This window comes from Aulonocara sp. 'chitande type north' Nkhata Bay, linkage group LG12 (genome assembly GCF_057382095.1).
Source record: "Aulonocara sp. 'chitande type north' Nkhata Bay isolate Kocher_YH1m ecotype deep benthic linkage group LG12, A_spYH_male_GT1.1, whole genome shotgun sequence".
NCBI lineage: Eukaryota > Metazoa > Chordata > Actinopteri > Cichliformes > Cichlidae > Aulonocara > Aulonocara sp. 'chitande type north' Nkhata Bay.
The window spans coordinates 39,107,341-39,228,709 of NC_141355.1; the positions used below are offsets into that span (position 1 = coordinate 39,107,341).

The following is a 121,369-nucleotide window of genomic DNA, read 5'->3' on the forward strand; positions in this document are numbered from 1 at the left end:
ACGCTGCACCGGTCCGTCGTGGTGAAGAGGGAGCTGAGTGTAAAAGCGAAGCTCTCAATTTACCGGTCGATCTACGTCCCTACCCTCACCTATGGCCACGAGCTGTGGGTAGTGACCGAAAGAACGAGATCGCGGATACAAGCGGCAGAAATGAGCTTCCTCCGAAGGGTGGCTGGCCTCTCCCTTACAGATAGGGTGAGAAGTTCGGCCATCCGGGAGGGGCTCAGAGTAGAGCAGCTGCTGCTCCACATCGAAAGGAGCCAGCTGAGGTGGTTCGGGCATCTGACAAGGATGCCCCCTGGGCACCTCCTGGGTGAGGTGTTCCGGGCATGTCCCATCGGGAGGAGGCCCCGGGGCAGACCCAGGACACGCTGGAGAGATTATATCTGTCGGCTGGCCTGGGAACGCCTTGGTGTTCCCCCGGATAAGCTGGAGGAGGTGGCTGGGGAGAGGGAGGTCTGGGCCTCTTTGCTTAGGCTGCTGCCCCCGCGACCCGGCCTCGGATAAAGCGGATGAAGATGGATGGATGGAATCTGGAACCTGCATTTTATCTGCATTTTAATTTTTTCATTTCTAAATGTGGAAATTGTCGTGATGCACAAACAAAATTTATGACATTATCTTATTGTATTATTTTTGTATAATAAAAAAATGTATTATACAAATCTATAGAAATTCAAATGTATTATTTAAAAACACATGTTGCAATAAAAGATTACATTTGTAGATTCTGTGCTAACTTTTAACATTTTTGTTACCATTTCAGTGTCGGAGACGAGGGCTGTTCTGCTGGGGAGCAGCTGGTCTGAGTGGGAAACTTCTTACTGGGAGAGACAAATTTAACAGAGTGGACGAAAAGTGGACTCAAAGCAAAGAAACAGTTCTCATCAACACAGATCTGCTTCATTCCAGCATCTCTGAAGACAAACTAAAAGGGCTCTCATGTGTTCCTGCTGGTCATACAGCCTGAGGACTTGACACAGCAACACAAACTGAGGCTCTCTGTAATTCTGAACATCTTCAGTGATTATTCTTTTGACCATTCACTGGTCCTGACATCAACACCCAGAGCTGATGGAGAGACCTTTGCAGGTCTTGATCAGATTTCAGTCTCGGAGACAGAAATTCTTCAAGTTCAGGAGTTGCAGACAAAAATGGATCCAAGTGTAGAGCGTAATGATGGGAGGCATGTGATCTGTCATCCAAGCAGAGCTGGAGCTCCTGTTAACTTTGTGCTCTATGGTTACGTTTACAAGAATATCCACATTGGTTGCAAGTTTTTATTTTAATACATTTGTAGGAATTTCAAGCTGTTTTTCACGTTGTCATTATGGATCATTGTGCTGAATTTTGAGAAGAAAAATGATTTTAATAAATTGTGGAATAAAGCTGTAACATGACAAAATGTGGAAGAAGTGAAGTGCTGTTAAAACCTTCAGCATGCTGTGTAGTTAGTAAATAATATAAATGTTTCATTTGGAAATCGAGTCAGTGCCAATAACTACACCACCTTCACTGTGACACGCAGGTTTCTCACTGGAAATACAGCACACACAGAGCTGTTACATAAAAGACACTGTCCACAAAACGTGTCCAACACCAGCTTCATCTTTTCTGAACATAAGTCAGGATATTGTCTTTTTGAATTAATGGAACTAAAACAACATTTCACCGTTATATGTATACAGTTATAATTTACTGGAAATCACTAAGTAAACCTGGACAACCTGTCAAATAACAATCAAACCTCTTCTCAAACATAATCAGTGTGGAGAACATCTGCTCTCATCACTGGTTTTGTTTTTCCATCTCATAGATTAGAAAAGCTTCATGAAGCAGAGATTAATTTAATGCTGTAATAGAAAGACATGAAAACATACAAGAGAATAAAGGAAGCAATCATAGTAAAAGTAAGTAAATGTCATGAACCGAAGCAAAAGTTTATTTATATCGCACTCTTCACAGACAGACAGGTGAAGAAACATCGAGACGCTTGGGATAAAGAAAGAACGGCGATCTGGGAGCGAATGCATGAAGAGGATAAACTGAACCAGGAGGAGGTGAAAGCAAGTAACAGAAAGCTGCAGTAGGATGAAACACTGCATCTATTCATGGATTATTCTGCTGCTGTCATTGCTTTTATTTTTATGTAACACACTGATGCAAAGACCACAGAAAAAACACACGTGAAGTATTAAAACATGCATGTGTGTTTGCATAAAAAGGAAACAAGTGTGTATTTAATCAGAATCAGAATCAGAATACTTTATTGATCCCTGGGGGAAATTATTTTTTGTTACAGTGCTCCATTTTAAACCAACATTAAGACAAGACAGACAATACGCTAACTAAGAATAGTACAATATATACATATATATACATACATACATAAGTCACTTATAAATAAATATTTGGAAAAGAAATTTAGGAGGTGAAGAACAAAAATCTAAATCAAAAGCTGACGAGTCAGTAACAGCTTGGATGCAGGTGCATCACCAGGAAGGTGACCTACCCACTGAATGTAAGCTTTTAACTGTCCAAAGTTACTTTACTTACGTCTGTGCTTCAGTGGTGAAACGTCATCGTTTTATTGTTGTGATTTTCTTTTCTAATTTTAGACAAATGTCCTCCTGACATGTGTGCGTTCGTCTGAGGCCTTTTTAATTTCTCTCATCTGTGAGATTAGCTGAAACACAAACACTGAAACAATAAAGCTGCTGCTGATTCCTAAGCCTGTTCCCATGTCGGCAGATCGCAATATTGACATTATTTTGAAATGTACATGTTAATTTGTGTAAGTTACTCAGATGAGGTGGAAAGTTGAGCCTCGGGGAACAGATTTAAACTCTTTTAATGATGGAGCAAAAATAATTACCCTGAAAATCTGCTCAAATTAAAAACAGTCGTGCTTTTAAATGTGATGAGATTGTTTGAATGTTTCATACATCTTTTTACATTTTTAGTGTGATGGTTGATCCTTTGTTTGCTAGTGTTTTTTATTTCTTTATCTTTGTTGCAGTTTGAGTGTGTAGTTAATGTTGAAAACTAACTTCTGGCTTAGCTGCAGATGAAACGTCTACACAAAGCTGAAACATTTTGCAGCAACGTGTTCACTCTGTGTGAGAGACGATTTAAACCCGTGTTCACAATAAAACATCAACTGTGTCCATTGTGAGTTGGATGACTGAGAACCTTCACAGACATATTGTGAGTTATTCTGTAACCAGGAGACATACAAGGCATTATGTCATCGCCTTCAAAGGTGGTTCAGATGCTTTTACAGGATTTTTGCAATTATTATTATTTTTTTTTAACTTGTGCTGAAGCTCAGGAAACACAAAGAAATGCCATAAAAAAATACAGCTCACAGTACAGAGCAGTGTTCCTGTTGTGGAGCTACCGCAAGTTTGCAGAATGCAGCAGTCGTAGTTATGTATAACATGTTTAATGTCAGTTATACACTAAAATGTTTGTGCAAACAGAAGTCAACAGGTGTGTTAATATATTATTAATACAAGTAATAGTCACACCCAAGATTTGCTGCCCCCCTGCTGGCAAGACCTTTGTTGGTAATAATGTTAATCGACATGCGCATAAGAGGGGAAGTCACCCTACTGCCTCTCAAATATATTAAGTTCAAACATTAATATATTCATTCCTGCAGACACAATGTTTGTCGCTCTGTACGTTCCTCAAGATTTCCAATCACCTCTGCTCCGTTTGTATCCTACCACAATATTTTTAGTGGCTCTTATATAGCCACCACATATTGGCCCCTTTTATTTATTACACACACACACACACACACACACACACACACAAAAAAAAAGATAAAATGAAGGTCAGACAGGGAAAACAAGTGTCAGAATGAAGCTTATTTATATTCCTTTCCGGTACATTTGACTAAAGACAGTCATCAGGTAAAACTGCCAGCTCAGCCACAGCAGTGAGCTTCAGGTGTGCAGGTCAGTCCGGAGATGGCATTGTATCCTGGGTGAACGTCAGCTGAGCTGAGAGGACAGATCCTTCTGAAATTCTTAATGTTCAACAAATTCTGTATTCAGCAATTAAGCGGGTGATGGTGGGATGACCAACATTATGCACTCACTTGATCAGCAAATCCACAAAGTGGTGAAATGTAGTGAAACTGACAAACTGTAGCACAACACCTCAGTGTTTGCAGGTTTAACAAGACCAAATGTAAACTTACAGAAACTATTTTATAAATCAAATTTTCAAAACCATTTCCTGCATTTGCTCCAGAAATGTGCTTTTAGAGGGTTTGGGTGAGTTTAAGAATTGCAGGTACCAATACTTCAGATGATGGCAGCCACTAGTCATTGTTTAAAGTTAGCACAAAGCTAAACTGCATTTAGCGAGAACGGACCATCAACTTTGCTTTCTCTATGCTAATCAGCATAAAATGTGGGATTAGACCAGAGTTAAATGTTTGCATTCAACAAATGCAAACATTGGTGTGGGGGCTTATAGCAATAAACTCAAACCACTCAGTGATTAAGTAAATAAATGATATTTTATTGAAAGATTTACCTGAACAGTTTGTAGAGTTTCATGACAGGTTATTTGACCAGAGAGATGCAGTGGAACTTCTTGTCTAACAGTTTGCAACAGCTCAAACCAACTTTCCTCAAACTGGACTAGAATTGCTAAGTGTGTTTTAAATGTTGTTTAAGTGAAACTTGTACTGTAACACTAAAACCCGAGTCCTCATATTCACAGCATCTTCAGGCGTGTCCATGCGAGACAAACCCGACGCACATCTAGCTGGGACAGTGGAAGTACGGCGAATCCTGCAAGGGCGGAGGGGGAGGAGCATGGAAGCATTTTAGAAGCACTTGCGGTGAACAATGGCGGGGCCGGACTCATCGTACTCCTGCTTGCTGATCCACATCTGCTGGAAAGTGGAGAGAGAGGCCAGGATGGAGCCGCCGATCCAGACGGAGTACTTCCTCTCGGGGGGAGCGATAATCTGGAGACGAGAACAGATTAGACACGAGGCAGGTAAGTACCTGTAGGCCAGTCTAGAGATGCACAGCAGAAGGTAGTCAAGTTTGAGAAGGTGTACACTAGAGGGCAGCAAAACTAGCTTCAGATAGATTTTTATAGTGGTGCCAAACGCCAGAGGAGGAGGAGGGTGTAAGTGGCACCGTTAAAGTGCAACAAAGCCTGCCGTCATGCATGGGCAGAAGTTGATGACAGATTTAAAGTTTGCAGTTTTTAAAGTGCAACACTGCACAAGTTTACAGCTCAAGAGATCCAAGTAACAAACCTTAATTTTCATGGTGGGCGGGGCCAGGGCAGTGATCTCTTTCTGCATGCGGTCGGCGATGCCGGGGTACATGGTGGTGCCACCGGACAGCACAGTGTTGGCGTACAGGTCCTTACGGATGTCCACGTCACACTTCATGATGCTGTTGTAGGTCGTCTCGTGGATACCAGCCGACTCCATACCTGAATGAAGTTTTAGTGCAGAAGTGAGAGACCTGATGCACCAAGGCTTCAGCACCTTTCAGGAAAATTCAACAACAGGCGTCTCTGGAGGGTAACTGACGATTTACAAACCAAGGAACGAAGGCTGGAAGAGCGCCTCGGGACAGCGGAACCGCTCATTGCCGATGGTGATGACTTGTCCATCAGGAAGCTCGTAGCTCTTTTCCAGGGAGGAAGAGGAAGCTGCTGTCTGCATCTCCTGCTCAAAGTCCAGAGCCACGTAACAGAGCTTCTCCTTGATGTCACGCACGATTTCACGCTCGGCTGGAGGTCAGAGTTGACAGTTAAATGGACACTTAGACGGACGTGCGCATCATTGTTTGTAACTGCAGTAGCTGCAGATTATGGCTTTACATCAGCATGCTTGAAGGTAAAACTGCACACATACCAGTGGTGGTGAAGCTGTAGCCTCGCTCGGTCAGGATCTTCATCAGGTAGTCTGTCAGATCTCTGCCGGCCAGATCCAGACGGAGGATGGCGTGAGGCAGAGCGTAGCCCTCGTAGATGGGCACAGTGTGGCTGACACCGTCACCCGAGTCCATCACAATACCTGCAGGACAGAACACTCAGGTCACTCTGGAACCACTGAGCTTTGTGCTTCCTCTAATGGTCACTAGCTGCTGCTCTGAGCAGGGCCAGAGAATACTCAGAGCCTGCTGCTCTAACCCCCAACTGAAGAAACGAGCCCCAAGTTAAACAAGGAAGTTTATCTGAAGCAGAACTCTGCACAGCAAGATCCTGAAATGCTGGAGACCCACCTGTGGTACGACCAGAAGCATACAGCGACAGCACGGCCTGGATGGCCACGTACATGGCAGGAGTGTTGAAGGTCTCGAACATGATCTGCACCAGAGAAAGACTTTAATGTACAAGTGCTATAATTACACCATTAGCCTGGAAATTAACTTCTTTTTCTACAAGTGCAAAATGCATCCAAGCTAGAAAACCTTCACAGGATCAACAGGTTCAGTGTATCAGCTGCTTTAATCAGAGATGGTCCTTCACACACCTGCGTCATCTTCTCCCTGTTGGCTTTGGGGTTGAGAGGAGCCTCAGTCAGCAGCACTGGATGCTCCTCAGGAGCAACACGGAGCTCGTTGTAGAAGGTGTGATGCCAGATCTGCACGACAAAGGCAGCTCGCAAGTTAAGTACAAGTGCGATTAAATCAGAAGGTATTCAGTCTGAACTCTGATTCTCAGGTGATGAAATCAAAGTGGAAAATGGCATCTTTCAGCAGCAAGACAAGAGCAAACCAAACAAATAACCCCCCCCCCCAAAAATAAATAAATAAATAAAATAAAACCAGTTTAGCTTTTTGTGGTTTTCTGTTGAAACTGGTCAGATTTCATTCAGGGGTTTAAAGACAACCTGTAGTGAGAGATGTCAGCTTTGATAAAGTCCTTCACCTTCTCCATGTCGTCCCAGTTTGTGACGATGCCGTGCTCGATGGGGTACTTCAGGGTCAGGATGCCTCTCTTGCTCTGAGCCTCGTCTCCCACGTAGCTGTCCTTCTGTCCCATTCCCACCATCACACCCTGCAGACACAGTTACACGCGTCAGGCTTATGCGCAGGGTTGCAGTCGAATTCCTGAGAGTGATGTTCGTACCTGGTGCCTCGGGCGACCGACGATAGAGGGGAAGACAGCTCGGGGGGCGTCGTCTCCAGCGAAACCCGCTTTGCACATACCGGAGCCATTATCAACAACGAGGGCAGAGATTTCTTCATCCATGTCTGAAAGAACACAGTCATTCACATAATCAGAGGGTAAATCTCTTAAAGTAAATACTTTAATAATTCTGTTCTGCAGTGTTAGTGACTGGCTGCTCCCGAATGGGATCAGAACGATGCCACCTTATCCCACAGTCCAGCCAATGATGCGATTCACTCGTATATACGCAGCTAATCCACGTGGCTGACAGGCTATGACAGCGTCCTTATGTGCCGACACCGGTGTTTTAGCAAAGCGGCTGATGTGGAGTGAAGCCACGTTAATGACAACGTGTACAACCATTGGAGATGTGAGCAGGACAGACGGAACAACTGACGGACAAAGTGTGGACTTTATAGCAGCTTTTATAAAAGTTTGATAAAAATATCTGCAATGTTTGGTTTTCTTCCTGAATACTGTCGTCGTTTATATTTACTGCAGGAAGAAACTGTAAAAACAGCGTTTTATAAGGAAAACACTCTCCGCCTGTGAGCAAACCCCTGCCCCCAGCCTTATGGGGACCAATCAAAAAAATTATATGGGAACATGGCATTTATTGTTGTGGCACAAAATTTGTGTTGTATCAGATTTGATGCAGAACAGCTGATTGTTCTGTAAATAGTTTGAAATGTTTATTTAAAAAAAACAAAAACGAACAAAACAAAAAAGCAAAAAACAAAAACAAAACAAAAAAAACACTTTGTTGTCTGCAAAAAACTCAGTAATTTTTTTGAAGAACTAAATAATTAATTGCCCAACATTTGTCATTATTTACTATATTTCAGCCACAGGACTCTACTTATAATTATGACAATGAGTCATAATTATGAGTCAGAGCAAAAATAAATAAATAAATAAAAAAAGTTTTCAAAATTGGAGTTAGTTATTTTTCCTTCCAATAGTGTTAACATACTGCACAGGTCAGGAACAAGATTTTTTTAAAACTTTCATTGTAAGTGAGCTAAAGCAGTTAATTTAAAGTAGTCTAACATAAATGCTGTAATTTGATTATTTTAATAAACATGTAACTTGGATGGATTCGATGCCGGCGTGACCACAGTGCACACGTCTGCTGTCGCTCAGTGATCCAGGGGCGCTCAGGGAGTTTGTGCGTTCGCTCAGACACATGAAGCATTAGAGGGAACATTGATGGTGGGTGGGGCTTCTGGCTAAACTGAGTTGTTTTGTCACATTTTCCAGTCAAGAACATTTCAACAAGTTCAGACAGAACAAACTCTTCTGCTCTGCAAACCCAGATTCTCATCTGGCTCAGTCCATTAGGAACAAGGTCTGTAGTTTCTATGCACGTGTCCAGGTCACACATCTTTTTTTAAGTTGGCTGAACAGAAAACTACAGCAGGAGGTCTGATTATGTAAGAGTTAGAAACAGGAAGCACAGAGGAGCAGCCCTTCCCTCAGGTCATCACTCATTCACTGAAGATGGATTTTGACAGTTTTTAAACTTGAATAAATCTCACGCAGTCATGAACATTAAAGAAATCATCACATTTTTCACTTTACGTTTCAGAAGAAACATGACCTGCACATTTTACAAAACAGTGAAATGTTAGCCGACTTTGGCATTTTTTCTCTTTAACATCACTCAGTTTGTTGTATATTTTCCTCCAGTTTTACTTAAAGATCTCAGCATCAAGTCAGCTTTTATCGTGCAGCCTGGTTTAAACCAGCATCCTCCGGCCTCACAGAGGGTCTCCTCCGGCCTCACAGAGGCTTTCCTCCGGCCCCTGTGAGCTCAGTCAGATCAGAGTTAGCGGTTTGAGAACCGGTTTGTTCTTTAGCGCCTCTCTAATGAAACCGCAGCTCAGAGTAACATCGTGTTTCAGCTGCGACAGCTTTAACTTTAAATCTGAGCTCTTTAATTAAACCGAGCTTCAGCCTCATTGTTCCACTTTGACCTCCGAACTACATGAGAAACTGTACTCTGAGTGTTACCTGTGCAGGTGAGTCAGGCGCGTCTGTGGTGAAGTCTCGCGGATGCTTCTCTGGCCCAGCTGTGCGGTTACTGCAGCAACATTAGCGCGAGCGCACCGGCTTTATCCGCGCTCGCGGGACAGCTGGCGTTTCCCATAAAAGGTAACGTTCTGACAGCCGCGCTCTAATTGGTCCAGGTGACCAGGACCTCGCAGGTGCTCTCAGCTGGCGCGCTGATTGGCTGTAGGAGGCATCCGTCAAAGGGGAGGGGCCAGCACCAGAGACGGAATCCTGATTTCTCCTCCGCCACAAAAATCCTGCAAAGGTTTTAATCTAATATGGAGTCCGCCTGAGAACGAGGACGCTGATTGGCCAGGAGCACCGGAAGTACGCTCTGGATTAAATGTAGTTTATTCTCTGCGCTGATGAATATTAAAGAAAGCCCCAGTAAACCAAAAACAGCTGAGTATACATCACACAAATCACCCAGGAGGTCAAACAGGAGGAAATAATAATACAAAAAACTTTATTTATTTATTCAAGTTCAAATGTTTGGTCACATGATTGCAATCAGGAACCACTGACTTGGAAAACTGTGACTGGAGTGAAGCAAGAGCATGAGGGGTGAAAGCAAACATCCCTTCATCATTCTCCTCTCTGAGACAGAAACGTGAAAGGAAACGTTTTAGTAGTTGTAGCTGCTCATGAAACAAAACTCCAGGAAGCTCTCGAGGAACTCGGTGTGACTTTGTGGCTCTGCAGAGCTGCTATCAGCCTGATGATCCACAGGTCTGTGCAGGTACAGATAAACGCTCCACCTGAGGCAAGAATAAGCATTTGCGTCCTGTTCCTGCCTCTGTGAGCCGGACTGACACAGAGAGAAACAGGCTGAAACACTCAGGTCATGGTCTGAACGTAGTTTTCCTCTTCTAACACACAGAAGGTCTTTCCAAACTCAAGGTTAGTATTTTAACATTCATGGGGAAAAAAACATAGTTTCACAAGCCTGTGAGCTGAGTCAGATCACTGTGGGTGAGGAATTAATCTGACTCTAACGATCAGTGGCTGTTCTGGGATGTCGGCTGTGCAGCATCTGAGGTTTATAAGCTGTGAACAAATATTTAGTGACCTGAGCTTCATGAAATCACTGAGGTTCCCTCAGAGACAGAACACCTGCACAAACATCTGTAATCAGATATTTGAAATCTATATTGGATGATACAAATAAGCTGTTTCCAGCTCAGTGTTTTCTGCTGCACTCTGGACTCTATCAGATGACTCCAGGACATGCAGATTTTTATCACACAGCAGTTGGTGTCACTCCATGCTGGCTATGAATCCCTGCGGCGGCACGTTTCTGTAATCGTACTTCTCTGATGTTGTTTTGTGCGGGTAAAAGCCGTTCATGCTGAAAGTCCATCCTACCATGGAGCGACCGGCCCTGCAGACTACAAGAAAGCAAACATAACAGCAAATTAAAAACCACAACAATCTGTATTTCTTCTCATTTGTTATTGACTATGTAAAAAAAATATTACATATTCATAATGTAAATAAACTCCCGAGGGCGTCCTGCTCCTGCCTGACCCACCTCAGCGGCTCCTCCACCCTGTCTCTAAGGAAGAGACGGACACGGGACACAAGAAGCTCATTTCTGTTGTTTGTATCCATGATTCCACAGTGGCTCTGCAGCTCCGGACCTTCTCCACCTGAGACCACGGCCTCGATTAAGAGCAGCTGATTATTGGGGGTTTTCTGCCTTTGATGCATGTGCAAAGTCATCATGTGAGAGAGGATGAGTGGAGAGAGAATTTCATACGGATGCAGATTTCCAAAAGTTTCTGATCTGGTGTAAAAGAAAGTGAGTTTTGGTTTTGCGTTAGTTTCAGTCTGCAGCTCCGCTGAATGAGGCGGCTGTGAGTTTACAAGAACAAAGTCACGCTCGCTGTCATCGACGTCCTCTTCTGCTGCGCTTTCTTTCCCTTTGTAAATATAATGAAACAGTGCAGTGTGTTTTTTAAGTTATCACAGATTGAAAATGTTTGACTGAACATCAAAAATTTGTCAAGTTTGACAAATTTTGGTGGAAAAAAATCAAATCATAAGATCAACAAATGTATTTTGTGCACAGTTTAAGGAATAGTCGTCTAAGATATGTATATTTCCATTCGCACACTCTAACATTGTAAATGTGTTCAGCATATGAAACAAACAGAAACCTGCTGAAGCAGAAATGCTAAAAGCTGCAGTTCCTCTAACATCCACCAGGGGCTCCAGCACAGAGCCAGTCCCCGTAGGCTCCCGTGTTTAAACTTTACAGTAGAAATAAACATGTTTACATCCTGATACAAAAATGTTTTGGTCTCTGTACCTAATGTCCCCCATCATACATCATACATCTGTATGGGAGGTTTTTATTATTATTATTAACTCATTTGTTTAAATTACCTAGCTTAAAGTTGGGGGCGTGGCCTCTTTGACTGACAGGTAGGTCTGGACTTTGCTTCTTATGTTTGTGGCTTTTGGAGAATTTGAATCCAGTTTTATGACAAATGATACGATTTCTGTGCCGTTAGCTGCTGTTAACTGTTAAATGTGCCTCGAGGTGACTGTTGCTGTGATGTGCTGTCTAAATAAAACTGAACTGAAATGCTTTGCATTATAAAAAGTTGTTTAGTAAACAAAGTATTCACTGTTTCCTCTCTCAGCCACAGCATGACATTTTTACATGGAAAAGAAGCTGATTGGTTTCTGTTGTTACCAAATCTAAAGATTTATTTGCTCGATTTATGATCACAGAATTAATTATCATGCTGAGTCCTTTTCTGTTTGAATGTGTGCACATTCACAGACCATCACAGTGCAGTGAAGCCGTTTTAGAGCAGCTGAGTCAGATCACTGGTTCAAAAATCAAACAAACATGGATGTGCATCACACAGAGTCATACAGCTTTCAGATGAATTTGTCCTTATCTGCAGCTTCCAGTTTCACAGCAGCACAATGAGTCAAACTGTGAAGGTGGATCTGTGACTGATGCACAGCAGCAGAATCACACTGAGTCAAAGTCAGGCCTTATCTGTGTTCACAGCCTCACATGCTCTCATTTTGTAACTAGACAAACTTTCTTTGTTCTGATATGACACGCTGTCAGTTTCCTGGTACGGAGGTGAAACGTCTCTGCAGCTGCATCACAGACGCTGAACTGTCAGCTGTTGTTAGTTGGTTGTAAATTCAGATTTCAGATGATTTTTCACAGAAAGGTGAAGTTTTTGTGGTTTCAGTGTTGTCTTCATGCCTCTCAGACATGTTTTAATGTTCAGCCTTCATCCTCTTCCTCTCAGTCCTCTGAATCTGTGACATGTCCATTAGAACGACACACAGTGCTGCACCTGTGCTCTCGTGGTGCACACGGGTCAACATCGCCACTGAAGTCAGTTTATTTCTGTTTTTTTGCCTCTGTTATTTTTTTACATTTGATTTCAATCTTGATTTTCTGGTTTCCTCGTGTCGTACTCATTTTCACAGTTCAGTAAAACTGCTGTTGTGTTGTGTTCATCATTTATTGTCTTTCACAGTGTGAGGAAGCACCCGCCTGTGCTCGTATCCCCTTTTAATGCAGTCAAAACAAAGGATGAACCTTCCTGCTTCACAGTTGCTGCACATTTGTATGTTTTAGCTGCGCAGACGTGTTCCTGCTTCTGTGACGCGCCCTGAACCTGCACAGACCTGTTTGTGCGTTCAACCGCAAAATACAACAATTAAAAGGCTTCATGTATTTATTTATGTACGTGAGAAACTCTGAGACTCTTCTTGTTTTACATTTCAGGATGTGATTTACAGGATTCCTGGGTGATACCTGAGAGTCTGTCCTCCCCCCGACCCACCCCATCTGTCACTCAGTCTGTCCTTGTACGGACTTCACTACAGCTGCATCCTCCAGCTGACACACCTACTGCAGAGAGGAGGGAGGACGTTTAACAACATGTAGCGTTTCATACTTTCACAGATTTATCTGAACGCTGCAGAAACTTGAATTTTACACATGCAGGACTCACAGCAGAGATTCAGAACCTGGGATTCAAATAGTTAAATATTTAGAGATGGAAGCAGATTTCAAAGCTTTATTGATCATTGAACACAGTTGTACACATCTGTTAACTCTGCTGCTTCCTTATATGGACGTACCTGACAGCAGAGCAGCCCGACTCTGCTGTCAGGTACGTCACTGTGCAGCAACACGGGACAGAGTTTAAGTTTCACTGAGAAAATCAATGTGAAGCTGACAGCCTGTGAAGCTGAGAGATCATCTGTAGTGAAAATCAAAAATACCTGTTTTCGTTGTTTCACACACAAACTGCCCAGAAATATTCACACACATCATTCTGACTGTAGCTAGTTTGTAGAGTCAGTCACACTTAAATGAACACATCTTTTTATCACCGTGGATGTTACACCATAACCAGATCACCCAATCTCAAGAGACTGCACAAGATTTGGGGAGACCTAAAAGGAAGTGAACCACGTTGCATTAAAATAAGGGGAAACGTTGAGTTCTTCCTCCCTGTTACTGTTCGGATCGTGTCGCCTGGCTGCAGAGCACCGACCTGTCTGCAGGGAGGCGACGCACCGGTCTGCCTCGGCACGCTGATTTAGATCTCCGGTGTGTTTGTCGCCCTGCAGTCAGGCAGAGCCGACATTGTCCACATTCTCCGGCTGGTTCGGGCCTGTTCAGGGAGACGGAGGCGTGTCTGTGAAACCAGGCAGGCTCCTCCCTCTCAAACTGATTAACATGGAACCACACAGAGACCAAAAAAGGCCTGAAAGCTGCAGCAGAAACTTCCTGGACTGGTTGGAAAACGCAGTCATGCGTGTTCTTCATGAAGCCAAACTGCTTTTCATGAAACTCGGCATGCAGAGACTTGAAGATCGTTTCACACAGTGTCTGTGTGTCTGTCAGAGATGCAGCTCCGTCCTGTGCATCGAAGAATTAGCCGTCAGGAAACGAAGACTTGCTGACTGACACAGATTATTACTTCAGAGCTCTGATTGCAGTTAAGGCTTAAGTATTGACAAGAGTGCATCTAAAAACATTTTTATTCATTAAATGATTAATTAATATTTTTATGTCATGAGTGAATAACGGTGGGAGTTCTCTAAGTAGAACAGGTCATCAGCATCTCTTTTTGGTTTTCTCCTTAAAAGCCTTTATTTCTCTGTCATGTCTGATTTCTAAGTCCTTCTGCGTACGCAGCTTTTTCTCTTCTTTCATGAGGTTTCGTCTAACACTTTGTACTTTTTGCTGTTCCTTCAGAGCTTTGAGCTCCTCATCATTTTTTTCCATCAGTGTTTCCTATATTTTTCTTTAAATTCTTTAAATTCTTCAGTTTTCGTTTTCTGCCTTTTTAAACCAACTCTTCATATTTCTGTCTCATCACTTTCTTTTCTTCTTTTTCCTTCTGCTCTTCTCATTTGTCTCTTTCCTTCTGAGTTTTTCTTCATCTTCCTGTTGTCATTTGCAGTGTTGGGTAAGTTAGCTTAAATTAGCAACCTAGTTACATTACTAGGTACTTCTATCAAAAATAACTCAGTTACTTCAAGTTACTCGTTACTTTCAAAGTAACTAGTTACTAGGGAAAGTAACTTTGGTCTTACTCAGATTTCTCTTGTTAATGTGTTGCTTCCATAACTTTGCCAGTCTTCTAGCTTGCTTACTTGCCACAGTGTGGCACCTACCAATAGAAAGGAAAAAGTAATGTGCACATTTCCACGAGAGAAATCCCACGCCTGGACCGTCATTGACCGCCGTATGATTCTAGCCTACGTCACAGCGTCACGTGCACTTTTTACACCCAACACAAAAACTGCAGTCGTGGTGCTTTCGATTGTACTCAGAACTCGGAAATTCTGCCTTTTTAATAGAAAGATGTAGGCAACACCAGACTGCAGATGAGCTGCATACAGGGCTGGACTGGGACAAAAAATCGTCCCGGGCATTTTGACTAGAGACCGGCCCACCATTATAGGAAAAATCATAAAGTCTTTGAATGAAAACAAACACTGTTGTGACAGTGATGTGCACTGTTTTGATGGTATATATGCATCAATCTATCAATTGTTTGTTGTAAGATTCAGATAATTATTTATTAAAAGCGAGATATTTTAAATCAGAATAAGAAAGTATTTCTTTGTGCCCCCCTCTCCCTGTTAATGCCCTACATGGCCCCCTGGAAACACTTTGCTAGACCCGCCCCTGCACAGTTACCAGCTGTCAGCTACATAAAAAAGGATCCTGGTGTTATTTGTCTCTCAGAAACAGTTCATAACTTCCACTCATCCATGTCACCTAAAAGGTAAACCTGTTTCTCCATCACAGCTCTGATGATTCAGTAAGGACATCTCCTGGTTTCATCTTCATGTTTCCCTCTCACCACATATCCAACCGACATCATGACCAGCAGCTTTACAGCTGTGGCTCCAGCAAACATCAGCTGATACTAGAAATTAATATTAAATAAATTCTAACAACAGCTGATCAAGCTTAAACGTGCTGCTGTTGTTTAGCGCGATATCTGCTGGTTTCCTCTTTCTGGTGCAAAGTGGGCGATAAATAAACAAGAGAGAAAAGCCGATCAGCTGATCATTGATCAGTTTCATGATTGAAGTAGCAACAGGAGAGGGAGGGGATGAGAGGAGAAGAGGCAGCTGTGCAGCGTAAACACAGAATAACTCCAGCTTTGTGTCTTTTTCATTGTAGCTGAAGTTCGGGACAAACTGTGTTTCTTTTCACCTCAATAAGAAACGCGTAATAATTTCTCTGAATACCAGACGATTCAGTTTTTTACAGGACGGTTGGAAACTCTACTACTAACCTTATGAATAAAATAAAGTCCACTATCAGTAACATCATAGCACCACCCAGCTGTATAGAAACTCTATCATGCTAGCTAGTAGCAGTACGAGTTATTGTAACTGACTGTAAAAAGTCAGCACAACGAAAATAAACTCCACCTAAACTTGGTTTATATCTGACCCAGATAGACTGCAGCTCATAACTTCTTACCTGAAGTTCAGTTCACCGCCTCGGGTCTCTGCTCTTCCTGCCTCCCCTTCCCTCATCCACCTGCTGGCCTCCACCACTTGCTAATGTGCCCAGGGTTGCCGGTTTAAAGGAATCTTCTCCAAACAAACTCAGGATGAACTTCAGAGTTTTCCTGTTCCCCTCAGTGAAACCAGAAGGTCTCACTAACAGCAGCAGAAGATTTGGTCCAGGAGGACAGAGACTCACATAGCTCTTCATCTCCTCTCTCAGTGTCTCCATTGCGGTTTATTTCACACATCAAACATTTAGTAAACAGTTAAGCAAATACAAGTAATCTGCAGGTAGTAATAAAATAAACTACTAACTCTGTTACGCTGCGTCCGCACCTACACGGGTATTTTTGAAAACGCAGCTGTTTCGTCCACGTAAACGGCGTTTCGAATCACTGAAAACTGAGATTTTTTAAAACTTCTTTTTTGCGTTTACGTGTGGACGAGGAATAAAGAGTTTCTCACGCAACATCAAAGGTATGTGCCTTTTTTCACGTCACGCTGTGGCCATGTTATTGTTTACATGAGATGAATTGCAGAATGGCAGATAGAGACACAATACTGTTAATCTGACTGTCTGCAGGTTTTACATGCAGTTACTGTCCCTCCATTTACAAAGGCAGAGGCGTCACGGTGTCATTATTTTACTGTAGTTGTTTTTTCCTGTGTAATAATATTCAACATTGCTGTCAATACATTTTTCAAAAATGTAACACTGAATAAAATGTAAGTAAAAAAAGAATGCAATGATTGTATAACCCATATTTTATTCACGATAGAGCATAGAAAACATATCAGATGGTTAAAATTACACATTTTGCTGTTTTATAAAAAATATGAGCACATTTTGAATTTGATGGCAGCAATATGTCTCAAAAACAAAAGGATGGAGAAAGAAGTGATACTGAAAAAGGAAGAGCTACATTGAACACACTCATCATCTACAGAACATAATATCGTCAGAACTGACTGAACTGGCACATCTGGAAAAGCTCCATCAGTGCTGAAAGGTATCTACAGGTTTCTTTTTCAGGGAGGGCTTTCACATTCCTGCAGGAAGATGCTAAACCACATCTGCAGGTAGTCCACCAGCACAGCTAGAAGGGTCTAGGTGTTGAACTGGTCTGCCTGCAGTCCAGATCTTTCACCAGCTGGGAACATCTGGAGCATCATGTATTTAAAAGCACGTCAAAGAAGAGCCAGCAGTGCTGAGCAGCCAGAATCCTCTATCAGACAAGAATGGGAAAAAATTCCTCTCCCAAAGTCCAGCTGCTGCTCACATCAGGCCACAGACATTTAAAGACTGAAGTTAAAGAAGGGAGGAAAATGAGTTTGTTAATTATGAGGTAATTTTTCCTTTCGAGACTGTTGACATAAGAAGAGAAAATGCTCTCAATTATGGAGACAGTCAAATGGTTCATTTATGTTTGATGTGTGGTTTACATTTGTGTGGCTGTTAATAAAGTTAGTGCGCTCTAGGGGGCGTATGCGTTCATCAAAATGGCCGAAGGCTGATGTGTGTTTATTCCTCCCTAAATATCGTCGATGAAGTTTGCCATGCACGTCAGATTTTCCTGCGCATTTTCATACCTCTGCCAACAGGTTATGGGCCCAGGAAGCTAAGAAGTTTTCCGAAAGAGTCCATGTGGTTTTGCCACCGAGAGAAACGCCGCGACGTACTGTGCACTCGGTGAGGATTAGCATACCATGCTAGCGCCATGAGCCAACGAGCCGCTGAGTCAAATAGCCGTTGGGCTCGGCTAGTTTTTGATGGAGACGAAAAGAATTACGAACTATGGGAGACGAAATTTTTGGGCCACCTTCGTTTGCAAGGTTTAAGAGACATTATTTTGAAGCAGCCTACCGACGCGGAGGGAGAAGAAGACGGAGCAAAGAATGCAGAGGCCTACGCGGAGCTGATCCAGTTTCTGGATGACAAAAGTTTGTCTCTTGTTATGCGAGAAGCAGCGGATGATGGACGGAAGGCGCTGGGGATTCTAAGAAACTATTATGCAGGTAAAGGAAAGCCTCGTATAATTAGCCTGTATACAGAACTCACTTCGCTCCAAAAGTCCAGCAGTGAGAGTGTGACTGAGTATGTGATACGAGCAGAGACAATAATCACAGCCCTGAGGAATGCTGGTGAAACATTGAGTGATGGGCTATTGGTAGCAATGGTTTTGAAGGGACTGCCAGAATCGTTCAAACTGTTTGCTATTCATGTCACACAAAGTGAAGTTGAAGTGACTTTTGCTGAATTTAAAACTAAACTGCGAAGCTTTGAAGACACAGAGAAAATGCGCGCCGCAGCATCAGATGACAACATCATGAAAGCACGTGCACGACCGAGCGACAATCCCACGTTAGAAAAATCGAATGACCGTGGGGCCGGCAACGCAGACATAGTGTGTTTCAGATGCAGACTAAAAGGACACAAAGCCAGGACGTGTCAGCGCAAGCAGTGGTGTAGCGAGTGTAAAAGCACCACCCATCGAGACTCAACATGCAGACAGAAACGGCGGCAAGACAACGCACGGAAAGTTTCCGAGGAGTCGGGTAGCAAAGACTACGCATTCCGGGTAAGCAGCGAGGATGCAGCGTTCCAGTCAGAATGTGGCATCAACAAAAAGGGTCTGATGGTGGACACAGGGGCAACTTCGCATATTGTTACAGATATAACAAAGTTCAGGAGATTCGACGACAGTTTCCAGCCCAAGACACACTACGTAGAGTTGGCTGACGGCACAAAGTGCACTGGAGTTGCAGAGCAAAGAGGGGAGGCAGAGGTTTGCTTGATGGACAGCAGGGGGCAGTGCCACAAAACAACCTTGAAACAGGCACTGTACATCCCATCGTATCCACAAGACATCTTCTCTGTGAAAGCAGCTACCTCAAATGGAGCAACTATGATCTTCAAGCAAGGAAAAGACACCCTGCGACACAAAGACGGTACAAGGTTCCCAATATATGAGTACAACAGACTGTACTACCTACAAACAGTAAACACTGAAGGTAAAGACCAGTGTAAGGGTTGCTATGACATGCAAACATGGCATGAAATTCTTGGTCACTGTAATTATGATGACATTCAGAAATTACAGGGTGTTGTTGATGGTATGGCAATCAAAGGGAAAACAGATAAATCTGTCTTGCATTGTGAAGTGTGCACACAGGGAAAGTTTGTTCAAACTAGAAACAGGGACCCTGATGCACGAGCCAAAACCGCCTTAGAGCTGGTACACACAGACCTAGCTGGTCCAGTAGACCCAGAGTCCAGAGATGGATGTAGATTTGCACTATCATTCACTGATGACTATTCCAGTGCAGTGTTTGTGTATTTTCTGAAAAATAAGAGTGACACAGCAAAAGCAACACAGAAGTTTCTGGCTGATACAGCCCCGTATGGGCAAGTTAAATGTATCAGGTCTGACAATGGAACAGAGTTTATGGGAAATGAGTATCAGGCACTCCTTAGCGAAAATGGAATCAGGCATGAGACCTCAGCACCATACTCACCACACCAAAATGGTACTGCAGAACGCAATTGGCGTACTCTTTTTGATATGGCCAGGTGTATGTTAATAGAGAAACAGTTACCTAAAGAGTTGTGGACGTACGCAGTGCAAACAGCAGCTGTAGTGAGGAATAGATGTTTTAACAGACGCACAGAACAGACACCATATTTAATGCTGACAGGAAGAAGGCCAAACCTTTCCAGGATGCAGACATTTGGGTCAGTGTGTTATGCCTACAGGCAGAACAAGAGAAAACTAGACTCAAGGTGTGAGAAAGGAATTTTTGTTGGATATGACAAGAACAGTCCAGCTTATATGGTCTACTACCCAGACAGTGAGGAAGTACAGAAGCATAGACTGGTGAAGTTTGAGACTAAAACAAGAGTAGAGAGACAAACACAGACTGACAAGGTGCCAGATGATGAGGGTGACTTTGAGACACCAAACAGGTTTACCAAGACCAGAGAACAGACTGATGTGAGTACAGAACACACAGATACTCAGGAACAGATCCCAGTAAGCATGTCTGAGATGAGCAGCCAGTCACAGGAGAATGAACTCGACTGCAAGGCTGCAAGGTATCCTTCCAGAGTGAGAAAGAGGCCTGGGTATTTAAGTGAATATGTTACTGATAAGGAGGATTGTGATCAAGTACTTACAAACATGGATTATTGTAACAGAGCAATGTGTAACATTCCCCAAACATTCAAGGAAGCAATAACTTCATCTAACTCAGAGAAATGGGTCAGTGCAATGGATGAAGAGATGCAATCACTAAGTGAAAATGACACATTTACCTTAACCACTTTGCCTGAGGGTAAGAAGACAGTGGGGGGTAGATGGGTGTACGCAGTCAAAAACAATGTTGATGGATCTGAGAAGTACAAGGCACGTTATGTTGCTAAAGGATATAGTCAGAGGATAGGTGTGGATTATGAAGAAACATTTTCCCCTACTGCTAACCTGACTAGTATCAGAGTGTTGATGCAAAAGGCAGCACAAGAAAACATGCTTTTACATCAGATGGATGTTAAAGCTGCCTATCTTCACGCACCAATAGATTGTGAGGTATTCATGGAACAACCTGAGGGCTATGAGGTAAAGTCCGACACAAATGAAAAACTGGTGTGCAAGTTGAAAAAGTCGCTTTATGAGCTAAAACAATCAGGCCGAAATTGGAACAAGTTGTTGCATGAATATCTGAGTGAGAACAACTTTGTGCAAAACCCCGCTGACCATTGTGTTTACACAAAAATGACAGAAAACAAGAAGGTGATTCTGATAGTATGGGTGGATGACCTGATCATTGCTGCTAGTGATGAAAGTGAACTAACTGTTGTGAAGAAAATGCTTGCAGCAAAATTCAAAATGAAGGATTTGGGTAAACAGACATTTCATTGGTATAGATTTTGACCAGAGTGATAACTGTGTAAAAATGTCACAAAAACAATATGTGGAAAAAATACTTGAAAGATTCAACATGCAGGATTGTAAAGAAAGACAGACACCTTGTGAGCAAAAACTGAACTATGCTGATGATGCAGAAAAGATGAGTGATGTCAAAAGGTACAGAGAGGCAGTTGGTAGTCTGATCTATTTGGCTACATGCACAAGACCAGACTTGAGTTTTATAGTCAGTAAACTTTCACAGTACTTTACTGAGCCAACTGAAGACCAATGGACTACAGTAAAACATGTACTGAGGTATCTGAAAGGGACAACCGAGAAAGAACTGTGTTACAGGAAATGTGACAACAAAGAACTGAGGTTGTGGGCATACAGCGATGCTGATTGGGCAGCTGATGTAACAGACAGACGGAGTACAACCGGTTATTGCATAAGCTTGTCTGTAGATGGTCCTTTAATCTCATGGAAAACCAAAAGACAACCTACTGTTGCATTATCTACTGTGAAGCGGAGTACATGGCTTTAGCTGCAACCCTACAAGAAGTTTTGTACCTAATGCAACTGTTACAAGGTATTGATGGACAAAAATATGCACCGCCAAAAGTTCATGAAGATAATCAGGGTGCAGTTGTGTTGGCGAAGAATCCTGTGATGAGACAGAGATGTAAACATGTTGACATAAAGTACCACTTTGTGAGATCAACTGTGAGTGCAGGAAAAATAACTCTGGATTATTGTTCAACAGAAGAGATGGTTGCAGATGTAATGACAAAACCTGCAACAAAAGTTAAGTTGTTCAAGTTTGAGAAGTTTATGTTTGGACATTAACATGGTATACGGACATGTATACAGTACTGAGGAAGAAACCTTTTGTTTGTTGTTTGTTTGTTTTTTGTTTACTTAAGAGCATCATAATATGAGAGCAAGTGGGAGTGTTGACATAAGAAGAGAAAATGCTCTCAATTATGGAGACAGTCAAATGGTTCATTTATGTTTGATGTGTGGTTTACATTTGTGTGGCTGTTAATAAAGTTAGTGCGCTCTAGGGGGCGTATGCGTTCATCAAAATGGCCGAAGGCTGATGTGTGTTTATTCCTCCCTAAATATCGTCGGTGAAGTTTGCCATGCACGTCAGATTTTCCTGCGCATTTTCATACCTCTGCCAACAATTGTCATTAACAAATGTTAAATGTTATTATTGAGAGGCACAAGCAGGACTCCACACGCACACACATTAAAAAAAATAAAAACGCCTCAGCAAAAAGGCACTTGGTGCACCCATCAGGAAAGGGGCAGATGCTCATGGCGTGTTTAATATATAGGGCTTTGGAGTTGACGTCATGCCGCAGTGCATTGTGGGATCGCGGCGCCATGTCAGAAGGCCACAAATCAAAACAAACACACTGTGTTGAAAGCAGGACTGCCAGAACCATGCTTAAAATCAGCGCAAAAGACAAAGGGCTGTATCACGACCGATTGCTCCCAGACGCCAAGAGACGATACTTGGGAAAAAATAGCGTGCATCGGTAATGTGGACCCGTATGAAAAAAGGCAGTGGAGTGGAAACCCAGACAGCCTACCGCCGTTGTCCTATGCCGATATCTTCGCTTACCCTGTCTGTGGAGTCAGCGCATACACTGCGAATCATTTTCGGAATCATAAATTCCTGGAGGTGCACATCTGATTCACAAACGGTTGGGTACAAGATTTGGCCGTTTTTAAGCCTCCACGTTTGTGAGTACGTTGACCATATGGCCAAGATACAGCCAGGTTGCCAGCTGTGTGTTGCCATGTAAACAGTTTGCTTTTCATGTGTATGTACTTGCTAAGTACATGTGAACAGATCTTGAATAAAAAATAAATAAACATACTTTTCTTTCCTGTTTCATATTTCATATGCTGGTTTGCCTGCAATAATGCCAAATAATAAGCTACTCCGTCAACATGACGTGGTTCTGCAGCATCACACATTAGGATGTTTTATCTAATTATCTATGACCGCAGCGCATTCAAAACAAAACTAAAAGCCTATTAAGCGAGATATGAATTTATTTAGAACTCACCGGAAAGAAAATGCGCACAAACCAACAAAAAATTGGGGATGGCAGAGAACTCGATATCCGCTCATCTCACCCCTGCAATCCAAGCCTGACGTCTTCGTTTAGTAATATCGGATACATGAAATCCCTCACGTTGCCTCCAGGAGGGGAAACGATGAAAAGAGAGCCCATTTTCCAGCTTCTTGCCTTCCCTATCGTGTGATCTAACGTTGCAACCGACAACACAGCACGTACGAACCATAGCTGACGCTTCCGTGTGCTTTGTTTGGCCTACTGTCATGGCGGGAGGTGGCATCACGCTCCAAAGCCCTATAATTATAACTTCTTTCATTTAAATTCACAAAATGGCAAAACGTGACAAGCTAGTATAACAAGGAAAAGAACAAAGAACAGTTGCCAAAGAAATACCGCGAGGACATTCATCTCATAAGAAAAGAAACATCTACTAAACATTGCAAGCAAGCAGGAACCACAGGATGCCGGAAAGCTGCTTGGTCTCAGAGATGGAGAGATAAACACTCCTGTCTCATCTATTCCCTGCTTCTGTTTTCATGTTAGTGTGAAGTGTGGTTTTTTGTTTGTTTGTTTTTGTTTTTGTGGGGTTTGTGTGTGTATATGTCTGTATGTTTGTATTTAGGATATTTCTGTTTTGCTTAATTTTCTTTAGTATAACTTTGAATAAACCAAAGAACAGTGTCTTAAAATCAGTCAATTATCTTGATGAACAATTCTTATTCTCCATGTGATGAATTAATTCATTGAGTCATTTTTACATTTTCTGTGATTTTCTTACTTAGAAACTGCATTCTTCCATGTTTACTAAAAATCCTCCATATTAACCAAGGAATTTAAAAAAAAAGTTTTTTAATAAGATGCCACCTGTAAGAATTACTTAAAGAAATGACAGGATAAAAACATCATATAGAAAATTTTATAACAACTGATAAAAGTGAACATTAAAGAAAAAAAGATGTTTCCTTTAGAAAATAAAAATACAAGGTTAAACATGATCCTGAAAATAAGAATTTAAATCAAATATCTGCTGATTGTAAATTGCTTATGAATCAACCTTAAAATCAGTCAGACGAACCAAAGAGTCTGTTGTGCTCGTATGTAAAAATAATGTAGTACAGACTCTCCTTTAATGCACCAGCAGCTACATCTGCATTCTCGTACTCCAAACGTAGTATTTTGTGCTGAAATGTTACAAATTGTATTAAATGCACCGAAAATCATTTGTCCATGTAGCTGAAATATGACAATAATTTTAATCAGCTCATAAAACGCTGCAGGACGAGTCATTCAGAAGTTTTTCTATGAACTCTGTGATCTCCTCTTCATGAATTTTCTGCAGGTTTTATTTTTCATCCTCGATGTTTGCAATCTTCATTTGGTCCTTGTGTTTTGTCAGCAAATCTCTGATTTTTGTCAGATTTCCTCTCTTCTTAGACAGACATATTTAGTAATAAATAAATATAAGTATTTCTAATTACAGCAAGTATGCAAATATCTAATAAGCTTCTTCTATTGTTTAATACGCTGGTGCCTGCAATAATCTAAATAAAATATACCAAAAAATTAAACAGCGTTTCAAATATTTTCTAAAACCTTAAGTTACATGGCAGCAATTCATCTTACATACATCATTGACATCATTGACATCATATAAGGTACAAAATGAAACACAATCCTGAAAATATAAAAGCTAAATCAAGAATTCCATCTGTAATTGTAAAATGTTTACAAACTGACCATAAAATATCTCTCTTCATCTCAACATTTTATGACAGAAAATATTTTATCCAGCTGAGCTCTGTCACAAAAAGTAGAAAAAAAATCTCATAAAATGCTGCAGGAAGATGTTTCAACTTCATCCAGAAGTTTTTGTATTAGTTCACTTATTTCTGTTTCATGGATTTTCTGCAGGTTTTCTTTTTCTTCCTCATTTTTTTCATTCTTCATTTGATCCTCATGTTTTATCAGCAACTCTTTGATTTTTTTCACGTTCTCTTTCTTCTTGGAAAGACATTTGATCACATCTTTGATTTCTGCTTGATGTTTTTCTCTCTTTTGTTTTTCAGTGTGCTCAGCCAGAGCCTTTAACAGGTCATACTTCTCATCTTTGTCTTTAATCTTCTTCTCGTGCTCCTCCTTCTGAGCTGCAAACTCTTTGTTGTGTTTCTCTTTGAAATCATTGAACTCTTCAGCTTTCTTTCTGGCCTCATCTTCATACATCTTCTTCAGATTTTCCACATGTATTTTATAGTTTTCCTCCAGCTGATTTCGTTGTTTCTTCTCCTTTTCTCTCCTCTTTTTGTCTTCTTCTTTTCTTTTCTTTTCATGTTTTTCTTTTTCCTGTTGTATTTTTTCCTTCTCTTCTTTCAGTCGTTTTTCCTCCTCCTGTCGTCTCTGTTCATCTTCTTGTCTTCGTTTCTCCCACCATTCTCTTCGTTCTTTCTCCCAGGCTTCCTGTTTTCTCTTCATCTCGTCTCTGCTCTCTTCCAGCTTTTGATCCACACTTTTCTTTTCCTCTTTTTCTGACTGAATTTGTTTGTCCAATATTTCAAGCTGCATTTTAAAATCCTGCCTACGTTTTTCTTCTACCTCTTCCCGTTTCCTGTTCTCTTCTTCTCTCACTTCCTGTTCTTTCTTTCTCTCCTCACGCTCCTTCTTTATATTTTCCTCCATCTCCTTGAGTTTCTGGTCTCTTTCCTGCTGTATTTTTTCTTTTTCTTCTTCCAATCTTTTTTTGATGGCTTCCTTTTCTTCCTCATGTTTTCTTTCTAGCTCCTCTCTCTCTCTCTTCATCTCTTCTTCCTTCTCCTTCAGGATTCTCTTCATTTCCTTCTTTATCGTTGCTTCAGCTTCTTCCAGCATCTCATTGGTGAAGCAGTTTCCTCCACTTTCCTTCACCATGGTGTCAATCTTTGTTATCAGCTCACTGACTTGTTGGTGGTTTTGTGTCTCAGAGTTTTCAAACACATGGTATCTTCCTCCACAGTCAGCAATCAGCTTCTTAAAGGAATCATCACATTCCCTTTCAATATAATCTTTAATAGACATTTTTTTAAGCTTATCTCCTTCAGTAAAAAGAATGATGGTGAACTTTTCTGAATTCGGCCCAAAACCTTCCTTTATAAGTTTTAATGTCTCCTTCTCCTCTGGTGTGAGACGACCAATTTTTAACACCAGCAGGAAGACATGTGGTCCTGGAGCCAGAAGACTGACACATTTCACCATCTCCTCATGAACTTCTTTGTGTGACAGAGTTGTGTCAAACAGACCAGGAGTGTCGACCACAACAACAGGACGGCCGTCCACCTCACTCTGTTCTTTCTGACACTGTTTGGTGACTGATTTTTGACTTGCCATTTCTTTAAACACTTCCTTTCCTAGGATGGTGTTTCCTGATGAGCTCTTTCCACTGCCGGTCTTTCCTATCAGCACAATCCTGAGAGGCTCCGTGTTCTGCTTCTCTTCATCACCTGTAAACACATGATTTTCTTAAAATGTGAACAGTTTATAAAGTAGATGTTAGAATATAATGTAGAACATGATAAATGATTTAAAAAAACAACAACATTAAATTACTTACGAGTGACCATATTTTTAGTTATCAGATCAATCTGGGCTCGAGCAAATGTTACAGCTGTGTAGCAGCATGGTTTGTTTGTACATCTCATCTGCTCCACAGTGTCCAACAACGTGTGGATCTGCTCTTTATCCTTGATGTTAACAATAACAGGCCTTTGTCCATAACGTTGACAGACCTCCTGGATATTTGGGTCTTTGCTTACGAAGTTAAGAACAGGTGTAGCTGTGGGATCTGAGTCCACGGTGAACAGAATCATGGTGAAGTCATTGACTCGAGAGCTGAATGCATCCTGGATGGTCTCTAACTCTCCCTTGTCTTCATCAGTGAGGGGAGCCACAGGTAGGACCAGGATGAAGGCATGGACACCCTCAGGATCACAGAGGGAGATACACCTGAGTGATTCCTCCATCACTGCCTCCTGAGGTTTTCCATACAAGGCAGGCAGCTCCACCAGGGAAACCCAACGTCCACACACCTCTCCCTGATGTTTAACACACTCTGATGAGTTGGAGGCTGAATGAAGCTCAGTCTGACCTAAAATGGCCTTGGCTGCTGACGTCTTCCCTGCTCCTCTCCTCCCACACAGAACCAGGTTCAGAGGCGGTTTCATCTGTTCACACTCTGGTCTTGTGATGTCTTCAGTGAAGGTGAGGAACTTTTCTTTGTTCTCATGCACAATTTTGTCAATGCTTCCCATTAATTGTTTACGATCACTCTTAACCATGTCGTACGATTTACTTCCACAATCTTTCAGCAGCTGTTTCACAGCAGGACTTGCACATGTTTCCTTGTGTGTTATGACGATCATTGTGTGTCTAAAAACAGTTTGACCAAACAAGTTAAGGATAAAATTAAGTTTGTCTTTGTCATTTTCATTAAAGTCAGAAGGCTTCACCAGCAGCAGCAGAACATTTGGTCCAGGGAAGCACAGATCTGTGCACCCCTTCACCTGTCTTCTTACTGTCTGCTCAGTAAAACTGAAAAGGTTTGGTGTTTTTACCACTGTTAAAGACTTCCCGTTCCACTCTCCACAGGAGGCCACACAGTGGTTCAATGGTTTTTGTTTTTCTGAATTAAAACCTAGACCATCAATGATGAAGTTGCCAAGTTTATTCTTTTTTTCTTCACTTTTTCCTACCAGCACAATCCTGAGTATAGCAGCTGCAATACAAAGACAGAAAGGGAGACAGTTTATCAGAGTGAAGTGTCAGCAATAAAAAGCAAGTGACCTAAATTCAGCCACTCTTACACAGCAGGGCCTTAATCATGACATAAAATGTCTTAAAAACACTTGTAAAATGATAAATACTGACTGTCATTATTTAGTTTCTGGACACACTGATTAAAGTTTATATATGTATACACAAAGTAAGACATAACCTAAAGAAATTAAAAATGCATTTCTCAAGTACAGATTTTTCCCCCCTCAATTTGTCTTACACTTTCAGTGTGAACAGCCATTTGTAACATCTTGAAACATCCTGATCTGTTTACACGCTTGAGTATTTGACAGCATGTAGTGTGTAAAATACAGCTTGGGACAACCAGCCACCAGAAAAATTCTTTTTTTAAATTTTTAAAACCAATACTGTCATTTTTTCATTCATTAGTCAACTAATCTTGATTTCACATCTATCCTGTCTCCACTGACCATTGTCAGTATGTCAGCTGTCTGTACTCAGTCAGTTGCCAGACTGTTGGTTCCTTCTTATTCCTAGAGTTGACCTCTGATAACCTTTCAGATTTCCCTTGCTAATTGCCAGAATACTTACTATTATATATTTTTTTCTTTTAAATCTAAAAAACAAAAAACAAAAAAAAAAAACACACACACACAAAACCCTAAAAGATTCTTGCTGCGTGGTTTATGCACTCCTTTGTATTTTTCAGTATTCATCATATTTGATCTGATTTTATTTCATTTACTTACATTGTTTGGATGCACTTCCTGCTGGTGATTGCCTTAGTGGAATGATAGATGTGACCACTGTAAAAAACAAACAAACAAACAAACAAGCAAATCATAAATAAAAAAAATAAATCAACTTTATGTGGCTGCCTTAATGAGTGTGATGATTTTTCCGTTTACTCACAGTTTTTTGCTGCATTCCAGAAAGACTTGCCTCCTGTAAAATGCAAAATAAACTGTCAACTTCAATAACTGTTAATTATTTTCAAACTTAACCAATGAAAATATTCCTGAAACCTACCTGAAGCTCCAGCAGGATCCGGATTGACTGCTCCCCCCTGCCTGCTTAGTAACTCAGACGTTGTGTTCTTAAATGCATCACAGCTCATGTGATCTCCACCATTTGTCTTAACAATTTGGTCAAACAAACTTAACAACTTTGAAAGTTCAGTGTTCTTCTGCCACCATAAGTGGTGTTTACATTTTCTGATAATTTCGCCTAATGGTGGATGTTTGTCTGTAAGACCAGTATTCTCCTCTCTGGGTGCTGATATCAGTACCAGTGAATGGTGAAAGGACTGACCACTGAAGATTTCAAGGATCAACTGAAGCCTCAGTCTTTGCTCCTCAGTGAAGTCTTCAGGCTGTAGAACCAGCAGGAACACATGAGGTCCAGGATCAGAGAGACTCACAAAGTTTTCTACCAGCTCTGTCAGTTTTGGTTCAGAGACCCGGAGCAGGTCCGGAGTGTTGATGAGAGTTATTACTTTCTCCTTAATCGGTCTACTGTGTTTCAAGCATTTGTCTAACTCAGCCTCAGTGCAGAACACGGTCTCTCCCAGGATGAAGTTCCCCACGTCTCTCCTCAAAGACCAGCTGTTCCCCAGCAGAACAACCCTCAGCTCAGGCACTGAAAAGAAAAATTCTTTGTTATTTAAAATTACTGTCTGTTGTATATTGTATCATACCTGTTTCTTTATAAACTATATTTTCTACTGTCAAATAATAAATAATAAACCAATGCTATTTCAAACACACATGAGTCTCAAGTCACCCTGATTTCTTTGTATTTTGTGCCCAAGGATGTAGCATTGTGGGCGACTTCTTGCTATTTATTAAGATAAGATAAGATAAGATAAGCTTTATTAGTCCCACACGTGGGAAATTAGTTTTGTCACAGCAGAAAGTGGACAGTGCAAAAGTTATATAGCAAAAATTAGAATACAATACGAATAATATACTGTACACAACTGTACAGAATAGAATGAAATAAAATACTATATACAGTAGAATAAAATAGAATAAAATATACAATAGGATAAAAATAGAATACAAATGCGAGGACATGAGGAAATGAGAGGACATAATAAAAGCCTCTCATAATGTGTGTCTTCCCTCTGTTCTGGGAGAGAGAACAGAGGGAAGACACACAGCAAATAGCACAGTGCAGATATGAATCCTGGCCTCAGCCTTACAGAATGTGGGTCAGTCCCAGCGGCCTACACCAGAGCTCCAGGACAAGTCAGGCTTTCTTGTCATTTTTTTTTCTCCAGGCTTTCTGAAGCTCTTCTCAAAGTTCTTCTTCAGACATCGACTGCTTTTACATTAATTTCAGTTCAGTTTTCGTACCTGACTATTTTCAAAAGACAGGTTTTTTTTTTAATTATTATTTTGGTGTTTTGTTTTTAAAAACCTGAGTATGAACTTACATGAAATGACGCAAAATAAATAAATTTAAAAAAAAAAAAAAAATAATTATATATATATATATATATATATATATATATATATACCAAAAACAACAGTTTTATCGATTATAAAATACACTATATCGGATTCATATCGGTATCGGCAGATATCCAAATTTATGATATCAGGTATGGGTATCAGACATAAAAAAAGTGGTATCGTGCCATCTCTACACCATGCAATGACACATTTCAATAAACTGCTCAACAGGGATTGATAGATAGACTTACTTAAAGGTGACATGTATCCAGTACTGTTTCCTTGCATCTGCTCACTCCTGTTGACTGTAAGATTAAGAAACATTAAGTCTCTTTTTTCACATGTGCTCTCTAAATCAGACATTCCCTCATTTTGAATATGTCATATTTTCACAGAGTTGTGGGTTTTTGGTCTTTGATATTTTGTGTTTGCTTATAACCAGAAAGTGTAGGCATTGTCAGACGTTTACATCCACTCATCATGGGCATGGATTCCATGGTAATTTGAGTCTTTTAATGATTTCTTTGAACTGTTCTTTTTCCAGGGCAGAATGATTGTACAGCACACATTTTAAATAACTTTTAAAAACAAGAATTAGGTGCACAAATTAATTATTTTGAATTTGTTCTAATCCATACAGGCTCAAAAATACACATAGACCCCCAGTAATATTTAGTTAAACATCCCTTAGCAAGTTGGATCTCAACCAATACTTTTGGTAGTCATCAACAACAAAACCAAAGACACCAAGAGTACATGAAACAAATATAAACATTAAAAAACCAACACAGAATATTTGAATGAACACTAGAAAGTTCAAAATTACACAAACCATGGGTAAAAGGGCCCAGCACCATAACACTAAGAAAAGAATAATGGAAGCTTACTTACTTTAAAATACACAAGCACCAATGTTAGCAAGGCAGTTAAAAAAAGCTTCCAAATTTGTATTGCTTGTGTGGAGTAACAGCTTCTTAAGTATCTCATCCTCAGACTGACCACTCACCTTTCGGCTTTGCTCAGTTGTAGTTCCTCTAAAACTCACAATATCATTGCTGTTAATCTGAGCAAAGTTACTGTTTACATAGATACTGAAGAATCACGTCCTTCATGCTGAGTTTTTTCACAAATATATTTCAATATTTTAACTGATTTACTGACTCACAGTCAGGCCGCAGAATATCTGGGCTCCTCCTGCGCTGCTTAGGTTTTGCAACACCGTCCTCTGTAGAAAAAACAAACCTCAGAATGATATCTACACTTATAACTGAAGTCATCTTCTTTTTCAGGAAAAACTTCAAGTTAGTTTCAACACTGATGTTTCCAGGACAGATGTGCAGAAAACACAAGAAACAAGAAAAAGAAAAACATGATTTAAGGAGACTGCAGAGAAGCTGCAACAGCGCTGCTGAAAAGCACCAAGTTTAGGACAATGACAGATGTTTATGTAACTCTTCTTCAATATATCTGGATGTTACGACTGTTGTCGTAATTATTATATGTAAATTTGAGTGTGCAGGTGCTCCTCCGTGATTGGTGCATCCAGGGTGGATGGATCGCACCGATTGGCTAAGGACCGGGAGGCAGCGGATAAGAAGAAACCACCAGGACTGCCAGGTCATTCAACCTCGGCCCAACCCAACCGGCAGACCGTTCACTGTGTCACTATGTTGGTTAACGTAAGAGCATGTAGGGGTGGACCGCCTTTTTGTTTGATCAGTTTTCTCCTGTTTTGTTAGGCAGGGAGGAAAGTGATTGTCGTTTGAGTTAGTTCTTTTGAGTAGGTAAGTTGCATTTATTCCTGAGATAGGCTACCTTTTGTTTGTTGTTTTGGCCTTGGGTTCACCCTGAAGTTATGATATGCTCCCTTCCTTTGTTTAAATGCACTCATTGTAAATAAATCACTGTCACAAAGTATTAAGTGTGTGACGTGCTGCTTGGGGTTGGACGGGGATGGATCACCCTTTATGTTGTGGTCTGGCCGTGCCTAGACGGGCCATAACATAATTGGGGGCTCATTCCGTGTCTTTTCTCGCTTTTTGGTGAGTTGGGTTGGCGTGTCTTGTTCTGGTTGGCAGTTTTATTTTTTTTTGTGTGGGGGGTGTGTAAGAATGGATTTTTCACTTGAAGGTTTTGTGGAGGTGCCTTCATGGGAAAAATTGACAAATGTAAGAAAGCGGACCTGCTCATTGTGGCTAACTCTTATGATGTGGAAGTGTCTTACAGCAGCGGTCTCCAACCTTTTTTGCGCCCGACAATATTTTCACGGACCGGCCTTTAAGGTGTCGCAGATAAATACAACAAAATAAAACTAGTACCGGTACCGAAAAAAAGAAAATTTATTCATAACACACGTGAAAAGACCCAGGAAAACAGAGTAAACGATAAAAACGATAACAAAATAACGCTGAAAACTGATAAAAACCCTGAAAACTATACATTTCACACCTGAGCCTCAACTCTCGCGGCCCGGTACCAAACGGCTCACGGACCAGTACCAGTCCGAGGCCCGGGGGTTGGGGACCGCTGTCTTACAGTGCTCGCAAGGCAGAGTTGAAGGAAACACTGGCTGAAAAGCTAGTGGAGAAACGTGTGCTTCTACCACGGGGGGATGCTGAAAACAAGCCAATGAAAGGGGCAGATGGCACTGCATCTGAAGCGGATGCTAACGCAGCTGATGCGTCTGCTGCTGCCACGGAGGCTGATCGGATTTCTGAATCCAGTGAAGGTACGTCAACTGAGGATCTGCGCCTCACGCTCTGCATAAGAGTGGTGGAGACCCGCAACAAGGAGCTGGAAGTGCAAGCTATGCATCTCCATATCAGAGCTCTTGAGCTTGAAAAGGGCTCAGCTCAAGGGCGATTCTAGGATCAGAACTTTGAGGGTGCTGAGCACCCAGAGAGCTGCCCAGCCAGGCAAGATAAACCTGTCTCTATCAGTCCCTGTATCCTTAAATGTCTCCAGTTGTCCCGAGTTCTCTCTGACTGTCTCCTTGGTGCATTTAAACCTCTGTTCCTCCCTGTCCTCGTCGTCTGTTGTATTCATCTCCATTATCAGTCATCATAATTTTACCATCTCTGTGCAAGTCTGCAAATTTCTTTATTAAATCATAAGATTCTTAAATTCATCAAGTCTCTCTGTGCCTGGGTCCTCGTCACAAAACATGACATCACTGCTTTGTACATTTTAACACAATTTAATCCCCACATTTGTGAAAGAAAAGAAAAACATTTCTTTGAAAAGGCTGTAACAAAACCATCAAATCTGATCAAGGTTATGTAAATGCTGCAAATGAAGAATGGATTGGAATAAAAAAAATACATATCCTAACCTTAATTACTGGGGGAGAATAATGAATGATGCTCACAGTGAGTGAAAAGTAAACTGAGTGCATTTTTTGGACAGAGATTCACTTTTAATGGGTGTGTTTAATATAATACAGAAACAAAATACTCCCAAAACAGAATAAATTATTACTAATAAATTATTACAAAATATTAATAAAAACTATAAAAATGGAGGCAACTTTGCCTGTGGTAGAATGTATAGAATGCATGAAAAAATCTTTACTGCAGATACTAATTTTGTGTTGTAAGATTTATGACTTTCATGCTTTCATGGTGGTCCTTGGGAGAGCTTGACATTTTATCAGGTGGTCCACACTGTAAAAAGTGTGAGAAACACTGATAAGTGTCTGTGTGCTTTTGGAAAACATTTAAAGCTGCAGTACAGAATCTTTGAAACAAGCTTAAAGCATTTTTAGAATAGAAACAGAGCATCTGCTTCTCTTTACAGCTCCTCACTCCACCAGGGCTGTTTGGCTCTTTCTGATAGTGAGCAAATGTGATGCACGTACTGCAGCAGTCATACAGACAACTGGACGGTGCAAACGTTGGCCGACCTATTACTGGCTGAGGTTTTAGTAGAGTTGTGGCTGAACCACATAAAAATATATCATTAATTTTAATCTCCCCGATCAATGATAATGTTATGTTGGAATGTTGTTAAAGAGGGTCAAAATGTTTCAACCCAGTTTGTTTTGCAGATTCTGTACAGCAGCTTTAATATAGGGAGGACACAACTTCCAGATTGTGTGAGTAAAATCAGGTTTTTTCTCTTTGTCAGTTTAACAGTTTCTGCCTGTCACTGCTCCCTGTCTGTTTGCTTACCTGGTTCTTCCTCACCTTGTACTTTCTCCTCAAGTTCTCCTCTTTCCTCTCTCCCTCTTTGGACTGACAATTACACACAAATAGATTGTATTCAATTAGATGAACAATTACATTAATATGAAAAAAATTCTATTAAGATCACTAACAAAAAGTCCTCTCAGTCTACTTTCAACCAAAAGGCAAATAACCAAACCACAAGAACATCTAATAAAAGATATAAACATTGAAACACTGATCCAACATTATTCTTGATTGACGGATCATTTGATTTTACACTTTTACCTGAATGTGGCTCCTTTTTTTGAAAAAACTTCCTCATATCCGTTATGAACCTGGCTGTCTCTCTGTACGCACACACACACACACACACACACACACACACACACACACACACACACACACACACACACACACACAAAACAGGGGTTATAAGGTTAATGGGCATTCAGTCAGTCAGCTAGTTAGTATCCATTTCAAACAGGACAGTGGTAACAACAGTAGGCTACAGACAATTATAAGTTTTAGATTTTAAATAGTCTGCATACATTTCAATGGGAGCAACAGGACAGTCAAATATCGCTGATTTTACTACAGAGCAGGACGGATTGTAGGGCAGCAAACATTGTCAGAAAACACGTTTCCACCACCGCAGGTTACCTGGTGTAATGTTTTTCAGCTAAAAAGAAACATGGTCTGACTCCTACCAACTATATAAAGAGTAACTGAAGGTTAAATGCAGCTAATATGTCCTGTTTTAAGCCAGGCACTTACACCTCCGCTCCGCTGTGTCTCAGCCACCATCGCTCTGGCAGCAACGGTGCTAGAGAGCTGGAACAAACCATTTTGGGAGGGGGGGTTATTTATACTTTTGTTGTTAAAATGTTACGTCTCAAACAAGTACAGTACTGTATGCTTTTTATATTTTTAGTAGTGTGTCACACAAACAGCAAATATTGTCAAAAAAAAAAAGTAAGAAATCTTTGGGGGTGCTTTGATTCATTTCAGCACCCCCAAAAATGGGCTAAAATCGCCCCTGGCTCAGCTAATGGTTCCCCAACGTCATCAAGCACAAGTGTTTCTTCTTCTGCTAGTTTTGATATAAGTAAGCACATCAAATTGGTTCCCCCGTTTCGCAAGTCTGAGGTAGACTCCTATTTTAGTGCATTCGAGCGCATAGCTGCTGCTTTGAAGTGGCCGAAAGAGTTTTGGTCCCTCTTACTCCAATGTAAGCTTGTGGGAAAAGCCCAAGAAGTGTGTTCAAGCCTGTCTACACTGTAAAAAAAAAACAAAAACGTGCTGTTTTTACAGGAAAACCCTGGCAGCTGGGGTTACCAGGGACTTCCTGTAAAAACGCTTTACAGATGCAACTTGTAAATTGATTTACAGTGAATGAATCTCAGATTAAAACTGTTAAATCTACAGGAAAAAGAAGTTAATTTCACACATAGATGTGATATATAAATACACTATTTCCTGTATCTTTTACAAGTAATAAATGCTTTTTGTGGATCCATAAACTGCAAAATTAACAGGGAAATATCGTACAAAGAACTAATTTAAAATGGTAGAACTACGGTGAAACTGTGCATATTAAATGGAGCTGCTCTGTAAATTATACATAAAATCTATGCTGAATATTATATGTTTTAATGTAAAATTTTAACCATAACCCAGCAAATTTCTTACTGCTACGCCTACACCCAAACATGCAAAAATACACATGAGAAAACACAAGAGAGGAAAATATCACTTTTGGGAAATTTATTTTGCAGACACATTAGCAAAATGACAGCAAATGGATCCATTTTTCCAACTAACACAATATGCAAGGCACACAGCAACTACACAATTCAATCAAAATATAGGCTATAAAAGCTGTGGAACATTCCTGCAAAGCAAGAACCATGTTCATGAAACAAGCATTTGTTAGACCCTCCACCAGAAAAAGTTAAATAACCTGTTAAGACTTTAAAACAAAAAACACATATTGTGCCAAAAATAATCATAATCACCGTGCAACGCAACACACACCCTGCTGTCACCACAACCATGGCCCTGGTCAGAAAACATCAGCAAAACCACGTGGTGAAACAAACCTACACATGTGGTCTAGAAACACTGCAGTAGCAGCATGTTGTTTTTTTCTTTTCTTATGTAAATAAAGAACATTCCTACAAAGAAAGAACATCTTCATGAATTGGCTTCATGCATTCGACCAGTAAAAGGTTCCAGTACACATTGTGGAACAAAATTAACAAAGTAAAACTAACAGTCCACAGAGAGTCAAGATTTAGGCTTAGCGCCACTCGTGGTCGGCGAGATCCTGAATCAGGGTGAGGACTCGAGGGTTCACACTGAGACGACGCTTTGAGTTTTTGTTCTCTACTTTGGTTCCTTTTTCTGGGTTTATGGAGAAGAAACACCTGTAGAATAACAATCATATAAAAGTTTATTAAGCATTTTTATAATTGATCAGTTAAAATACACGTACCAAGTAAGTAAAAATTAAGAATATACATATATATACACAGTCATGGCCATGACCACGTTCAAGACAAAGTATAACCAAAATGCTGTGGGGAAGTGAACAATGCATGGTCAAAAGTATTGGCACCCTTCACGAGTGTCTTCTGCAGTGATATGTCACACTTTAGCATTGTTAGAATCCAAAGCAAAGGTTATAGGTAGTCAGACGTCAGTTGACGCTTGGTCTAGCCCTGAGTCTCGGCCAGGCTTGGACCCGGATTCAGACTGTTAATGTATTTAAAAAAACCAAACAAACAAAAAAAACAACAACAAAAAACAGAAAAAACAACTGAAACCGGCTCCAAAGCCGACCGAGACTCAGAGCCAGACCTGGACTCGAACCACATCAAAGCCAGACTCCAGATCCCAGAGCCTCAGTTATGAGAAATAACAAAGCCATATTTGTTCACCTCTGAAGAAACTCTAAAGTGGAAGCCAGCTCAGATGGATAATGGATGTTGAAATTGTAGTAGCTCCCGAACATGAGGCACAGTGCAGAAATGAAGGAGGATATGTTTGTGCTGACGAGGTTCCGATCAACACTCAGCATGTATCTTCTTGAGGAATAGCAGGACTGTCCTGTGAACAAATTATTTAACAGGTTATTTCAATAAACACGGCAGTCACATGACATTCTATAAAAAGTGCACTTAAAAAAAAAGAGAGAGAGAGAGCTATGAAACAGACTTACCACGCACGATAATAGTGGGTGTCAGAGGCACTTGCTCCAGTTGTACCTCATCTGCCAGACATGTATCTTCAACACAGAGAAGCATGGACTCCTCCTTCTCTTCAAAGTAGCTGAGCAGAAGCAGGACCATCTCTTTCACATCATCTGAGCAGCCACTCTGCGGTCCCCGCATCCTCTGAAGCCTTGCATAAGTCTGAAGGAACACCTTGCTTTTGCTGACAGCAACTGTGGTCAAGTAGTCCAGTAGCCTTTTCCCCTTCAAATCCAAATTACGTGTGAATGTCTCTTTGAGGTCAATCCCAGTAAGTTCCTTGAAGTGGACAGACATGCCAAGTTCATCAAACCAAAACGGCCACTCCTCCCTAAGGCATTTGATACTTTTCCCCTGATTGACAGGTTGACGTTGTGTGTAGTAAGTGGACTTCATTAGACTTTTTACCTCTTCTGGATTGGTGTCAGCTTGCTGGAACATCACCTTGAGTTTTTCCATCTTTTGCTGTTGGCTCTCTGGAGTTTCTTCAAGAGGCAGAAATTCTACATTCCATTTAATGCACCCGTATGTATCCTGCATGGCTGCTCTTTCTTCTAAAGGGATCTCGTCTGTGTGGTCTGAGTCAGTCTGATGTTTTCTTTTTCTTATTTTGGGTGTTGAAGTTCGCCTTACATTTTCAATTCTGTTCTGCAACTGTTTGACAAGTGAAAGGTAGCCTGCGCCAACAATCTCACCCTCTATTAAATCTTGCAGAGAATTGGGGTATTTTGCCACCATTTTTCTTGCAACGTCAATTGAATGTTTTCTACCTACATGTGGGCATTTTTCCATCATCTCAGTCACAACAATTCGGACCATTTGCCTCCTCAGTTTTGGGCGAGGCCTTTTCCCCCTCTCAAGAAAATGCATCACTTCTGCAGGAAGTTTACTCCATGGAATTTCAAAGTTGTCATCCCATTGTGTGTCACATCCTGGGCTGCTGGAGGAGGTCGACGATAGACTTTGGGGTGAAAGTGAGAGCAATGACAGCGACTGGGTTGATGAGGCTTCCACAGATGATAGCGAGCTGTTCTCTGGAGTTTGGTCTTTAAATTACAAAACAAATACAATTATGATTCACACTGTATGTCTGTTCATGACCATCTCTGCTTTTGAGTTTGAATAGTTGTTTGTTGTTTTTACTTACATTTCTGTTTCCAAGCAGAAAGAAGCTTTCTTGCTTGTACAGGTCTTAATGCTGTCATCAAATCTGCCTCCGTTACGAAGCATAGATCATCACTTGTCTCAACTCCAATGGACTGCAAGTGCTCCTCCAGGATGTTTTTGTTCACAGCTTGAAGTTCTCGTAGGACTTCCGTGATGGCGACATCTAGGAAGGTTCGCTCTGAGTCACTCATACTTGCACTGAAGAAGAAATGCCACATCCAAACAAAATAGAAAATCACATACAGTTCATACACTTGATGGAGCAGGGTATGGATCAGGTAACACTTATATTAATGTTAAACTATTTACAGTGAGAAGTGAGCTATTAGTTGGACATTATTTTGCCACAATACTATGCTTTAGTGGAATGACTCGGTATTCTTGAAGAATGTATGATACCAAAGGATAGAAATCAGGCAGGTCATTAATGTTGATACACTGTAACCCAAGACTGTCCTTTGTCACAGAATACAGATGGTATTCTGGGAGGAAGATGCCTTTGTGGATATCCATTAGAACATACACAGATGTGTCATTTTGAATCAAGATGAGTAGAAGTTCACCAAACTCCATACATTCGCCATTTCTGTACACAAGAAACTGTCCCTTTTTATATGCAGTGCCCTTGTACTGAATGTCTGTGGTAACTGTGGTATTGCTTTCTGAAAAAGCTAACTCCCTGACCGCATGCTGAATAGTGTCACTGTAGAGGTTGGGATAAAACGCACAGCTCTCCTTGACTTGCAGCAGTTCACGGCATTCTTGCCCTGCTAAAAGATAAGCCTGATACATCTGATGACGTGTTGACAAAGTTTGACAAATATTTTTGAAGCTTTTCAAGTGTCTGGCACATCTTTTGAAGTAACTGTGTTTACATTCAAACCTAAGCGTCCATAACCTCATCAATGGACCAAATTTCAACAACAGTGCTGAATAATGGCGCAAATAGTGGTGCTTGGGTTTTAGTTTAATTCCAGGAAACAACATCTCTCTCATCTCCAAATATTCTTGGATCAAAATGTCAGCGAATGCTATCTGGGACAAGGAAATGCTCTGAGCACAAATAAGATCCACAATGTCTTTCAACTGGAGAGCTAACTGCCATACTTCATCCTCATGGTTTTGTACTTTGTCACCAATCAAAACTGGCAGCAATCTCAAAAGGTTCCAGTTTTGAACGGCTTGCCCTGATAATTTGGATCCGTCAGGTTTGACAGTACATGGCTTTGTAAGTGCTTCGGATCCTTTATATTTAAAGTGTTTAATGCGTCTGTTTAAAAGGGAGTATGTGAACCATTTTTTATTTTTTATAATGTTCTTCAGGTACAGTGCTAGATCATATGACACAACTCCTTCAAAGAGGTCATGACCTAGACAAGGTGGGAGACCAGGCTGGGATACGTGAAAAGACTGAAGGGTATTGAAGATGGAGTTTACCTTTATTCCTCTGACGTCTTGGATAGTTTCAGACTGGAGATCAGCAACAGCCGCGTCATATGTCTCTGGAGTGCGTGGAGGACCACAGGCATTCGGATCAGCATAAAACTCACTTCGTGTTACTTCACAGTACCTGCAAAAATATTGAGAGCAGCTGAAGTTTTCTGTAAACCCTCCTATGCAATGAGAACCCAAGTTGTCCCCAGCAATACAGTAAAGACCCCCTTTTACTGTTTCTCCATCTACATCTATTCCATCTGTCTCCAAAGATTTCAGATCTGCCAACAACTCTGAGAAAACTTTGGCTATTCCAAAATGCTTGAAGTCATTCTCAACACACAACAAGACTAAAAACATGTTATCTGTATTTGAACGCAAATGAATGGGTAAATTTGCTAATGACAGATAGACTGCAAGAAGTTTGTGCGTCTTTTTAGCAGAACCCAGGGGATTCACTACCTCAAATGAATCTTGGTACAAAATCAGTTTGAGGCTTTCAGGGTTTTCATTAAAGAACTGGTGACATTTGAAAATTTTGCCATCATATAAATCCTTAAAAATTTCTACATCAGGACCCCCAAACTGTTGTGACTGTGTATTCCTCCATAACTGTGACTCTAAAAAGCTCTTCAGGGTTTCTCCAACTGGTATATAGTAAGCACATTTTTCTGTCATGTTTTCATCCATTTCCAATGGCACTTTCTTGGGTTCTGTGTATTTAAACATTTTTTTGAATGTTTGATTTCTGGTGTGTGTTGTTCCTAGTTGTCCCTGATGGCAAGCAGAGAACAAATCTGACTCTTTAATGCAGTCACAGATTTTAGTGACTGCTTCATCTGATAGGTTCATTTCATTTTTTAGTAAACAACTTACCTTATTAATTGTGTAGGCTTGACCCAATTCGTGCACATTCTGCATTTCCTCAGCAATACTCTGTATAGTAGAGGCAGGAATTAGCAGCTGTCCTTGCAGTTTAAGGTAAAAGAGACACATGTTTCTGAGATAAGAATGACAATCCTTCTCTGGCATATCACTGGCTGAACTAGCAGATGCCATGGTTTCATGTGTGTTTTCTGAATATTCTGTACTGTCATTTGGGGGCTGAGGACGAGATTCCTTGTACATGTCATCAATACCATCTGGGGAACAAGCTTTATGCTTCCTACACATGTGAGAAGTAAATGATGACTTTTTTGTAAACATATGCTTACAACCACTTACTGGACATGACACAGACCTGCCCTCTGCAATATGATCGTTTAAGTGAGACACTAGCTCTTTCACTGTTTGAAAATGGCGGGCACATAATGAAACCGCACATATTAAATCTGCAACAAGAGCTTTAGGAGTAGCTTGAAGTGCAGGTGCATTGTGCACACGATAAAAATGCCCCTTGAAAGCAGAGTACGTGGTGAATGTTTGGCTGCAATTGGCGCCAACACATTTAAAAATACAACAAGGCTCATTCTTATGCACTCTGCAATGTAGTACATAGCCTCTTAATGTGACCAATACCTTTTTACAAAAGACGCAGATGATCATTTTTAGTATTTCAAAAGTTTGCCTGTGCTTTTCAGCTGAACTAGCATGCTAGCGCTAGGTTATGAGCATTGGTCTGAATATCAACTGGTGCTTTTATCTCGAAAAAACATTGCGAGGATATTGAACTTACCGTGCAGACTTTCTGACGAACAAACACAGATCCTCAAGAAACACTTGAAATCGTATGTTTGTAATTTGTCCTAACAACGTAGTTGCTGAAAGTTCGACGTTTTCTTCTCCCGTCGTGAACTAGGCGCTCTTCTCCTCCCGCCCTCACGTCATTATCCAATCAGAGACGAGCTTCAGATGCACATTCAAAATTAGGCGCGCTCAGTGCAACGGTGAGTGGCCTGAAGTAGTTTACAGCTCTGTGGAGATGAGGCACCATAGAGATCCTATGGGAGGCACTATAAGTTTGTTTAGCCTGTAATAATGAGACATTGCTGACCTAACCCAAAAAGGTATTCTAGTCTAAGTATCACATTGCAATTAAAAGAAACATAAAGAATACAAGCATTATGACAGAAGCATTACTTAGTCGTTAAATAATTTCTTATTGGTTACCCTACAATAGGCTGCAAATAGCCCGAATGATTTAAGAAAAAAACATGATGTAAACAATTTTAATTGTATATTTTTATATAGCCTATAAATGGAGAGGCAACCTCTCAGGTTCACAGTGACATCTTCTGTGAAAACATTTTTATTAGTCCTATCCATGACTTTGCATCATTTCATGAATCATGTTAAAATTAGGCCCAGTACATCCATGCAGTTGTAAAGTGACTTATAGGTCATGTGTTTTTAAGAAAAACTGACTAAAACTGTGATTTTTACAGTATTTGCATGTCAAATTAACATGATTGTTTGGTTATGAGTATTACGGTGTTTCACTGTTTTTATTCACAGTATTTGTAGTTTTAACCAATAAATTTGATTATAATCACACATTCATGTTGTAAATATAACAGGAACATTCTGTTTAAAGGTTTACAATAATTCACTGTGATCGAAACAGGAAAGTTGTGTTTTGGGGTTTACTATACATTTCTGTAGGGGTTTTACATGGTTTTTATGTCAATTTCACTGCCCTTTTTTTACAGTGTATTGAGCAGAGTTTAGATTATGAAAGTCTTAAGAAAACTGTGTTGCAGGCATATGAACTTGTCCCTGAAGCATATCGGCAGAAATTTAGGAATCTTAATAAAACTGCTAACCAGACTTCTGTTGAGTTTGCGCGAGAAAAGAATGTGTTGTTTGAGAAATAATGTTTTTCATGTAAAGTTAAAACCGTGGAAGAGTTGAAAACTCTTATTTTGCTGGAGGAGTTTAAAAAGTGTTTGCCGGAATGCATCGTGACTTATTTAAACGAACAAAAGGTGTCGTCTCTCACTAACGCGGCTCTCCTGGCTGACGAGTTTGTTTTAACGCACAAAAGTGTGTTCTGTGCACAGAATTCGTTTCAGGAAAATTTCTCTGAACGAAAAAACTCACCAAAAGCAGTGCGTAAAAATGTCAGCGTTCATTGCTAAATCAAACGGTTGAGAATGTTTTTATTGTCACGACTCAGGACATTTGATTGCTGCGTATCAAGTATTAAAAAGAAAAGAAGCGAGGGGCACTGGGTTTGATTAAAACCGCTTGCTCGCCAAAGGTGCACGTGGAATCTGAACAAAACCCGAAAACTGACATTGATCCGCAGTTTCTACCATTTGTGTCACGCGGCTTTGTTTCGTTGACGGGTGAAGAAAATGATAAAGTGCCAGTCACGATTCTTAGATATACGGGTGCGTACCACTCGTTTTTACTAGAGTCTGTGCTGCCTTTGTCTGAAAAAACATCCTGTGGTTCCGACATACTAATGAGAGTCACCAAAGCCCCTCTGCATATGGTGCACCTGCACTCGCCGTTAGTGTCGGGCTACGTTAAAGTCGCCGTGCGCCAGCGATTACCAATCGAAGGAGTTTCCTTCATTCTTGCTAATGATCTAGCTGGTGGGCATGTTTTTCCCCCGCCAGAAGTTGTTGGTGTTCCTGCCCTTGCTGCTGATTCAGGCTCCCCTGCTTCAGAGAGGTTTGCTGCATGCGCAATTACTCGTGCGCAGGCTCGTAAAATGGGTGAGATTGTGGATTTGTCGGGGTCGTTTATGGCTACGCTTGATGAAGACGACTCTTTCGTGTCACCCATTGATTCTGTAAAAATCTCAACATGTGACGTTCCTGAAATGATTCCTGAGGACATTAATCAGAGCTTGAACGTGACCAGAGAAATGTTGATCAAAGCACAGCAGGGTGATCCATTCACTGGTGCCTTGTTTTTCCTCTGTTGTGGACAGAGAGGATCTAAAGCTCCAGTGAAATATTTCCTTGAGAACGGTGTGCTGTTGCAATCTTGGTCTCCTGACTCAACTGATTTACATAGGGTAAATCAGGTTCTGGTGCCAAAGGAATATAGACTCCAGATTCTCAGTCTCGCGCATGATGCCTGCTTAGCTGGACATCTTGGGGTCAAAAAGACGTATCACCGTGTACTACGTAACTTCTTTTGGCCTGGACTAAAATCGGATGTGGTGAAATATTGTCGCTCATGTCATACATGCCAGGTAGTGGGAAAGCCAAATAAACCAATTCAGCCAGCGCCTCTTCACCCAATTCCAGCGCCGGGTGAGCCGTTTGAGAGAGTTCTGTTGGACTATGTGGGCCCGTTGCCAAAACCAAAATCAGGCCACCGGTACATATTAATGGTAATGTGCGCTGCCACTCGTTTTCCAGAGGCAATTCCATTACGTACATTAAAGGCAAGGAACGTTGCGAAAGCCCTCACAAAATTCTTTTCAACTTTTGGGTTACCCAGAGTTGTTCAAACTGATCAGGGAACAAACTTTATGTCAAAGGTGTTTGCCAAGGTTTTGAAGGAGTTAAAAATTAAACATCAAACGTCCAGCCCTTATCACCCAGAGAGTCAGGGTGCACTGGAACGATTTCATCAAACCCTAAAAACCATGTTGCGCAAATACTGCCTTGAATCAGGTAAAGACTGGGATGAGGGACTTCCACTTTTGCTGTTAGAGAAACCACTCAGGAATCCCTTGGATTTAGTCCGGCTGACTTAGTTTTTGGACTCACTGTGAGCAGTCCCCTGCGACTGCTTAAAGAAAAGTGGTTATCTGAGTCGCATCAAGCCGAACATAATGTGTTAGATTATGTTTGCAGTTTTAGAGAGCGTCTTTTCCGTGCATGTCAGCTGGCCCATGAAAATTTGGAACAAACTCAAGGCAACATGAAAGCCCGGTATGACAAAAAGACGGCGGTCCGACACTTTGCTCCAGGTGGAAAAGTTCTGGTGTTGCTTCCTTTAGTTGGGTCTAGCCTCCATGCTCAGTTTTCCGGACCCTATGAGGTGGACAAAAAGATAAGTGACACTAGCTATGCAGTAAAAACTCCTGATGAAAGAGAAAACTGAGGGTTTGCCACGTTAACATGCTTAAACGATATGTTTCCAGAGAGGACACGGCAGCTGAAAAAGCCTCTCCCATAGCACCTGTCTCTGTGTGTTCGGCACCACCATTGTATGTTTTGCAAGATGATGACTTGATTGAGAAGAGCAGTTGTATGCCTGTGGCCCGTTTGCGAAACTCAGAAGTGTTAGAGAACTTAGAATCTTTTCTGTCTTTTCAGACCCCTTGGCGACTTTTTTTAGAAAAAAAGTCGCCAAAAAAAAGACGTGAAAGCGCGTATCTCTTTTGCTCTCAACAAGCAGCAGGTGCTGTAACGCAGTCAGTTCTTCTTTTACTCTTTTACTCTTATGCTGTTTTGTGGATCACAAGGTTTAAAACTACTTATAAACACACGCACAAAGTACCTCCACCAGAGCGCCTATTTCGGGTCACTTTTGCCAGTCCAAGCCCGGGTAAAGGAGCAGGGTTGGAATTGTGACATTAAAAAAAAACAATAATCGCTAAAAGAAATTTAATTTGTAGTTCTAAATAAACTCTAAATGCATTTAGGACGTTTTTTACTCACTTTATGTCTCTTCCACGATGTTATTTCTCTCTCCAACAACATAGGTTACAATTAGATTAGCATTACCAATTATGCAAATTAGGCGATGACGTCATTTAGCGACTTCTAGCGACTTTTAGGACAACCAATAGCGATTTTCCTTACTGAGGAGTTGGCAACACTGCCGGCCGCACATAGACGGCCCATAACACTGGATTTTTCTATTTCTACTGAAGACACTGACTTATTCAGAACAATAAAACATTACTGTACTCACCATGTGCCACATTCGCCATAATGAATTCTGCACAGACAGCATGCTAACACTGACCTAGCCAAGAATCCAGAGTAATGTTAAAGCTGAGTGAATGCCGACAACAGCCAAACAGGCAAAACCTGAATTTTCAACAGGTAACAATCTGATGAGCAGTCAGGCTGGAGCCTTTATTTCTACCTGTTCATGTTTCTACAGTAGAATCACCATGACAATCACTTTATAGTGTCTCTGCTGGTTTTTGTCTTTGCTTTGTGTTCATAACTAAATACTAAGACCACACGTGGCTCCTCATTAGGATAGGGATTTGTGTTAGTGTGTGGAACTGTAGCCCCAGTTTTATATTGTTAAATGGTAATAATGGGACGATGTGTTTCAGATCATTTTATGGAAAAACATGAAAATATTGTAAGGAGTAGTGTAGAGTTACTTTCTCCTGGGTGTAATTAAGTAAAGTACTGCATTATTTTAAAAAAAAAAGTTCTGTGTAACACATGATTTTTTTTTTATAGTTATGACTCCATCATCCCAACAAAAAAGGAAAATACCTCCAACATGCACAAACATTTGACCACACAGCATGTAATAAATTTGCAAAGTACTCTTGCTGCATAACTACAGTATGTTCAACATTCTAAACTCAGTTCTTACTGTCTGGTGGCAGGAATTCAAAGCTCGAACTGCACGTCAGCGGCTGCACATCTCTGCCTGAAAAAAAAATACAGACGCCATTTTAGTCACATTATCCTTTATTTTTCCAGCCTTATTGAGATTAACATGTCTTTTCAAGAGAGACCTGCAGACATGCAAGTGAACACAAACATCCAAATCATGTGCAATAACAGATGACTGCAAGAGTGACAGAGCAGTCACACAGACCAAAAGAGTTATTCTCTTGTTCCTTTAAAACACACATTTTCCTGTTATAACCAGTTCTGATAATTTCAGCTCCTTCTGCAGGTCTTTAGTACTCTTTGGGGGGCTAACAGCTGAGGTGTGACTGACTGATTGATCATACTTTATTCATCCCGAGGGAAATTGGGTTAAGGCTGCCAGCCGTGCCAGCGCCATCTGACCCTTCCGACCATACATACATTACACAAACATCACATGGGGAAGACAGATCAGAGAGGTATAACAATGTAAAATACACAACATGAGGAAAAAATAACTCCCCCCAGACTGAGCTCCAACAGGGAGATCAGTTTGAGAACAGAAAAAAAAACATGAATCATCACATCTCACAACACAGAAGACATGAGCATCGAAGGCGTTTGGGGGGGGGGGGGGGGGGGGTGAGTGTAGGCCTGTGTGAGTGTACATGCATATGTGTTTCGTGTCAACCGAGAGATAGTGTCCCGTCACCCGGTTAAGCAAAAGTCAACAATCTTCGATCAACACGGATGGCCTTGAAGGAGGAACAAAGAGTTCGACAACAATCCTGTTATCATGGAGAATGTTTGTTGTTCCAGTCAGCTTCGACCTTGGCAGCCTTCAGCTGGCGCCTTTGGGATAGCCGCATGATTGAAGATGGTGAATGTTTGCGTTTAGTGCGAACAACTGCATCCAATTTTTACAGTTTGTCTAATGTCTGTCACTGGTCGCCAATTCTCTCAATTCCCATTGTTCTTCCCTAATTCCATATTGCGTTCAAAACACAGTCTGAGTACTCACAGCCCTGCCCATGGTCTATCATGTCGGCCAGCCTTGTGGGATTTTGAACAGCTGTAGCTGCTTCTTGTACTTCAATAAGCCAGGACCGAGCCAACTCCAGTCAGCCAGAACTCTGTTATCGTGGTTCCGAATTGGTAGATGTCCTCCAATGTCCTCCATCGAAAGTGTCGCCAGACACACGACGCAACAGACCATCGAGTATCCGGCAGCAAATGTCTCCACAGGACAATCGGGCTCTCCCAAGCCCAGCAGGGTGTCAATTCTGTTACGGGACCAGTTGATCAATTCCATAATTCTTTAGGTTTCAGAGAAACTCTTTGAGGGTTAGAGATAAGCGAGACTATACAAAAGACATGAGAAGCCAAGCAGGAAAGATAAGGGAGAGGAAGAAAAGTGCGACCGCCTCCGTCTCCCAGGGGTGTTGTTGCAGCTTTTTAGTCTTTATCAAGTATGTTTCATGACACACATACGCACAGCAACAATCTATGTTTGTCTTTTCTCTTTTTGACTTTATTTTATTACAGATGCAACAGTTTAAGACCAATTGTGCTCATCCTGTATTTTAAATCACTTTTCCATCTCCTTTCTTATCTCTGCTGGTCAACTCTCACATTGCTACACAATGGGCTCAGGAGATTGGGAAGCTCATCGTTCCATCCCCCTGCTCTCTCTGTCCTGGTCGTTGTGTCCTTGGGCAAGACACTTTACCCTACCGTCTACTGGTGTTGGCCAGAAGGGCCGATGGCGCGATATGGCAGCCTGGCTTCTGTCAGTCTGCCCCAGGGCAGCTGTGGCTACAACTGTAGCTGCCTCCACCAGTGTGTGAATGTGAGAGTGACTGAATAGTGGCATTGTACAGCGCTTTGAGGGTCTAGAAAAGATCTATATAAATGCAATCCATTATTATTATTATTAATATATACTCAATGTGAAAAATAAAAAACAAAAAACCCAACATAAACAAATGTGTTTGACACAACAGGGAATGCAGATTACGATTCAGCTTCAAAAAGCTGAAATGAACAAAAAGAGAAATGACACTTTAAAAAATGATTTATGATTGCCTTTGTAGGCCAGTAAGTATTGCAAGTGTGATTTTATTTACACAATGAATGCAGTGCATTACATTGCAAAGGACTTTACAAGCAACGTGTCCTCTATGTATGCCTTCCTCCTGTAGTTTGTATATCATCTGTTATTTCCTCTTGCTGTCCTATTTAAAATTTTAATTCCATACACAGGTTGTGTGGAGCACAATTTGCAATTTGCAATGAAAGGCTATTCTAATCTATTCACCACCAGAATGAGCAAAAAAAAAAAAAAAAAAAAGATCTACATGATTACGGCCTCCTTTAACTCACCAGGTGTTGCAGTTTCCATAATATCAACTGTCACATCAGAGTAATTCAACTGAATAACAGCTGCTTCTAACACCTAGATGAAGAATGCAGATTTAGGTGAGACAAAGACATCATCAGTCAGGTTTATAGAAATTACATTTTTTTGTCAAAGCAAAACAACACAAAAGTGAGTTACCACAAAAGTTGTATTACTTCTCCCTGAACACTCTCTCACAGTCTGTTCTCTAAAACCTAAAAGAGAATTATGGATTTTATCAACTGGTTTCTGAATGCAATTGACACGCTCTTCTCAATGAGAAGCCCCGGGTCGGGAGAGCCCGAGTGCCCTGGAAGGACTTTCCCTGCCGGATACACGATGGACGGGTGGCATAACTGGAGGGTCGTGTGCCTGGCGGGACTGTCGATCGAGGACGCTGAAGATATCTACCTTTTCGGAACCATGATAACAGGGTTCTTGCTGATCGGAGCTGGCTTGGCCCTGGCTTATCGGAGAATTAAGCTGTTGTTCAAACCCCCCCAAAGCTGCCCGCTGGGATTGGAACGATGGGACGAGGCGCGACTTCTCAGAATGGGCTCACTGAGTGCAGCATGGTTAAGATCTTGGAGAAGCTTACGGCTGCAGTGAATACTCAGAATAACACCTCTGAGCGAAAGTTGGATCACATCGTGGAACAGCTCACTGCAGTCGTGAGGTCTCAGAATCTGCTCTCTGAGCACAAGAATGACAACACCACGGAGCACAAGTTTGATAACATCATGGAGAAGCTCGCGGCTCTCCAACCGGAGATTGAGAGACCAGTGTCGGAGTGTTAAAGTACAACTTTGAAATTCTCATGAGTTGTTCACACAAAAGGAAAACCACCACCATAATGCGGCTATCCCTGTGGGCTCAAGGCTGGAGCCGAACAAAAACTCCCTGATAACGACTTTGTTTAGACTGTTCTTGCTATTCTATGCAAGGCCACCTGGGTTGGCTGGTAGACTGTTTACTTAGCCTGATAGGGCGAAGGACACTGTCTCAGCTGAACTCTGGACATGCACACACATACACTTACACTGATAAGCACTCACTCTCCCCCCTCCCCTTCCAACGCCTTCGATGCTTGACTCCTCTTGGGGAACACGAGGCGGGTCTGGACCCACGCTGGAGAGTCGGCGCAGTGGCAGGATGGCTGCTGTGTTGCCTGGGATTACTCCTCACCCTTTACCCAACCCTGTTGCTGGTCACATGCTCCATATTGTTGTACTGTGGACATTTATGTGCTTTTCTGTGCAGAGGAGTTTTTTCGTTTCCTGTCCTCATGCTGTCCTCCTATAGCCCAGCATGAGTAGAGGTCTCTTTTTTTCCTCTTGTACTTTCCCATTGTAGTGTACATTTCAGTGTTTTTCTAATGTAACCGTTCTCTGACTTGTATCCCCATGTGATGTCTGTGTTGTGTGTGTATGGTCGGGGGGCGGGTCCATTCCACTGCAGGGCAACCTGCCACTGCATGTGGCGAATAAAATTTGACCTTGAACTTGAACTACCGTTTGACAGATTATTTAAACACAGTTGCAAAGCTTCAGTTTGGATTACTGCAACTAAAAAATTTCCAGCACACAGACACATACAAACAGTCTTACATTCATTCTAATACGCACTCATTAGATGAAAATTTACAGCCAAAAATAATGGGAGAGAGATTATAGCAAACTAATTTTTTAAAATTACTTTTCTTTTTTTCTTTCTTTCTTCCCCCCTTTCTCACCGTCTCTTCTCCCCTTTGGTTTTCTTTCTCTCCCTCTCTTTCTTTCATTCTTTCTCCCTGTCCTATCCCCCAGTCATGTCTGTCCCGTTTGTAGCAACTGAAAATAAAATAAATTCATAATTATAATAAAGGTCAATCAAATGGACCAATATGGCAAGGCCAGGATGATCCACTTGGTAAAATAAATCCGCTTGACATCTTTCTTGGCCTTAAGACAACAATTCTGATGGCTAAAGATCCAAACGGGACACAAAAATAAAATAAAATAAAAATAAAAATTACTTTTCTATAGTTATTTTAACAAACAAAGATTTGGCCAATCTGAGGAAGGCTGTTCCAGAGTTTAGGTGCTATAATCAAATGTGGGAAGCACCAAATGCTTTGTTGCTGTACTTAAGTAGAATTTTCAGGTATTTGTACTCTACTTGAGTATATATTTTTTTTTCCTGAAAACAAGTACAGAGTGTCCTGTGCAGCGTGCTCCGGGAGTTTGGGGTGTCTGGCCCACTGCTACGGGCCATTCAATCCTTGTAGGACAGTTGCAAGTCCTTGGCCCACAAAGCCAGCAATAATTCGAACTTGTTCGCAATGGATGTCGGACTCTGCAGGGCTGGAATTTGTCACAGATTCTCTGTATAGTTCCTATGAACAGAATTTCTAAGCGTAGCCTCGAAGGCCTCTAATTTGGTGGTTTCAGAATCTCGTCTCTAGTCAGATGATGTGTTTCTGTTAGCTTCATCGGGTGAGGAGGAGGTGGAGGAGTTTAAGTATTTTAGGGTCTTGTTCACAAGTGATGGGAGGAGGGAGCGGGAGATCGACACACTGACTGGTGCTGCAGCTGCAGTGATGCAAATACTGCACTGCTCCATTGTGGTAAAAAGAGAGCAAAGCTCTCGGTTTACCTACCGGCTGATCTACGTCCCTACCCTCACCTGTGGTCATGAGCTGTGGGTAAAAATCAAAGAAAGGTCGCGGACACAAGCAGCAGAAATGAGATTTTGGGTCCAGTCCGCTCCATACAGCTCAGGCCGTAACAGAAACATAAAAACCAAAATATCTTCTATGATCTCATAAAACCAGAGACAGAAATAAAACAGGCTGCTGTCTTTCATTGTTTGTTCTACAACGCTTTCAAAATGTCATTTTCTTTATGTTTTTATGGGATTTAGAATACGTCATGAACATCTCCAAAGTCGATTCTGTTCATCTGGACATTTTCAGTGGGAGAAACGTTTTGTGACTCATCCAAGTAACTTCTTCAGTCTCAGCTGACTGCAGGTTTCAATCTTATAAACAGTACATTTGCATAATGACTGAAACCAGCCCACTGAAGGAACAATGGGCTGGGAGGTCAGTTCCTTAATCTTAATTATGCAAATTCTCATGACCACTGATCAAAAATCATGAACATTTTACTTTCATGACGCTGGCCTCACTGTGGCACAGGCAGTCAGTTTTCAGGCTTCACCACTAGGTGGGGCTCTTTACTATAATTTTTCGGTACCAGTGACTTAAACACAGTTCACAGCAATGTTGGTAAAACCAGAAGATTAATGATAATAAAAACAACAACAACGAAGACGTGAAAGGGGGACCTGATTTATACCAACCTAAAGGGCAGTACAATAGTCAGGTTGTGATTAAAAACATGAGTACAAAAAAAAAAAAAGTAAAATATAAGAAGTTTGTTGGGTCAGGGATGAGTTCCTGCCCCATGTGGAGGAGTTTAAGTATCTCGGGGTCTTATTCACGAGTGATGGGAGAAGGGAGCCGGAGATGGATTGGTGCAGTGGCTGCAGTAATGCGGACGCTGCACCGGTCTGTTGTGGTGAAGAGGGAGCTGAGTGTAAAAGCGAAGCTCTCTATTTACCGGTCGATCTACGTCCCTACCCTCACCTATGGCCACGAGCTGTGGGTAGTGACCGAAAGAACGAGATCACAGATACAAGCTGCGGGAAAGGGCTTCCTCCAAAGGGTGGCTGGCCTCTCCCTTAGAGATAGGGTGAGAAGTTCAGACATCCGGGAGGGGCTCAGAGTAGAGCAGCTGCTGCTCCACATCGAAAGGAGCCAGCTGAGGTGGTTCGGGCATCTGACAAGGATGCCCCCTGGGCGAGGTGTTCTGGGCATGTCCCACCAGGACGAGTCATCAGGGCAGACCCAGGACATGATGGAGAGATTAAATCTCTTGGCTGGGAACACCTTGTTGTTCCACTGGGTAAGCTAAGGAGGTGGTGTTCGGGGAGAGGGAGGTCTGGGCTTCTCTGCTTAGGCTGTTACCTCCACGACTCTCCGCCGGAGGGAGAGGTTTTGTGGCAACATGAGCTCCCCTACAGATGATGTCTATTGCAGGGAAGGCATTGTGAATTTCAGCAGAATAATACAAAGGCATGGCTTTGCTGGAGAAGAGTCTGGGTGCTAAATTGTTCTGCCCACAGTCCAGATCTTTCACCTATAGAGAGCATTTGGTGCATCATTAAATGAAAAAAATATGCCAAAGGCAACCACAATCTTTTCAGTAGCTGGAAACCTATGCTAGACCAGAATAGGACCAAATTCCAACACCAAAACTTCAGAAACTCGTAACCTCGAAGGCCAGATGTTTTCAAACTGTTTTGAAAAGAAGAGGAGGAGCTACACCACGGTGAACATGCTCTTGCCCCATCTATAGCAAGATTCATGTTTAATTTGTTGTGAAAAAAATATTGGCTTATCTAATTTTAAAGTCTTTTAGTTTTTGTTTTGTTTAGGTTTAAATAACATCACTTTTCTGGAATTCAGATGTGTGCATGTGTTTGTTTTATGGCATTTGCTATAATGATCCACTTAATGGGCATATTTTATTAGAACTTTAATAACTCGAAGTCACAAAGGACAAGATGGGGGGCAGAAAAGAAAAAGAAAGACAGAAGTTAGAGAGAAAGTTAACAGAAGGAGAGGGAGAGAGAGAAAAAAAACAAAACACTGAGAATCTGCTTCAACACCTGCTGGAAAAACAACAACAACACAGCAGAGAAAACACAGCAAAGAAGGCCCAGGAGTGAGCCAGTACACACCCTAGCACCCAGCCCTGGACCGCAAGAATCACCAAGAACCACCAGCAGGTGGGGGCATCAGCCCATGGCAGGGAAAGTGGCAGGGAGAAATAGGCCCCTGAAAACCTACACAGTGATGTAAAATCATCGTAATTTGGCACAGGTGGATGTCAGTCAAATTGTAGAAACATCTGACACTAGATCAGTGGGAACAGGATGCGCCCGAGCTCTATTTTGAGTGTCACTGCACAGGCTGTGGATGTTTCTTTTTAAAAATAAATCTGCAAGAATTTAAAGTAAACTTTTTTTCCCCATTTGGGGTATTGTGTGCAGAATTATTAGGTGAAAAACAAATTTAATAAATTTGGAATAAGACTGTAACATGACAAAATATGGGACAATTGAACTGTTGTAAATACTTTCCAGATGTTGTTACCACTAAACTAGTTGCCAACTCTTATGTATGTATGTATATATATATATATATATATATATATATATATATATATATATATATATATATATATATATATATATATATATATATATACATATACACATACATACATACATACATACATACATACACATAGGTTTAAGGATTTTGTAAGTTATATTATTGGACAAAGTTGAGATAGTTTTGACATGCAAAGCGGGGATAGTGGATATACTGGACAAAGGACACCAAAGATGGAGCTGCCAGGCAAGAAAAGTAGAGGAAGACTACAAAGGAGCAGTGAGTGAAGGAGGACAAAGGGTTGGTGTGACAGAAGGAGGATTCTGGCAGCGGGATGAGATAGAGATGATCTGCTGTAAGTGAAGAGCTGTAAATAGATTCTATATGCACTTTAACTATATTATTCAAAAACAGTTTCTAACCTAATTTATCTTAATATAAACAATCAATGTTGAGCAGCGTTAACATATATACAGCTAACAGATATACAGATATAACAGATCTGTACAGAATAATGCAGTAAAATTATGCCAAGACCATATTTATATACATTTTTGACAGTGCTAGAAGTTATCTGTATAATATAATTCATTATAAATCCATGCAAACTGACATTAACATGGACAGAGTAAGTATAGCCATCTACCTTCTGTTTGCTTTGAGTAACTGAGTGTTACAACTGCCTGCTGCTCCACCCCCCCCCCCCCCCCCTTACTTTTGAAATGTCTTCTCTGCACTCTGCTAACGCCAAATCGGGTGTGGTCACCGACTACAAACAGGAACAGACGCTTTTTCGTACAAATGAATAGGCCTAAATAAATCTCTGAAACAAAAGACCTAATAAATAATTTCTGAATTCTATAGCTATACGCAGCTAGGTAGATCTTTACTGAGTATCTCTTGTTGAAAGGGTAAATTTACCAGCAGCTTTGTGTTATGTAAGCTCTTCTTCCTGTTTTGCCAAACCCGAATCTGAAATGGCGGAAATCAATCTTTTTACTCAAACTTTACAATTTCAGATCTGATCCTTCAAAATGCTGTCAGTGTCACAGTGTCACCTTAAATTTACTCAATTTAAACACGAAATGAACATTAGATCGCACATTAAACCGCAGACATCGCGTCTGTTTGAGAAGTGATGTCCTTGTTTCCTTTTAAACACTTTTTGAAGTAAAAATACTTTTTAATTTCACCCATGTATCTGAAGTCGCGTCAGTTTACGTGATATGACAGTTTGAGTAGAGCAGAAGTGAGTTTCAGCTCAGTCAGAGTCGTTACTGTGACAAATAAGAAACTTTCGATTTAATCTGAGCAGACTCGAGCTGTACAATCAGTGATGGATTTTCAGTTAGTGAGGTCAATAAAGAAGCTTGTGTGGTTCAATGATCGGTTTATCCGCTATCAGCATGTTTCTCCCTTTGTTTTTATATTTTAATGTTATGTTGAGTTACTCACCTTGAGTGTTCGCCACTAAGCTTCTCCGCAAGAAAAGTGAAAGTATTCAACAAGCTTAACGTTTGACAAGTACGAGCTTGCGCTGCAATCATGCTTTTCTGTTTTTTTACCGTAACTGGTAAAGCAGCAAATAAACACTGAACATTTCAACTGTGACATTTGTGAGGTTGATTTAAACCCGTCAGTCTTGTTATTCTTGACCAATAAAATCTTAAAAACTGTCTAAAAGTTTACCTGCACGAGACGACCGCGAAAATGGCAAAACAAATTTACGTCACCACACCGACGCTGTTTACAGGACAAGTCAGCGATCTGGAGAATCTCGTCTTCGTTATCGTTCCTCGCTTTTTATTACTCCGATTTCAGCTTTTTCGCCCCACAACTAGAGTATGCAATTTACTTTGTGTGCATTGAAATTCAGTCGAGTCAACTAGCGCCCCCTGTGGCTAAATGCCATAGCCAGATTATTCCTCATTCATCTCCAAGAATGAGAGGACACTGTTTGTCCGTGACTTGGAGAGCCCAGCTGGTGCTCCGTATGCAAGGAGGATCCAGGTGCGGATCTAGAGAAATTTTCTTAGGGTGGGATGGAAATCAAGTGGGCTGTCAAAATGAAAGCCTTTTCTAAAAAAATTAAGAAAAACACATATGCAGGTGTTACATATGGTTAAAATGATTCAAATGCAATAAGTATACACGTTTTATATATTCTGTAACTTCATTATTTTCCGTAGCCCACATAATTAAACATTTCAGTTACATTAAAGATGTGAATTTTGATGTTATATACTGCATGACGTGTATAATAAATAAACATGTAGTCCAATAAACATAAAATCCAGAAAGCTACACAACATGGAGTGGTTAATTTACAAACAAGTGTAATTTAAGTTTCACACTTTTTTGCCCCCAAAAACTCTCACATGCTTACAGTGGGCCAAAAAGTATTTATTCAGCCACCAATTGTGCAAGTTCTCCCACTAACAAGATGAAGGAGGCCTGTAATTTTACCCATAGGTATACCTAAAAACAAAATCCAGAAAATCACATTGTTTGATTTTTAAACAATTTATTTGCAAATTATGTTAGAAATTTTGGTCAATAACAAATGTTCATCTCAATACTTTGTTAAAAACCCTTTGGTGGCAATAACAGAAGTCAAACATTTTCTGAAAATCTTCACGAGGTTTTCACACACTGTTGCTGGTATTTTGGCCCATTCCTCCATGCAGATCTCCTCTAGAGCAGTGATGTTTCGGGGCTGTCACTGGGCAACACGGACTTTCAACTCCCTCCTAAGATTTACTAAGGGGTTGAGATCTGGAGACTGGCTAGGCCACTCCACGACCTTAAAATGCTTCTTACGAAGCCACACCTTTGTTGCCCTCGTGGTGTGTTTGGGCTGAAAGACCCAGCCACGTTTCATCTTCTTTTCTTTTTCTTTTCTTTTCTTTTTTCTGCCTGTCCCATTTGGTTCTTTTGCCATCAGAATTATTGCCTAAAGGCAAAGAAAGATGCCCAACAGATTTACTTTACCAAATGGACCATCCCAGCCTTGCCGTATTGGTCTATTTGATTCACCTTTTATTGTTTATTTTATTTTCATTTGCTGAACAAGGGACAGACTTGACTGGGGGAAATGAAAAGAGAGAAAGAAAGAGGAAAAGAAAAAGAGCGGGGAAGAGGGACGGTGATAAAGGGCAAACACCAACAAAACAAACAGACAAAAGATACATCTATCAATCACCTGGATCACCTGTTGAGAAAGACAAAAGAGAAAACAAGCAAAGAAAAAGACAGCAATATAATAAACAACATCATCGCGGTGATCTATGGGAATATGACAGTAAATACTAAATATTAAACATTATTGTGCAGCATGTAAGATTGACAGCACACAGTGTGCTTTGAGGTAGGAGCCAAAAAGGGTGTAGTTTGTGTGTGTGATCACCCGTGTGTACACCTGTGAGCATGGACGCGCTTGTATTTAAAAGGTTCCTTCATGTAATGATCTGCTAGAGGGTGTGGGGGGGCCACAGCCCCGTCCTCCAGGGCATGAAGCAGGTATGGAGGAGATCCAGGCTCCAGACATCCAGAGGCCCCCAGAACACAAGAGACCAAGGAAGACTAACAGAGGGGCAGCCGCGCCACTGTCCCAGAAAGAGCTGAGGAGAGTCCCAGATGAGGGCTCACTCAGCAGCCGGGGGGGGTTGCAGTGACGCGCCCGTGAGCTTCGCCAGCAGCCAGCTGTGCCAGAGTGACCAAACCCCAGGCCGAGAGGCCGAGGGCACCCCACCCCCGAAGGAGCCCAAGCGAGCCCCAGGCTCCAGGCCCCGACAAGCAGCCACCAGGAGTGAGTGGGTGGGTACCTGGACGCCCATCCCCGGACACAAAGAACCACCAACACACCGATGTCTGAGGGCGTCTGCCACTGGCAGGTGGAATGGTGGGGGGAATTCTTCCTCCACCTCTACTATATCTCTCCCCACCTGCAGAGTCAATTCCTGGAGAGAGGAGACCTCCTGCAAGATGTAACAGCCTGCCCCACCAGTTGAAGAGCCCCCCAGGTGGCTCGATGCACCGGCGGCACCCTGCGCCAGGGCTGAGCCCCCATACACCCACCCGCCCACAACCCCGGCGACACACCAACCAGGACCCAAGCCCCCAAGGCCCGGCAGGGCCCCAGCCCGGAGACAGAGCACCCCCAGAACCCCCCGCCTGCCCCCGACCCACCCAGGGGCAGCCAGGCTTCCAGGTCAGTAACCCACGTCTGTCAGTGTAGCCACTAAGACTGGTGGACCTAAATCTTCACCTCCAAGTCCGTTCACATACAAGAGGAAGGGGAGTGAGCGGGTCAGCGCTCAGGGCACAGAAACTAAGCTGGCTTCGAACACACCATTTATTTCCATAAAAAAAAAAAACACAGCCAGAATCACAAATACCAGTTAAAATTCCCCGTATACAATAAAAACAGTGTTTGCAACCCGCTAAAAACCCTGCCGGCAATTAAGTAATTGCACCTTAGAACACACATGCATCAACACTACAATGAGCGGGTGGAGGGAGGTTTGGAGTCTTCTCCCACCCCCATTCTCTGCGGCCTGCTGGAGCGGGGGGGCTAGGAGGAGGAGTTGGCCGTCCGACTGTGGTCTGGAGTGTGGGGCCTCCCTGCTGCTACGGAGTCGGGGTGGTCTGCCTCTCCCCACCGCAGGGAAAAGGGTAACACCACCTGGGTCTGGGTGCAGTTCCCCCCTCCAGGGGCGGGGGCACCTAGACCCGGTTTGTAGAGTACGCTTGGGGAGTGTGATCGTGTGTACAGCGTCTCTTTATGTCTGTCTCCACGTTGGTTGAGTGTGGAGTGAGTGCATATGAGAGCATGAGGGTGGGAATGGATGTTTGTGTCTGTGTGTGCCTGTATGTCTGTGTCTATATGTCAGGTTGGGTATCAGACGCCACCTCTCTGGGGACACCTCAGGCCCTCCAAGGTTTGGAGGCCTATCTCCACCCACCACCACTTCCCCTGCCAGTGGCGGACTCCCTCAGACATCGGTGCGTTGGTGGTTCTTTGTGTCTGGGGGTGGGCGTCCAGGTACACACCGGCTCACTCCTTGGCGGCCGCTTATCGGGGCCTGGAACCTGGGGCTCGCTCGGGCCACTTCGGAGGTGGGGTGCCCCCGGCCTCTCGGCCTGGGGCTCGGTCACTCAGGCGCAGCTGGCTGCCGGCGGAGCTCACGGGCGCGTCACTGCAACTCCCCCTGGCTTCTGCTCCGCGGCTGCTGAGTGAACCCTCATCTGGGACTCTCCTCAGCTCTTTCTGGGACAGTGGCGCGGCTGCCCCTCTGTTGGTCTTCCATGGTCTCTTGTGTTCTGGGGGCCTCTGGATGTCTGGAGTTTTGATCTCCTCCACACCTGCTTCATACCCTGGAGGACGGGGCTGTGGCCCCCCCACACCCTCTAGCAGATCGTTACATGGAGAAACCTTTGGAATACAAGCGCGCTGATCCACACAGGTATGCACACAGGTGTTCACTGCTCGTAGACTTAAATTACACCCTTCTTGGCTGCTACTTCGAAGCACATCTGTCCTGCGTGCTGCACAACAACATTGAATATTTAGTATTTACTGCTGTTTACACTTAGCTAGATTAATGCGATGGTGTTGTGTTTAGTATGTTGCTTTGTTTTTTTTGTTTTTTTTTTGCTTGTTTTCTATTCTTCTCTCAACAGGTGATCCAGGAGATTTTTATTTTTTTTCTCCCCCCCTTTCTCACTGTCCCTCTCCCCTTCTGTTTTTCCTTTCCTTCCTCTTTCTTTCTCCCTTTCCTATCCCTCACTCATGTCTGTCCCGTCTGTAACATCTGAAAATAAAATATAATAAATAATAAAAACAAAGATCGACCAAATGGACCAATACGGCAATGCCACGATGATCCATTTGGCAAAGTAAATCCATTGGGTATCCTTGTTGGTCTTCAGACAACAATTCTGACGGCTAAAGAACCAAATGGGACAGGCGGAAAAAAAAACAAAAAAAAACAAACCCTGCCGGCAGAAATAACTATACACTATTAAAACAAGGCTAAAAAATGTTTTCCATATGCTAAAATTACCCCCCCACAGTCCCATAATCCCACAGTCTAGCCACACATGGGCGAATGGTCCTTATCTGAAAGAGACAGGAGAGGAACTTCTCTTCTGGTATGGTAAAACTCGCCAGCAGCAGACCAGGGAGGAGGCTCCTATCGCAGACCTGTCTCCTCCTGACAGCGCGTCGCCGCACAGTCCCGCCCCACTCCACACCTGTCTCACCGTCAGATGCAGGCAGAGGGGCATCCCTGCCCTGTTGTGAATTGCGGCCATCGCCACCCACTGTTGCCGTTCCTGCCGTTGGGACTGGATCGCCGAACGACTCGCGGCACACCCACAGTTCCTTCCACACACACGTGCGGGCTTGCACGCGTTCCTTTTTCTCCTGCTCACCTTTCGTGTGTCGCTTTTCTTGTCTCTGCGCTCACTCGCCCCTTTAACAGGTCAACCTGACGGCTGAAAGGCCACCTTGGGGAACGCCCCCACCTCACGCCCACACCTGCCTACAATTGTCTGTTTAGTCCACAGTGGAATAAAAAAAAAAGAGTACTGTACAATCAACACTAAACACACACTATAAATATGGGGATAAAATCATGCAATAGGAATATCAGTAAACAAACATGCAATATCACTATTACAATAAAATCATGCAAATAAAATCGACACTATGTACCAACACATAGCCTGATCCAAAACAAAATATAAAAACACAATTTTCCACTGTGTGACATCAGCACAGACCCTCCCCTAGCCCCGCTGCACGCAGCCACGAGAAAACCATCACCTAAGAGCCAACAAAGCCCTTAACAGGCCATGACCGCAACCCCGGGTTGAGCCCCCCAAGGAAGACGCTCCTGGGGAATCCCCCGATGCCCCAAGCCTGTCCCTACCCCCACACCAATCACAACAGCGAAGGTGGGACCAAACTATGACCCCCCACCCCCACTAGGTGATGGAGCTGATCAAAGGAGCTTCTCTCCTCCTGCTACCCCCCCAAAAACCCATCTCCATAGAGATCGTGTCAGCTTCCAAAAAGACAAAAACAAACTAAAAACAGCAACAAACAACTTAAACATAAACAATTACAAAGAAAGAACAATACAGTATCCACATCTGAACCAAAGAGTAAAACAGTGAAATGTGGATTATTAAATATTAGGTCTCTCTGCTCCAAGTCTCTGTTAGTACATGACTTAATAATTGATCAACAAATCGATTTACTCTACGCAGCAGGATGATTATGTTAGTTTAAATGAATCAACACCTGATTTCTCAGACTTTTTATCAGATTTAGTTCTGAGCTCAGATAAAATGATTATTGTGGGTGATTTTAACATCCATGTAGATGCTAAAAATGACAGCCTCAACATGGCATTTAATCTGTTATTAGACTCAATTGACTTCTGTCAAAATGTAAAAGAACCCACCCACCACTTTAATCACACTCTAGATCTTGTTTTAACATATGGCATAGAAACTGAACATTTAACAGTGTTTCCTGAAAACCCTCTCCTGTCTGATCATTTCCTGATAACATTTACATTTACAATAATTGATTACACAGCAGTGGAGAGTGGGGATGGGTATCGTTTAGGTTTTATCCGATACCGGTGCCAAACCGGTACTTTTGAAACGGCCGGTGCTTAAACGGTGCTCGAACCGGTGCTTAAAGAATGGAGAACACAAAATTGGTTCAAAAACCTCTCGTGTTTAGCTGTTTTTTTGTAAAAATATAACAATGTTAGCCTTTTCTGCAGCTATGGGGCATATATGGTATCACTCTTGGCTGGAAGCAGTGCTTAAACAATGGAAAAAACACAAACTTTGTCCTAAACCTCTCATGTTTAATTGTTTTCCACTTTTTCTTTGGTCATTTTAGCCTTTTTGGCCAGGGTGAAGGGAGTATCTGCCATCAAACAAGAAGACAGCCGCATGTAGCTATGATGATGTTTGCTAGTTCACCTTACATGCATTAATGTAATAACGTGGTTAGCCTACTCAACATAAATTACACACGAACAACATTAAGCTCCTCACGCAGAGAAGAACGGCTGCTGCTGCCATCATCATCATTTCTGCTACACTGGCAGGGCTAGGGGCCAGGACTCTCTTCTTCGGGTTCTTGGGGGACGTTGCTCCGGGTCCGATAACAGGCACCACACCCGCAGTAGATGTGCACGATGTGAGGTCTTGCAGCAAGCTATCAAATACGGCGCATTTCTTGGCTTTTAACAAAATGCTATACGTCGCCAGGTGTTTCATCAGATTCGAGGTGTTACCTCCTTTGACAGTATCACAGTATCAGCTTAAAGCACTTGTTGCTGCTGAGTCTGCATCTTTTGCTGTGAAGTACAGCCAGACTTTGACCGCTTGTTACGTCCCCACATAAAAGCTAGGCAAAGAGGGTGGGGGACAGTAACAGTTGGATCCGGGTTAAAATGAAAAGAACGCCAGGCAGAGGTATTTAACAAAATAAATCTTTATTATAATCAATTAACTCAATCATATAAATAGTAACAACAAAAAGAGACAGCGCCGCTGCTTTAATGATAAATCAGACAGGTCAACCCAAAGAGATAGTGAAAACAACTATAGAGATAGAAAGAAAACAACTATAAGGCTTCAACAGAAAAAGACAGCAACTCTGCTATTAACAATAACCAGGCAGGCCAAACAAAATAATGGAGGCCGCCGTTACTTAAGGGAAACCACCGCTCAGTTAAGAACTACTCACAAAGAGCCACGCACGGTGGGGCTAGTCACACACAGCAGGCCTTTTCCACACCTAGACCAGACTCACACACTGACCAGCACAGAGGAAATCCACCAGAAGCCTCTCCCACATCCACACTGCTCTTCTCAAGCTTATATCACCTCTGAGGGTAATTGGTGGTAAACGAGGGCAGATGAGCAGCAGGTGTGTCCTAAAAGGAGAAGGCAGGGGCAGAGAGAGACAGGGGAGGGGCAATAAAGAAGGAGGAGGAGAGGGAGAGGACAACACCACGCCCACACACTCCCACAGCCTCACAGGATGTAACACCCCCCCCCCCCCCCCCTTACATTCACACTATACAAAAGACAGAACAAACGCATCATTATGTGCTGCGCGAGAGGGCATCAGCCACCAGATTTTCAGTCCCTTTCTTGTGTTGGATAACCAGATCATAATCCTGCACCAGCAATGCCAAGCGCATTAGTCGCTGGTTGTGGTTGTACATGCGTTGGAGGAAAGTAAGGGGATTGTGATCTGTATACACCATTACTGGAAAGGAGCTAGAGCCCACATACACAGTGAAGTGCTGCAAGACTGGGTGACACATACCCTCTGCGTCGTCCTGCAACAGCACTGAAAGGCTGAGAGAAGTTGGGGGCAGCCAGTACTGGGGTGCTGCAAAGGAGGGATTTTGCAGACTCAAATGCATGCTGGCATTCCCCTGACCACTCAAAAGGGATTTTGGGGCTACATAGCTTTGTCAAAGGGGCCACAACTACCGCAAAGTTCTTGCAAAAACAGCGATAGTATCCAGTCATGCCCAGGAACCGCTTTAACTCCCGCCTAGTGGCTGGGGCCGGGTAGCTGAGGACAGCCTCGACTTTTGCCTCTACCGGGCGAACCTGCCCGAAACCCACCTGCTTTCCCAGGTAGGTGACTGCCGCTTTGGCAAACTCGCACTTAGCGAGATTTAGAGTTAACGAGGCTTTGGCCAACCGCTGGAACGCTCTTCCCACGTGTCTGTGTATATCGCTACATCATCCAAGTACACATTACACTGAGGCACATCCCCCAACACCAGCTGCATTAAACGCTGAAATGTGGCCGGAGCGTTTTTCATGCCAAACGCCATCACGGTGTACTGCATGAAATGGTCGGGTGTGACAAACAGTGTTGGTCAAGTTACTTGAAAAAAGTAATCAGTAACTAATTACTGATTACTTCCCCAAAAAAGTAATCCCGTTACTTTACTGATTACTTATTTTCAAAAGTAATTAATTACTTAGTTACTTAGTTACTTTTTAAAAACACGATTTACAACCTGAAGAGGTGATAAAGCGATAGATCTTTAAGCCCAATTCTACTTTTTCTGCATAATCCATCATACAAAATGTAATCAAATGGAAAAGTCTCTTTTTAAAACTTGTTTTATTAGTTTTAATCTTTTAACTTTATGCATCAAGCAAAACATTTAATTATATGCAACATTCTCTGACTTGAATAAATTAGTTTAACATTTAAACCTATTTTCTACACATTCCCAGCACATAAAATAAAATATTTTTTGTGTTTACACTCAGTCTTTCAAACAGATGCAAGTAAAACACAGCAGAAAATAAATAAAGTCAAAGACTCAGCGGTCCTGTTGCTCTATTTTCACCTGTAAAGCAGGAGTGCGGTAGGCGGAGGTTTACCCTGGTGCAGGTGTGCTGCGGCGCTCAGTTGAAGAATCCTTTTCTCTGTGAGTTTCCCATTACGTCGTTGCGCACTCGGTGCTTGCTTGGAAGTTTAGGGTTTTTTTCGCTGTAAAAAGAAGTTTTCTTCCCACGCACGATGGACGTTAATGTTTTTGTCACTTTTTATGGAATCAAACTCAAAGTAAGGTCAGTACTTCCACGCTTTAAACGCTGCACGCTCATACTCTCTCCCACAATCGATATGTGATCCATTGTTGATCTGCACACAGCTGTTGTCACTAACGGCGCACTCGCTTACGTCACTGTCATGAGACATTCTCGCAAAAAATCACGGTTTTAGTAACGCAATAACGCAGCGTTACTACGGGAAAGTAACGGTAATCTAATTACCGTTTTTGCAATAGTAATCCCTTACTTTACTCGTTACTACCCATCTCTGGTGACAAATGCAGAAATGTCGGAGACTCTGGGGGTCAAAGGCACCTGCCAATACCCTTTAAGAAGGTCCAGTTTGGAAATGAATGTGGAAGGACCTATATTATTAATGCAATCCTCCATACGAGGAAGTGGAAAAGAATCGGAGACAGTCACTGCATTTACCTTCCGGTAGTCGTGCAGAAACGTGGGGTGCCATCAGACTTGGGCGTAAGCAAACATGGGGAGCTCCAAGGGCTGTGGCTCGGTTGTGCCAAACCATTCTCTACTAAATAACTGACTTCCTTCTTCATCACCTCGCGCTGTCCCATAGGACAGCGGTACGCGTGCTGTTTGATTGGGGTTGCGTCACCAACATTGATATCATGTTCACAAACACTAGTATGTGAGGGCACATCACCAAAGAGAGAAGGGTAAGAGTGCAGTAGGCTAAGCACATCTTTGCATTGTGAAGGGGACAGATGAGAAAAGTGGGCCGTTAGCTCGGCTAAGTAAGCTGAATTCGCCAACCGCCCACACTGTTGTCCCTCAGAAAGCATATGCAGATCGTCGTCAGCACTGGCCTCTACGCTCAGCACGGTGGCAGAGACAGAGCTGGAGGTTGCTGCGCTGGCAACAGTCTCATGGGTTTCCCTATCATGGTAGGGTTTTAACATGTGGCACAGGCGTGTTTTCCTCCTGCGTTCTGGGGTACTGAGGACATAATCTGTCTCAGACACCTTTCTCACTATAACATACGGTCCCGCAAAACGGGCCAAAAGAGCAGAACCAAGCACCGGTAGCAACACTAAAACTTTATCTCCATCCTGAAAATGTCTTTTCACAGTCTTTCTGTTGTTCCACTTCTTCATGCTTGCCTGGGAAGTACACAGGGCCTCTTTTGCTAATGAGGTAGCACGTTGCCAGCGATCCCTACACGTCTTCACAAAATCTGCCACGTTAGTTTTTGGAACACCCTCACTAAGGAACCTCTCTTTCAACATCTTTAGTGGGCCCCGCACCTCGCGGCCAAACACAAGGGTAGCTGGGCTGAACCCTAAGGACTCCTGCTTAACATTGCGTATCGCCAACAGTACAAAGGGGACACCACCATCCCAACTTCTGCCCGTGTCATGGCAGTACTTTTTCAGCATAGCCTTAAGTGTGTGGTGCCAACGCTCAAGTGCACCCTGCGACTCTGGGTGATAAGCACTGGACACAGAATGAGAAATGCCAAGGGAGATTAAAGTCTGTTTAAATGCTCGGGATAAGAAGTTAGTTCCCTGGTCTGTTTGCACTGTTTTTGGGAGACCAAAGGTGGTAAAAAATTTGATTAGCGCCTTAGTAATGTTTGCAGTGGTGATCCTCCGCAGAGGAATTGCTTCGGGGAACTGCGTGGACAAGCACATTATGGTCAATAAAAACTGATTACCTGCCCGTGTTCTTGGCAACGGACCAACACAATCGACCAAAACATGCTCAAATGTCTCACCAACAGCAGGTATTGGACATAGTGGGGCGGGGGGCACAGTTTGGTTTGGTTTGCCCACCAGTTGACACATGTGACAAGTATTACAATACCTTGCAACATCTGCCTTCATTGCCGGCCAGAAGAAGTGCTGCAGAACACGGTCATATGTTTTAGTTATCCCCAAATGTCCTGACCATGAATGGTCATGGGCTAATTGTAGCACGTGCTGACGCAAACTAGCCGGGACTACTATCTGTTGGAATACACTCCAGTCCTCCCCTGGCTTTGAGGTCCACCTGCACATTAACAATCCATCACAAACAGAAAATGTCTGCTTCCTGTCTCCTGTCGGACCATCACTCTCATCTACAGCGGCAAAACATTTGGCTAACGACGGGTCCTCTTTCTGAGCTATAATAAGGGCCTCCCGTGTGAGGAGAGGGGGGGCTGCGGGTTCAAGAGCAGGCTACTTCTTGAGCCAGTTCCTTGGCATCAGGACCCACCTCCTCCTCAGAGGGCATCACATCCTTTTCCAAAATAGAGCCGACCACTGACTGTGACATGTCAACCACTTCTCCCTGCCGATGGGCGTGTGACCGGGTAAGAACACCTACAGGAAATACATCCGGGTGCTGCCAGCTTAAAACATCTGATAAAGGACTTGGGTCAGGAGTCTTTGTGACCTCTGGGGTAGGATAAACCTTCCCGCCTGCAATGTCATTGCCCATTATGAAATCCACGCCATCAATTGGGAAGCAAGGACACACAGCTACAGGAAAAATACCACTTACTAGGTCACTCTGCACCCAGACTCGATGGAGGGGGGCGGGCACATAAGTCATTCCAACGCCTCTAACAATAACATTAGTGCCGCTGGCAGTCTTTTCATCAAAGGCAAGTGCACTGGCCAGTATGAGGGACTATGAGCCACCTGTGTCACGTAAAATGGTCACAGTACGCTCATCTTCAGGCTCACTTGAGAGCGACACCGCTCCTTTGAAAATGAAGGGTTTAAAACATTCATCAGGAGTCTCAGTGCTAAGGGGTCTGTTAACAAGGGAAGCGATTTTAATCAGCCCTATCCCTTTTGGCTTACGTGGTGTTGAAGCTGGCTGTCTTCGTCTGTAGGCCTCGCAGTCCGCTATTAAATGGCCAGATTTAAAACAGTAGAAACATTTCCGGTCTGACCTGGGACGAGGCACAGGTACCTCTCCCCTTGTGTCTTGCTCACCACTAGCACCGCTAGCCTTCACTAGTGTGTCGCGTCGCTCTTGCTTAACGACACTGGCTTTATAGACGAGTGCGAACTCGTCAGCCAGTGTCGCGGCCTGCTGCAAAGTGGAGACTTTCTGTTCATTCAGATATACTGCCATCCGCTCGGAGATGCAGTTTTTAAATTCCTCAATGAGAATTAACTCCCGCACCAAATCTAGGTCTGCAGCTTTACAGGCCATACACCATCGGTCAAAGAGGACACTCTTTTCCCTCGCAAAATCCAGGAAGGATTGACCCTGCAGCTTTTTCCAACCCCCGAAATCGCTGCCTGTAAGCCTCAGGGACTAGTTCGTAGGCCAACAGGATTGCACTTTTCAGTTTGTCGTAATCCAAACTGCACTCAGCGGACAACGAGGAACAAACTTCCTGTGCCTTGCCCACCAGCTTGCACTGCAGCAGGATGGCCCACGCATCCCGCGGCCAACGCAAGGCTGTCGCTATCTGCTCAAATGATTCAAAATAAATCTCCACCTCCGTGTCACGAAATACAGGGACCAGACGACTATTCCTTCCTACATCAAACTGTACCTCTGTCTGTGACAGCGAAGCCGCCACAGGAGGGGAGGAGGCCTGCTGGAGTTCCAGCTGTCGTAGCTTGACCTTAGTCTCCGCCTCCACCTTCTTCAGCTCAACCTCCCTAGCCCTAGCCAGTTCCGCGTCCAAACGCCTAAGCTCTATCTCCCTTTTCAGCTGGAACTCTCTCTCAAGCCCCTCCTTTTCCAGCTGGAGACGAGCCAGATGGACTTTGAGCCTAGCATCCTGCTTAGAACCCTCTGATGACTGGATGGAGAGCAGATCAAAACCGGACAGCGTCATTGGCCTGCCCTCAGGCAGCCCCTGGCCCACAGGTGTAGACACTGACGGTTCTACGGCCTGGCTTGGAACCTGAGGCGCTGCACTTGGTCCAGCTGGACCGGGTGTGCTCGGGGGTTCTCGCCTTACAACCACCCCCTTCTCCAATAACCCAGACACCAGAGCGGCCTTCAGCTCCGCTTTGCGTAGACCAGTGGAGACACTGATCCCGTAATATGTTGCCACCTCATGCAGATCCCCCTTCCTACAAACATCAAGCAGGGCAAGCGATGGCTCTGCCGTAAACCCAGAAATATCAAAAGTGGCCATGAAAGAAGGAGGAGGAGAGGGAGAGGACAACACCACGCCCACACACTCCCACAGCCTCACAGGATGTAACACCGCTTCACCTTGGCCATTTTCAATCTGTAGCTCTGCTCTAAAAGAACGTACGTACCTGGGCCCGCCTACTACGCTCGCAAAGGTAAAATGATTGGCTAGAATCCAAAGTGTATCTCAGGAAAAAAAAAAGCACCGAAATAAAACACCGAAATGTGCGCTGCTTTTCGGTCTGGTTACTACCGTTTATGTCAGAACCAATGACTGTATAAAAGATGGACGACGCGACAGCACCCCAAAAATGAAGCCAAAACGTCTCTATCGCCCCCTGGTGTCTGGCTGCAGTATAGGTCATAAACCCCGCCTCCTCCATGTTAGCGGATGGTACTGGGGTCAGACTAAAATAAATTAATTCTCCTAAGATCAACTTTTTCCAAAGATTCTTTCTTTTGTTATCAATAGTTCTCATCACGCTGATTTATGTCCAAGGGGTCTCCTTTCCCATAAGTTTGATTCTAATTCCTACCGCGGTGATGTTAAATTGGGGTGTAACGTCATCATAACTGCTTTGACTGACAGCTGCAGTCACGGAGAAACTTGCGTATCTCTGTTCGGGAATTTTTTTTTTAAGCTTGTACCTCAGTAACTCCTCATTAATCTGTAACTATGGATTAAACTGTAGAACTGAAAAAAATGTAAGAGAAGAGCTAAAGATCCTGAGTGTGTGAGGACAGAAGAATCAGCTTTATTTCAGATTTAAGAGATAAACTCTATAATTCAGTTTGTGATGATTCTGTTCTCTTTGTGATTACAGGAGCTGCCCTCAGATTCAGACCTCAGCACCACCCAGTGACAGCAGACAGATCATCCAACATGTTCACATGGTAACTGCAAAATTAACTGATGAAAACAGTACAAAAGTTAAAGTGCCACACGTGCTGTAGTGAAAGCTGCAGCTGTTTTATTGATAAAGTTAAAGACAAAAAAAACAAAAGAATTAATCACCCATGTAACTGTGTCACTATATATCAGCATTAACAGGACCTCAGTTTGTATCTCAGACCTGCACAGCTTCCGTTTTAAACACTTGATGTACTCAGCTGCATGAAGAGCATATGAGATTTTCTCTGACACAATTTAATAAAACCTGATGAAGGTCAAAGGTCGTCACTTGTATGTTGAACTACAAACTTGTCATCTGGAGTTCTTTCAGTGTTTTGCAGATAGTGGGTTATTTACCATAAAGTGATTCAGAGTTATTCATACCAGAGTTATCTGGTATGAATAACTGGTTTATTTGAAGAGTTTCAGTCAGGTTTCAGAGCTCATCACAGCACAGAAACAGCTTTAGTGAAGGTTACTAATGATCTTCTTATGGCCTCTGACAGTGGACTCATCTCTGTGCTTGTCCTGCTAGACCTCAGTGCAGCGTTCGATACTGTCGACCATAATATCCTATTAGAGTGATTAGAACATGCTGTAGGTATTACAGGTACTGCACTGCAGTGGTTTGTATCATATCTATCTAATAGACTCCAGTTTGTGCATGTAAATGGAGAGTCCTCTTCACACACTGAGGTTAATTATGGAGTTCCACAGGGTTCAGTGCTAGGACCAATTCTGTTTACATTATACAGGCAGCATCATTAGAAGACATAGCATACATTTACACTACTATGCAGATGACACCCAGCTCTATCTGTCCATGAAGCCAGATAACACACACCAATGAGTTAAACTGCAGGAATGTCTTAAAGACATAAAGACCTGGATGGCCGCTAACTTTCTGCTTCTTAATTCAGATCAAACTGAGGTTATTGTACTCGGCCCTGAAAATCTTAGAAATATGTTATCTAAGCAGATTCTTACTCTGGATGGCATTACCTTGGCCTCCAGTAACACTGTGAGGAACCTTGGAGTCATTTTTGACCAGGACATGTCCTTCAATGCACATATTAAACAAATATCTAAGACTACTTTCTTCCATTTGCGTAACATCTCTAAAATTAGAAATATCCTGTCTCAGAGTGACGCTGAAAAACTAGTTCATGCATTTATTACTTCCAGGCTGGACGACTGTAATTCATTATTATCAGGAAGTCCTAACAACTCCCTGAAAAGCCTTCAGTTAATTCAAAATGCTGCAGCAAGAGTCCTGACAGGGACTAGAAAGAGAGAGCAGATTTCTCCTGTTTTGGCTTCCTGTTAAATCCAGAATTGAATTCAAAATCCTGCTCCTCACATACAAGGTCTTAAATAATCAGGCTCCATCTCCATGACTTTGTAGTACCATATCTCCCCTTTAGAGAACTTCGCTCTCGGACTGAAGACCTACTTGTTGCTCCTAGAGTATTTAAAAGTAGTAATCTGCACAGGGAAGGATTCCACTTCTTGTGCCTTTATTTTGACCCAGGTGTCGTCTACATATTTGTACCAGTGGCTGGGTAAACTCCCTTTAAAAAAGCCAAGAGCCTTTCTCTCCACTTCCTCCATGTAAAGGTTGGCTACAATAGGTGGCACGGGGGAGCCCATGGCACAGCCATGTTTTTGTCTGTAGAAGCCCTCGGTGTATTTGAAATATGTAGTGGTAAGGCAGAGGTCTAACAGTGTGCAAATCTGATCAGGTGTGAAGTTGGTCCTGTCTTCCAAGGAGCTGTCTTCTTGTAGTCGTTTTCTGACTGTCTCCACTGCCTCTGTGGTGGGTATGCAAGTGAAGAGAGAGACTACATCAAAGGAAACCATGGTTTCATCTGGGTCCTGGGTAAGTTTCTGGACCTTGTCGGTGAAGTCGGTGGAGTTCTTGATGTGGTGTGGGGTGTTCCCCACGAGTGGTGCAAGGACGGTAGCAAGGTGTTTCGAAATGTTGTAAGTGGCTGAGTTTATGCTACTGACTATGGGTCTGAGTGGGAGAGCTTCTTTGTGGATCTTAGGAAGTCCGTAAATGCAGGGTATGGCATCCCCTGGGTAAAGGCGGTGATATGTAGGGTGGTCAGTGATTTTGTCCTTTTCAAAGTCTTGAAGGCAAGCTATAACTTTCTTTTTGTAGCTGCTTGTGGGGTCTCGCTTTAAAGCTTCGTAGGTATTGTTGTCACTGAGGAGAGTAGTGATCTTTGTGTGGTAATCTGTAGTGTTTAGGACCACGGTGCACCTTCCCTTATCAGCTGGTAATATAGTGATGTTGTGGTCTTTGATCAGGGAAGCGACGGCCTTCTTTTCTTGTATTGTGAGGTTGGACGGAGGGACTTTGGCACTGGAGAGGGTGGCTGAGACTTTCATCCTGATTTGCTCTGCTTCTGTCTGTGATAATTTATTAATCCGTATGGTGGTTTCTGTGGCTGTGATGAGGTCCACCATGGGCAACTGTTGCGGAGAAATGGCAAAATTAAGTCCTTTGGCTAATACCTTCTTTTCAGGTTCAGTGAGATTCCGGTCTGAAAAGTTCTTCACCCATTTTTCCTGACTGTCCTCAGGTGTGTGTTCTTCTCTGAGTTGTGTAGGTTCAGACTGAGGAATGTGTGTTTTTGAAAGCAAAGTGTGGAATTTTCTGCATTGTCTTTCTTTTCCTTTAGAGTGTTGGACCCGCTGAGCCTTTTCCACAAACTTGTAAACCTCTTCTAAGATCGGAGAGGGTAGAAAGGTTTCCAGTTCCTGCAGAGTCTGGCTAATCTTGCTCTGGAGGGCATCTATAGTGAAATGGACCTGTCTTATCCTTTCACTTAGAAGCTGATTTTGTGCTTTCCGTAGAATCAAATCTGCTCTGTATCCCCTGACAGTGGATCCAAGGCGCAAACTCTTAGGAACAACTCTGCTTTGTCTGCATCTTAGGTTGAAACGGAGATGGATCCTATAATCCGCCAGTTCCCTTAATTCCTTTTCATACTCCCGCACCAGGTGAAGGGTGTTCCTCCCAAAATGTACGGCAATATGTCTGTGAAGGTTCTTAGTCATCCAGGTCATTGTAGTCTAGTCGTAGTCCTTAGGTCACCTGCTGTGTTTCTGTATGAATGTTCATGTAAAACCAAGTAAAATTCTTCACCATAATTAATAATTCATCGGTAAACACCATTACCTTTCTCTGTGCCTGCTGATTTGTTTCTCCAATGCTTACTATGATGAAACTGATGAAATGCTATTTTAGACCATTTAGTCTTCCTCTGACATCATTATTCCTGAATGATTTAAATAAAGAATTATTTGGGTTGTTTGGATGTCAGTCTGTCTTTTATTCAGACAAACTCCCTTCATTAGGGAACACTGCAAAATTCCTACACTGAAAGAATTGCCCGAGAAGTACAAGTGTTTAATTTATCTTATTTATTTATTTATATTAAAATAATATTTGAAAAGGGGAAAATGTCTTTTTTCACTGACTTGAACTATATTTTTGATAATACTGTATCAATATTGATGTGTGAGGATGAGGAATATTTCTTTGTTTTCTTGCACCGTGTTTTCAGTCTTAATCTTCAATCTTGCTAAACATGTTGTAGTTTCTTCCATCAGTCCTGAAGGAGCTCGTTCACAGAGATACTTGGTGCTGATGTTATTTCATCCAATGTGCTGCTTAAAATAATATGAGTGACATGTATAAAAGAGGATTTACTGTTTATGGTATTTGAGTTCCTGTTGCCTTCCTATCAGCTTGAGGTAATCTGGCCATTGTCCTCTGACATCAACAAGGCATTTTCACCCAGAGAAGTGCTGCTCACTGGATATCACCGGATATCCAGTGACCTCCAGTCTCAGTGCAGTACCTCATCCTTAGATTTGCTTGAAAGGAATATTTGGATGAGCGGCTGTGACTGAAAATATGTATTTCTATTTGTTACAAGTAAGCCTCGGGCAGTGTGTTACTGCTATTGCTCGTCTCCTCTTCGAGCTTTTTCTAAGCCAATGTTGTCTTGGCCAATACAGACCAGTCTGTATACAACGGAAGGGAATATATGAAAAAGTTCATAACCCTGATTCTTATATATATATTCACTGAAGGTTTTATATGAACAACTTAAAATGACGAGGTTTTTGTGGCTCAGAGTGAGGCTTTGGTAGATGATTACACTCATGCAAAAAATGAGACAAAACTGAGTTTTTATCATATCACATTCAAAATATGCATTTTTTAAAACCTGTAAATAAACAAAGAAACCAAAGTAAAAAAAAAAATAAAAAGTCAAACTGACTTCTTAAAACCTCTTTTTGGTCAGCAACAATTCCTCTATGAAGGAAACCCTGAGCTAACAGAAACAAAATAAACAAGAGAAACGTTCTGAAATAGCTCAGGTGAGACATTTTCTTCTGTTTCCTAAAGTGATAATGTTCATTAATATAATGTAAGAATTTATTAGAGATCAAAGAATTTATTTTTTAAAACCACGTTATCACAGATCCTGTAAAAATAGTAATTAAAGTTGTTGGTTGTCTTTTTACATCTAATACAAAAATAAAAACACAAATGATGCAGAAAATAATAATATCATCATATTTTCACATGTACAGGTATTTAACATTCGGTTTAAATGACAAATCAATGAATGTACTAGCTCTGTGTGAGATAAACAGCAGAATATAAAGTTTAAATCATGATCACATACACTTAACGAGAGTGATGGACATTTACACAACAGAACAACAAAAATTAAACTCACGAAGGGAAAATAAAGCGTCTGACTTTATGGTTTTTTTAAAAAAAGTTATGATATAATTTGGTTAAATCTGCTTCATGAATGTAAAAGAAACAAAACATATTTTGTAATATAGAGAGAAAAGCAGAGGAAATAAAAATAAAAGCTGCATCGTTTCCTAATAATTAATGATTAGCTCATCTACATTAATAAAATGACCCAACTTAACTATTCATAAATCATCATCGGTTTTTTAGTCTCCTCGTTTCAGTGTGTGTTTCCAGTTACAGAGGATTGTTACAGGATCGCGCAGGTTTTAGGAAAGTCTTCAGCTGCTGGTTGTAAAGGAACAGCTCCGCTGTATTTCTTTATGAATTCACTGAATTCTTCAGCTTTTCTTCTCGCTTCCTCTTCATATTTCCTCTTAATGTCTTCCATCTCTCTCTTGTACTTTACCTCTAATTCTTTTTTCTCTTTTTTGTATAGTTTTTTCCTCATTTTATATTTTCTCCTCTCCTGTTTATATTCTTCTTGAAGCTTTTTATGTCTCCTTTCCTCCTCTTGACGTCTCTGTTCATTTTCGTCATGTCGTTTTTCCCACCACTCCTTTCTTACCTTCTCCCAGGATTTGCGTTTTTCTTCCATTTCTTTTCTAATCTGTTCCAGTTTCTGATCAGATGCCGGCCTGTTTGTTGGTGACCTGATTCGTTCCTCCAAAGCTTCCCGTTCTTGTTCCCATTTCTTTTGTTGAAGTTTTTCCTCCTCTTTCTTTTTCCTCTCCTCTTCTTCTCTCATTTCATTTTCTTTCTTTCTCTGTGGATCATCTTTTTTAATCTTCCCCTTCATTTCACGAAGTTGTTTTTCTGTCAGTTCTGTGTCATTTACAGTTTCTGTCTTTATTTCTTCCTCTTGTTTTCTTTCAAGCTCCTGCATTTCTCTCTTCATCGCTTCTTCGTTCTCTTTCAGGATCGTCTCCTGTTGTTTCTGTATCGCCGCTTCAGCCTCCTGCAGCATCTCGTTGGTGAAGCAGCTGCCTCCATTTTCTTTCACCATGGTGTCAATCTTTGTTATCAACTCATTGATTTGTGTTTGGCTTTTTTTATCATGGTTATTGAACACATGGTATCTTCCTCCACAGTCCAAGATCAGCTTCTTAAAATAATCATCACACCCCTTTTCAATGTACTCTTCAATGGACTGCTCTTCATGTTCCAGTGTATCTCCTCCTGTGAAGAGAAAGATGGTGAACTTCTCAGAATCTTTTCCAAAGAATTTCTTGATCAGTTCGAGTGTCTCCTTCTCTTCTGGTGTGCATCTGCCAATCTGCATCACCAAAAGGAAGACATGTGGTCCTGGAGCCAGGAGGCTGATGCATTTCACCATCTCCTTATGAACTTCATCATGAGACAAAGTTGAGTCAAACAGTCCAGGAGTGTCGACCACAGCAACAGGACGACCGTCCACTTCAGCATGTGCTTTCTGACAGTGTTTGGTGAGTGACATCTGGATTGCTTTGGCTTCAAAGACCTTTCTTCCTAGAATGGCATTTCCTGTAGAGCTCTTTCCACTGCCCGTCTTCCCAATCAGCACAATTCTGAGAGGGTCTCTGCTCTGCTCTGCTCTGCTTAGCGACAGTGTCCCGGACCGCGCCATTCAGCTCGACCAGCTAACATGCTACCGTGCTGACAGAGTCATCGTCGCGGGAGGTAAGACCCGCGGGGGAGGACTTTGTGTTTACATCAATGACGCCTGGTGTCGCGATGCTGTTGCGGTCTGGAAACACTGCTCACCAGTGCTGGAGTTTATGGTTATTAAGTGCCGGCCATTCTATCTACCGAGGGAATATACAGCCATACTACTGTGCGCTGTGTATATCCCTCCCTCCTCCAATGTCAACAACAGGAGCGAGGCACTGAATGAACTGTACCAGCACATCAGTGAGCAGCAGACAGCCCATCCTGATGCTTTTCTCATCCTGGCTGCGGATTTCAATCATGCAGACTTAAAGTGCATTTTTCCAAAAATACAACAACACATAGACTTTCCAACAAGGGGAAATAACACTCTGGACTTTGTTTACACCACCCAGAGAGGAGCTTATGTGGTGGATCATAAATTTGATTAGTTTTGAAGTTGTACATCTCTGTTCCTTATATTTCATGTGATGCCCTTATTAATGTTTTATTTGTTGCTTTGACTGTTTTCGAATAGAATATGCAGTGGGAATATAGAGGGAGATAAGCAGTGAAAGTTTTGCCTGGGTTGATTGTGCGTCGATCCATTGTTAATGCCTCAGGGCTCCAGTAGGTGGGTTCGCGCGCTTCCTCCTTCACTCAATACAGACGAGTGAGAGTGAGAGCTGCGTGTCTGTGCCGTTCTTTCACCTCTCCTCACTATTTCCCCTGTTTAAGGTAACTGTCATGCACAAATCTGTATAAATGTGTGTTACTGTTGATTATTACATTGTTATCATTGTTCATTGTAGCGGAAGATGTGAATTGCGGACTATTTTGCTGAGAAGTTCCAGTTAATCTCTGTTGCTGCGTATGCTAGTTTTCGCTATTGCTCCGCCATATTGTGTGAAGATTTTTCTGTTATTATCTGTATAAGTTAACTACTGGAAGACATGCAGTACTTAAAGTATTATTTCATTGCTGTGGAAAGTTAGTGACTGTGTCAGCTAACACGTGCGAGTTAAAAAGATGTTTTTGTCTAATGCTACAGTTCATGTTATCTAAAGTATTCTCATCAGCTAATGCAGCGAACAATAGTGACTTAGTTTGGATACAGTTGTCCTGAGACTGAGTGCATCCATAAGAATATTGTTTTGGTTGTATTGCTTCTGAAACTCAATACAGACGAGTGAGAGTGAGAGCTGCGTGTCTGTGCCGTTCTTTCACCTCTCCTCACTATTTCCCCTGTTTAAGGGCACAACATTTGGAGGCACCGCTGGGATGATTGATTCGAGGACCATCCCTGACCTGTAAGAGAAATCCTCTCGTTGATCATCCCCCCCCAGACGACCCAGGTATCAGAAAGGAGCATAGTAAAGCAGCAGAGACATCGCTAGACCTACGTTGGTATCTGTATCCTGAAGTGAAAAAGTGGCCACTAGGGGGCAGTAAAAGCCAACTAAGTCTGATCATTTCTCAACTGACTGCTTGTGCTAACTCCTCTGACAACATGGAGTCTGAATTAGAAAAGCTTCAGCTGGAGATTAAAGGAACACTGTATCAACTGACTTTAGAGCAGCTGACTAAATTATGTGATGTACTTCAAATCTCAGGACCAGGAAAAGAGTTTGTGATTAATAGAACGCGCAGTCAGCTAGTCTCGCATTTAGTTAAGCACCTTGAACGCACAGAGCTGGCTACCCGTGAGGACGAAGGTATGTCAGAACTTCTTAATGTCCAGGACATTATAAGTGACATACAAATGGATAAAAAACAAGGTGTGAATGAAACAGTGGATCCAGCTGTTCAGGACCAGGAAAGTAGCCAGGAGGAGATAGAGACATTAAGACTGCTCTTACAACAAAAAGAGGGTGAAATGCATGACTTGATGAGGAATAGCATGAATCCTGCCTTAAGTCCTCGCATCCCAGTGAGAAACATTGTTCCAACAGCACCAAACAGTTCCATGTGTCGCAAAGATTTTAAGATATCAGGCCAAATAGGAGAGCCGGGGCAAAAAGACAGGCTGACATTCTCCAGTCTGGCGAGACAAATTGAAAGCGGGATCAATAGAGGCTACCCAGAATCAGAAATCACTGATGCTGTAATTCGTGCTATCACGCCAGGCTTGCAGCTAAGGAGTTATCTTGAAGGAAAAGAAAACCCCACATTACCTGCTCTTAGGAGAATCCTCAGGTCTCATTACCAGGAGAAAGGTGCCACAGAGTTATACAAACAACTTACCTCTGAGGTTCAGAGTAGTAAAGAGACACCCCAAAATTTCTTGATCAGGACAATGGACTTGAGACAGAAAATCCTGTTTGCTTCTCAGGAAGTTGAGTCCAGTCTAAAGTATGATCCAGCACTAGTCCAGAGCCTTTTTATGCATACTGTCCTGACTGGCCTTCAGAATGACAATATTAAAAGTGACCTGCAACCTTACCTCCTGCAAACAAATACTTCAGATGAGTTGTTGCTCGAGAAGGTAAATATTGCAGTAGCAAATGAAAAGGAAAGACAGGACAAAAAGAAACATGCCGCTCCATCACGAGTAACAGCTGTAAATACTGTCCAGTCTAATGATTCCCCAGTGGGAAAGAGAAGCACAGCTCAAGAGAAACCAGCCCCTCCACCCCCTGATCTTCTAACAGAAATAAAGGAAATGCGTGCTGACATGGTGCTGCTGAAAGACTTGAGGGCTGAAGTTTCCCAAATCAGAGAAACCATTCAAAAGACAACCCCAGCACCTCAGCAGCCTTTCCCCATTAAGGCTGAACAAAACTGCATGCCATTTTACCACCAGCACCCTCCTGCAGCAGCACAGGAACACCACCCAGCACATGGACCTGGGCATGTGTATGGGACAGCACAGTTTCAACAAAGATTCGCACCACAGCGATATTATCCCTCACCAAGTCACCGTCCCAGATGTTTTGCATGTGTGCAGGCAGGTGAGGCATATTGCCAGCATTGTTTTAGGTGTGGGAGTAGTGAGCATTTCCGTGCAGGTTGTAAAGCACCTAGACTGACCAAATCAGATAAAGGGAGCCCTTTAAACTAAGGGGGGTTGCTCCCACGGGACATGGGGCAACCGACAGCATTGAAAAGTCCCAATATTGTGCTAACTGTGAGGGAAAGGAAGAGAGTATGAAGTTAAAATGTTGTTCTGTTTGTAAAATAACATTGTACTGCTCAAAAGACTGTCAAGAGACACACTGGTCTGTGCACAGAAGGTACTGTAAGCCACATACATGTTCATCTATTAAGAAACAGGAAACACAGTCAAGTTGCAAACCAAAGTGTAGGAAAAGAAGTAATCCAGTGAAGACGCCTACTGTAAAAGAGCTTGTAGGAGAGAAATGTCTCATTCAGTGCTTTCTGCACAACCAAAGAATCCAGGCACTTTGGGACACAGGTTCACAAATTTGTGCTGTAGATGCGGCCTGGAAACAGACCCATTTGCCTGATGTCCAACTAAGAGATATAGCAGAACTAGTAGACCCACTTGAACCACTGCAACTTGAAGCAGCCAATGGGACGGAAATACCATATATTGGTTGGCTCGAGGTAAGCTTCAGACTTACTGCTAATGATAAAGATCTGCTAATACCTGTGTTAGTGTTAAAAGGCAACCAACAGTCATGCCCCATAATTGGCTTCAATGTGATTTCACACCTAGTTGCAAACAGAGTACAGGATAAGACAAACACTAAGAATAAAGAGAAACTCATGAAAACAGTAAAAGTAGCTTTTCCTCACCTCAGAAAGAGTAGGGCAAGAGCTTTTGTTAATGCAGTGACAGTGGGACAGCCATGTGAGCACAGTGTAAGAACAACAAATGAGAGAGTTGAAGTGCCTAAACAGAGCTCCGTCCAAATAGAGTGTCGAGTGCAAGCCCCGCCTTTCAAAGAAGATAGAACCCTGATCTTCGAGCCTCATGAGAACCCACAGTGGCCTGAAGGACTCGAGTTCTGTGATACCCTTGTTTTAGTAAAGGCTGGTATGACACCAAAAATTGTCATTAGTGTACAAAATCCCACCAGCCATGACATCACACTGCCAAGTAGGACTGTTATCGGAAATGTGCAGTCTGTTGCATCAATATATCCTGCTAATGTATTCAAAACTGACTGCCTCCCTACTGCATCGGTCCGTCCCATCCAGGCTAAGAGCTCAGGTGAGAACACACCTAAAAGTGAACAATGGGACCCACCTGTCGACTTGACTCACCTGAATGACCACCAGAGACAAGCTGTTAGTCAGATGCTAAGAGAAGAGTCAGAGTCATTCTCTAAATCTGATGATGACATAGGCTGTGTTGAAAACTTGCAAATGAACATTTCGTTGAAAGATAATGAGCCAGTCACACGGACTTATCTCTCTGTACCAAAACCCTTGTATCAGGAAATGAAAAACTACCTACAGGACCTAATAGCTCAGGGGTGGGTGGAAAAATCAAACTCATCTTACTCCTCTCCAGTAGTCTGTGTGAGAAAAAAAGACGGTACATTGCGCTTGTGTATTGACTACCGAGAGCTGAATAGGAAGACTCACCCAGACCGCCACCCCATTCCCAGAGTACAAGACATCATGGACAACTTAGGTGGCAACACTCTCTTTTCTCTACTGGACCAGGGTAAAGCATACCACCAGGGGTTCATGGGCAAAGACAGTAAACACCTAACAGCTTTTGTGACCCCCTGGGGCCTGTATGAGTGGGTCAGAATCCCATTTGGACTGATGAATGCTCCGGCAGCATTTCAACGCTGCATGGAGGAGTGCTTAGAAGGGTTAAGGGATGAAATATGTGTGCCTTACCTCGATGATGTCCTTGTCTTTAGCAGAACGTTTGAGGATCATGTTGAGGATGTCAGGAAAGTGCTGCGCCGACTCAGGGAGTACAGAATCAAACTCAAACCAAGGAAGTGTGACCTGTTTAGGACAGAAGTGAGGTACCTTGGCAGGATTGTGTCAGCAGAGGGAAGCAGGATAGACTCCGCAGACACTGCTGCTGTAACAGCTTTGAAAAACAAACGGCCAGGTACTGTTGGTGAACTAAGAGCAATGTTGGGCCTACTAAGTTATTACAGACAATACATCAAGGATTTTGCCAGAATTGCAAATCCTCTGTATGACTTGCTCAAGGGACCTGCAGATGCTGAAACCCAGCGAAACACAAGATTAAAGTGGAAAACAAAGCGAAACAGGTGTAGTGTCCCTTCGAGTACACCTATTGAGTGGACCGACATGCACCAGTTAGCACTAGAGCAGCTGATAGACTGTCTAACTCAGCCCCCTGTTCTAGGCTTTCCAGAATTTTCACAGCCATTCACCCTTCACACCGATGCGTCAAACCAGGGATTAGGTGCCGTGTTGTACCAAAAGCAGAATGGAAAGCTTCGTGTGATTGCTTATGGTTCCCGCACTTTAACTGCAGCTGAGAAGAATTACCATCTCCATTCAGGCAAGTTAGAGTTTCTTGCTCTCAAGTGGGCTATCACAGAAAAATTCCGTGATTACCTATATTATGCACCATTCTTCACCGTGTACACCGACAATAATCCACTTACCTATGTACTGTCCACTGCCAAACTGAATGCAACAGGGTGTCGATGGGTAGCAGAACTGGCAGATTTTCACTTCACAATTAAATATCGCCCTGGTAAAGAAAATGTGGATGCAGACAGCCTCTCCAGGATGCCGGTAGACATGGAAACGTTTATGAATGAATGCACAGAGGAAATGGCATACGATGCAATTGGAGCAACCACACAGGCAGTGGAAAGGCAGGATGACTCCAATGTGTCATGGTCCATGGGTGTCTCAGTCAGGTGTTCAGCCATGGCCACAGATGTTTCCATCATTCCACTGACAAAAGGCCAGATCAAACAGGACCAGAGAAGTGATCCAACTATTGGACCTGTAATTCAGTGTAAATTAACACAGGAAAAACCATCACATTCAGAGCTAAGAAAACTCAGCCCACAGGTCATATGTCTCCTGAGGGAGTGGAACAAATTGGAGATGGATGAGAATGGGATCTTGCACAGAAAAACAGCAAACAGAAAACAGTTGGTCCTACCAGAAATACACAAAAGTACTGTACTAAAGGAGCTACATGATGAAATGGGCCATCAAGGTGTAGAGAGAACATTGTCACTGATACGGGACCGGTTTTACTGGCCCTATATGCAACGGGAAGTAGAGGAATATGTGACCAGAAGGTGTGTTTGCATAAAACAGAAGAAGCCGTGTCATGAGAGCAGAGCACCACTGACTAATATTGTCACTACTCACCCATTTGAACTTGTCTCAATTGATTTCCTGCACCTTGACAAGTGCAAAGGGGGTTATGAATACATCCTTGTAGTCATTGACCATTTCACACGCTTCGCCCAAGCGTATGCCACAACTTCCAAATCAGGTAAAACAGCTGCAGACAAAATCTTTAATGACTATGCTTTAAGATTTGGCTTTCCAGCACGAATACATCATGATCAAGGTGCTGAATTTGAAAATCATCTGTTTACACAACTGAAAAACTACTGTGGAGTTGCTGGGTCCAGGACTACTCCCTACCATCCCCAAGGGAATGGACAAGTGGAGCGATTTAATAGGACACTACTCCAGATGCTGAAAACACTCTCACAGAGTCAGAAAACTAACTGGAAGGACTCGCTTAACAAACTGATTTATGCCTATAATTGTACCCGCAGCGAGGTAACTGGATTTTCCCCTTTTTACTTGTTATATGGACGCTCCCCACGATTGCCAATCGACATGCTGTTCAGCTTGACCTCAGAACAAGGAGATGGTAATCATCATGACTACATGGTAAAATGGAAACAAGGCATGGAAGAAGCATATGAGATCACGAGAGAAAATGCTCATAAAGCAGCTGTAAGAAGTAAAAGACATTATGACAGCAAGGTGAAGAGCTCAGTATTACAGCCAGGTGATCGTGTTTTAATAAGGAACATGACACCTCGAGGAGGTCCAGGCAAGCTGAGGAACCACTGGGAGGATGTGGTTCACACAGTCGTTCGTCAGGTCAGCAGAGATATCCCAGTTTATGAACTCAGACCTGAGAAAGCAAAAGGGAGATCAAGGATATTGCATCGCAATCTTCTTCTGCCATGTGACCATCTGCCTGTTGAAACTGAAGTGCGACCACGAACAAGAAAAAGAGCCGTGGAGACAAGTGAGGAAGTGGAACAAGCTGAGGAAGAGGATGACGATGATGAGTACTATCCAGTGTCATCTCAGCAGCCATTTGAGCCACTTTACCCTCCGACACTGAATCCTATGAGCACTGATGAACCAGCCAAACACCTTCAAACAGTGGAAAACATGTCATCTGAGCCAGAGAATGAACATGAAGTACTGAACCAATGTGAACAACTACCCGACCAAGAGGAAAATTATGTCGAGGAACCATCAGTGGAGGAACCTGTTCCTGCACCTGTTCCAGACAAACACAGCAGGACCTGTGAGCAAGAGCATCAGCGACCGAGTAGAGAGCGCAAGCCACCAAAGATCTTCACATATGATCGGCTTGGTTCACCAGCTTGTTATAACCTGAGAACACCATCACATCATACACACTTCATGGTTCCACGGACTGTTCAGGCATACTGCCACTGATAACTGTATGGACTTGAGTGAAAAGAAACATTGTGATCACACACGAAACACGTTACTGAACAGAGACAATGTACTTACACTCCACACCAACCACAAGGAAATGGACTGTTTAACACAGAATTCATATTCAAAGTGACTTTTGGACATTGAACTGATTCATATTGTGCTTGCAGCTTAACAGACACATCCAAAGCACACCACATGGCTACGGCCACTTGTATCACTCTCATGGACATTTGTCAAAGGAGAGAGTGACTGCTTTGACAAGCTGCACTAAAATGACTTTGTTCTCAAGCCAGCAGCAGACTGTGTTAATGTAACTGCATGGACACTGTAATTCATACAGACTGTATGAGAACACTGAAAGACTTTGGGTAATAACCCACACTAAAGAATGTATGAAAAGAGTTCCAGCTTGTGAAACTATTTTTGTAGAGTACATATAAGGTACAAGAAACAATTATAGTATGCAATGGTTTATTGTATGTGGTTTTGGTGATATTAATGGTCATAACTCCACGTTTGTGCTAAATGTTAAACATTTGGATGTTGAGGACAACATCTATTCTGAGGGGGAGTATGTGGTGGATCATAAATTTGATTAGTTTTGAAGTTGTACATCTCTGTTCCTTATATTTCATGTGATGCCCTTATTAATGTTTTATTTGTTGCTTTGACTGTTTTCGAATAGAATATGCAGTGGGAATATAGAGGGAGATAAGCAGTGAAAGTTTTGCCTGGGTTGATTGTGCGTCGATCCATTGTTAATGCCTCAGGGCTCCAGTAGGTGGGTTCGCGCGCTTCCTCCTTCACTCAATACAGACGAGTGAGAGTGAGAGCTGCGTGTCTGTGCCGTTCTTTCACCTCTCCTCACTATTTCCCCTGTTTAAGGTAACTGTCATGCACAAATCTGTATAAATGTGTGTTACTGTTGATTATTACATTGTTATCATTGTTCATTGTAGCGGAAGATGTGAATTGCGGACTATTTTGCTGAGAAGTTCCAGTTAATCTCTGTTGCTGCGTATGCTAGTTTTCGCTATTGCTCCGCCATATTGTGTGAAGATTTTTCTGTTATTATCTGTATAAGTTAACTACTGGAAGACATGCAGTACTTAAAGTATTATTTCATTGCTGTGGAAAGTTAGTGACTGTGTCAGCTAACACGTGCGAGTTAAAAAGATGTTTTTGCCTAATGCTACAGTTCATGTTATCTAAAGTATTCTCATCAGCTAATGCAGCGAACAATAGTGACTTAGTTTGGATACAGTTGTCCTGAGACTGAGTGCATCCATAAGAATATTGTTTTGGTTGTATTGCTTCTGAAACTCAATACAGACGAGTGAGAGTGAGAGCTGCGTGTCTGTGCCGTTCTTTCACCTCTCCTCACTATTTCCCCTGTTTAAGGGCACAACACTTACAAAGCTTTTCCCCTCCCCCACCTCGGCGCCTCAGACCACATCACTGTCATGCTAATGCCTGCTTACAGACCGCTCGTTAAAGCCACCAAACCGGTTCGTAAGCGGATACAAGTGTGGCCAGAAGGGTCTTCAGAGGCTTTACAGGACTGCTTTAACACCACAGACTGGAACATGTTTAAGCAGGCTGCCACCTACAACAACACCACTGACCTCCAGGAGTACGCAGAGACTGTTACAGCCTACATCAACAAGTGCATTGAGGATGTAACAGTCACGAAAACCATAACTGTCCGGGCCAATCAAAAACCATGGATGACAGGAGAGGTCTACAGGCTGCTGAAAGCTAGGAATGTTGCCTTCAGAGATGGAGACGAGGCAAGCCTGAGGACAGCTAGGGCCAACCTTTCCCGTGGCATCAGAGAGGCTAAGAGACAGTACTCCAGGAAAATATCTCATCACTTCAAAGACAGCAGAGACTCACGGAGCCTGTGGCGGGGCATTCAGACCATCACAGATTACAAGCCCCCACCACAGACTTGTGACAGTACTATCCCCCTGCTGAACGAGCTGAACACTTTCTTTGCTCGCTTTGAAGTCCGAAACAGCACCACTGCACAGAAGACCCCACCCCCTCCTGGTGACCAGGTGATGACTCTGTCCCCGGACAGCGTGAGGAGATCCCTCAGCAGGATCAATGCACGTAAAGCTCCGGGTCCTGACAACATTCCTGGTCGTGTACTGAGAGACTGTGCAGTGGAACTCACTGATGTCTTCACAGACATCTTCAACATATCACTCATCCAGGCTGTCGTCCCCACATGTTTTAAAGCCACCACAATCATTCCGGTTCCAAAAAAGTCATCTCCCTCCTGCTTTAATGACTACCGTCCTGTTGCACTTACTCCCATCCTGATGAAGTGCTTCGAACGACTAGTCATGCAACACATCAAGACTGTCCTGCCCCCCTCCCTGGACCCCTTCCAGTTTGCGTATCGGCCCAATCGCTCAACCGATGATGCCATCTCCACTGCACTCCACTCAGCACTCACACACCTGGACAAAAAAGATTCATATGTTCGAATGCTGTTCATAGACTTCAGTTCAGCATTCAACACTATAATCCCCCAACAGCTCACTCAAAAACTGGTCCAGCTGGGGCTCAACACCTCACTGTACAACTGGCTGTTGGATTTCCTCACCGGAAGACCTCAAGCAGTACGGGTCGGCAGTAATACATCCAGCACCATCATTTTAAACACGGGGGCCCCGCAGGGATGTGTGCTGAGCCCCCTCCTCTTCACTCTGCTGACCCATGACTGCACTCCATCATACAGCTCCAACCTCTTCATCAAGTTTGCAGACGACACAACGGTGGTGGGTCTCATTAGCAACAGGGATGAGACCGACTACAGAAGTGAGGTGAGACGCCTGGCCACGTGGTGTGCTGACAACAATCTCTCTCTGAATGTGGAGAAGACGAAGGAGATTGTCGTGGACTTCAGGAGAATGCACACCCAACATGCTCCTCTGACCATTGACGGAGCGTCTGTGGAGAGAGTGAGCAGCACCAAGTTCTTGGGTGTGCACATCACAGAGGATCTCTCCTGGACGTACAACACCACAGCACTGGCCAAGAAATCACAGCAGCGTCTCTTCTTTCTCCGCAAACTAAGAAGAGCAGGAGCTCCAGCCCCCATCATGTACACTTTCTACAGAGGCACCATCGAGAGCATCCTGTCGAGCTGCATCACTGTGTGGTTTGGAGCCTGCAATGCGTCCTGCCATAGAACCCTCCAACGCATAGTGAGAGCTGCAGAGAGGATCATTGGTGTCTCTCTCCCCTCCCTCCAGGACATTTACAGCACCCGTCTCACTAAAAAAGCCCTTTGCATAGCGGCTGATCCCACGCACCCAATGCAAAGCTTCTTCAAGCTGCTGCCGTCAGGGAGGAGACTGCAGAGTCTCCAGGCCAGGACCAGCAGACTGAAGGACAGCTTCATCCATCAGGCTGTCAGGAAGCTAAACTCCCTCCCGATTCTGCCCCCCTCTCCCCTCTTCTCCACCACGGTCTCACTGAACTCTGTCACACACACACACACACACACACACACACACACACACACACACACACACACACACACACACACACACACACACACACACACTCACTCTCTGACGCACTCACTGGCCTGCTCCAGTCACTTTGTGGAGCATTGGACTGCTTAAGCATTGGACCTCATAAGACTTTGTTGTTACACAATCTCTTACCGTACACTACTAAATCCCCATTTGCACTATTTGCCTATTTTGCACCACTATGCCTTCTTACTTGAATATTGTATATTGCATAGCTTTTTTTTGTTATACGTAAAATTGTATTGTATTTATTTAAATTTTTACTTTTTAATTATTTTATTTGCATTTTTCTAATCACTAGGGTTTGAGAGTAACGCAATTTCTATTCTGTGTATGTCCTGTACATGTGGCAGAATTGACAAATAAAGTTGACTTGACTTGACTTGACTTGCTCTGTTTATCCTCATCTACAAAATAAGAACAGCTGGATTTAGAAGCTAGTTTTAAAGAAGAAAGAAAAAACAGAACATTATAATATAAGTGAATCATTATATATGGCATAAACAGGTATTTAGTCTAAGTGTACTTACAGGATTTAAGTTCAGCTTTTAGTGCTTTATTCTCCTTCTGCGCAGTTATAACTTGAGCTATTGTGGCATTTCCAAAAGTTTCTTTTGTATAGCAGCTTGGTTTATCTTTACGCAGTCTCATCTTTTCTGCAGTCTCCAACAATTCTGGGATCTTCTGTTTGTCCTTCATGTTGAGAACAAAATACCGTCCCCCACAGCTCTTACAGAGTTCCTGGATGTCCTTGTTTTCTTTTAGAAAGCTAAGAACAGCTGGATCTGTAAAATCTGACAATACAGTGAACAGAATCATGGTGAAGTCATTGACTCGAGAGCTGAATGTGTTCTGGATGGTCTTCAACTCTTCCTTGTCTTCATCAGTGAGGTGACCTGCAGGTAGGACCAGGATGAAGGCATGGACACCCTCAGGATCACAGAGGGAGATACACCTGAGTGATTCCTCCATCACTGCCTCCTGAGGTTTTCCATACAAGGCAGGCAGCTCCACCAGGGAAACCCAACGTCCACACACCTCTCCCTGATGTTTAACACACTCTGATGAGTTGGAGGCTGAATGAAGCTCAGTCTGACCTAAAATGGCCTTGGCTGCTGACGTCTTCCCTGCTCCTCTCCTCCCACACAGAACCAGGTTTAAAGATGGTTCTCGTTTTTGCTGGGGAGGTTCACTGGATTCATTTACCATCTTTTGAACCTTCTTCATTAATGATCTACAGTTACCTTTGTACATGTTGTAGTGTCTTCCTCCACATTCTCTAAGGAGTTCATTTACAGATTTGCTATTTTCATCCCTGTTGGTTATGACAGCAATGAAATGTTTAAAGGAATCTTCTCCAAACAAACTCAAGATGAACTTCAGAGTTTTTCTGTTCTCCTCAGTGAAATCAGAAGGTTTCACTAACAGCAGCAGAACGTTTGGTCCAGGAGGACAGAGACTCACACAGCTCTTCACTTCTCGTCTTATTTTCTCCTCAGACAGACCGAACATGTCGGGAGTTTTCACCACTCTTAATGATTTTCCTCTCCACTCTCCACAGGAGGCCACACATTGCATTTTTAGGGATTGTTTTTGGTGTTGAAAACTTTCACAACCAGTAATGATGTTACCAAGTTTGGTCTTCTTGTCCTCACTTTTCCCCAACAACACAATCCTGAAATCAGACACTGGAACAGAGAGAAAGAAAAGTAAAACAAATGCATCGGAGGCTGACGTCATCTGTGTTTTCATACTTTGGTTAAAATGTGATGTGATTATTTTATTTACTTATGTGTGATGTAAATTGTGTTCATATACAGCTGAATATAAAAATGGTATTTCCTTGATCCAGAAAAGTGGATATGAAGGATGTTGTGGTGGATTTTTCTGAGAAACTGGTGGCACAACAGATTTAAATTGAACAGATTTAAGATTTAAATGTCTCCTAACAGCTGTTCCCCAGCAGAACAACCTTCAACTCAGGTTTAGAAATGACAGCTAAACACATATTAAATATATTCAGGCATTTCAGTTTCCTATAGTGTATCAACTAAATAGCACAACCTCCAGAATAACACAGTTTGACTCACACTCTGGTGGAATGAAATCAAAGCTACTGCTGCGTCCCCGGGGAGGATGAGTATCTGAGAAGATAAAGATGAACAAATTTAAACAACATTAACTGGCATATTTACATGTAATCTGAACATTGCTGGTCTTTAGGCACAGCCTACTACTTTTCTTGCAATTCTCAAAACAGCACAGAACAAAAACAGTTTATAGACACTGACACAGAGTTAGGTATGCAGGGAATTTGTATAATAAGTTATTGAATAATATTTATCAAACATGCAGTACACACTATCCAGTTCAGTGTCGGAGCTTCTTTCCAAAACCTGAGAATCTGTCTGATACAAGCCTCTAAAGCAGCCATCAGTACTCCCATTACAGACTTAGTCAGCTACAGTAGGACCCAAGGAGACACAGTTCCTAATTAATAACAACCCCAGGTTTCTCTTCAGCACTGTAGCCAGGCTGAAAAAAAGTCAGAGCAATGTTGAGCCAACCATCCCTTTAACGTTAACTAGTAATGACTTCATGAACTTCTAGTTCAAGTTCAAGTTCAAATTTTATTCGCCACATGCAGTGGCAGGTTGCCCTGCAGTGGAATGAACCTGCCCCCCGACCTTACACACACAACACAGACATCACATGGGGATACAAGTCCGAGAACGGTTGCATTACAGAAAAACACTGAAATGTACACTACAATGGGAAAAAGTACAAGAGGAAAAAACAGAGACCTCTACTCATGCTGGGCTACAGGAGGACAGCATGAGAACAGGAAACAAAAAAACTCCTCCGCACAGAAAAGCACATAAATGTCCACAGCACAACAATATGGAGCATGTGACCAGCAACAGGGTTGGGTAGGGGGTGAGGAGTAATCCCAGGCAACACAGCAGCCATCCTGCCACTGCGCCGTCTCTCCAGCGCGGGCCCAGACCCGCCTCGTGTTCCCAGGAGGCAACAAGCATCGAAGGCATTGGAAGGGGACGGGGGATGAGTGAGTGCTTATCAGTGTAAGTGTATGTGTGTGCATGTCCAGAGTTCAGCTGAGACAGTGTCCTTCGCCCTGCCAGGCTAAGTAAACAGTCTGCTAGCCAACCCAGGTGGCCAGTCAATATCAGGGAGTTTTTGTTCGGCTCCAGCCTTGGGCCCGTGCAGCTGGCGCCGTGGTGTCCGCATGTTGATGTTGTTGATTTTTCTTTTATGCGAGCAGCTCAGGAGAATTTCAAGCTGTTCTTTAACACTCTGACACTGGTCTCTCAATCTCCCGTTGGAGAGCCGCGAGCCTCTCCATGATGGTATCAAACTTCTGTTCCGTGGTGTTGTCATTCTTTTGATTCTGAGACCCCACAACTGCAGTGAGCCATTCTGAGATGTGATCAAACTTTCGCTCAAGGGTCTCATTTTGAGCAGGCCTCTCTCTGATGTATCCCAACATACGCTCAATGGTGTTGTTTTGAGTCTTCACGGCAGCTGTAAGCGTCTCCAAGGTGTTAACCATGCTGCGTTCGTTGTGAGAGGTCGCACCTCTTATTCCGCTCTCTTATTTCTCCGATAAGTCAGGGCCAAGCCAGCTCCAATCAGCAAGAACCCTGTTATCATGGTTCCGAATAGGTAGATATCTTCAGCGTCCTCGATCGACAGTCCCGCCAGGCACATGACCCTTCAGTTCTGTCACCCGTCCATCATGTATCCGGCAGGGAAAGTCCCTTCAGGGCACTCGGGCTCTCCCGAGCCCAGACTTCTCGTTGAGAACTTCTTTACAAATAAAATTTTTATCATTAGAGAAAAAAATTACTCATAATATACCACAGGCCTTCAAGCTGGCTGTAGTTAAACCTTTACTTAAAAAGCATCTCTAGACCCAGCAGTCTTAGCTAATTATAGGCCAATCTCCAACCTTCCTTTCATATCAAACATCCTTGAAAGAGTAGTTGTCAAACAGCTAACAGATCATCTGCAGAGGTTTATTTGAAGAGTTTCAGTCAGGTTTCAGAGCTCATCACAGCACAGAAACAGCTTTAGTGAAGGTTACAAATGATCTTCTTATGGCCTCTGACAGTGGACTCATCTCTGTGCTTGTCCTGCTAGACCTCAGTGCAGCGTTCGATACTGTCAACCATAATATCCTATTAGAGCGATTAGAACATGCTGTAGGTATTACAGGTACTGCGCTGCAGTGGTTTGTATCATATCTATCTAATAGACTCCAGTTTGTGCATGTAAATGGAGAGTCCTCTTCACACACTGAGGTTAATTATGGAGTTCCACAGGGTTCAGTGCTAGGACCAATTCTGTTTACATTATACATGCTTCCCTTAGGCAGCATCATTAGAAGACATAGCATACATTTACACTGCTATGCAGATGACACCCAGCTCTATCTGTCCATGAAGCCAGATAACACACACCAATTACTTAAACTGCAGGAATGTCTTAAAGACATAAAGACCTGGATGGCCGCTAACTTTCTGCTTCTTAATTCAGATCAAACTGCACTGTTAGAAAAAACATCTTAAAAAAACAGTAATATTCCAGCAGCTGGGGCGCCAAAATAATACCGTAAAATAACAGAGAATAACTTTCTCATAAAAATACGGTTATTTCCAGTAATGAAAATACAATTTATTGCCCTAATTATACATGGGATTTTGCCTTTTTCAAGTGCTTTTAAACATTAAATTAGGAACAATTTAATTTGCTTCAACAATGAAATTACCTATAAACAAGGTCAATGAATGCGGCAATATGAATAATAATAATTAAATGTACAGAAATATACAGTTAACTTAAATAATAATGGATAGCATTCATATAGCGCTTTATGAGACCCTCGAAGCGCTTTACAATTCCACTTTATAATTCCCCTCTGACCATCACCAGTATGCGGTAGGTGAAGTGTCTTGCTCAAGGACACAACTACTGAGTGTCCGAGCCGGGGCTCGAACCGGCAACCTTCTGATTACAAGGCAAACTGCCAACTCTTGAGCCATGATCGCCCTAAATAACAATAGTAATAATAATTATTTGATGTAAAAAAAAGTTTATACGAATCATTTTATATATTTTTCCATATCATTACATTTGAATTCAACAGTTCAATCTTTCAAATAACGGACAAATATTTGAGAAATCATGATACATTTGTGAATGTATTTTAACAATCTAAATATGCATATGTACAGACAAATACATTTAAAAAACAAGAACATATTAAACAAATATGTAAGACTGCTTTCTTCCATTTGTGCAACATCTCTAAAGTTAGAAATATCCTGTCTCAGAGTGACGCTGAAAAACTAGTTCATGCATTTATTACTTCCAGACTGGACTACTGTAATTCATTATTATCAGGAAGTCCTAAAAACTCCCTGAAAAGCCTTCAGCTAATCCAAAATGTCTCGGTCGTTGTGTCCTTGAGCAAGACACTTCACCTGTTGCCTACTGGTGGTGGTCAGAGGGCCCGGTGGCGCCAGTGTCCGGCAGCCTCGCCTCTGTCAGTGCGCCCCAGGGTGGCTGTGGCTACAATGTAGCTGCCATCACCAGTGTGTGAATGGGTGGATGACTGAATGTGTAAAGTGCTTTGGGGTCCTTAGGGAATAGTAAAGCGCTATACAAATACAGGCCACTTACCATTTAGTTTCACAAGCATCATTTTGTGTTTCTTGATTTAAGCAGTTTTGTAACAAAAAAAATCCTCCACATTTTAACAATTTATACTCTACATTAGAGATGGTCTTTCCCTTTTCACGTAAATGGCCTCCTTGACTCCGCCCTCAAACCAGCGTTCCTCCCCGTCCAGGATGTTACATCCTCATCATTGAAAGAGTGTCCACTGGCTTGTAGGTGTAGATAGACTGCAGAGTCCTGGCATGACGAGGTGGCTCTTCTGTGTTGTAGCCAGAGGTTGTTTGGTTTCCCCGATATATAAATCCTGCCAATCGTCCTGCACTTAACAGCGTACACTATGTTACTCTGTTTGTGTCGGAGGACCCGATCCTTGGGGTGGAACAATTTTTGGTGCAGCGTGTTTTGGGGTTTAAAAGCCACAGAGACAGAGTGTTTTGAAAAAATGCGTCTCAACTGCTCCGATACTCCTGACACGTACAGGATCACTACAGGTTTTCACTTAGGCAGCGGTTGTCCTTCTCTCCTGGATCGGCTGGAGCTTTCTTTAAGAGCCTTTCCAGCTTTGACAAAAGTCCAGCTGGGGTAACCACATTCACTCAGGGCCTTCTTGATGTTCTTCTGCCTCCCTGGCTGCTGTGTCAGTGGGGATGGTGTTCGCTCTGTGTTGTAGCGTCCTGATGACGCCCAGTTTGTGCTCCAGTGGATGATGGGAGTCAAACCTTAGATACTGATCTGTATGTGTAGGTTTACGGTACACGTCAACTTTTAGATGTCCCCCATTACTGATGGAAATCTCACAGTCTAAGAAGGCTAACCTGCCACTTTTCATATCCTCCCTGGTGAATTTTATGTGTCGGTCCACCGAGTTAATGTGATCTGTGAAATGTGGAACGTCCTGAGATTTGATTTTCACCCAGGTGTCATCCACATTTCTGAACCAATGGCTCGGTGGTGTTCCAGGGTAGGATCGCAAAGCCCTCTTTTCCACTTTTTCCATGTACAAATTAGCCACGATGGGTGAAACTGGTGAGCCCACGGCACACCCATGTTTCTGCCTGTAGTGCTGACCTTTTATGTGAAGTAGGTGGAATGAAGACACAGTTCAAACACACTTAGTCAATGCTGAGACTGGTCCTGTTGCTGAGGTTGGGGTCATCCTGTAATCTCTTACGACAGCGGTCCCCAACCCCCGGGCCTCGGACCAGTACCGGTCTGTGAGTCGTTTGGTACCGGGCCGCGAGAGTTGAGGCTCAGGTGTGAAATGTATGGTTTTCAGGGTTTTTATCGGTCTTTTCACGTGTGTTATGAATAAATCTTCTTTTTTTCGGTACCGGTGCTAGTTTTATTTTGTTGTATTTATCCGCGACACCTTAAAGGCCGGTCCATGAAAAATATTGTCGGGCATAAACCGGTCCGTGGTGCAAAAAAGGTTGGGGACCGCTGTCATACGAACTACCTCCAATGCTTCAGTGACTGGGATGCAAGTGAAGAGAGATGTAACGTCATACGAGACCATGTTTTCATCTGCCTCCATAATGACATCTCTTTGATCAGGGCTTTGAAATGTACAGTCAGCTGAGACTGAAGAAATCACCTGGATGAGTGACAAAATGTTTCTCCCACAAAATGCTACGTCCAGAATCAACTTTTGGAGATTTACTTACCTGGATGATTGAGAATGCATCAAGACATAGAAAATGATACATTTTCCAGACTTCTCTAAACGTGTAGTTATGGCAAAAAAAAAAAAAAAAAATTTAATTGTGAAGTTATATATTTAGTAAACATTGGGCCACAAAAATACTCTCTATGCTAATTATATCAACAGTGCGAAGAGACAGGATTTTAGTCAGAGTAATAGAATTTGCTCACCAGATGCTGCAGTTGCCATAGTGTCAATCAGCTGGAAACATCAGAGACACTACAGGCAGAAGATACAGAAGTCTCATTGCCATGAAATATTCACTATTTGAAATAACATCCACTTAGGTCCATTTAGGTAACATAACATGTTATAATATCTATAGGCATTTACATATAAATTGCACATATGCATGCATATGAATCTCATTTTGACTGTGGTTATCCATGGCTGAAATTTTGTTTTAGATTTATTAAATCTAAAACAAATATCTAAGTTTTATTTTCTGAATGCTCCAATCCGGTTTGCATGATGCCTTTGAAAAGTTGCAGATTTCTTTTTTAAATATTACAGTTTTTTCTGATTGCTTAAGCCCTTTTATTGCAACTATTGGCTAATTTTGCAAAACTCTTCACACAAATAAGAAAACCTGTCACCCAATCATCAAAACATTGTAGTTCTCTTGCAAAAGCAAACACAGCTAGATTAACTCTTCACACCTTCGTAAAAATGGTGTTTCCGTATCAAACAGTACACACAAGCCATCATCTACTAAGCACACAATGCGCCAACTGCACACTGATGGTATGAATACAAAACACATCTGGCTTTTGCTTTCTCTGTGCACAAGGTAGGCTATGTCAGTTTGAGCTCATACTTCTGTCATAGATCCATAAGCATAGAGGGATCCAAACTTCAAGTACTGGTGTTTATTCAAACACATCAAAACAAACACAAGTGTTTATTTCCAAGTATAGGATTATTTGCAATCGCCATAATGACTATATGGGTTACGTGGTCTGCAGTGAACATGCTTCCTCTGCCCCCTCCTCGTCTTCCTCTTGCTCCTCCTTGTCCTTGTCGTCCTCTTCATCCTACTTCTTCACCTCCACGTCCTCTTCCTCGGCCTCCTCTACTTCTCACTCTTTCTGCTCCCTCCATTGTACTCCGCACACACAGCTTACCTGTATTATAGTGCTTAGGCTGATTGCAAAGTGAACTAATTATCTACGAAAGTTTTCACATGTGAAAGTGTGCCAGACAGTTGGCAAATTAGTGTTAATGATAGCCATACATGTGTATACTTTTGCTAGGAGTGTGTTGGAAATTTGGTAATTGAGTGTTGTGCAGTGAATTGTGCCTACAGTTTTGCAAAGTGTGTGTTACAAAATTGCAAACTGAGTGCAAAGCAGTTTTTGTGCTTTTAGTTTTGCAAACTCAGTGAGTGGTTTTGCTATATGTCTGAATAGTTTTAGGAATTGTGCTACAGGAATCACAGTTAGGGTTTAAGCATTCAGAAAAAACTGTAAAAGCATCAAGCTCGTTGAAGCTACAGAAACACATGCAGCTTGAAAGTCAAGTGCATGGTGCTGTTCATGGAAACCTTTTATAAACATCTTCATCAAAAAGGAGAAAAGTGAACGAGTGTTGAGTATTTCAACAAAAATGGACCAGTTCCTATTTATTCTCAGAGGTAAATGGGAAACCTGTGTGTTTGGTGTGTTCACAGAACAGAAAAATATAATATTAAGCAGCACTATAAGATTTATCATAGTACAAGACAATACAATATAACAAAAGAACAACTGAGAACAGAGAAGATAAACGAGTTGCTGGTAGGTTTGAGGAAACAACAATCGCTTTTCACTCATAGCTGAGAGATCGGTGAAGCAGCAGTGAAAGCTATTTACTCGATTTTTAGCAAAACAGCATCAGGTTCAAAGCCGTGCTTTGATGGTGAGTTTGAAGATGTGCTTGCTGTGTAGAACTGGGGTGCTCCGACAAGCCACAGGCTTTTGCAAACATCAGCCTGTGGCAGATAGGATTTCAGATCTTGCTGAAGATTTGGTCATCAAATTAAGCACAAAGTCATTTGTTGCATTTTCGGTTGCGATTGATGAGCACACAGATATTACAGATGTTGCTTAACTTGCCATATTCATTCGTGGTGTTGACGAGACACTGACTGTCACAGAGGAATTCATTGAGTTGGTGCCGATGACATTTATAACTGTCTTAACTGGACAAGGTCGGGGTGGACTGGGCCCGTGCAATCTCTTACCATACTACTCCAAAATGACAGGCTTGTTGCATTTTTGGAACTAATTCCCTTTGTGAGCAAGCCTTTTCTGTAATGAACAGCAACAAAACAAATATGTGTTCCAGGCTCACACAAAAACTCCTAAATGAAGTTCTGAAACTGGCAACTGCACAGAATTTGACTCCTAATGTCACGGGCTGTTGTGGCAGACCGTGTGTGAGTGAATGAGGACCCAGGCGTGGGCACAGACGAAACTGGGTTTAAACGCCTTTATTATGGCTGATGTCGTTGAGTTTAAACAAGGCAAAAGCACAGTGGCGAAACAAACTATAAGTAAACTGGGAAACCAATACTGAGATACAAGTATAAAAACTCAGAAAACTATGACTATGAATACAAAGACTAAGACTGTGACAACTATGGCCGTGAAGACATGGAGGGTGGTAACACAGACAACGCGACACAAAGAATGAATGAAACACAAAGACTAAATACCCACAGGGATGATTAAGGGAAGTGACCACACATGGAAGCTTACACGCATGAACCTAATGACAGGACAGGGGAAGTGAAACCAAATACAATCAGGGCTCGGGACGTCGGGCTAGCGATTTTTCCAGTCGGGCTACCAAAATCTATCTCTGCCCTGCCCGTCGGGCTGTCATAGGAAGGAAAAATATATGTCAATGCTTTTGCATTCTTTCAGAAATGTAGCTGGGTAATTATGTCATTGGCATCGGTGAGCCACTGTCAATATGTGACATATTGAAATCGCGTTTGAATTTGCGCTTGTTTTTTGCTTTCACTTTGCAATCGCGCGAACTGTGTATAGAGAGCGACAGCACTGATCTGTGAGTGATGATAATTTGTGCACCAATTCCTCTGACATCGTCTTATCAATCGTTAGCTTACTATGCAAACATGACAAGTGAAATCTCCCGCAGCTTAAACATGTGAGAGGTTGATCGCGCAGAGAATCGCTGAGCTTATGTGAGTGCCTGTGTAAAAGCAGCAGGATATATATTTTAGTTCTGCTGAGCCAAATAAGACAGGTCAGGGTGAAGAAGTGACAGCCAAAGAAAAGCTTACCACAAAACGGAAAAGTTATGACAAATCAGACTATAAGGCAAAAAGAAAGTGCAGCTTTATGGTTTCATGGACAAAAGAATTTCTGTGGCTGCAATATGACGAGCTAAATAACCGGGGCTGCACATAAGTGGTCCGCAGGTGCGCATTCGCTGTCAAAATAAAAAAACACGCACAAGATAAGAAGTTGCAGCGCGTGTTTGCATACATAAGATTTTCAGGAGGAGGACAGACATTTGTTTAGAACTCTTAAAGATATCGAAGAAGCTCCTTTAAGCAATTACTGTGATGTTCTTCCACCTCCAAACAAATGTCAGAAGGAGTCCGAACCACAAAAGAAGCGTGTATTCTCGGAAAAGTGGTTGCAGGAGGTGAGCTGGCTTCAAACAAATGATGAACGCACAGAGATGTGGTGCAGAATGTGCCGTGAAAATCCCACTCTAGCGGACAAAAACAGTGCTTTTTATATGGACGCAAACGCGCGCTGCAACTTCTTATCTGGTGCGTCTTTTATTTTGACAGCGAATGCGCACATGCGGACCACTTATGTGCACCCGTGTAAATAACATAATGTTCTGCTGGGTGTGTTGTTGGTTTTCTCTCGATTTCTGAGTCAACAAGCGCCTTTGTTACTGGGACCAGTCATTTTAAGAAAGGCCCCCATTAGAAATGCATTATTGCTCAGTCTGCAATATCTTTCCCAGAACAAACACCAATTGCAAATAACATACTAAAAATAAACCTGAAAAATCTGTTTAGAACAGCTACTATGTTGCAAAGAGTGAACTACCACTGGCACAATTTAGCAGTCTTTGCAAACTTCAAAAACCAAATGGCCTCGATCTTGGTTCCACTCGCCTCTGACCCGTGACTTCAGTGGAAATTTCAAATTCAGGATCTGACACAGACTGATTCATGTCCTACACAGTTCTTACAAGTTCATAGAAATGTCTGTTGAATTAGAACCAAGTATTTGAGTTGATGATTGTAATTTTTATACAATGTTGTAATTTGTTTTTCAACAATTTTTTGATTAATGCTTCGTTTCCGTCACAATATTATACTTTAATGTATAATATTGTAAAGGAAACAAAACATTAATCAAAAAATTGCTCTCTTTTTTATTCGGGCTACTTAAATTTATTTTGGGCTACCAAAAACTGAAGAGTCCCTGCCCGAAGGGCTACCAGGGATTTTGAAATTTTGCGAGCCCTGACAATGAACAAAGAACACTGGACTCTTTCAAAATAAAACAGGAAACATGGAGACATAGACAAGACACAAGGGGAACCTGATAAACCATGAACTAAACTGCAAACTAGGCCTGACTGAATAAATAAGATAACTGAAAAGAAACTGGAATACAGATGGAATAAAAAAGTAACATGAAACTCAGAAACACTGGGTCGCATGACCCAGGACCATGACACCTAATACTAATAAAAAAGTTTCCAGGTTTCAGGAGCAGTGAGTAGTGTTTCAGTGTATTCTTCCCTGACCCGAATATAATTGTTGAAGACTGTCAATCAGAAGATTTAGTAAATATGTGTGTCAGCCTTTTTAAAATTCTTTACAAAATGTTTGTAAAGCACAAATAACCAAAGTCACTTTAATTGTTATGGCATGATGATGACAGTTATTAAGTTAATAAAGAAATTAACTTTTTCATTTTCAAAATACTGTAAACTGTGAACATTTTGTGGAATTGAAGCTCTACTGGGATCTATAAATTGTATGCAGTGTTGGGTAAGTTACTTTAAAAAAGTAATTAATTACTATTACTAATTACTTAATCAATTACTTAATCAATATTTTAGTTAAAATACTTATCTAATTACTGTGTCTGAAAAGTAACTTAATTACTCAATAAGTAATTTAACTAAATACTTATTAAAATCCCCATAAACCTTGAGTGGACAAACAATAGAAATTAAACTCTTTAAATAATAAATAATTTTCGCTACATCCTCTTGCAGACCATTACATGTGGAAACCATTTGAATACAAGCGCGCTGATCCACACAGGTGTGCACACGGGTGTTCACTGCTCGTAGACTTAAATTACACCTTTCTTGGCTGCTACTTCGAAGCACATCTGTCCTGCGTGCTGCACAACAACATTGAATATTTAGTATTTACTGCTGTTTACACTTAGCTAGATTAATGCGATGGTGTTGTGTTTAGTATGTTGCTTTGGTTTTTGTTTTGTTTTTTGCTTGTTTTCTATTCTTCTCTCAACAGGTGATCCAGGAGATTTTTATTTTTTTTCTCCCCCCCTTTCTCACTGTCCCTCTCCCCTTCTGCTTTTCCTTTCCTTCCTCTTTCTTTCTCCCTTTCCTATCCCTCACTCATGTCTGTCCCGTCTGTAACATCTGAAAATAAAATATAATAAATAATAAAAACAAAGATCGATCAAATGGACCAATACGGCAATGCCACGATGATCCGTTTGGCAAAGTAAATCCATTGGGTATCCTTGTTGGTCTTCAGACAACAATTCTGATGGCTAAAGAACCAAATGGGACAGGCAAAAAATAAAAAATAAAAAATAAAAAATAAAAAATAAAAAATAAAAAATAAAAAAATAAATAAATAATAAATAATTTTAAAAAGAAATACGAGTCAACATGAAATAGTTTAGCCTTTTTGCTTCCTGAATCATCTTTATTACATTCTATTAAAAAAACATTCTTTAATAATTACATTTTAGTAAGGAATGTGACTTTCTTTAGCTAAGAAACACAATTCCAGAATAACAAATATATTTTTCTGCAACATATCTGAATAACAAAAAAGCTCAACTTAAGAAATGTTAAACATGACATATTTCACGCAGTAAACATTAAAATTTTTACATTTTCAAAGCAATGAGTAACATATTCATACATAATGTATGTAATCATGTCATGTGATTCAACAAAGTGAAGTTAACTCTGAACTTTGGTTAACAAACAGAATTCCTCTGAAACTGTCATGGTCCTGGGTCGTGTGACCCAGTGTGTTATGCTTAACCTATTTTGATGTTTATTGTTTGCTTAGGTTCTTTAAGGTAGCCCAGTCCTTTTGTAATTATGTTACCCTTGCATTACGTCTCCCTTGCCCTTCGTGTGTTTATGTCTGTGTGTCTTGTACTGTCAAGTTCATGCTGTCAGTTATGTCACCTCCCCCTGTACTACGTCTCCCCGGTTCATGTCTCATGTTTCCTGTTTTACTTTGAAGGCCTGCATTCACTGTCTGTGTATTCAGTTTCACTCCTCCTGTCCTGTCGTTAAGTTCATGTGTGTCAGCTGCGTTCCCATGTGTGGCCACTTCCCCTGATCATCCCTCATGTGTATTTAGTCTCTGTGTTTCTTACAGTCTGTGTCGCGTCGTCTGTGTTCCCACCCTCCATGTTTCCATGCCCGGTCTGTTGTATTCATAGCCTTACCTTAGTTCATTCCCAGTTTAGGTTTCTATTTAGTTATTGCTTTTGAGCTGCCCTTATTCTTGTTTGTTTCTCTTGCGTTACCAGCCACAATAAAAGGCTCGCTTTTGTTTAAAGTTTACTCCCGTGTCACTCGTGTCTGCACCTGAGTCCTCCACGCACTCTCCACACGGTCTGTCACAGCGGACCGTGACAGTACGACGCGACCATGTCGGACTCAGCGGACATTTCAGAGGAGGTAGGGGAGGAGCTGAACCGGCTCTGCCGCATTATGGATCGCATCATCGGATACGCGGATCCAAGTGTGGTTTCCACGGGATTGGCGGCCGTGGACGCCGTTTTGTTGCGGGAGCCACGGTTGCGACAGCTCCCCCACCTCGTCGAGGCGTTTGACTTCCTGGGCCCCCTTAAGGAGGAGCTTCGTGCCCGTGCGCTGGCCCAGAGGGTCCTGAATGCCGCCTCAGCACCCACACCTCCGTCCCGTGAACGGGTGTCATCGCCGCTGCCTCATGAGCCAGAGGCTGTGAGAGGTGGAACGCTGAGGTCCACTTCCACTCAGCTATCGCCTCACCGTGGATCGGCTTCCTCGTTTCCGCCACAGTCAAGCTGCACTGACCAGCACACGGAGGCGATGGAGGCCATAGATTTTGGTGACGATGAGCGTCAGCAGGTGTTGCGGGCTTATCGGGAGGAGGAGCTCCGTTGGAAGCCTTGGCTCATTCCCGAGGAGGAGCTCCCACCTATCGCCCTGCTTCAGACCGGCCGCTCACCGTCACCCCCTCGCGAGGACTTCACGTCTCCGGCCGCTTGTCTGGCGAGGATGTGGGCAGAGGAGGAAGACTCGATCCCAACAGTTAACGCTGCCGCGCTCGCGGCCGCTCCCAGGAGGAAGCGGCGTCGGCGTCGCTCTACACGGCACTCAGAGGTTAGTGATAACGTTCTGTTGCCACTGAAACGCCCTGGATGTAGTGAGGGCGAGGGGTTTGGAAAGACAATTAAGGTCTCGGAGATGGAGACACAATTTACCTGTACTGTTAACTCTGTCACCCCCCCATGCACCTCATCACGGTCTGTTTTCTCGGGGGCCAGTGAAGAAGTTGCCTTTTCCATGCCTCTGACTGCTAATGTTGAAGGTGTTAATCCTGTGCCCACGTTGTGTTTTGACAACAAAGCTAAACTTTCTGGTGTTGGGCACGCTATTCTTGGGGAAGACACGCTGCCATCACCGAACTGTGAAACCGACACTGCCAAACCGACCATAGACTCTTCAGTCCTGAGAATTAAACCAAGTGATGTACTGTTAAACCCTGGTCTTACGTATGAGCAGGATGAGGGGGACATTAGCGAAAAAGGATGTACTAATGATTCTGCACACCCAGAACCTCCATCTTCCACTGAGAGGGCTTCTTTTAAGACCGCTAGGGCATTTGGGGCCTTATTTAAGACCGTGTCTCAGCCCCTGCCGTCTGTTAACCGCAAATCAAGTGAGAAAGCTTCTGATCTGACCAGTAGTAAGACTGTATTGCCCTTGGCTAGCACCCCCCTTTCCGAGTCAGTTTTCCTTGTATAACTAGACCAGCGAAAGAAGAAATGTCCAGTGTTGATCATGAAAATGTCTGTTATGATCCTGTGCTGATCGGTCCCCATGTTCCTCACTCTGCTGATGGTTTGACCAGAGTGAGTGCTTTGGAGCCCGACATCAGCGACTGCTTTTCTACACCAGTCCATCGGGCCGGGACGATTATTATGGGTCTGCCAGGTTTCCCTATGTCTGTGAATGACATTGCAATTTCCGTTAATACAACACTGAAGGACTGTTTAAGTTATGCTCCCGCATTATCCAATGACAAGGCTGAATTTCATGTTTCAAAGGCTGTCGGGGGGGAGCGCCATGCTAGCCATTACAACCCAGCTAGCCCTTTAACTGCACCCCTGGGCCAGGACCTTTTGACAGCAGTTAATGAACTGGCCGATCTAAAGACAATTCAGCCGGATGGCTCAGAGCCAGTCCACTATGTTTTCTGTGCAAAGCCAGGTCCATGTGCATTCCACTCACTAGCCTTCCACAGCCGATTAGTGTGTGTGGCTGAACCCCCCCTTAACTCAGTCTCGCCTACGGGGGGCTTAGACTCCAATAAGCGTAGTTATTTCCTATGTGACTGCCAAATTATTATGTTAAAATCATCTGCACATAGTCCTGGTTGTTTTATGTGGGTTCATGAATCATGTCTTGGCCTTAAGAATCATGCTTCCTGGGACAGTATAAGTATCACTTGTGTCACTGAGCCAACTTATTTCAGGTCTGAAATGTTGTTTGAATCATGCTCCAAGACAGAAGGTGTGTTTAGCTCCCCAAGAGGGGCAACTAAGGACAATTTGGACTATGTTAAGGGCTTAGAGACTTTAAGGTCTTTGTCTGTTGTTGCTCCTCTGCTTGTACCTGACAAAGTCAATATCTGGAACTTTGTGCTCACTCCCAGGGTGGCTGTGGCGTTGCCTGACCTCTCACCTGCGTCTGATCTCCAGGTAGAGGCAGGGGTCACCCAGCCAGCACCTGAGCTAGTTCTCACCACTGGGGTCAGGGCAGCCGTAGGTCAGCCATATCCTGCACCTGCATCTGCACCTCAGGTGGGAATGGCTGCCGTCCGGTTTGTTCCTGCACCCAGGTTGGTTCCCAAGGTTATGCCAGTCAGTACACAGCTGAGCTCCGCACCCAGCCTAGGCACTCGGGTGGGAGCGGTTGACGCTCTGCAGGTGCCTGCACCAACTGATGCTTCCATTATAGGCCCCAGGGTCTCATCACCGCCGCAATGGCCTCATGCCTCGTCCGCTGGAGGGCCCGAGGAGCCCGTTCAGCCTCGTGCTTCGTCAGCTGGAGGGCCCGAGGAGCCCGTTCAGCCTCATGCTTCGTCAGCTGGAGGGCCCGAGGAGCCCGTTCGGCCTCAAGCCACGTCAGCTGGAGGGCCCGAGGAGCCCATCCGGCCTCACGCCACGTCAGCTGGAGGGCCCGAGGAGCCCATCCGGCCTCACGCCACGTCAGCTGGAGGGCCCGAGGAGCCCGTCCGGCCTCGAGCCACGTCAGCTGGAGGGCCCGAGGAGCCCGTCCGGCCTCCTGTCTCCGCTGGAGGGCCCGAGGAGCCCGTCCGGCCTCCTGTCTCCGCTGGAGGGCCCGAGGAGCCCGTCCGGCCTCCTGTCTCCGCTGGAGGGCCCGAGGAGCCCGTCCGGCCTCCTTCTGCTCCTGCTTCGCCTGGTCCAGCCTCAGCCTCGGCTCCTGCTTCGCTGTCACCTGGTCCAGCCTCAGCCTCGGCTCCTGCTTCGCCCTCGCCTGGTCTAGCTTCTGTCTCGGCTTCGCCCTCGCCTGGTCTAGCTTCAGCCTCTGCTTCTGTGTCGGCCTCGCCTGGTGCTGCAGCTGTGTTGCCGCCGCCCAAGCCACGTTCTGCCCCTCGGAATCGCCAGCCACTTTCCGGGCCGTCAGCTGGACATCATTGCCATCGGGGGCGGCCTCCTGAACTGCACCGCCACTGCCTCCCGCATGGACGGCCTCCTGATGGGAGATGGCGTGGCCTGTTGAGTTGCCAACCTCCGGGTCGGCCGCCTGAACTGTTAGACCGTGACCTGTGGTGCCCTCGACCACCGGGTCGGCCCCCTGAACTCCTGAACTGTGGGCTGTTGTGTTGCCGCCCTCCAGGCCGACCCCCTGAACTATGTTTGGACTATTGTCACGTGCTCCAGTGTTTTTTTGTTGGCTGTTTTTTCTTTCTTGTTCTGGTCCCTCCGTCCTGGTCCCCCGCCGCCCGCCCGGGCTCGGTGGTCTGTTTCTTTTGGTTTAGGGCTGTCTGGAGCCAGCCCTTGGTGGGGGGGTGGTGTCATGGTCCTGGGTCGTGTGACCCAGTGTGTTATGCTTAACCTATTTTGATGTTTATTGTTTGCTTAGGTTCTTTAAGGTAGCCCAGTCCTTTTGTAATTATGTTACCCTTGCATTACGTCTCCCTTGCCCTTCGTGTGTTTATGTCTGTGTGTCTTGTACTGTCAAGTTCATGCTGTCAGTTATGTCACCTCCCCCTGTACTACGTCTCCCCGGTTCATGTCTCATGTTTCCTGTTTTACTTTGAAGGCCTGCATTCACTGTCTGTGTATTCAGTTTCACTCCTCCTGTCCTGTCGTTAAGTTCATGTGTGTCAGCTGCGTTCCCATGTGTGGCCACTTCCCCTGATCATCCCTCATGTGTATTTAGTCTCTGTGTTTCTTACAGTCTGTGTCGCGTCGTCTGTGTTCCCACCCTCCATGTTTCCATGCCCGGTCTGTTGTATTCATAGCCTTACCTTAGTTCATTCCCAGTTTAGGTTTCTGTTTAGTTATTGCTTTTGAGCTGCCCTTATTCTTGTTTGTTTCTCTTGCGTTACCAGCCACAATAAAAGGCTCGCTTTTGTTTAAAGTTTACTCCCGTGTCACTCGTGTCTGCACCTGAGTCCTCCACGCACTCTCCACACGGTCTGTCACAGCGGACCGTGACAGAAACTTCCTCAAACCAATGAGCTCCATATTTCCTGCATATTGTATGCACTCATGTTTTCCAAAACATTTTTTGTACTACTTAGCTGTGTTGTTTTTGAAAAAGTTGTTGTATCTCAGTAATGTAAGTCTCTCAAAGCGTTCACTTGACAGTCTGTTCCTTCTGGGTGTAAGCACAAGATTGCCGAGGCTAAAGAGCCTTTCGACTGGTGCGCTTGATGGTGTGGCTGTGTTGTACCTCAGTGAAATGGCCTTAATCCTGGGAAACTGGCTAAGAACACCCAGCTCAGACCCGGCAGATTTCAAATATTCCACCTCTGTTTCAGCAGAGTAGGTACAGTCATCCTCCTTAAATGAAAAAAAGTCATCAGTGGAGTTAGCAGGGTTCTTGTGATCTTGAGCAGGTTGTTGGTCTTCAAGAGACAACCCACGGCACTCTGTAGTAAGCATTGCCCTAACCATGTCTTTTTTTCTCTTCTTCCCTGATCCAGCGTAACTTAAATTTAGGCAAAAAAAAAAAAAAAAAAAAAAAATTTAGGCAAAGTGACTGCAGCCAGGAGAGCTTCTTTATTGTCCATCATTGAGGAAAAGTGCACCTTGATCGCCTATGACATGGCTATTCAACTACAAAGTTAGTTGGGCCAGATTTTCAAACCGAGGAATTTATCTGGGCCAGATATTTTTTTTGAAGCCAGTAAGCAGCAGATCATGATCAATTTCAAACCCACACAACTGTTTTGAAAAACAAGTATTTTTTAATTCCTTTTCCCCTGTAAATCTGGTGACCTCTCACAAATGCACACCAAAAGGTCCATTTAAAAAAAAGGGAGCTATAACTAAACTGTTTTTTGCACATTTGAAATAATAATAATAATAACAAAAAAACATTTTGATAATTCCCTTTCAAATTAAAATAAATATTTCGCTGACCACTCACTTTTCCTGCCATGGATGGAGCCCCATCCATCACAAGTATACAGACACGCTTCATATCCAGACCATTTTCCTCAAAAAGAGCTGAAATCTTCTCAAACATCATTTCGCCAGCTGTGTGTCCCTCTTACGGTAGCAAGCCGAGCAATTTCCCATCCAAAAAACGGACATATACGCACAACTGTGCATTATCAGTTCTGTCAGTGACCTCCTGCTATAGACATTACATCAGTTTTCTTCAGGTCATCTAACAGCATTTCAAACTCGTCTGACGCCAGAACTTCAACTCTACGAATATTTGAACTGTCCTACAGGGGTACGTTTTTAATAGCAGATGTCTCACTTACTTTAATTTTTTCATCACTTTTCACCGCATCCACCACGACCAGCATGCAGTATTTCGCTGTTTCAGAATCTGTGAAAGGCCTTTTCTTCTTCGCCAAGAAGCAAACACGAAGGGAAGCTGCTGCAGCTCTCTCTTGGGCTGTACAGGACCCTCACCATGGTAGTACAACTCCGGTTGTAAGATTATTAAACTCGGTAAAATGAATAAGTATTTGTCAGTCCAGGCAGGGTTAAACCGACAGTTTTCATTGTCAATTTTGCGCTTTTGGAGTGAGAAAGACATGCTGTTGTCGCATCATATATTACGATGATTGTTTAATATGTTTACATCACGGTGCATTGTGGGTTAAATATTGCTAGGCTACTAGGAGTGTTGCATTCACAGTCTACACTACGCTGTAGGAATTTTTAATTTTTTTAAAATTAATTAATGAATTAATTTTTTGCGTTTTCTCTGTGTTTCTGCCAGGACCACAGGCAGGGCCACTCGCAGGTTGCTTCTGGGCCACATCTGGCCCGCGGGCCGCCATTTGAATAGGCTTGGCCTATGAGAAAAAAATACATCAGACACTTCACATAAGAGCATGATAAATAAAACAAAAATTTATTTTAAGGTAAGGCTATAAATAGATTACCTTAACAATGATATCAGGGAGGGATGCTGTCAGCTTAAGCTCGTCCTGCAGTGCCAGCGTCCTGGACATTAGAATCTCCAGAGTTGGAAGAAGGATTCCAAAATAGCAGTTCTCTTCTCCTTGCAATATGTCTAGTGCAACAGTGAGTGGCTTCAACATGATACAATACTCCTTTAGGAACAGATACTCCCAATCAGTGAAGCATTTGATTCCAAACTGAGTGCAGACAGTATTTAATTCAGCGAGGGGAATGTCAGTGATCCTGGACAGAGCGTCGTGAAATGAATTCCATCGTGTTGAAACAGGTACTATGAGTTTTTTCTTGAAAAAATGATCTACCACTTCTGAAGCAACAGAAGAACGGTTTGCTTTTGTCCACATTGCAGAACACTTTGAAGTTGCACTTCTGTAGATGAATTTTGCCTCATTTGCTTGAAGCCATTTCTCAACATCATGAAAAATTAAGTTCAGTGTGTGTGATGCACACCTTAAGTGTGGAGGGAGAGAAAACTGTCCTTCAGATTCTGTGGAGAGGGTCTGCTCAACATCAGTAAATGTCCCCTCTTCATCATCTTCTGATTCCTCATCAGAGTCTGATTTTCGGAACATTCTAAAAGCTTTGATAAAATTGGACCCGTTGTCTGTCACGGTGGCTGTCACTTTAGAGTTCAGTCCATAAGCCGAATGTACTTGCTTGATTTCATTGCCGATGACATCATATGTGTGTCTCCCTCGAACTCTTTTACATGCTAGCGCTGCATGTCCTCGTACAAAAGTAGAAGGATCAATCCAGTGTGCCGTCGTTCCGAGAAAACTTTTGTTATGGCTGGTCCAAATGTCAGCAGTCGTGGAAATATATTCCAAACTCTCGAATGTCTCTTTAAGCTCCATTTCCAGGTCAGCATAACACTTATCTAAGTAAGTAGAAAACGTTTTTCGATCATGCAGTGCTGCTTTTTTGCCACACACAGGTATTTTGTTTAATACGAACCTAAAAGACGGAGACTCTACAGTACGCAGCGGTAGCGTCTCTTCCACAACGTAGCCTGCAATCATTTTCTTAAGCTCACCTTCAGACACTTTCTGTGTTGCTGAAGTGAAATCAAGTTTCGTCTGCCTAGCAGGAGTTGCCGCGGTGTTATCCATGGATGATGAAGATGGCTCACTCAGAAGGCTTTGTCTGTGCTGCCGTGTCAGGTGCTTCAGCAGATTACTCGTGCTATTGACAGCGGCCGATAATTTTTTCTCCCCAGGACATAGCTTACATATTACCGTAATGTTCTTGTCTGCTTGTTTTAGAAAAGTGAAGTGACGGGAATATTTCCATTTCATAAAACAGGCCCTCGCTTCAGCCGAGTCCGACATCTTCCGCTGTAGAATACGACTATGCGGCAAACTGGCGCGAAATGACGTGCAGCTGCACTACAGCGATGTTAAAGCGGCAGAGTTTATTTTTACCTTTAGAAGACAAATTATTGAAATTAAATAATGATTTTCAGCGAGTTTAGTTATTTTACAATGTAACGCAAGTACATTGTAAGTAACTGTATTTAAAATACCTAAAAATGAACAGTAATTAGTTACTCTACTTTTTCAGTGGAAAAGTAATTTAAATACAGTAACGCATTACTTAGTAACGCGTTACACCCAACACTGATTGTATGTAATGTCAATAGACTGAGTAAAACCTGAGGTATCGTAAAAACTGCACATTTTTCTGAAGATATGATGTTTGATAACGGGTTTGCAAAAGCACAGTGAAATTTCTTTACATCAAAGCAAAAGTAAAATCTAGAGGCACTGGTTTTCATATGGTCCTTATGGTTTCAGTATTCAGGCCGTCTTGATCTCAGATTAGCCTGTATGCGGCCCGAACGTTAAAATTAGTTTGACACCCCTGTTTTAGAGTCTGAATTCATAAAGCAGTGAAAATCAGCTACAACATGTTTATGTTGAAAAGCTAATTTTGGAGTAAATAATTAAATGATCTTGCAAAACAGAATAGTTTTTCCTCCAGTAATTAGAGCATTTAATTTCCTGGATATTCATGCTATTTTTATGCTATTACAGTTTTTTCTGATTGCTTAAGCACATTTATTGTAACTATTGGCTAATTTTGCAAAACTCTTCACACAAATAAGAAAACCTGTCACCCAATCATCAAAACATTGTAGTTCTCTTGCAAAAGCAAACACAGCTAGATTAACTCTTCACACCTTCGTAAAAATGGTGTTTCCGTATCACACAGTACACACAAGCCATCATCTACTAAGCACACAATGCGCCAACTGCACACTGATGGTATGAATGCAAAACACATCTGGCTTTTGCTTTCTCTGTGCACAAGGTAGGCTATGTCAGTTTGAGCTCATACTTCTGTCATAGATCCATAAGCATAGAGGGATCCAAACTTCAAGTACTGGTGTTTATTCAAACACATCAAAACAAACACAAGTGTTTATTTCCAAGTATAGGATTATTTGCAACCGCCATAATGACTATATGGGTTACTTGGTCTGCAGTGAACATGCTTCCTCTGCCCCAGCATCTGGTCATCTAGCAATTCTGTAAAGTAACAATTTCAGTATTTTTACATCAATGGTATTGGTGTGTTTCTCATTGGCATATGGCAGTGCTACAAATCTTTGTGCAAAGTGACTGTACTAACCGATTCTCATTTCAAGATGTCCTTATGGTGCTTGCTACAGTGTAGCGGCTCGAGTTAGGCTGGACCCGTTGGCCAGCTTCCCTCAGGGTCATTCCACGGTTGATTACATGGTCCACTATTGTAGCTCTGATGTCATCAGCAATTCTATTTCTTACTCTTCCTACCCTTCCTCTCCCCCCTCCTCATCTTCCTCTCCCCCCTCCTCGTCTTCCTCTTGCTCCTCCTTGTCCTTGTCGTCCTCTTCATCCTACTTCTTCACCTCCACGTCCTCTTCCTCGGCCTCCTCTACTTCTCACTCTTTCTGCTCCCTCCATTGTACTCCGCACACACAGCTTACCTGTATTATAGTGCTTAGGCTGATTGCAAAGTGAACTAATTATCTAAAAAAGTTTTCACATGTGAAAGTGTGCCAGACAGTTGGCAAATTAGTGTTAATGATAGCCATACATGTGTATACTTTTGCTAGGAGTGTGTTGGAAATTTGGTAATTGAGTGTTGTGCAGTGAATTGTGCCTACAGTTTTGCAAAGTGTGTGTTACGAAATTGCAAACTGAGTGCAAAGCAGTTTTTGTGCTTTTAGTTTTGCAAACTCAGTGAGTGGTTTTGCTATAAGTCTGAATAGTTTTAGAGATTGTGCTACAGGAATCACAGTTAGGGTTTAAGCATTCAGAAAAAACTGTAATACTTTTTTTTTTTTTTTTACCATTTTTTTCATCTAGTTTCTATTCTAAAGGTTGATGTTACTTTGTGTCTTTTTCTTAAAGATTTCCTGATATTATTTGACATCCATAGAAAAGGTGAGCTACAGTTAAACCAGCTATAGATTAACTGTGGGAAAGAAATTCTGTCAATATCAATAATGTCACTGCTGGAAAAAGCAAGTACTAAAGCAGGCAAAGACAAAGCCAACACTCAAAAAAACTTAAACATAGTAAAGTGTAAAACTAAATTCCAGTTGTCCAAACAGCAAGTCATTGTTCCATAAAGCCAACCTTTAACCTGCAGTTCACCTTTTTTATTGTGATACTGACGTATCGTATAAAAACTGTTGTTATCGTCAATTATTTACTCATAATATAGCCAGAGATCCACACGATCTAGATTTAAAATCCTTTAGTAATTTAAGTATGATACAAGGTTCAGTGCTTACAGTTTTTTCTGAATGCTTAAACCCTAACTGTGATTCCTGTAGCACAATTTCTAAAACTATTCAGACTTATAGCAAAACCACTCACTGAGTTTGCGAAACTAAAAGCACAAAAACTGCTTTGCACTCAGTTTGCAATTTCGTAACACACACTTTGCAAAACTGTAGGCACAATTCACTGCACAACACTCAATTTCCAAATTTCCAACACACTCCTAGCAAAAGTATACACATGTATGGCTATCATTAACACTAATTTGCCAACTGTCTGGCACACTTTCACATGTGAAAACTTCTTTAGATAATTCGTTCACTTTGCAATCAGCCTAAGCACTATAATACAGGTAAGCTGTGTGTGCGGAGTACAATGGAGGGAGCAGGAAGAGTGAGAAGTAGAGGAGGCCGAGGAAGAGGACGTGGAGGTGAAGAAGTAGGATGAAGAGGACGACAAGGACAAGGAGGAGCAAGAGGAAGACGAGGAGGGGGCAGAGGAAGCATGTTCACTGCAGACCACGTAACCCATAGAGTCATTATGGTGATTGCAAATAATCCTATACTTGGAAATAAACACTTGTGTTTGTTTTGATGTGTTTGAATAAACACCAGTACTTGAAGTTTGGATCCCTCCATGCTTATGGATCTATGACAGAAGTATGAGCTCAAACTGACATAGCCTACCTTGTGCACAGGGAACGCAAACGCCAGATGTGTTTTGTATTCATACCATCAGTGTGCAGTTGGCGCATTGTGTGCTTAGTAGATGATGGCTTGTGTGTACTGTTTGATACGGAAACACCATTTTTACGAAGGTGTGTAGAGTTAATCTAGCTGTGTTCGCTTTTGCAAGAGAACTACAATGTTTTGATGATTGGGTGACAGGTTTTCTTATTTGTGTGAAGAGTTTTGCAAAATTAGCCAATAGTTGCAAAAAAAGGGCTTAAGCAATCAGAAAAAACTGTAAATCCAAGGTGCTGTGGTAGAGGCCCCTAGAAGAAGGGGAAGTTTTGTTTTTCCATTTTACCACAAAGATTTCAACATATTCTGTGGGCACATCAAAGTCAGCAGCTTCAAGTAGAGAAACTGTGGTTACATGTAATTTGTACCACTTGGTCCTGATCACAATACATCTTTATAAATACTTTAGACTTTGGAACAGTGAAATTATTGATCATATCAAACTGATTCATTAGTAGGTCATTAGCAAGACTCTGTAGAACTTGTCTGCATGCTGAGGTGGGAACCCCTAACCCTACTCAAGTAAATTTAAATAAATGTGAGTGTTTGGAAAAAGGTACTTCCAAAAGTACTTTTATTGCACCATGTTCATTCACTCACGAGCTGCTGTAACATGAATCAAATGGTTGAATTGCCACCTCAGCATGCAGTCAAGTTCTATAGTCTTGCTAATGACCTACTGATGTTATTCAGGTGTGCTGCAGCAGGGACACATGGAGAAGTTTAGGACACCGCCCATCGAGGACTGGAGTTTGACCCCATGCACTAGAGCATAGGTGTCAAACTCTGGCCCGCGGGCCAAATTTGGCCCGCAGCCTAATTTAATTTGGCCCGCAAAGCCATACCAAATTACTATCAGAGCTGGCCTACTGGTATTATACAGCTAATATATATATTGTTTAGTATTAAGCTTTGCTTGTTCCATATTCAGTTTTTCAGCAAAACGTGTTTGAGTCCATAAGAAAAGATTCATTCTTATATCTGGAGGAATAAATATATTTCAATAAATATTAACGTTAGCCCGCGACTTTGTTCCAGTTTTGAATTTTGGCCCACTGTGTATTTGAGTTTGACACCCCTGCACTAGAGGATTGAAGGGTTGAAGCTTTCAGAATAATATAACATAATCATAGTTTAAATATGTAGCACAATAATCACAATAAAACTTTCCCTTATAAACCTACAAATCCGTTTCTTTTGTGTTAGACTTTGTGGTTTTGTCCTTACAACTGAGCAATATTTTCTGTTATATATTATGAAAATATTTGAAACACCGCTGATAGCACAAACACAGAATTATGTAAGCAAACAAAATCATCAAAAACTTAACATTAAAGAAGGGATCATGACTGTCGTGTCATTCTGACAAAGTCATTTTTCTTTCAATGCATTTTCGGTTGAGTCTGCCTACCTGACATTGGGCGACCGTGCCTCAGGGGGTTGGGAAGCGCATCTGTAACCGGAAGGTTGCCGGTTCGATCCCCGGGCTCTCTGTCCTGGTCGTTGTGTCCTTGGGCAAGACACTTTACCCTACCGCCTACTGGTGTTGGCCAGAGGGGCCGATGGTGTGATATGGCAGCCTCGCTTCTGTCCCAGGGATCATGACTGTCGCTACAACTGTAGCTGCCTCCACCAGTGTGAGAATGAATAGTGGAATTGTAAAGCGCTTTGGGTTCCTTGAAAAGCGCCATATAAATGCAATCCACTGTTATTACCTTGCCAGTTTATTATTTACCTCCACACTCAGAAGGAAAGTTCAAACTTCGCAGGGATCACTGACTCACTGAGAACAGAGTTCATGCATGTAAAAGAAAGAAGGTGTGTCAGGAGAGGGTAAAGAACCTGATTGGACAAAATAACCCCACAGCATGGACACAGTCACTTCCCTCAGGTATGTGGAAGGTGTAAGACTTAGATGACCTTTCTTTTATTATGACAACATGAACAGTTTAGCCTGTGGCCCTTAAATCATCACAAGATCATCACATATGAGATACAAAATCATATACTTCAAGTTGTCTGCATGTACACACCTTCTCAATAAAATTTTGCCTAAAATAGAAAAAAAAAGAATATTGTCCAACTTCTGAGAAGTGTAGTCCTTTGCTAATTAATTAATTGTTTAAATCTCTAGTTCAAAGAATCACTCAATGGTCATTCAGAGTGGACATGGCACAGTGGAAATACTAGAAGGCCTCCTCTTTAACACCACCCATCTTCTTGGTCAAAAATGCTCCACCTATGTGCACTGTGAACGACCATCCTTGAACAGAGGGGGTGGCTTACAATACCAACTATCTGCCACCTACAATCCAGTTTTGAGATCCTTACCAGACCCCTAAACCCCCACTCACATCTTGCGTCAAGTGACCTCAATAGGTCATATGATGGGGTGAGGGAAGGTCTCACAATGGTTTCACCCAAAACCTCTGCTGATAATGACCCACACCTTTCTTCACACCTTGGCTCATGTGATGAGGCACAATAGTGGGTCTATGACCTTCTTAAGGGACAATTCCCAGTGGGATTTAAATGCATGGAATTCTTCACCATTTGGTTTTAGAACTGAAGAAAACTCTCAAATGAGAAGTGAAACATCTTCAAGAAAGAAAAGAAGTCCAGTCGCCTTGTTTCCAAGCTCCTTAGACATACATACTTTACATAGAAATTATCACTACTTTTTTTTTCCTCACAATGCTTACATTCTGCTGTGTGGTTGGGTGCAGCAATCATCCATGATGGAAATAATATTTTTTTAATCACTTTCCTGTTGTTTCAAAAGAATACGGAAAGAACCCAAGTAACAGATTAACAGGGATCAGATAAATAGTATAACAATTATAAGTTACTTAAAATTTTAAAACCAATCATTTTTTACATTTTTTTTCATTATTGCGTTCTACTTTTTTCTTTCTCATCTTCTTCATCTAGTTGACAGAGAAGCATCAACTACTCTCACCTTCTCATCTTCATCTCATCCTCTTCCTCCTCACCTTAAGCCTCACTTCTGAACTGAAGTTAAGGTTCTAACATAATAAATCCTACATGAACATATTTAATTTAATCTTGATATTATTGCAAATGGTTATGATCAGCAAATCAGACATGCTGAGAAGAGACGGCTAAACAACAACAAAAAAAGAAAACATTTTGCCAGGTAAGATTAGATGCTAGCATCCCAAACTTTTAAACTTCTTTTCCTCTGTATCAACAGTTTATTTGCTAAGTTCAAGTCTGCCAACCTTAGATCCACTTCAAAAAAAGTTTCAGTAACAGCTGCGAATGTCACGGCCCAGCGGCACGAGGGAACAGAGATGGACACAGGTGCAGAAACCAACCCGGAAGCGAGACGATAAGGAACAAAGGATTTATTTCCGCCCACAGGCAAACACAAGCAAAAAACAAAACGACGCCACCACACTAGTGGCGCGTAGGATAATCTAAGATAACGGAGGGTGACCTAGACACCTCTAGGAGACGGCTGAACAGCAGAGGCAGCGGGGAGGCGGAAACAGGACTAGGCAGGGGCCGGGGCATTGGTTCCAGGTGGAGGGGACAGGTGGGACGGAAGGCCGGGAAGCGGTCGAGACGTGGGGAGGCAGGCAAGTGAGTGGTGGGCCGGCAGGCCACGTCGTATTAGCAGCAAGCGGCCCAGGTCCAGGAAGGCGGGAGTGAGGGAGACAAGACCTCCACTCCAGGTGCTACCTCTGAGAACAAGGAGAACAAGTAAGTCATCACACGGATTCTGGACAGCGTTATGATGCTCCACTTGACTAACATGGGGATAGCAGATACTCAGGCGATGAACGGTTGAGAGCGCAGGTCTGATATACTGCTGGAATAATTGCTCACAGGTGGTCAGCCAGGGAGGAGCAACCGAACTCCGCCTAAAGGAGGAGGGGCCGCTGTTGGAGACCTGCAGGTACCCACCCAGACCATGACAGCGAATAGCAGGACCAGGAGCTAACAGCAGCTAACAGAGGCAAAAAAAGCAGCGCTTGCTGATGGAAAATTACAGATATCCTCAACAACTCACCTAGGTATCACTGTCATTAATCACAAATGAGCTACGTTAACTTGTTGATAATGTAAGGGAGGACGCACAGAGATGTGTCAATATCAAAATGTAACAAAAATCAGGTAAGTACCTGAGCAGTGACTGTGGTTTGTTACCCATGTTGACACAAAAATTTATAGGCATCCAAACCTTTGTAGGTCTTCAGATCTTTTCCAGTATAAATTCAGGAGTTGTTGTTAACATAACGATATAAATCATGTTGTTTGAAGTCAGTGAGAAATCCAGGGTTACACTTCACAACATCAGTAAACACTGTTGGAGGGCACAAGATAACATCCATTGTCAACTCACATAATGAGCAAAATGCTTGCCATGAATTTTTTTTATTTCCTCTGAGAGAGAATATATCCTTGTTTTTTACTCAAAGTTGCCATAGTTTATCTCATCTACATAATATTTTGTAGGTGTTTCACTTTGTTTCAGGATTATTACATGTCTAAAATAGCCAACAAGTTAAAACGACATGGTAAACGGTCACATGGCTGCAAAGCTTCTGTTCATATGTTGTCACCACAAAAAAAGCTGTAAGAGACATAGTTTTAAAATACATATTGAATTTCAGATCAATGTATTGATCTTGAATCAAACATCAGACGTCAAATGTTACATATTTTGAGTCTTTTTTTCTTTTTTTCTGTTTTTTTGCTGCCTGTCCCTTTTGGTTCTTTAGCCATGAGAACTATTGTCTTAAGGCCAAGAAAGATGCCCAACGGATTTATTTATCAAGTGGATCATCAAGGCCTTGCTATATTGGTCCATTTGATTGACCTTTGTTAATATTATTTATTTATTTTATTTTCAGTTGTTACAGATACATGGCTGGGGGATAGGAAAGGGAGAAAGAAAGAGAGGGAGGGAAATAAAAACAGAGGGGAAGAGGGACAGTGAGAAAGGGCACTTAAAAAACAAAACAAAAAAAACAATCTCCTGGATCACCTGCTGAGAGAAGAAAAAGAGAAAAAAAACAAGCAACAAAGAGAGCAACATAATAAACAACACCATCACAATAATCTAGCTAAGTGTAAATAACAGTAAATACTAAATTCTGAATGTTATTGTGCAGCACACAAGACCAACAGCGCACAATGTGCTTTCAGGTAGCAGCCAAGAAAGGTGTAGTTTGTGTCTGTGAACACCCGTGTTCACACCTGTGTGGATCAGCGCACTTGTATTCAAAAGGTTCCTTCATGTAATGGTCTGCTAGAGGTTGTGGGGAGCCATAGCCCCGTCCCACAGACATGAAGCAGGCATGGAGGAGATCCAGGCCCCAGACATCCAGAGGCCCCTAGAGCACGAGAGCCCAAGGAAGACCATCGGAGGAGCAACCGTGCCACCCTCCTGGGAAGAGCTGAGGAGGGCTCCAGATGAGGGGTCACCCAGCAGCCATGGAGCAGAAGCCTGAGGGCCCCGTAGTGACGTGCCCGAAGGCTCTGCCAGCTGTGCCAGAGTAGACCAAGTGGACTGAGCCCCAGGCATTCCCACTTTCATGCATACATATACAAATACTCGCAACTCACTGAACCTGGAGACACAAAGGGACACTGACACACAATCATACTCCCCAAACATACTCTGTACCGTCATCATTTTTATAGCGGCGACCCTTCCCATGAGTGATATTGGTAGAGATTTACATCTAGCCAGATCGCCTTCCACTTTCTTTAGAAGTGGGATGTGGTGTCATTTAGTTAAATCTGCAAGCTTGGGAGAAACATTAATACCTAAATATTTAATATTTCCAGATTGTAGTGGTGTAGAAGAAGAATTATGGAAGGAGCAATTAATCGGAAGGACTGTAGATTTTGACCAGTTAATTGAGTAATCTGAAACTCTTGAAAACGAATTTATCAATGCAATTACCCCAGAGATATTGGTTTGTGAGTTTTGGAGAAAAAGTAACACAGCATCTGCATAAAGGCTGATTTTATGTTCCACGTTCTTGCATTTTATGCCCTTAATTGTTGTAGCCTGTCTAATTACTGCTGCTAGTGGTTCGATAAAAATTGCAAACAGTGAAGGGGAGAGTGGGCATCCCTGCCTGGTGCCCCTCAGGAGACAGAAGCTGGAGGATGTTTGGTCATTTGTTCTGATACGAGCTGTTGGGGAATTGTGTATGTTGCCCCCCTGGTGTGACAGGTACCTGGGAGGGGTGCGAGCCTAGATCCCGCGGCTGTGTATTGAAATAAAGAGGCACAGATCATGAACTTGTTTACGATTCAACTGCAGGATTTATTCTACAGATTTGCCTCCCAGGGGCCACCTAGTGGTATTTTTAAGGAATGCCATGGAAGATGTAAGGTGTAATGGGAAAATCCTGAATCAACAGTTAAAGATATAACCAAGACCAAAAATATAACTGTATTTGTTGATGAGTGCCTACCTTTTATAAAACAAGTTTGGTCAGGATTAATTAAGAGGGGGGTTATTTTCTCCAGTCTCTTTGAGAGAGTTTGGCAGATTGTTTTAAGGTCTACATTTATAAGGGATATTGGACGATAGCTTGAGGGAAATAAAGGGTCTTTTAATGTTGGCAGAATTCATATTTGATGGTAGTCTGCCATTTTCCTCGATTTCCTTCAACATTCTGTGAAATACTCATGCCAGAGTTGTCCAAAATTCTTTGTAGAATTCTGCAGAAAGCCGTCTGGACCTGGAGCCTTATTATTGGGCATACTTATCAGGGCTTCCTGGAGTTCACCTGGCATCAGTGGTGAATCCAGTGCCATTGCTTGACTGTCTAGTAATTTTGGAAGAGTTACATTGTCAAGAAACTGATCAATTTCACTTTTAGACGGGTTTATTTGTGGTGAATATGAAGTTTCATAGAAATCCCTAAAAATGATGTTTAGTCTTTCAGGGTCACATATTGTGTTCCCATATATTGTGTTTTCTTTATTTATTTTTATTTATTAAAAAGAAAAGTAAAAAAAGATTTTGTCTTCAGTTAGCAGAGCAGGTACCATGGTTTCAGGTTTTTGGTCATATGTCCACACAGTGTTACAGAATAAATATATATTCTTAGTGCTTATTTTCTGTTTATATTCATTTATGTAGGTCAGCAGATTAAAGACGCTACTTTTCAGTTAAAAAGTGTGTGAAAGATCACAAGTGATGAGCAAGACTGAAATACTGTGCAAAAACAGGAAACTGTGCAGAGGACATGACACATGTAGAGAGAAAAGTGGAACTAAGTAACACACACACGTCAAGTCAGGCCAGAAGAAGTTGTTTTGTTCGAAACTATGTGTGACATTAAAAGAATATATCATCCACACCCGGCTTAATGCTTCAGATCTGCAGAGGGTTTAGCCTCCTGCACATCCCTTTCCAGAAAGTAATGATTGAATAAAATAATTATAAATAATTGACCACACTGAGTCGTGTTTTCTCTGTCCAGTAAAAGAATAAAAGAATCGGATTTGATAACAGAGGTCTACTTGTCTTTTCTCAGCATTGTGCACACAGAGCAACCTTCATGTGTTTTTCTCATTTTCTTTGATAGGTGGTATTACATAAGTCCATCATAATGCAGCTAAATGGGTCTGTGTTAGTGTGTTAAATCAATGTCAGAATGTTACAGTATATAATACTGCATATTCATCCATCGTACAGATTACTTAATTATTCTGTACTTTTCATGACACAGGTAGTATTATGGAGGTAATTAATCTTACCTTATTACATATTTATTTAATATTCATTATCTTAGAACGAACAATTGATGTTCTATATTTTTTTACCAATATAAATGTGATACAAACTCTCCTGCTTTATTAACCTACAAGAAATACTAAATAAAAACACAAAATTTGCATTTGCATGTGTATGTGACTTTATAATTATGGAGCCAAGTGTAACTTGTTAACTTTTTCTAACTTTAATATAACTTACAAAAGAAGTGTACGGAACAAATACCCACATAGCAAAACTGGTATGGCCCCGATCTGGCCCACACAATGTGCTTACACATGGCCCACATACCGGAAAGAATGACGGCCCTTTGGTGGCTCAGATCAGGTTTGCCAGAGGTGGCCCATTAGGCTGACGTCTGGGCCAGTTGCAGACACACTGCTGGCCCAGAACAGTTTCAGCTCTGGCCCCAGACGTCAGCCTAATGTGTACCCTAATCAAGCCATGTAATAACAACATGTGCAAAAGCAACATGACAAAACTATTGAGAGAGTGAACAGACTGATTCTTACATAGCACTTTTCTACTCTCCCGGATTACTCACAGTGCTCTATACAACATGCCACATTCACACACTTTCTCTAAACTGAGTGGTAAATGGCCTGTATTTGTATAGCGCTTTACTAGTCCCTAAGGACCCCAAAGTGCTTTACACATCCAGTCATTCACACACTGGTGATGGCAGCTACATTGTAGCCACAGCCGCC

General features: G+C 42.6%; 5 protein-coding genes across 11 annotated transcripts; all 5 read right to left on the minus strand.

Annotated features, from left to right (window-relative positions):
* Positions 1-4,515: 4,515 nt before the first annotated feature.
* LOC147318095 (actin, cytoplasmic) lies at positions 4,516-9,330 on the minus strand. Its single transcript, XM_086257778.1, has 9 exons — positions 9,175-9,330; positions 7,120-7,244; positions 6,919-7,047; positions 6,521-6,631; positions 6,270-6,354; positions 5,900-6,061; positions 5,584-5,775; positions 5,291-5,472; positions 4,516-4,990 (listed from the first exon to the last, which is right to left on the minus strand). Exons 2-9 carry the CDS (start codon positions 7,240-7,242, stop codon positions 4,847-4,849), a joined length of 1,128 nt encoding a protein of 375 aa, XP_086113904.1. The 5' UTR covers positions 7,243-7,244; positions 9,175-9,330; the 3' UTR covers positions 4,516-4,846.
* A 14,811-nt stretch (positions 9,331-24,141) lies between these two features.
* LOC147318096 (uncharacterized) lies at positions 24,142-56,338 on the minus strand. 4 transcript variants are annotated; one of them, XM_086257750.1, is made up of 11 exons: positions 56,256-56,338; positions 46,946-47,002; positions 34,908-34,969; positions 34,641-34,688; positions 31,622-31,681; positions 30,708-30,761; positions 29,030-29,638; positions 28,913-28,945; positions 28,750-28,806; positions 26,820-27,980; positions 24,142-26,709 (listed from the first exon to the last, which is right to left on the minus strand). In XM_086257750.1, the coding sequence occupies exons 3-11, from the start codon at positions 34,942-34,944 to the stop codon at positions 25,064-25,066; spliced, it is 3,705 nt and encodes a 1,234-aa protein (XP_086113876.1). In that variant the 5' UTR covers positions 34,945-34,969; positions 46,946-47,002; positions 56,256-56,338; the 3' UTR covers positions 24,142-25,063. The 4 variants fall into 4 exon arrangements, with proteins under 4 accessions (XP_086113876.1, XP_086113872.1, XP_086113875.1 ...); XM_086257746.1 differs by having other exon boundaries at positions 34,626-34,688; XM_086257749.1 differs by lacking the exon at positions 56,256-56,338 and adding an exon at positions 56,022-56,084 and having other exon boundaries at positions 34,626-34,688.
* On the minus strand, positions 34,979-56,337 carry LOC147318097 (uncharacterized). Of its 4 annotated transcripts, none has more exons than XM_086257776.1 (10): positions 56,256-56,330; positions 46,946-47,002; positions 46,298-46,351; positions 42,150-42,387; positions 41,351-41,410; positions 40,478-40,610; positions 39,021-39,238; positions 37,843-38,919; positions 37,562-37,730; positions 34,979-37,048 (listed from the first exon to the last, which is right to left on the minus strand). In XM_086257776.1, exons 7-10 carry the CDS (start codon positions 39,229-39,231, stop codon positions 36,922-36,924), a joined length of 1,584 nt encoding a protein of 527 aa, XP_086113902.1. In that variant the 5' UTR covers positions 39,232-39,238; positions 40,478-40,610; positions 41,351-41,410; positions 42,150-42,387; positions 46,298-46,351; positions 46,946-47,002; positions 56,256-56,330; the 3' UTR covers positions 34,979-36,921. The 4 variants fall into 4 exon arrangements, with proteins under 4 accessions (XP_086113902.1, XP_086113900.1, XP_086113899.1 ...); XM_086257774.1 differs by having other exon boundaries at positions 42,150-45,411; XM_086257773.1 differs by lacking the exon at positions 46,298-46,351 and having other exon boundaries at positions 42,150-45,411; positions 56,256-56,337.
* An 18,390-nt stretch (positions 56,339-74,728) lies between the features above and the next one.
* Positions 74,729-95,398, minus strand: LOC147318098 (GTPase IMAP family member 8-like). Its single transcript, XM_086257972.1, has 5 exons — positions 95,380-95,398; positions 89,898-89,951; positions 88,338-89,495; positions 79,277-79,289; positions 74,729-76,557 (listed from the first exon to the last, which is right to left on the minus strand). The coding sequence occupies exons 1-5, from the start codon at positions 95,396-95,398 to the stop codon at positions 75,231-75,233; spliced, it is 2,571 nt and encodes an 856-aa protein (XP_086114098.1). The 3' UTR covers positions 74,729-75,230.
* Positions 95,399-104,497: 9,099 nt separating this feature from the next.
* On the minus strand, positions 104,498-108,503 carry LOC147318099 (uncharacterized). The gene is made up of 5 exons (XM_086257973.1): positions 108,345-108,503; positions 106,941-107,036; positions 106,511-106,908; positions 105,206-105,632; positions 104,498-104,575 (listed from the first exon to the last, which is right to left on the minus strand). Exons 1-5 carry the CDS (start codon positions 108,501-108,503, stop codon positions 104,498-104,500), a joined length of 1,158 nt encoding a protein of 385 aa, XP_086114099.1.
* Positions 108,504-121,369: the final 12,866 nt, after the last annotated feature.

Bases quoted from the DNA above. Each gene is read 5' to 3' on its own strand.
- LOC147318097 (XM_086257773.1), bottom strand. From the start codon at position 39,231: ATGAGTGACTCAGAGCGAACCTTCCTAGATGTCGCCATCACGGAAGTC. The intron at 37,731-37,842 runs GTAAGTCTGTTT...ATTTGTTCACAG, and splicing joins ACCCACTATTATCGTGCGTG to GACAGTCCTGCTATTCCTCA. The intron at 37,049-37,561 runs GTGAACAAATAT...GTTATTCTACAG, and splicing joins ACTTTAGAGTTTCTTCAGAG to GTGTTTCTTCTCCATAAACC.
- LOC147318099 (XM_086257973.1), bottom strand. From the start codon at position 108,503: ATGTTGAAGCCACTCACTGTTGCACTAGACATATTGCAAGGAGAAGAG. The intron at 107,037-108,344 runs GTAATCTATTTA...GCCATGTCATAG, and splicing joins TCCCTGATATCATTGTTAAG to GCGATCAAGGTGCACTTTTC. The intron at 104,576-105,205 runs GTGACAGCGAAG...ACCTGGGTGCAG, and splicing joins CGAGGCTGAGGCTGGACCAG to GAACAAACCGGACGGCAGCC.
- LOC147318096 (XM_086257746.1), bottom strand. From the start codon at position 34,944: ATGAGGAAGTTTTTTCAAAAAAAGGAGCCACATTCAG. The intron at 31,682-34,625 runs GTAAGCAAACAG...TTTTTTCTACAG, and splicing joins ACAAGGTGAGGAAGAACCAG to AGGACGGTGTTGCAAAACCT. The intron at 26,710-26,819 runs GTAAGTAATTTA...ATGTGTTTACAG, and splicing joins AACTAAAAATATGGTCACTC to GTGATGAAGAGAAGCAGAAC.
- LOC147318095 (XM_086257778.1), bottom strand. From the start codon at position 7,242: ATGGATGAAGAAATCTCTGCCCTCGTTGTTGATAATGGCTCCGGTATG. The intron at 6,355-6,520 runs GTGTGTGAAGGA...TCTCTGGTGCAG, and splicing joins ACAGGGAGAAGATGACGCAG to ATCATGTTCGAGACCTTCAA. The intron at 6,062-6,269 runs GTGGGTCTCCAG...TCTGTCCTGCAG, and splicing joins TGCTTCTGGTCGTACCACAG to GTATTGTGATGGACTCGGGT.
- LOC147318098 (XM_086257972.1), bottom strand. The intron at 89,496-89,897 runs GTGAGTCAAACT...TCTCTGTTCCAG, and splicing joins TGATTTCATTCCACCAGAGT to TGTCTGATTTCAGGATTGTG.